At 41.9% G+C, this 144179-nt stretch overlaps 1 protein-coding gene across 2 annotated transcripts; it reads right to left on the bottom strand.

Moving 5' to 3' along the window:
* Positions 1 to 37204: 37204 nt before the first annotated feature.
* Positions 37205 to 133146, bottom strand: GRB14 (growth factor receptor bound protein 14). 2 transcript variants are annotated; one of them, XM_082260203.1, is made up of 13 exons: positions 133028 to 133146; positions 98942 to 99098; positions 93937 to 94058; positions 89617 to 89691; positions 87966 to 88103; positions 69824 to 69934; positions 69547 to 69642; positions 65643 to 65720; positions 64149 to 64265; positions 57532 to 57601; positions 44981 to 45068; positions 41388 to 41481; positions 37205 to 37459 (listed from the first exon to the last, which is right to left on the bottom strand). In XM_082260203.1, exons 2-13 carry the CDS (start codon positions 99039 to 99041, stop codon positions 37313 to 37315), a joined length of 1236 nt encoding a protein of 411 aa, XP_082116329.1. In that variant the 5' UTR covers positions 99042 to 99098; positions 133028 to 133146; the 3' UTR covers positions 37205 to 37312. The 2 variants fall into 2 exon arrangements, with proteins under 2 accessions (XP_082116329.1, XP_082116328.1); XM_082260202.1 differs by lacking the exon at positions 133028 to 133146 and adding an exon at positions 132829 to 133021.
* Positions 133147 to 144179: the final 11033 nt, after the last annotated feature.

Genomic DNA, 144179 nt, shown 5'->3' with positions numbered 1-144179 from the left:
GTCAAATGCAACCTCTGATGTCGGGGATGGGAAGGGCCGATATGAATTTCAGGGGCTCAATCCGCCTTAGTAGGCTCCGCCCATCCCCAACATCAGAGGTTGGATTTGACAGCTGCACTCACTCTCACTCTGTTTGTAGCTGTACCCCCCACCGGCTTACTGACGAGTCCTTGGCTGTGCTGCATGGATGTTCACTCTGGCTTCTGTATGCTGTTAATTAAGAATTTTTAATGTAAGTATGCTATGTTTAATTAATTGGTGTCTTTGCAGTTTAACCACTTTACCACCGGAGAGTTTTGCTGTCTTACATCCAGGCCAATTTTTGCGATTCGGTACTGTGCGAATTTAACTGACAATTGCGCGGTCGTGTGACGCCATACCCAAAGGAAATTTACGTCCTTTTTTTCCCACAAACAGAGCTTTCTTTTGGTGGTATTTGATCACCTGTGCGATTTTTACTTTTTGCGCTATAAACAAAAAAAGAGCGTAAATTTTGAAAAAATAACAATATTTTTCAAATTTTTTTTATATGAAATCCCCCCCCCCCCCCCAAAAAAAATGAAAAATTTAAAATTTTTTTACATTTTTGGCCAATTTGTTTTCTGCTACCTATGTTTGGTAAAAATAAGCGTATTTTTATTGGTTTGCGCAAAAGTTATTGCGTTTACTAACTAAGGTAAAGATTTCTGTCATTTTTGGTGGTTTTTTTTAACGAGTAATGGCGGCGATCTGCGATTTTTTTTTGCGGGACTGCGACATTGCGGCGGACAGACCGGACCCTTGACTGACATTTTTGACACTTTTGGGGGTACCAGTGACATTACTACAGTAATCAGTGCTATACATATGCACTGTTACTGTAAAAATGACACTGGCAGGGAAGGGGTTAATTTTATTGGAGAGGGAGGGGTTAATGTATGCCTGGTGCTTACTAACATGTGTGGGGGGAAGGAGACTGAGTGACACAGGGACAGATCGCATGTTCAGCTATGCTGAACCCTGCAATCTGTCACTGTCTGTCACTTAGGAGATCCGCCCGCTTTGTTTACACAAGCGGGCGGATCTCCAAACTCGATTCCCCGACGATCGGGGAAGAGCAGCGGTGATCGCCGCTCCTCCCCTGGACCGACTCCCGCTGTGAATGAATACAGCGGGAGTGAGCCTCCGGCGGCGAGCGTGCTCCGCCCACAAGGGGAGGAGTCCAGTGATGTAGGTCTACGTCGCTGGACAATAACTAACCACTTTGCCGCAGTAGAGCTCGAGTGAGCGGTCGGCAAGTGGTTAACAAACTCCTGAACCTTGCACTCTGCACGAAATGCGCTCCTGAACCTTGCACTCTATCAAAAATGCACTCCTGAACTTTGCATTCTTTACGTAAATCACTCCTGAACCTTGTACTCTGTATGAGTTGCACTGCTTAATCTTGCACTCTGTATGAAACGCACTCCTTAACCTTGCACTTTGTATGACATGCACCCCTGAACCTTGCACTCTGTACGTAACACATTCCTGAACCTTGCACTCTGGACGTAACACATTCCTGAACCTTGCACTCTGTATGAAATGCAACCCTGAACCTTGCACTTTGTAAAAAATGCACTCCTGAACCTCGCACCTTATACATAATGTATTACTGAACCTTGCACTCTGTATGAAAAGCACTCCTGAACCTTGAACCCTGTAAAAAAATGCACTCCTGAATACTTCCACACTTAGCGTAACGCACTCATCCACAGTTTGTGCAAAACCATTTGTAATGGAAGCTTTTTATTTTTTATTGTGCTGGGGTTTGTGTCCGTGAGACTCCAGCTTGTGACACAGCAATCAAAGCAAATTTTCTAAGTACAAGGGAAAAAAAAACAGTATAAATGACATAAATCTTTCCTATAGTTAGTAGACGCGATAACTTTTGCGCAAACCAATCAAAATATGCTTATTATTTATACCAAAAATATGTAGCATAAAACAAATTGGCCAATTATGTTAAAAAATTTTGATTTTTAATTTTTTTGAGAATGTCATATAGCAAAATGTGAAAAATATTGTTTTTTTTTTTTTTTTGCAAAATTGTCGCTCTTTTTTTGTTTAAAGCGCAAAAAATAAAAATCGCACAGGTGATCAAATACCACCAAAAGAAAGCTCTAAAGCTCTATTTGTGGGAAAAAAAGGGCATCAATTTTATTTGGGTACAGCGTCGCATGACTGCCCAATTGTCTGTTAAAATAAGGCAGTTACATAATAGAATTGCATAATAGGGCCTGGTCATTAATGGGCAAATCCTTCCGGTGTTAAAGTGGTTAAGGAACAACATTTAATTTTTACTTTTCCAGAAGGATCTAGCCGATGTTTGTTTCATTACACACCTCTAAACTAATACAAAGTGCACAAAGCATGATTATTATGAGCGTGTAGGCATTCAGCATATTTAAGGCCGTAATGCCTCTATTTTAATGATGCATCCTGCGTGGCGGTAGCTTACTCCTAAATTGCTATTCATTACCTTTAGCAAAAGTTCAAGCTTTCTTCTCCCTTTAAATTTCTACTCTTAATATATGCCTGTTTCATTAGTGGTCACATTTGTACAAAGAATGATTGTGTCTTTGTTTGTAATTATGTCACCTAGCTAATCCTTTCATAGATTCCATTAAATTCTAGAGTCTCTTAAAAGGATACATACGCTAAAGAAGTGTAAAAAAAAAAAGAAAACAACATTCCGCTTAGATAGGGTTGTCTTTTCTGACCTGCAAAATAATGGTAATAATGAAATGAAATGTTTTTAACAAAATTAAAAGCATAAATTGTAAGTCTGCTGGAGCACTTTAGTGACGCAGTTGCACTTATTATTCCCTAAAGATAATTTTTTTTTATAAACAACTTTTTTTCATCTTTTAGGATGGTGAAATTCTATTTGCTTTAACCTTTGTGTGCCAGATAATTCAATGTCTTTAATGTAATATAACAGAGATTCAGTGAGACTGTATTATGCTTGTCATTGTCGCAGATTTAAAGAAACAAGTACGGAAAAAAACAGAAAGGTTGCCATTGCTGAGCTTCGTTTGAAAATGCTTGCTGTTTGGCATTTGAGACACTAACTTGGAACAAGTGTAAGGATTAGGAGTCAGAGTAAAGTCAAAATGCATTACACTGCTTAACATTTTTTTAACTTTATCGAAGTGCCACAAAATGACATTTCATTCAAGTTTATGCATCACAGCATACTGGGGCACTCTACAATGCGGTCACATACAGTGATGTGGCAGTGTAGTTTGCTATACAAAAATACTGATATACTACATTTTATGCAGTGCACTGTAATGCACCTGTATGGTATGAACAGGGCACATAAAAAAATAATTGTTTTCTATATGCTCTCATGTTGAGCTTCTGTTGATCTCTGTATCCCCATGCTATCTACATCTTGTAATAGCAAAGCCTGACGTGAAAACTTTTTGTCCTGATGGCATCAAAAATTTGATTGCAGGAGGGGGCTAAGCACATGGCAATTTTTAATGCATGACAAAAGGGGCAGCTGCCTCCAGCCCAGTTATTATTGTGGAGCCCAAAGTAGCTGCCCCTTGAGCCTGCGCTGCCCACAAATAGTTTTCCCAGTGTAGCTGAGCAGCTAAACCTCTTTTCTCTCCAACTCATTAGCCTGCCCTCTTTGCTAGCTTACTGTGCATACAGCTGGCTGTGCTGTAACAGGGGAGAGGCGAGCTGTGGGTTGTTTATGTAACTCCACACTCAGGTCCCCTCCTCCTTTCAGCAGCACGGAGACTAACTACGGGAGCAGGCTCTGTGCAAACCCTGCTTAGTGCCCACTGTTTTTCCCACCTCTGGGATGTACACACAGAGCGTACTGTGTGTGTGGTCTTATCCCCCCCTCCTTCTCCTGTCTACAGTGGCTGGGGGGGGGGGATAATAAAACAGAGAGAGGACTGGAGCAGGACACTGTAAATTGGCAGCAGACTACCTGTAATAATCCCGGCTCACCACTCACTCTGTTACTTTCTTCCCTCTCTCTAGCAACAGGAATGCAGGGAGGAGAGTAGCATGTAGTCCACAGAGACAGGCTGCCCATTGAAAATAATGGAGGATGAACTACAGCCCCCACCAAGCTTTGCACCACTAGGGAGAAGAGAACCAGATTTTCCCGGGGCAAAGTTTGCTCCTCAAGTTGGCTACTCGGACAGAGTGTGTGAGAGGACCATGCTGGGGGCGACATATGAGAGAGAGCCTGTGCCAGCAAAAGCTCACTGCCATGCGTGGGACTACCAGAGAGCACATAGCGTGACCTTAGTGTGGATGGACGAAGCTGCTGCCAGGATAAGAATCTGCTGTGCTGCCCATCAGAGTAACCACAGGCAACCCAGAGTGAGTGGACAACTGATTGGAGGGATCACTGCTGCTGTGTTGCTGAGTCTGGTGAGAGAGCCTTGTGGCTTCTTCTTGTTATCACAGCTATAGACTGAGCCATTAGGAACTACCTACCATGGTGGGTAGGGGTGGGGGGGAGGGGTTCTGGCAAGAAAATGTTTGCCCAGGGTCCAAATAATAATAAAGATGGTCCTGGCTGAGCAACATCATAAGTTAGTGGACAACCAGAGAAAATGCCAAATATGGTGCTATGCATTTATGAAGGTGCATTCGCTATATGGCTGCCTATTTTCATAGAGTAATTCTATAATGAACTTCCACCTAAACAGATCAACGTATTTTAAGAAGAAATATTTAAATACTGTATATATAAATATGCAGTTTTTATTACAAAAAAAGGGATTGTGCCACAAAGGTCAGTTTAGGTATTGCCTTTTCAGGGTGATAATGTGTTCCTGTCTTCCAATTCTTCTCCTGCATTGTCTCAGGCTCTATTATAATAGGGTGACCAGACGTTTCCAGGGTTAGCCCCCGGACTGAGGACACGGTCCCCGGACCAAGTCTATCCCCGGTTTTGTCCCTTGATTGGATTTGACCAGGGGCCTGGGCAATAACTCACAGTCAGCATGCATTCTATCATGGCTCTGGCTGGCAGCGCACTGTCACAGTGTGTCACATAACATAGCTGCTGGGTTCTGATTTTTTAACTCATTGGTCATAAGTTAAAAAAATCAGCACCCAACAGCCATGTCATGTGACACACTGTGACAGAGCCAGCCTGAGCCATGATAGTGTGCCTGCTGCCTGTGAGTTAAACATAATGCTGATGATCTTACCAGTTGCTGACTGGGCCATAGCAGATTCACTGATACAGGGCAGTCGCACTGTGCAGGATCATGTATATATATATATATATATATATATATATATATATGTGTGTGTGTGTGTGTGATCTTGCATTTCTGGGTATTGGAGCCGAAAAGCGGGTCCAGCAGACGAGATGTCTGCTAGTACCCGCCGATCATTATGTAAACAAGGCAGATTGCCATTCTGTCAGTATGGAAGACATTGATCCTGTGTTCCTGCAGAGCAGAGACAGAGATCTATGCCTTCCCTTCGTAAAAGCACCTCCCCCCACAGTGAGAAAACACTTGTTAGGCACACATTTAACCCTTTGCCCTAGATGTCAAACATTACACAGCATTGTTCGCGGTTATCATCATCATGAAAACATGAGGACAGAAGGAAGGTTGCAAAGGAGCTGCAGGAGATGCAACAAAGGAAGGAAAAAAGGTGAAAACAAATATTTCCAGGTAGTTATCAAACTAAACAGGGTCATAAAGGGTCTACATCTAATTAAACAAAAGTTTCCAACAATGTAAAACCATTTTGAGTAATGCACAGTTTTTTTATGAAAGAAACTTTTGCCTAATAATACAGATGTTCTGGGAGAAAGTAATACAATTGATTGAAGAAATAACATGAGTCAATATGCCTAAAAACCCTGAAACCTATTTATTCCATAGTACTAAACTCACAATAAAACAATATAAAAAGTCTGTGATACCTCACCCAATAAACGCAGCAAAATATCTAATTCCAAATTTTTGGCAGATACCAGAAGGCCCAAAGGTAAAGAACTGGGTCAGGAAAAATAAAAAAAACACTTATAACTTAGAGGAATTGTACTATTTGGGAGAAAATAAAATTGGAAAATTTACGAAAATTTGGGAAGGGTGGAAAGTGTTTAAACTTTAAAAAGAAATATGCTGAATTAGTGGGGATTTAAAATGGGAACAGATGGAAGAACTGGAGGTGAAGGGAGGCGAGGGGAAGATAAAGACAGGATCGAGGGGAAGGGGCTGGGATGGGAAGAAAATAATATTTGTTACACATGTAAAAGTTCTGTATGGTTTTATGCATAATAAGTGTAATTTTATGTAATGTGAAAACCAATACAATTTATAAAAAAAAAAAAAAAGAAACTTTAGAATAGATTTTCACAGTAAGCTCTCAAGAAAGTAAAGGCAATAGAGCAATATTTTCCTTGGCTCCTGAGGTTCTCTTACTTTTTAACTACACTTGTAACTACTTTGGTTTTGTGATATATTGTGTCCATAATTTATTTTGCCCCTGTATTTTATTATGGTGTGACCAAGACCTCGCAAGACATCCTGTCTCGGATAAGATATATTTGTGCTTGCTATAAATAAATAACTTAATAAACATTTCCATAAGGTTAAAGATGTCGAGCTATGTCAAGCAAAGTCAGGCATGTTTTTTTTTTTTCTACCTCTCATCAAACAGTCGGTTCCAAGCAAAATGATTCAAGAAGGACAATAGAAAATCTTTATTGAGTAATTAATATTATTACAGGTTACAGTTGTTGTCTCCAAATTCACTTTTAAATTTTAAATGGTTTTATGAGAAGAAATCCAAGGCTTATGTATAAATATATAAAGTATACAATAAATATCTATCAAATACATGTTACAGGAAGTGGGCTTTAGGCTGTGGTTAACTACAGGTTCTACCATATGGAGACCATGCTGTGAGTCCAAACTAAGCTGCCAATAATTCTTTTTTTTTACTATGGACTGCTTTAAATGTACTCCTTATTTTTTAAAGGAACCTTGTACTAACAGAAATAAAGTCAGACAACTATCATAATTTAAAGTTGATTCAGTATCAAATTTATATCAAAACGTTACATATTTTCTCATTGAGGGATTTCAGGAAACTATACCACATTTTGGCCACTCGATGAAGCTGATGACCATAGGGAATACCCTATAAGAGAAATTACGGCCAGAATGTATGCAACATGCATGAAGTGTGTGATATTCGTCCAATAAATGTTTTATAAATACAACTATTATTACCTCTCCTGAAATTGCCTTCTTCTGCTTCCCTCTTCAGAAGGAGAGCACCATCTTTGTTCAAGCATCATCCATGGTTAGCATCTACTTCCCGGGCTAAGATTATGATTCAAAGGTGACCCAATCATGTAAATCTAATGTCTCTGCAATTCTTAGCTGTTCATAAATGATGACACAGAACAGCCTCAGCTGCATCCTCTCACCTTTTGACATAATCCACAGTAGCAATGTTAAAATGTGATCACTTGAGAGAGAAGAATGAAGAAATTCTTCCTCCTGCCCTCAGCAGACTGATGATATCATCTCAGCCTAGAAGAAAGCACTGGACTGGACCTCAGTTACTGCTTTTTATTAATAAAAGGTAATGCATTTAAAAATATATACTGTAATGTTGCTGTATATTGGGGCATGTTAGAAATTCATCCATGTGTGTATTTTAAAAGATGCTGTATGGTTCACTTTAGCAGAAACTGGCCCTTTAAGTGGGATGTGATTCCCAAGGCCAGTAGGATGGACTCTGATCATTCAGCAGTGTGATTGGCTGCACAGTGATGGTGTCATTGGGAGCCAGCTCTGTAGTTTAATGCAGTGGCAGCTGGTGCTCCATGGGCCGGGGGGGGGGGGGTTCGGCAGACCAACCACACCAAACCCCCCCCCCCCAGTGAGACATGAGACAGGAGAGGAGATGACAGACAGGACAGACAGGACAGACAGGATAGACAGGACAGGCAGGACCCCCGCTGGCTCACTCACCCTGCCTAGATGCAGCAGCAGCCAGCAGCGACTTTGGCTTCTTCCCCCTTCTTCTACGTCTCCTCCCTCCTCCTCCATGCCCAATGGCATGGCTTCTCCTTTTGGCCAATCGGGAAATGGGTCTCAAAACCCGCTTCCTGATTGGGAAGGAGGAGGATCTGTGTGACAATAGCGAATTTTCATTTGTTATTGTCACACAACTGGGTGGGCTCGGGCCCACCCTTTTTTTTTTGCCTGTGAGAGCCTCTGGCTCCAATCACGTGGTTAAAAAAAAAAAAGCCCCATTAAACTCCATGCATCTGGTGTCCCGAATGTAGATTAGGGGGCCGGACGCATGGATGGGGGGGCGACGCCCCTGCGCCCCATATAACCAGCCGCCACTGGTTTAATGTGAGTTATAAGTGACAGTTTGGTCACAGTTCTAGGGGTGCCCACTGACTGTACCCCAGAAACAACACATATACAGCACGTGAGTGTTAAGGTCCACCCACTGTGCTACCGCATATAAATAGTTAATGTAAATCTAAGCCAAACCTTTTTTTTTTTCAAATCTGCATAGAGCAGCTTCTTTGCCATCTTTGTCCCTTTGGGGAAGAGCTTTTTCTTCACTTCCTGTCCTGTACAAATGAGTGGAAATCTCTCCAATATGAAGGAACTGCCGTTTTCTATTGCTTCCACCAATGTCCCCATTTGAAGATTGTCAATCCTAATCTTGTTCTAGTGACAACAACAAAAATTTTGTATTTCACTTTGCTTTCTGTCCTGGTGATATAATGGCCAGGTAAAATACTGTAGAGAGGGTTAATCTCACTAGGAGGGGGACAGACCAAATTAAAGAAACTAGAAGTGCTTCTAAACCTTCACCACTCTATCCAAAACTAAAAAAGAAGTTGTAGCTTTGGATATACTTCAAATTATATAAAGACAGAAATTGAGGATAGGGCCGTGCTGAACCCCTATAACTGAGGATGAACTTCTCTTGGCTCTGAAATCTGCCCCGCCTGGTAAAGCACCTGGGGTGGACGGCATCTCTTCTGAGGCTTACAGGCGTTACACCGGGTAACTCGTACCCATCCTTTTACAGGTATATAATGCAGCGTTGCAAACTGGGTCATTGCCTGCTTCTATGTCGGAGGCTATTATTGTCCTTCTACTGAAGCCCGACAAGGACCAGAAGGTAGCTGACTCTTACAGACCCATATCACTACTCACAGCGGATGTCAAACTTCTAGCCAAGCTCCTAGCCTCCAGGTTATCGACAGGTATACACAAGATTATTCACAGGGACCAATCAGGGTTTATTCCTACTCGTTCTACCGCATTGATCCTTAGACACCTCTTTTTAAACCTCCAAATTCCTGTGGATAATCCGGGTAATAGGGCTATTTTGTCATTGGATGCTGCTAAGGCATTCAATAGCGTTGAATGGCCATACTTGTGGGCAGTGTTGCGCCGATTTGGAGTAGGGGACTCCTTTCTTGCATGGGTTCAGGTGCTGTATGCTAATCCATCGGCGCAGTTGAGAATCAATAGAGAGCTGTCTGAACCATTCTCTTTACACAGAGGTACGAGGCAGGGGTGTCCGCTTTCACCTCTGCTCTTTGCCATGGCTCTGGAGCCCTTGACGGCTAGTATTCATGCCTCCCCTGGGATAGTTGGCTTCAGACGGGGTCCCCATAATGATGTGGTTTCCCTATATGCAGACGACACCTTGCTTTACCTGGGAGATACGACAGGCTCATTGCAGACAGTTATGGCCTTCATAGACTATTTTGGTTCCCTCTCAGGGTTCTCCAAAAACTGGGACAAGTTGGTCCTTATGCCTTTGGAGCCTCTGCCCGTTCCGCTACCTGACTGCGCTTTATCAGTGCGAGTGGTGGATATGTTTAAATATTTAGGAATCTGGATAACCCCTGACCCTGCTTGGTATATAGAACTGAACCTGTTACCACTGCTGCGAAAGTTCCGCCTTAAGTGTGCGGCCTGGTGCAAACTCCCCTTATCGGTTGCGGGAAGAATTAACTTGATTAAGATGGTGTGGGTGCCCCAATGCCTATATATCCTCCATAATGCCCCTATTTGGATACCTAGCAGATGGTTCCTGCGTATTTAGTCACAATTTTGTGATTTGATCTGGTGTAGGAAGGTAGCTAGGATTAGGCTCTCCACCCTTCAAATGGGAAAGGATAGTGGCGGACTGGCAGTACCTAATCATAGAGTTTACTTTTTAGCCTCGCAACTCCAACATATGGGGGGGTGGGAGGTTCTTGACCTATCAGACCCTATTAGGGCCCTTCTTGTCCCTCCGAACTTCTCACATACTTTGTTTGCTCATCTGGAAGCGGGGTTTTCACACTTGCCGGTCGTGGCCCTGACGGTTGCATTACTTAAACTGCTATGGCAACACGTCAAGGGAATGTTAAACGTGTGGGGCTTCTTCTCCAAAACTCCTATTTGGCACAACTCTAATTACCGCAAGCTTCTTAAATTGTAGGGAGCTAGCATTTGGGAATCCCTAGGCGTCTGCTTCCTGACACAATGTTTCCGGGCAGATGTTTTCAGATATTTTCAGGACCTACAGCGGGAATTTGAGATTCCTAGACAACATTTTTTCAGGTACTTACAACTACGACATGCCATTTCATCACAGGGCAGGACTTCCACACTTAGGTTGACTGATCATAGATTGCTGAAAGAAGTTTTTCAGAACTATGACAGGAAGGGTATGATTTCCAATACTTACGCTATTCTTTTAGGCTCCATGCAGGACCCAGCTGGCCTCCAGGCTAGGGCAGGTTGGGAGGGTGACCTGGGACCCATTGATGGAGAGACATGGGAAGTGTGCCTTTCGTTTGTGCCGGTGGTTTCGGTGTCAGCTTCTCAGAGAGTATCCCATTTGTTTCTTTTTCACAGGGCCTATAGAACCCCGGTCCAGCTCTTTAGATGGGGTTGCAGACCTACTCCTTTATGCCCAAAGTGTGAACAAGAGCAGGGTACCCTCATCCACATGTTATGGAGATGCCCCAAATTGTTTCGCTATTGGGCTGTAGTGATTGACACAGTTTCCAGAGTGTATAATTTTCAATTACTGAAGGATCCTGTAGTGTGCCTCCTTGGTGCTCTGGAGGTAGAGACCCTGACCCCGAATGCCATGTGGCTATTATAAGTCTCTATGTTGCTCGCAAGCTTATAGCTAGATACTGGATCTCTAATGGATTGAGCAAGTCAATGCTTTGTTAATAAGAGAAAAGTTGACCTACCAGCAGCCCATAAAAAGTTTTACTCCCTCTGGCAACCGTTGGATGACCCCTCCCTGGCTCCTCATCAATTAGTTATGCATAGGCTTCTGGAGGGTTGAGGTGTGCACACCTGATACTCTGCTCTTATTTACGGTTCTCAGTGGACTGTTCTCTTTCCCCCTCCCTTCCCCCCTCCCCCCCTTTTTTTTTTTTTTTATTCTCTCTTCCTTATATTCCCTTCTGCCCTGCCTCTTATTCTTCTCTTCTTCCCTATGCCCCTCTCCTTTATACCCCCCCTTGAGGTTTACTTTTGATCAGATGCTCTCTCATTTTTGTTGTTGAGTTTGTTTACAGATGCTCTCTGTTTCTGCCTTTGATTGCATTCAAAAGAACGGGGAGAAACCTGATGAAGGGGGAGTTTTTTTTTCAGGTACTAAACAAGTTCATTTGACCCACTTATTCATTTGAGGGGTCTGGAAGTCCAGTGGGATTTTATTACTCTGGGAAGAAAATGTAATGGGAATAATGGGAGAATTCGAACACGGATTATGTTGGAAGACACCGTTGTTGGAATTTTAATTGCATATTTTTTTAACAATAATATGGAGATGCGGTAGATTGCACAATGCACTTTATAGAAGATGCAACAGTCTTATGAATAACTAAATAGATATCTTTGGGTGTCAATAGTACATTGCATCCAATCACATCCACATCCCAGTAAACATAGAGAAGGAATAAAATTACATGCGTGAACTGGTTCAGGTGAATAAACCAATTACGCCTGATAAAACAAATGGACTTTAAAGGATGCGATGATGCAATATTTATAACAGGGTAGTCAACACAAAAATATACATAAAAATGTTATTTTATTGAATTATTCAAACATTAAAATATCCACTGATCATATGATCAGGACATAGAAACATACATACAGACATATTAATTACAGATTCAAACAGCCTCTGTTTGAAGAGCTGTTTGAATCTGTAATTAATATGTCTGTATGTATGTTTCTATGTCCTGATCATATGATCAGTGGATATTTTAATGTTTGAATAATTCAATAAAATAAAATTTTTATGTATATTTTTGTGTTGACTACCCTGTTATAAATATTGCATCATCGCATCCTTTAAAGTCCATTTGTTTTATCAGGCGTAATTGGTTTATTCACCTGAACCAGTTCACGCATGTAATTTTATTCCTTCCCCAAGATCCATCAGTCTATCTGTATAAGGATTTTATGGGTTCCTGTTCTTTGACACTATTATAATTAGAAAGTACAATGAGAGGTTGCATATTATATGAACTATTAAGAGAACTGGAACTCTTTATGTTGACACACTTGAATTATGGATTGGAAAATTATATATTGATTCTATTTAAGTTTCCATGACCCAATCTTTTGTGCAATGATAATTAACCACTTTCCAACCGCCGCAAGTACATATACTGCGGTGGTCAGCCCCGGCCAGGCAAAATGACGTACCGGTACGTCACTAGCCTGTCACTCCCTTGTGAGCCAATAGCGGGCGAGCGTGCGCCCGCTCCGGCTCGTTCCATAACAAGTCAGTGCATGTGACCGGCGGACCTGATGTCCGCCGGTCACTCGGGATCGTTCGCCGGGAAGGGAGAAAGGTAGGCGGCTAATGTAAACAAGCCGCCTGTCATTCTCCCCTGTGTAAAAATGGAGATCAGACGGTTCTACTATGTAGGACCGTTGATCTCTGTTTTTACACTAGTAGCCAGGTCCAATCACAGTTAGAAACATGCCCCTAGGACACACTTAACCCCTCCCTCTCCAATACAGTTAACCCCTTCCCTGCCAGCGTCATTTTTAGCAGTAACAGTGCATATGTATAGCACTGATTACTGCAGTAATGTCACTGGTAACCCCAAAAGTGTCAAAAATGTCAGTCAAGGGTCCGATCTGTCCGCCGCAATGTCGCAGTCCCGCAAAAAAAATCGCAGATCACCGCCATTACTCGTTAAAAAGAAAACACCAAAAATGACAAAAATCTTTCCCTTTGTTAGTAAACGCGATAACTTTTGCGCAAACCAATAAAAATATGCTTTTTTGCAATTTTTTTTTACCAAAAATATGTAGCATAAAACAAATTGGCCCGAAAATGTTAAAAAATTTAGATTTTTACATTTTTTGGGGGGGAAATTTCATATAAAAAAAATGTGAAAAATATTGTTATTTTTGCAAAATTGACGCTCTTATTTTGCTTATAGTGCATGATCAAAAAATTGCACAGGTGATCAAATACCACCAAAAGAAAGCTCCGTTTGTGGGAAAAAAAGAACGTCAAATTCGTTTAGGTAGAGCGTCGCACGACCGCGCAATAGTCCATTAAAGTCACGCAGTAAAAAATCGCAAAAAAAACCCTGGTCAGGAAGGGGGTAAAATCTTCCGGGGCTTAAGTGGTTAAAGAGAACAAGAAGGTAAGAGTTAAAACTAACTCCAAATTAGTTCTGCCCATAGTGTGCATTAAACTGTAAGACAGAACAAGAGCACGCTAGGAAAGTACTCTGGACTCTACATTTTTGCCGTCTTGTTTAAAAGCTTTATAAGAGCAACAATAGAGTTTTTTTTCCTTTTATTTATATTGCATTTCTAAATTAATCTGTTAAGGGAAAGAGAAATCATGCCGGAGCTTTGTAACAGTAATTAAGACTGAAGTTTTATGAAAGCCATATTGCCAAGTATTAAATGTAATGATAGCTGTTATAAAGTGATTGCATGTTCAGGCTTAATAGTACAAAGTAATCAACACAAGGTCTGTCCTAATTGTAATGTTCCCTCCGGCATTTTCTATTGCAAAGAGTGCGTAGAAAACGATTCTGGCGATATGAAAACGGTCTGTCTTCCTGAGAGAGACATGTCATTTTCATAGCGGTAAGTAATTATATTATCTTGAGAAACATGTGCGCAGCTCCCATAGATGGACAATATACACTGAATATCATATAAAGGGATAAAACTAGACCAGGCCCCATATTGCAAGAACGTATGGGAACTACATTATATTACCAAAAGTATTGGGACCCCTGCCTTTACACGCACATTAACTTTAATGGCATCCCAGTCTTAGTTCGAAGGGTTCAATATTGAGTTGGCCCACCCTTTGCTACTAAAACAGCTTCAACTCTTCTGAGAAGGCTGTCCACAAGGTTTAGGAGTGTGACTATGGGAATGTTTGACCATTCTTCTAGAAGTGCATTTGTGAGGTCAGGAACTGATGTGGGACAAGAAGGCCTGGCTCTCAGTCTTCGCTCTAATCTATTCCAAAGGTGTTCTATCGGGTTTAGGTCAGGACTCTGTGCAGGCCATTTAAGTTACATAGTTACATAGTCAGTGAGGTTGAAAAAAGACACCAGTCTATCCAGTTCAATCTATGATGTGTAAGTGTGTGTGTTTGCTGTTAACTGTACATTGTATACCCCTGTATGTTGTGGTCTACCTTCACCCCAAACTTGCTCATCCATGTCTTTACAGACCTTGCTTTGTGCACTGGTGCACAGTCATGTTGGAACAGAAAGGGGCCATCCCCAAACTGTTCCCACAAAGTTGGAAGCATGAAATTGTCCAAAATGTCTTGGTATGTTTACACCTTAAGAGTTCCCTTTACTGGAACTAAGGGGCCAAGCCCAACCCCTGAAAAACAACCCCACACCATAATCCAAACCCCACCAAATGACTTGGACCAGTGCACAAAGCAAGGTCCATAAAGACACGGATGAGCGAATTTGTCCTGACCTCAAGCTGATAGAACACCTTTGGGATGAATTAGAACACAGACTGCAAACCGGGCCTTCTCTTCCACATCAGTGCCTGACCTCACAAATGCGCTTCTGAAAGAATGGTCAAACATTCCCATAGACACACTCCTAAACCTTGTGGCAGGGGCGTAACTACAGGGGTTGCAGGGGTTGCAATCGCTACCGGGCCCCATGCTCCAGGGGGCCCGGTAGCAAACCAGTGGGTGAACTTCCAGGATCGCAAAGGTCACACTTGCGACCGGACCCTGGCATTGCACCACTGTGGGGAGGCCCCAAGATTGCAGGAAGGGGGCCCACAAGATTGCAGGTAGGGGGCCCACTGCAGAACTTGTGAAAGAATCCTGCTGCGGGACCGTAATAAAAGGCCATGCAACGAGTGTAAAGAGCCCCAGGATTAGTGGGAAGAGCCCTGGGCTTGAAGGTAAGGGCCCCGGCCAGGGGTCTGGGGGGCCCTTCATGGTTTCTTGCATCAGGGCCCTGAAGGTTCTAGTTACGCCTCTGCCTTGTGGATAGCCTTCCCAGAAGAGTTGAAGCTTCTATAGCTGCAAAGGGTGGCCCAACTTACTATTGAACCCTATGGACTAAGACTGGGATGCCATTAAAGTTTATGTGTGTTTAAAGGCAGGTGCCCCAACACTTTTGGTAATATAGTGTATATTCAGGGAACTTTATACAAATGATTTAAAGGATTGTGACTGCCTAAAAGCTTTGGCTTTACCATTAGCATATACCCTTTGCCGCTTGTGCAATGCACAGATTTTTTGGCGCTGCTCTACATCGTGCCGCAAGGAATGCCAGTGTTAGGAGCAGGGAGTTGGCCAGGGAGGGTAAATTCCTGCACCTTTTCTCTGAGGAAAAAACGCCCTGGCTGCAAATTTTATTCCAGCACCACCCCCCACCCCCACACAGGGCCGGACTGGGAATAAAATTCAGCCCTGGAAATAATTTCATACCAGCCCCATAGCATTATTATACCGGCCCAACAGCATAATGTCATTATTTTCTTGTTCATAAAAGGGAAAACCATGCATTTTAAAGCACATTTGAAGAGTGTATTATATATAGATAAGACAGATATGAAAGCACATATGGCTTTATATATATATAAGCGCAAATTCTGGTTAAAAGTGGTAAAAGTGCGGATATGGTATAGGAGGTGGTCATAGGCTGTGTGGACATGGTAATGGATGACAAGTCAGAGGCTACGGACATGGTACCGGAGATGCAGGGGCTGCGGGCATGGTACAGGAGGACACGTCAGAGGCTGTGGACATGGTACAGGAGGACATGTCAGAGGCTGCATACATGGTACAGGAGATGCAGGGGCTGCGGACATGGCACAAGAGATTTTAGAGACTGCGGGCATGGTACAAGAGATGCAGAGGCTGCGGATATGGTACAGGAGATGCAGAGGCTGCGGATATGGTACAGGAGATGCAGAGGCTGTGGGCATGGTACAGAAGATGCAGAGGCTGCGGGCATGGTACAGGAGATGTAGAGGCTGTGGACATGGCACAAGAGATTTTAGAGACTGCAGGCATGGTACAAGAGATGCAGAGGCTGCGGATATGGTACAGGAGATGCAGAGGTGGTGGGCATGGTACAGGAGATGCAGAGGCTGTGGATATGGTACAGTAGATGCAGTGCTGCAGGCATGGTACAAGATATGCAGAGGCTGCAGGCAAGGTACAGGAGATACAGGGGCTGTGCGGACATGGTACAGGGGGTGCAGAAGCTGCGGGCATGGTACAGGAGGTACAGAGGCTGCTGACATAGTACAGGAGGTGCAGAGGCTGCGGGCATGGTACAGGAGGTACAGAGGCTGCTGACATAGTACAGGAGGTGCAGAGGCTGCGGGCATGGTACAGGAGGTGCAGAGGCGGTGGGCATGGTACAGGAGGTGCAGAGGCTGTGGGCATGGTACAGGAGGTGCAGAGGCGGTGGGCATGGTACAGGAGGTGCAGAGGCTGCGGGCATGGTACAGGAGGTGCAGAGGCTGCGGGCATGGTACAGGAGGTGCAGATGTGGTGGGCATGGTACAGGAGGTGAAGAGGTGGTGGGCATGGTACAGGAGGTGTAGAGGCAGTGGGCATGGTACAGGAGGTGCAGAGGCGGTGGGCATGGTACAGGAGTTGCAGAGGCTGCGGGCATGGTACAGGAGGTGCAGATGTGGTGGGCATGGTACAGGAGGTGCAGAGGTGGTGGGCATGGTACAGGAGGTGCAGAGGTGGTGGGCATGGTACAGGAGGTGCAGATGCGGTGGGCATGGTACAGGAGGTGCAGAGGCGGTGGGCATGGAACAGGAGGTGCAGAGGCGGTGGGCATGGTACAGGAGGTGCAGAGGCTGCGGGCATGGTACAGGAGGTGCAGATGTGGTGGGCATGGTACAGGAGGTGCAGAGGTGGTGGGCATGGTACAGGAGGTGCAGAGGTGGTGGGCATGGTACAGGAGGTGCAGATGTGGTGGGCATGGTACAAGTTGCATCAATACTTTTAAAAGATGTGTCAACTCTCCAAAGATTTAAAACTATGCTAACCTCTTGCTGCAGTGACTGAAGCCTCTTTGCTGTTGTTCCTCCACCCCGGCACCCCCCCTCTCACTCTCTCTCATCTTCTTCACTCTTCTTCACATCTTCTTCGCTCTTCAGGCTCACCTGCTGGCTGCTGGCGCGGCGCGTGACGTCAGTGTTGTGTCGGGACAGTGGGAGGGATCGGCGTCTGCGCGCCCGTGACAGCCACAGCCAGTCAGTTCCACGGTCCACCCCGCCGCGCAGCCGCCCCGTGATGTCATGCCGCTCACAGCGGCTGACGAGTAGGATGGACCCTCCGGCTCCGTCACTCCCTGTCTGGAGCGCAGCGGGGGCCGGGGGCGGGGCTGCATCGGCCATCATCAGAGCGGCCGGCCCCAATACTTAAAGCGGCGCTGCCGGCTGCCCTATCTTAAAGCGGCGCTGCCGCGATGCCCTATCTTAAAGCGGCCCCAGGGCCGGCGGCCCACCGGGCAATTTCCCGGTATCCCGCTACGCCAGTCCGGCCCTGCCCCCACACCTCCTGGCTGCAGAAAGAACCGAGATGAGCTGCTCCAGGGGAGATAGTTAAGCTGATTTGACTTCACACATGGGTGCTAACCCAGGCTTGCTTCAATGAAACTCATATATGAAGAGGAAATGGCTGCACACCATGACTGGTTTTAGGTCCATTTATTCCAACATCCCAACAATAATCCACACAAGGCAGTAGCAGGTACAGAAGGTTAACTCGTTTCACACAAACATGCTGTTCTTATTCATAACGAAAGGACCAATCAGAGAGACCAGTGGTAATGATGCACAGTAACACATAGCAATGAATTAGCTGCAATGATGTGCAGAACCATCTAGCAGTCAACCAGTTAGTGGCAATGATGTGCAGTAATCTCTAGCACTCAATCAGTGAGCAGTAAGGATGTGCAGTAACCTCTACCTCTAGAAATTATGGAAGATTTGCTGCGCTTAGTTCATATCAATGTTCTTACTCAGGTAAAAAGCAGCCAACCCATGATCCCAAATACAGAGATAGATCAAACAGTCAAATAAAATATAGGTGTAGCGCTAATATTATAAAATGAATAGTCATTAAGTCCACATCTCAACGAAAGGAGACCCCAATAGTGGTGTTCACTCCAAAGCAATATAGCTTCTTGATGGTGAAAAGATATAGAGGAAAGCCATCACCATGAGAAATCACACAGCCTCTTACCAGATATCTATGATCCTTATTACAGGGATCACAGACAGCAGGAAACTGAGCCAGGTACTGATACCAAAGGAAAACCTCCCAGCGTTCCACTCCGGCAGTATAACTGACATTCCTCTCACAGATCATCAGCATATATAAAAAGAAGGTAGAACACTCCTCATGGTGCAGCACAGTAACAAATGTTTTATTCACACACAGAGTAGCAACTTACATTGAGGCCAGAGTTACATAGCGTGTCATGTTTCCTCCAGTCACTAACGTGTATGTTGGTTTCAAACCAACAAAATGGCCGCCGCGTCCCCATTCGTACTCGCGTCACACACCGCAGGCTCCTCCCAACGCGTTTCATCATCAGTTGGCGTTGCCAGGGGTGTGGCCTATCGGTGGTGACGATCTATATATAGTACATGGAATGGGCGGGGCGCATCATTGCGTTCAGGAAGTAAGTAGTCAATCGTTCCAGCCGCCGCAAACAATAACATATAAGGGGGTCGTAGTGCCTTCACACGCTATGCTTTGGGAAGCCCTTAATAATATTGGCCACGTGCTCTTTTAGTCTAATATGTAGCATGTGGGCCACACAATTCGGATGCTACATATTAGACTAAAAGAGCACGTGACCAACTAGCATGACATCTTTGGACCCAATGTCAGAGCCTACGCTGGTGCAGTGGGTCCTGGGTTCCTCCCGGTAAAGGACAATGCCTGACAATGCCCCGTCTCATGTGGTGAGAGTAAGCAGCCAGTTCCTGGAGGATGAAAAAATGTATACCATTGAATGGCCCCGACGCTCGTCTGACCTAAATTTAATAGAATACATCTTGGACATTATGTTTCGGTCCATCCGATGCTGTCAGGTTACACCTCAGTCTATTCAGGAGCTCAATGATGCCCTGGACCAGATCTGGGAGAAAATACCCCAGGACACCATCTTTCGTCTCATTAGCAGCATGCCCCAACGTTGTCAGGCATGCATACAAGCACATGGGGGCCATACAAACTACTGAGTACCATTTTGATTTGCTGCAGTGAAATTTCAGCTAAATGGACTAGCCTGCTGCATCATTTTTTCACTTTGATTTCCGCCCTTTGTAGGTTGATAATTTTCATTTCCATCAAAGGATGTGGCATTCTTTCCTTCATAACACATTACCCAGTCCATATCAGTGTAGATATCCAGCATGATATTTTTCCCTATTGAGATCTGATGTGTTTTCAAAGTGTTCCTTTAATTTTTTTGTAGCAATGCATATATACAAAATGCACAAGCAGGTCAGGAGTCAGGACTGCACACAACCAGTATGTAACTCGTTTCCAATATACATATATAGCTATATACTATACAACACTGAAAAAATGACACTTTGCTACAATGTAAAGTAGTGAGTGTACAGCTTGTACAAAAGTGTAAATTTGCTGTCCCCTCATAATACCTCTAAACTGAGCCAATAATGTATAAACCGCTGGCAACAAAAGTGAGTACACCCCTAAGTGAAAATGTCCCAATTGGGCCAAAGTGTCAATATTTTGTGTGGCCACCATTATTTTCCATCACTGCCTTAACCCTCTTGGGCATGGAGTTCACCAGAGCTTCACAGGTTGCCACTTGAGTCCTCTTCCACTCCTCCATGACGACATCACAGAGCTGGTGGATGTTAGAGACCTTGCGCTCCTCCACCTTCCATTTGAGGATGACCCAGAGATGCTCAATAGGTTTTAGGTCTGGAGACATGCTTGGCCAGTCCATCACCTTTACCCTCAGCTTCTTTAGCAAGGCAGTGGTCGTCTTGGAGGTGTGTTTGGGGTCATTATCATGTTGGAATACTACCCTGTGGCCCAGTCTCCGAAGGGAGGGGATCATGCTCTTCTTCAGTATGTCACAGTACATGTTGACATTCATGGTTCCCTCAATGAACTGTAGCTCCCCAGTGCCGGCAGCCCTAGACCATGACACTCCCACCACCATGCTTGATTGTAGGCAAGACATACTTGTCTTTGTACTCCTCACCTGGTTGCCGCCACACACGCTTGACACCATCTGAACCAAAAAAGTTTATCTTGGTCTCATCAGACCAATGGACATGGTTCCAGTAATCCATGTCCTTAGTCTGCTTGTCTTCAGCAAACTGTTTGCGGGCTTTCTTGTGCATCATTTTTAGAAGAGGCTTCCTTCTGGGGGGACAGCCATGCAGACCAATTTTATGCAGTGTGTGGTGTATGGTCTGAGCACTGACAAGCTGATCTCCCACCCCTTCAACCTCTGCAGCAATGCTGGCAGCACTCATACGTCTATTTTCCAAAGACAACCTCTGGATTTGGCACTGAGCACGCAAACTCAACTGCTTCAGTCGACCATGGCGAAGCCTGCTCTTAATGGAACCTGTCCTTTTAAACGGCTGTATGGTCTTGGCCACCGTGCTGCAGCTCAGTTTCAGGGTCCTGGCATTCTTCTTATAGCCTAGGCCACCTTTTGTAGAGCAACAATTCTTTTTTTCAGATCCTCAGAGAGTTCTTTGCCATGAGGTGCCATGTTGAACTTCCAGTGACCAGTATGAGAGAGTGAGAGCGATAACACCAAATTTAACACACCTGCTCCCCATTCACACCTGGGACCTTGTAACACTAACGAGTCACATGACACCGGGGAGAGGAAATGGCTAATTGGGCCCAATTTGGACATTTTCACTTAGGGGTGAACTCACTTTTGTTGCCAGTGGTTTAGACATTAATGACTATGCGTTGAGTTATTTTGAGGGGACAGCATATTTGCACTGTTATACAAGCTGTAGACTCACTACTTTACATTGTAACAAAGTGCCATTTCTCTTTCTTCAGTGTTGTTACATGAAAAGATATAATATAATATTTACTAAAATGTGAGGGGTGTACTCACTTTTGTGAGATACTGTACATATACAGTATATATATATATATATATATATATATATATATATATATATATATATATATATATATATATAACAAGCAAAAAAGTGGGGGAGCAAACCCTGAACATGTATATCAAAAGCCGGTGCAGCTATGAACCAAGCGACATGTATATTAAAAAAGAAGAAGAATAGCGCACACATGCAATAGAAATGACTATCAAATATGGAGACAATCCATAAATAAAAATGGGGATTTGGTCCCACCATATGGCCATATCGTGCTCAAGCCCCCCACTACATCAAAGTACCCCATTGTTAGTGGGTCCTACACTATCCATAAAAAAGGGGTGAATCCAGCCTCTCTAACCCTTGGAGACAACACTCCTTGCTGGGAGAGATGTGCTAATGCACTACAAGGGACCAAATCCCCATTTTTATTTATGGATTGTCTCCATATTTGATAGTCATTTCTTTTGCATGTGTGCGCTATTCTTTTTTAATATATATATATAAATGCTTGTCTGCGTTGTCATTTTTAAACATATAGTGCATGATGGAGTTTGCCAAAGAGCTCTACCATGTTTTTGGGACCAGGCAGAGTCCTGCCCCCTGACTGTGCATGTACTGGGGATCCCAGCATATGCAAACAGATGGCATCACTTTTGTGATACTGGGCATTGCAGAGACCCATGGAATTGGTGTGCATGCACTGGGAAATCCATGTTAAATAGTGTGGTTGGAGGAATTCTCCCTACCAGCTTGTTGAGTCTGCCAGCCAGCACCAGTGGATGTCAGAATACCCAAACACGACTTCATCAGGTTGGGTGAAACCTCTGTTTGGCAGAAAATATTCTGCCCAGCTCCTTCACTTTGGCTCCCTCAATCTTCAGATCAAAGTATGTCAAGAGGGAGGTTGCTGACAAGGCCACCCACAGATCGAATTGCGTATAACAACAGTATTAAGCACCAGAAGATTACTGCTGTGGAGTTATAGGGGAGGGGGCAGAGTACCTATGACAGGTCCAGTGGCAGTGACCCTATGACTAAGCCCCAGTGGTGGGGCAAAATGCTTCAGAGGGCATGGACACGTGGGCTGAGGCCGTTCCTTATTTTCATATCACATGAGCTGGTCGGGACAGAGGCGTTTTTTCTATTTTGAGGGCACATTACTTTCTGGATAGGTACAACGATACGCCTGCAACCTTTCTCTGTACTTCCAAGGAAAATCTCTCTTCAGCTTCAAGGTTTTACACAGGTCCAGTGGCAGTATTAAACCTCCACAGCAGCAGGGGGTACAATGCCAGGGGGAGGGGACAAAGAATGGAGGATTTCAACTAAGACAACAGCCACCAGCATAGGGGTTGAATATATGCTGATTTAAAAATATAACAATGTATCTAAACTTAGTCTTTAACTACTAAGCAAGCTCAGTAAGCACAAAAACGTACCTTAAACCTTTTTGCAATCTGCTGAGTGAATGTATTTGCTTTTTGCTTGCTTTGATTGGGCTTTAAACCATTCAGCTCCTATAATGAGGCCAGAGGAGAGTTTGGCCTTGGGTGGTGCCCCTTGCGGAGGTGTAAGATAATATTCTCACCATGCTTTATAGCTGAAAGCTGCTCTCTCCTATTGAAGACATTGAAGAAGCAGTGCAGAACCTGAGCTGGTGTTTTTCTAGGTGGCACCGAGGCTCAGTTCCATATTTCTATTTTGCATGATATATGTCGTTTTTCTACTAGGATTTGAAGGTGTAATATGATTTATTGTTACATGCATAGCCAGGTCCCCTCTGTCTGCCACTTATAAATTTCCATGGATATATACTGAAGCATTGTAGAGTAATGCCCACATTTAACTTTTCCTTTTTTTTTTTTTTTTTACATTTTCTCCTTGTAGCATATTTGCTATGCAACCTTCTTCATAATTATATTTAATCGTCTTTCTTTCTTCTTTTCATGATTCTTCACATTGCAGTGTCCTCCTGGCCCCACCATTTTTTTCAGATTATCCTCTATGCCAGGGGTGATCATTAGTCACCAGGAGGCCGTATCTGTACAAAAAAAAAATGGCTGCCACAGATCGCCCTAACCTGATTTGTATGGCCTCAGCACCTTCAGAAGGGAGGCAAAGCATGTAGGGAAATCTCAAGGTCGTTTTTATGTTAAAGAGCACCTGTACTCTAATAATAAATATGATGCTAAAAAATGATGAATGTAGGGGATTAGTGGAGGTAGAATCGGCAGTTTAAAGCAATCATTGAATTATGGGAATGTCATATTTAAGCTCTACTCAAATATTGCAACTTTTAAGTGATTTTCTCGTTACCATGGCAGAGTCGGCATGTTAACCCGTAAAAGAGATAGGTGTGACAGGCTTTGCTATCATTTAACACCTCAGACTTATGACAGCTTGTGTACACAGGCATTAGACACAAGCAAGTCCAATGTTGCCACAAGAAAGCAAACTTTTTGAAGCTTTCCATCAAAAATACACTGCTTTTGAGATGTTTACATTGCTTTTACTATACATGCCTTTATTTTGTGTTGCCATTCCACTCACTCCTTATGACTTGTTTAAAAGAACAGAAATGGTTAAAAAACAAGAGAACAAGAAAAAAAATGAATAGCAAATGCATCAGCAAAGACAAGTTAATTGCGATCCTTAAAATCCAATTTAAACATTGACTTTTAGGTCCTTCAAAAATGCTTTACAAATGCAAAATGCATTTATGTACACAAACTTTGAAAGCTAATTATTTCATATCTTATCATATAGTACATTATAAAGAAGATCTAAAGGCATTTTCAGTACAATGAAATTTCCACTGTTAGCATTGCCATTATGGTAACGTAGGGGTCATTTATAAAAGAAATCTGCCATGCAAATGTTACATTTGTAAACCCATCGCGAATGATGCCCATAATCCAGCTAATATGTTTATTTCCTATGATCGTCAGCCCCAGCTAGTGGCAATAATAAAGTATTTTCCTGATTGAGGTATTTCAGGGAAAATACTGCATTTTGGCCACTAGATGGAATGATGATCATAAGAAATAAACATATTAGACACGTAGCGGAGATTATTCACACACTTCACAAGCTGTAACGTTTGTACAGTCATATTTTTTTTTATAAATTGGCCCTATATTATTTATTGCCAATATTGTATCATTTTGAGTTTTGGTTAGTATTATGAGTTAGATTTAAGATGAAGGGAAACTAAACTGAAAACAAAAATGCAAGTAGACAGTCTCTTTATTGCAAAGGTGGCATGCTATGCTAAGTGTACATTCTCAGAACACCTCAGTGATGGAAGGAGTAAACTCCCTTGCACATGTGCAACAGTTACAGCATTCCAACTGAGCTAATTAAGATGGCCTAAGATCCCAAATCAGAAAGATGACAGGTGATGTGCCGGCAAGGGTAGGTGAAATCAGGCCCACTTCAATGTCCCTGATTAGGTGGAGGTTAAAGGCTACATTTAGGGGGTTAGACAGTAAAGTTGCTAAGTGGCTACTCTGACACCCTTCTGAAATTGCTAGCTTTTTGGCTGTCATTGTCTTAGTATCAATACTTTAAAGACCACTGGTCTGGCATGAGTAAACCTCAGGTAAGTCAGAGAAGACAGAACTGCTTATCTGCATACTTTTTTGGTCATTGTGAGTAATAATCCCTTTGAAGCCGAGTCCAGCCACCGATTCACTACAACTGGCTGGACCATTTATTTACTATTTTTTTCCCATTTTCACTATTTTTCACTTACAGCTTTGAAAATTAGTTAAAAAAAATATCAAACCATTTATTTTCTGAAAGCCCAGGACCTGTACAATTATTAGATGGGAATTCTTATTCTGTAAATCCCATGACAAGGGCACAATGTTTATCAAACTATATTTTTAATAAAAAGACACTAAAATGTTTATTTGCACACACAAATACAAGATAACAACATTACAGAAATCCCAGTGATGTCATGGACCAAATAAAGTCATGTCTGTATATGGTCAAAATCTTTTCCAGGAAACCCTGCCCTTCTGCTTATATCTTGACAGTAATTAATCAATTGACGGATTCATACATGCCGGCAGATGGAGATTTTTTTTATTTAGTGGGTCGTCAGATGTCAGGCATCGGGATCTGCATCTCCGAATGATGTGATTGACAGCAAATTTAAATTGTGGTACTTTTTTGTTCTTAATCCTTCACTTGGAAGCTGCTGGTATTTGGGAGGTCCACTTATTTTTAAAGGGGACTTCCGATAAACCCCCCACCCACAGACCCCCAAAACCACCAGTCAGGTTTGTGGGGAAGAGGCTCTTGCCCTTATCAACATGGGGACAAGGTGATTTGATAGGGGGTCCCTGACAATGTGCCTTAACACATTTGTACTTATGATTTTGTTCTAGGCCGTCCATAGATGGTTTGAATTCAGCAGGAACCTGCCAAAATTCAATCCATCTATGGGAAAACTGGTTGTACTGAAATTTTTCCTTCTTGCTTTACTCAGTTTTACTCTGCAGGAGATCAGTAAACATTATAGTAGTGTTTACCAATCTCCACACACACCATCCTGAAAAAAAGCCAACGATGAGATTGCCAGATCCCTTTTTCAGGGCTCCCAATAAGGCACCTGCTCTGTCGGTACCCAGGCACTCCCAATCTGGAACTGTGGGAGAATGCTTCCAATCTCTTCTGTGGCTAATGAATGTATTACATGTGTGTACATGTATTACGTCACTTCTAGAGTCACAGCTGTCATTCTTTGGCTAGGATGCAGCTGTTCAAATGTGATCTGTGTTTGACTATGTGCTTAGAGTGCCACTCAAGCCAGGAACACCCATGATCCACAGGAAATTAAGCGGTGCAGGCATGCTGATGGGCCCATCCACAGTATATATGTAATGAGTGAAAGTCCTGATCAGCCAGCGTGACACAGATTATAACAGACGGCTTCAGCCTACATGTCTCCACCAAGAGGCCACGCCCCTGACATGTTTTACTCCACCTACTGGGACTTAGTCATAGGGACCTGATTTGACAAATAACTGTGAAAATGTTGTGTGAAATGCAACTACCACCATTTTATTTTCAAGGGCCTCTGTTTCAGATCAGAAATACCCTGTGGTGGGTTTACAATAATTTCTCTGGAAAATCCAGATTTTATCATGTGTGTGAAAAAAGAAAAAAAATCCTGTCCGTGCCAGCCTCTCCTACTTCTCTTTAGGCAGACAGGCAGGGGCCTTCAAATCTACTGGTTAGCAAACATTAGGATTTTCAGGCAAGATCAGCTATTTAATTTCTGTGCACCAATAAAAAAATCAAAATGAAGTGACAGTTTGAGCAGAGTCATTAATGCACTAAATCTGTAAACAAGGCAAAAGCAGATTTCAATATGTGTAGATATACAAAAGGCTATGATAACAATAACCAATAATAATATATATCTATACTAATTACCGTTAAGTGCTGACACCATTTTTTTTTTTCAGATTGCAAAATGTCCAGTGAGGGTGTCATTGCTGGCATTACTGATGCTCTGCTCTGTGCAAGCTCCTACTATCAGCCGGTCTGCCCTATCAGATAAATGAAAAGCTGTCCAGTGAGCCTGAAATGTAAGTAAATGATAGAATGAAAATACTACAGAGAGTCATTTAAGTGATAGCTCTAATGATGTCACACCCATGTCAGCATCCCCCAGCAGTTGTCTCAGATCTGTTTAATATCAGAATATCATTAATAATTACAGGGAAATGAATGCATAAAATAAGATAATGTAATGTATGATATTATGGGAAGATTGTTGCTGATATTATTAGTATGGGGACAGAGTCTCTTTAAAGTGGAACTAAACTATTTCCGAGCAACACAAAATAAAAATGCTATTTACTTTGTTTTTAATATTCTGAGTGAATTCACCCATCCATCCATGTCTATATGTTTATTTTGTTGAGGAACACTTTTTAATCAGAGTAGAGCGTCAAGTTAATTAAATTCCTGGGATATTGATTTGGTCAGTTGAGTAGCAGAGGGGGTTGTTAATCAGTTTCGGCTGCTTTTGAAATTAACAACAGATGCACTAGATGGGCAACAATGAGGCAACCTCCAAAACAGGAATGGTTTTACACGTGGAGGCCACTGACATTTTTTTCCCTATTCATCTTTTCTGACTGTTTTTCACTAGTTTAGCATTTGGCTAGGGTCAGTGTCACTACTGGTAGCATGAGGCGATACCTGGACCCTATAGAGTATGCACAGGCATTCCAACTCCTCCAGGATAGCACATTAATACGTTTTCAGGTTTGCTGTGTCTACCAGCACAGTTTCAAGAGCATGGAGGAGATTGCAGGAGAAAGGCAGTTGCTCTAGGAGAGCTGGACAGGGTCGTTGAAGGTTCTTAACCCATCATCAGGGCCTGTATCCTCTCCTTTGTGCAAGGAGGAACAGGATGGGCACTGCCAGAGCCCTACAAAATGACATCCAGTAGGCCACTGGTATGAACGTCTCTGACCAAACAATCAGAAACAGACTTCATAAGTGTAGGCTGATGGCCCGGTGTCCTCTAGTGGGCCCTGTGCTCACTGCCCGGCACCATGGGGCTCGATTGGCATTTGCCATTAAACACCAGAATTGGCAGGTCTGCCACTGGCACCCTGTGCTTTTCACAGATGAGTGCAGGTTCCCCCTGAGTACATGTGACAAACCTTAAAGGGTCTGGATAAGCCGTGGAGAACGTTATGCTGTCTGTAACATCTGGGGAGGCATATCCATGGAAGGACACACAGACCTCTACAGTCTAGACTACGGCACCCTGAATGCCATTAGGTATTGGGATAAAATCCTTGGACCCATTGTCAGACCCTACGCTGGTGCAGTGGGTCCTGGGGTCCTCCAGGTGCACGAAAATGCCCGACCTCATGTAGCAAGAGTATGCAGCCAGTTCCTGGAGAATAAATGAATTGATACCATCAAATGGTGCCTACACTTGTCTGACCTAAATCCAATAGAACACCTCTGGGACATTATGTTTCAGTGCATCAGACACCGCCAGGTTGCACCTCAGTCTGTTCCGCATGATATTTGTACACATTGAGATCTGATGTGTTCAAAGTGTTCCTTTAATTTTTTTAAACAGTGTATATATCCATATATATATATATATATATATATATATATATATATATATATATATATATATATGGATAGATAGATAGATAGATAGATAGATAGATAGATAGATAGATAGATAGATAGATAGATAGATAGATAGATAGATAGATAGATAGATAGATAGATAGATAGATAGATAGATAGATAGATTTATATAATTATAATATATATATAAATGCATTTTCCTAAAGCAAAAGATGAAGATTTACTCTGAAGAATCTAATGTACCACCAGAAAGATTCAATTCGAAACATTTAAGTAAAGCTCTAACATGAATCTGTGAATGAAATATGACTAGGAGATAGATGGAAATGAGAAACAGATACTAATTAAATAGTTATCTTAGTAACCCCTTCCGTGATTAGAAAAAAATACTTACAAATTAATGGATTGGTACAGTTAATATGTGGATGGTCCCTTCTCTCCAGGTTTGGGAATTCAATTCCCTCGAGCATTGAGAAACAGGTCTCCAGTCCACTTCAGAGCCATCTCATTAAGTGGAGTGAACACATTACACAGTTTAGTATTAAAGATCGAAAATTAGAATTGGAAGAAAACTGAGGCCGAGAGAAATGTCATAAGTCCAGCAGGATAAAGTATGTAAAGGAGAAGAGGGTGGTCAGCTGTGTCGACTTCAATTTAAATGGGGTTTCTTTGCAATAACTTTGCTACCTAATTTGCATCTCACCCCTTTTGAAAAGTCTCATTATGCTTTCAAAAGTCTTTTCAGGCTCCTTTATATTAATTATAGAAATCATTAGAATAAAAAGTTAACATAATGGTTCTAAGAACAAGCTTCACACACCGAATATGTGCATATTTAATCCGCTCGGCTGATGAATTTTTAATCATCGTTCAAGTCCTGGTTTTTTATCTTAAAGCCTAACTTGATAACAAACCTAGCAATTGGTAGAACTAATTGGTACAGAATAAGTAAATAATTTATACAATTACAAAAAAGCACGGCTGTTTAAAAGGTGCGCAAGGACCATACGTTTAATGATTGGAGACTGGCCGTTGAACTGAGTACACACAGATACTTTATGGTGTGCTGCTGACATCCAGAGGCCAATCCGAAATATGGCCAAATTATTTTATTTACAAATGATCCAGAACCTCATTAAAAATAAAAAATAAAAATAACCAAAAATTATGGAATGTAACATTTATTGGGTTTTTATGCAGTTGCAGTCTGCATATTTAATAAGGGAAAAAAGAGGTGAAATATGATTTTATTTTCTGTTTAAAACAATAGAGTGGGATTAAACGGCATAAAAACAGTTGTACAATAATACTACTTGGTCAGGGAATTTTATTACAAAAAAAGGAAAAAAATCACCACATATATAAGAAAAAGAAAATAAAAATATGTTCATTTAAAGTAATAAGATTTATTACTGCATTAACGTCAAACAGCAACAACATTTTAAATATTTTTCAGCATTTTATATTTGTCTGATACAGGCTATAAATTTCTGTGTTCATTTCAAGCTGAATTTCCATGATTACATTTTAATTCACGCTTAATTAATGATCATTTTGGTTTAATTAGGAATTAAATGCATTGGCATGTGTTTACAGCTGTATAGCAGAGTTCTTGAATTTGGGTCTTTGAAGACATGGAACTATATAAATGATATTGTTGAGCAATTTACCAGTGTGATAAACAGAAGATGTGTAGTGCGATGTGATGAATTAAAAACTAAAAAATATATGGCATTTTTGTAAACACAGATCAAAACAAGAACAAAGAATAATCACAATCAATGACTGATTAAAATACCATTCTGGCAATCCAGTTTCATATCTGTCCACCAATTACTATGTCTGGCACATTTCAACTGTTTTTATTGACTTTGCCAATGAATACTGGAGGTGTGGAAAGGACTTTCGTTCCTTTGGTCATTTGTGGCAGTGCTCAGTCCTAAAGTTCTGTGCAGAGAATCTTGATTTACAGATAATTCCAGACCATTTTTTTATTCTGTTGTAAAAATAGTCAGATGTCAATATTGCATGACTTAGCCAGAGACGAAATTCATATGAATTTATTTTTCCAAATGGAGAAGCATTTAAATAACAGTATATCTAAAATCAAAACTTTTAGTTTTAAGCCCCGTACACACGTACCGATCGTCGGCCGATCTTTTGTCCAGGGCTGTCGTGTCTGTTGAAAACTAGAAAAGACTGCACATGAATTTTGTCGGCCAACAACAGCCGACTGCAGAAGTGATGTCATGTGATGGTTAACTTTCCTTGTCTTTTTTCTTTTCTGAGCATGCCCAGTCTTGCAAATCTGCTGTCTGTCGGCCGAAATCTGTACTGACTGGCGAACAATCGGCCGTTCTGGTGTTGGCCAACAAAAATTTTAATGCCTGCACGACAGATTCTTTTCGGCCGAAAGTGCGCTGTCGGCTGTCGGAAGCATCATACTAACAAGCCTACAATCGGCCGATCGGTCGTCGGCCAAATATTTACGGCCGACAATCGGTACGTGTGTACGGGGCTTTAGTTTTGGATAGGTGAGGCTTAGTTTTGGATAGGTAAGGCATAACAGGAGGCCATTTTTGCTGTTGTTGTTGCTTTGTTTTATTGGGGGGTTTTTTTGTCATCTGCATCCCACTGGAGGGATTTCCCTTTACAAATTCTCTAATAGACACAAAAGGAAATGAGAGGTATATTCCTCAAAAGTAAGGGTAAATCTACTCACAGATAGACTGTTCCAGTGACAACTCATAATGTTGGATTTCCTATCACTTTTTGTTCTGGTAACAGTGGTCACTAGTACAAATAGAGAAGCGGAATCTCTGTAGCAGGGACGCAGCGGCTGTAAATTTTTAGCACTGGAGAAATACCAGTCACCACACTTGTTTTTTTATGTGCTCCATTCATACTACATTGCTGGTGTGTTTTGCAGTGTGGTGGGTTACAGAAAAATGCAGACATGCTGCATTATTCTGCCACACAGTGCATGACACCTCATATCACTGCACTGCTGTGCAAAGACTAAATTAAATGTCTCTGTATGATACTTAAAATAAACATTAAAAAAATAAATAAAGTACTGCACCACCTCCTGCCAGGCCTCACCCTGATAGCTGCCCACCCAGTAAAAGGTTGCATTTTACTGTGTGGGCTGAAGTGGACAACCAATTAAGGAAAAATATAGTCATTTTGGTGTATTTTTTTGCTGATAATGCAAAAGAGAGCAGCTTTTTATAAATAAACGTATTAACATTTATTATTTTCATTTGAAGTTTTTGATTCCTGTTTGACAGATGGAATTCATATATTTACATTGATCCCGTTCAGGTATGACAGGAGACCTGATTTTTCTCTGCTGTAATTCAGTAACACAAGCAAGTCTTTCCATTCCTCCAGAAAATCACTGGACAGTGAAGGGAGAAGCAGCAGTGTTTTAGTCACTCTGCCTTCTCCTCCTTTCGGCATGTTGTTTGACCTGTAGCACAAATGACTGACTTCTTGTACTGCTTCTCTCTACTCAAGTCTGGGCTCTGCTGTACAAAGACTGTGTGAGGCTGATACAAAGACAATTTCAGGTACATACACTGCTTGCCTACAAAAAATAATATTATTTAATGTAATTATGTCATAATGATTACAGAGCTGCAATATTTTCTATCTTTTCTATTCACTTCCCACATAGCAAGAAATTGAGCTGCAAGTTTGAAAATGACTTGCTAAGCTATTGCTAGATTTTCCAGGCTTCACAAATTTGTTGCACAATTGCAGCAAGTCCGCATTGCATGACTCCAGATCCACTTTCTTTGCAAACATTCTGCAAGTCTGCTTCAAGTTCTGGTTCAGTTATGTTGTGCAATAGTCATCCCACCACAGGGGTCACTGTGGCTGAATTTTCATGCTGTAGACTTGCAGAGCTCTTGCTGTAGACTCACCACTGCAACTTTGCTCTTGGTAGACTTGCAAATTTGCTACAAATTGGAAAAGTGTCAACTAGAAATTGTGCTTCAAGTGCTCTGCAAGTGTACAACTTGCCAATGAAAATGTGCTGGAAGTTAACAGACTTAGAGTTCAACACTGCCACAAATGTGTTGCAAGCTATCCTTGCTATCTGGGTTGAAGGTCAAGGTAACAATATGAGAACTTTGATAATAAGAAAGTAGTCTGCCTCTGTAATGTGCAAATTTGGCTGCCCAATGTGTACATATATATTTACTAATTATAGTGAGAGACATGGTTTTTAAAACAGAGATAAATTATATTTAGGTGATCTTTTCACAAGCATATATATAAACCCTAATGAGGCTTTAGATGCTTTCCAAGCACATCCTCACTATTTTTTGTACTGTCTTTCTGAAAACTGAACTTTCACATGTACATTCCAATTGGGTCCGCCATCTCAGGCAACCCTATCGGAACCTCCATTCTCTTCTATGGAGCAGTGGGTCTAAAGGAACATGTGTTTATTTACACCCGCCTACATCCAATCTGCTCCACAAAAAACAGACAGATGGGGATCCGTTCCCTTTTCATCCAGCAGGCAGTCTGTTTACATCCAACTGCTCATAGAGGACAGTGGGCTGTGCCTGTTCTACATAGGCAGAGTGGACACGGACCTGTCATCTGCCTGCTCAGGGGGGGGGGGGGTCAGCAGACAGACCCCCTGCTGAGCAAGCGGATCACAGCAAGAGTCTGCCCCATGTGAAATGGACCATTGAGGTTGACTTACTAGAACTGAAGAGTGCAAAATCTGGTGCAGCTGTGCATGATAGGCAATCGGCTTGTTTAATAAAGCTTTGACAAAAAAAAAACCTGGAAGCTGATTTGTTTCTATGCAGAGCTGCACCAGATTTTGCACTCTCCAGTTCTAGTAAATATACCCCATAGTGTTTCAATGACAATGAAAATGATCCTAGACTCACTTCTAAGGCTCTTCCTAAGCTCCATAAATGTTCACCAAAATATTGAGCTTATATGGTATAACAGATCAAGGATAACAATATGCAAAGGTAAAATAAACTAAATTATTTCAGTGGAAACGGTTTAAACATGAACTTCAGATCTTTAGCTATAGAAGATTTACAGTAACTGGCAAGGGTGTGCATTTAATAAGGAACACCGAGAATATGTCTCCGTCAGCATGTTTTAATGGAAGGTACTTAATGTCATTTAAAAATGCAAATCTTTATTTCACTATATACTATATTGGTCATTTCCATTCCAATGGTAATGCTAATCGTGGCTGAAGAGGCAATATTTGTCTTCTAATATTAATTCATATGCAAGTAGTTATAGTATTGTAAATATTTGGTTGGGCTGTAGGTTCTTTGCTTTTTTTTTTAACAGAAAATAGTATCAAGTGCTTCACCTGTACATTTGTTGAATATTTGCCATCTTTTAGCCAGTAATTTAGGTTTGCTTAAATGAAGGCATAACCCATATTTTCATTGAACCTAATTTATCATAGTGATTTTTATTTTTTATTTACCTGTTTTCTTTATTTTTTAATTTTGGGTTTTTTCACCATTATGTCTACTTCTACATCTTGTAACCAGGGCCGGTGCTTCCACTAGGCAAACTAGGCAGCCACCTAGGGCGCATTGCCACCTAGGGGCGCAGCCACGAGTCAGCACTCACTCTCCGTCATGAATGATCCTTGTGAGCTGAGGGGAGGGGCGGCAGTGGGGGAGGAAGAAGGGACAGAGGAAGATGCCAGGTGTCTGGGGCAGTGGCAGAACTACCAGGCCCTGGCTTTCCACCATTGTTGGGGGAGCCCCAAGGGGCAGGAAAGGAGCCCACCGGAGTGCTACCTGCATAATGATCCTCTTCGTCTGGAGCTGAGCGGCCTAATCCCTGGGCGGGAAGTGACTCTCTAATCTGAGCTGGTGGGCAGCCGTTCATTTCCCTGGGTCGGTATTAAGCAGGGAGTGGAGGAGAGCTGAACCTGAGCTCGGCACTGGAGGGCTCCACCTTTACTGGAGCAGAAGCGACGAGGCAACGGAATGGTCTGAGGATGTTGGTGATGAAGGAGGTGTGGAGCTCTCTGACTGCTGCTTCTCCCTCCACCAGGAGCTGGTTGGAGCTGTGGTGAGCACTGTGGTCCAGGAGAGGAGTGTCCTGGGAGAAGGAATAAGCAGGATCATGGTGAAGGAGGGCAGAGTGCAGGCCACTCTCTTGATACTGCCCAGAAAGTGTCCCCTGAACAGGGAATCAGGGTCCCTGGGTGTGACATGGAGTATCCCTGGTGTGAAAGAGAATTGCGGTCACCAGGTATGCCATGGGGAATCGGAGTCACCAGGGTGTGACATGGGGGAGAGGGGTCACAAGTGTAACAGGGGTTTGGGTCACCAGGTGTGCCATGAAGAATTGGGATCCCTGGGTGTGCCATGGGGGATTGAGGTCCCCAGGTGTGACATGGAGGAACATCAGGGTCCCCAGGTGTGACATGGATGAACATCAGGGTCCCCAGGTGTGACATGGAGGAACATCAGGGTCCCCAGATGTGACACGGAGGAATATCATGGACCCCTGATGTGACAGAGGAACATTGGGATCACTGGGTATGACAGCATTACATGGAGGAACCATCAGATCAGGGTCACTGGATATGACAAAGAGCAGTTTTTAACCCCTTCCCTTTTTTGGGGGGAGGGGGCGCAAGTAGCTGACCTTGCCTAGGGCGTAAAACAGTCTAGCACCGGCCCTGCTTGTAACAGCATAATTTTCTATGAACTATAAACATTTTTTTATGGTGAGGGGGGAACCAGTGAGCACTGGAGGGGACACAAGAGATTTACATTCCCAAAAGTGTACGTTTCAGAAGAAACTTCACCCAGCAGTTCCTTTTCTGTCAAGCAATGTTCAGCACTTCAAGCAATAGAAGTGGTTAAGTATACAATTTCTGCTTTGAAAGCACTTCTTTTATGGGGATTGTTAGTTTGATGACAGGGTAGATTTATGGGCCTATTCATACTATTGCATGTGCATATTGTGTCCTTGCAGATATTCAATTCACCATGGGGCATGCACCCATTCATTTCTTATGGGTCCACAATGCATAGTCATAGGCAAAGCAAACACACCTGACCCTCAGCTGACTGCAATGTGTATACAGAAAACACTTGTGTTACCTTGCCGTGCTCTGTAAAAAAGTCAGGTCCATTTTGCGGTTCATGTATGTGCATTGAGGGCTCATATATAATAAACCCAGGCAAAGCAATATACATTGGCACACAACAGTGTAAATGAACCCTAAACCCAAGTAAATGATATAACAGCAGTTTGATTATACAGAGCCTTTAGGCTCTAGCAAATAGGGTGATTTTCATTTGTGATTCTGTACAATGTTAAGCCTCACTATTAACCATAAATAATATTGAGGCAAAAAATGGAACAGTTCAAGTCAGGGGTAAAAAATAAGGTGCTTAATTTTCAGGCCTTCAGTCAAGTAAAGAAATATCTGCCCTATAAGTTTACAATCTGAAATCCCTGTTATACTCGAATACCCATTTGAGGAGAAGATATTTAACATCCTATAGTGTTTTAAGGGTTGTGAGACGAAAGTGGAACACCAAATCTACATGAATTTCTGGCAACAGAGCAGACCACTAAGTATCTATGCCACTCTTAAGCCTATGTAGGGCTTTCCCTATTTGAATGCATATCTATACTGTGACTTTAGTTGGGATTTAAAGTGAACCTACATGGGGCAATATAACAGCTTAACTTTAAATATTACCCTATCCACATATACTTATCTTCCTTCTGCTTCCACACCACTCCGTTCTCACGCTGCTCTTTTTTGCTGCCAAAAGCAATAGAAGGTTCTGTATAGTTGTCAAAGTCTAGGCTCACACAGGACTAAGGACTACCCTATGGCAGTATTGATTAGGCCAGCCCTAGCACATGGGGTGAGTAACATGCTCCTCCATACCCAATAGTGTCAGGCATTTCCTTTTGTTCTTTGCACTAAAAGGAGCAGCAGGAAAGTAATGGTCACCATATACTCTGTTGGGGATGGGTGTGGTGTGAATGCAAACCTGCTGCTTTGTTCTGAATTCGAAGGTCCATGATAATTTCCAATGTTCAGCAACTTATAACAAGTGAAACAAGATTTTTATTGGTTACTATTCATTATGCACCTTTATCTGCCTTATTAAACAAGCTTATTTTTTCAATTTTTGTTTTTTTATTGTAATTATAAGGAATATTTTCTTTACAGTATAAACCCAACCGGACCTAACCATTAAAATGAAATCATCAAAAGGGATGTGAAAATTGCAGTAAACAATAGCAACCAATCAAAGCTCGGTTTACTGCAGTCTATTTAGTTAAGAACAGGTTTTTGGTTGTAGTGGATTACTGCACTTTTTCATCGTCAACACTGATGCATTTTGTCCATAGTCATTGCATTTCTGCCTAAAGAAGTCTCTTTCTGTTCTGTACATTTTCAATCATGACATGATTTGGTGAAAAATATTTACAGTATTTTAGACATATTAACATTAGACTGTAACACGGGTACAGTAGTGCTTTAGTGTACATGGCAATATTCCCTTATTCAACTGATGAAATTCAACAAGTTGTGTCAAATCTGTAAATCTTGTGTGTCCTTCATCTAATGTGTAGTACAGCTCTCCTCCGTCTTCTATCTGGTCAAAGACAAAAAAAAAAAGTCAGCAAAGCACACTGAATTAACTGTAATAAAAAAAAAAAATGAAAATAGTAAAAATAATGAAAAAAATAAAATGCTCACAACAAAAAAATATAATTAAGACCCTTCTGCAAATAATACGTTCATAAACATTGCAACGTGATGTAAAAACACCATGTTTATATCTATACCGGCCCACATGCCAAATTTAAAATTAGAAAAACCTCTCCACCTTCTCAACAGACTACATAGGGATGGGGGGAGTGCATTTGATCAAGGACCACTCATTTAATTTGGGCTGATTAGCACCTTACATGCAAGACCTGTGCAGCCAGCCCCTTGCTTCCAGTTGATATACAGTATGCTGGCTGCTGATTAGAAGTTGGAAGCTTGCAGCACATTATTATACGGGGAAGACACTGTTCTTTGCACATGGGGGGGAGAAGAAAGCCCCCAGTTCTACTGCCAATTCCCCATACAGTAACTGTTTAGGAATTGCAGAGCTGTTTTCATATTTTATGGTGACTTGAAATAGGTTTTTCTCTTAATGGGAATGGCACATATATTAAACACAATAATTCATCCCCCATATTTGAAGGTTACTACGAAGTCACCACTAATAATAATAACAATAACTAGTATAAGATTCTTTGCTGATAATTGTATAATTGTATACTATGTAACTAAATAGGAAGCCATTTGTATTCTTTCTACTACTGAGTTTGCACAAATATCCTAACACTGTTTTCCATTCAAAAACATCTAGAATTAAATTGATAGACCATCGCCCCTGCAGGATCCATTAGATTAAATGTCTGTTCCATGTTCTTACTATTGTGTTTTGCTAAGCAAATAATAAAAGTCAAGCTTTAGCTCCTCCAATTTCTATTCATTATTTTTCATGTCACTGCCTTAGACATCTGTAGAGCGTAAGAGGCTTCCCTTCTGTTATAAGGCTACCTTCAATCCGGGATTTTAAATCATGTCTCCTTATTTCACCAAATAGCTGATTACAAGTAATAATGTACCGTATATACTCGAGTATAAGCCGACTTTTTCAGCACATTTTTTTATGCTGAAAAAGCACCTCCTCGGCTTATACTCGAGTGAGAAAAAAAATGTAAATGGGGAAATGCCAGGAACGATCAGGAATGACCGGGAATGACTTCTAATCTCACCCCCGACCCCCCCGCCCCGCATCCGCCGCCGTTAATACGGTAATAGGCCCGAACAACATGACCCGCCGCTTGACTCCTCTGTAGCAGAAGAGAGGAGGAGACAGTCAGCGGAGAGTCAGTGGACGAGCTGCGCCCGCACATCACACTGTGGGAGGAGCCAGTGCTGGCAGCCGCGCTGCTGAAGAAGTGTAGAAGTGAGCTGCCCGGGCCGGGAGGCACTGAGGGAACCCGAACACCTGCATTACCACCATCTGCACTTCAGCACATCAGCAGCATCCAGCACCCCAAGGTTCTTCTAATATTATATTTAATAGTTTATATATTTTTATTTATTTAATATTTATGGTTGACCTGGGTTGAGGGGGGGGGGTTGGAGGTGTAGGCCTAATGTGAGTTGAGGGGGGTTGGTGGTGAAGGCCTAATGTGGGTTGAGAGGAGACGGGGGGGGGGAGTGGAGGTGAGGTGAAGGCCTAATGTGGGTTGAGGGGGGGGGGTTGAAGGTGTAATATATGTGCTGTAATGTACCACTGACCACAACTCAAGGTTTCCTTTGTTAATGTTACATTTAATATTATATTTACAGTAGTATTTTATTTTATAGATTTTTATTTTATTTATATTAATATTTCTCTTTATGGTTGACCTGGGTTGAGTTGAGGGGGGGAGGGGAGAGGCCTAATGTAATGTGTAATGTGCTGTAATGTACTGTATAATGGTATCTATTTTTATATTTAATATTTACCAGTAGCTGCTACATTTCCCACCCTGGGCTTATACTCGAGTCAATCATTTTTCCCATTTTTTTGTGGTAAAATTAGGGGCCTCGGCTTATATTCGGGTCGGCTTATACTCGAGTATATACGGTATCAGTTTTTGTAAATTCAAATCTCAAAATAAAATAAACACACTATGAACTATGGGCCAGAACTATTTTATTGTTTGGAGGGTCTGTTTTTGCCAAAAACGAAGCAGGCTCTTTTCATTCAACCACAGCGCATTGCTTTTAACAAAATTCTTGACTTTCATCCCTCCAGATTCTTCCAGTTTGAACTTTGTTTAAGCTCTTAAACCCCTGAAACATGTTGGCTTTTCAATGGACACTACAAACAATAAACTTTTCCTGGAGCGGTTAATAGTGTAGCACTTTTTGTTACATTCCTGGATATGTTAGTCACAGAAGCCAAACCATGGTGTATGCACAAAAGAGAGCAGTCTACTGAATCAACTATGCACTGAAGTGTATGCACTCAAGGGAATCCAGCACTTCATAGATTCATTTCCCTACTTAGTAACCCATTTTGTTAGTGGCAAAGCTTAGTCTGTCCATTTAAGTTCCAGGCATAGAGAAACAATTAAAAGTATGTCATTGCTAATGAGCAATATAATGTTCTTTTACCTTGTAGATAAACTAAAACAGAGTATTAGACTGGTCCATTAAAACCCCTATCACCAACATTATCACGTACGATGGAGGACCAGTGGCCACTTCTGCTTTGTTATAAAGGTTCCTATATGACAGTCTAAACAAGTCCCAAATCCAGTTGTTGTGATGCACACTTTTTTTTACCATCCCTGACTGAGCAATATCCCCCCCCCCCCTTTATGTCTCACCCTCCCTCTCAGACACTGCAGCTCACAGTCGGAGGGTTTCAGTAAAAGTGACAATGCTTTAAAAAAAAAAAAAATTTAGTTTTCAATTTTTAAAGTGATTCTAAAGTCAGAAGGTTTTCCATCTTAATACTTTCTATTTATTAAGATAAAAAAAACCTTCTGTATGCAGCAGCCACCCTCAGCCCCCCTAATACTTACCTGAGCTCATCTCAATCCAGAAATGTGGCATGAGAGTCTTAGCTCCTCATTGGCTGAGACAGCAGCAAGATGCCATTGGCTCTCGCTGCTGTCAATCAAAGTCAGTGAGCCAATAAGGAGAGACAGGATGGGGCCGAAGCGCAGCTCCATGTCTAAATAGACACACAGAGCAGCGGGCCGGCTCGGGTGCCCCCACAGCAAGCTGCTTGCGGTGGGGACATGCAGCAGGAGGGAGGGGCCCAGAGCACCGATGAGGGACTCAAGAAGAGGAGGATCTGAGCTGCTCTGTGAAAAACCACTGCTCTGAGCAGGTAAGTACAAGATGTTTGATATTGACAGAGGTAATACTATCAATCCAGAAAGTGGTGGACATGACTAGGTGTGACGTGCAGGCTTGTAAATCATCAGTGACAATGCTGCTAGCCACACCACCTGCTACTCTTTATTCCACTGTAGTGCAAGCAGCTACAGCCTACATAAAGTGGCAACTCTGCTCTGAACTCAGGAGCAGTTCAGCATTGTTGTCATTCAATAATAGGAAGCTGAATTAGGTGAACATCACTAACAGGAAATACAGGTGTTTGTGGGACGTGGGACTTTGCAGTGAAAACTGTGCCGCAGTATATACTATATATATATAATATATATATATATATATATATATATATATATATATATATATATATATATATATATATATATATATATATATATATATATATATTTATTTATTTATTTTTAATAGGAGGCTATGGTCAGACTTTAATATAAAAGACAGAGTATCAGGAGTCTGCTTTTTGCTTTTAAGGAGAGTGGGAAAATTTGATTGGTTGCTATGGGTTACCCTTTACATGCTTTTGTTGACCTCCACACTGTCTTAATGGACAATCCTGCTTGTTTTGCACACAAGTATACATTATACTACAAATAAAAACTTACTGGTGAAATCTGAAAATGCTTTATCTTCTGCCCATGACACATTGAAAGAACAAATGATTTTGGTGCACTTTGGCTGTCACGGAGCAAAAACACTCTAGAAAAAATACAAAAAGGTACAAAATAATCTCCATAACATCAGATTGAGTACAAAAATCTTCTCTCTATTAGCACTTAATTGCATAGCTATTATCCCCTCATTGACTAATTATTGCATAGAATTATTGTCTCATTTTTCACTTTTATTGAGCCATATGTACCATCCTTAGAGAATACTGAACTTTTGTTTACAACAAAATGTTATCTGTATATCTGCTTTTTTGTTCTTATGTGCTCTACTGCACAATTTACAGTCTGAATAGCACTGTAAAGAATTTAGAAAGCTTTCAGAATATCAGATAGGATTTATAAATAGATCTCTGGGTTAGAAGTGGAAGGAGATAATGCTGAAGCATGTGATTATGCTTTCAAAGAAACTTCAATGACTTGAGTATTGATTCATCCCTATAGGTCCAAGCTGTCAAGTTTGTGTAGTCCACCAGCTGGCATAGACTACATAACAGCTGAACTTCAAAACTCCTCTCTGATCCAGAAATAAAAACATTAACTCAGACACTTTCTTTACAGAATATTATCTCCTTATAAAGTCTTAAAAAGAACCTTCAATGTTTTTGGAGATATAGCAGGAATTTAAAGTACAAGTATATTTTTAAAATAGCTTAAAGTGGTTCTAAAGGCAGAAGGTTTTTTGTTTTTTCTATGCATTTTATGCATTCCATTCTATGCATTAAGATAACAAAACCTTCTGTGTGCAGCCCCCCAATGCCCCTAATATTTACTTGAGCCCCATCTCGATCTAGCAATGTTGCACAAAAGTCTCAGCTGTCAGGGACTCTCCCTCCTCATTGGCTGAGACAGCGGCAGACAACAATAGCTCCCACTGCTGTGAATCAAAGTCACTGAGCCAGTGAAGAGAGAGAGGGGGCACGACTGCGGCTCCGTGTCTGAATGGACACACAGAGCTGCGGCTTGGCTTGAGTGCCCCCATAGCAAGCTGCTTGCTGTGGGGGCACTCGGAAGGAGGGAGGGGCCAGGAGTGCCAGCGAGAGCCCAAGGAGAAGAGGATCTGGGCTGCTCTGTGCAGAACCACTTCGCAGATCAGGTAAGAATAACACTTTAGACTTTAGCATCACTTTAAATTATTTAATATAACGAAGAAGACTAAGCAAGTGTGCAAATATAAACTTTAACATTTTCTCCTTCTATTGCTATCTACCAAGATCATTGGATCTGCCAATTGAAATTGTCTTTTATTCCCTTGTCACCTGCACATAAAAGGGGTCTCTGCAGACAGAGTTAATACATATTAGGAGAGGATATAATTGCCTATTATGTATCATTAACCACTTCAGCCCCGGAAGATTTTACCCCCTTCCTGACCAGGCCCTATTTTGCAATTCGGCACTGCGTTATTTTAACGGACAATTGCGCTGTCGTGCAACACTGTACCCAAACGAAATTTACGCCCCTTTTTTCCCCACAAATAGAGCTTTCTTTTGGTGGTATTTGATCACCTGTGCGATTTTTATTTTTTGCGCTATAAACAAAAAATAGCCACAATTTTGAAAAAAAAAAAGAAAAACAATATTTTTCACATTCTGCTATAGGACATTCCCAACAAAAAAATGTAAAAATCAAAATGTTTTAACATTTTAAGCCAATTTGTTTTCTGCCACATATTTTTGGTTAAAAAAATCACAATAAGCGTATTTTGAATGGTTTGCACAAAAGTTATTGCATCTACTAACTACGGGAAAGATTTATGTCATTTTTTTTTTGTTTTTTACTAGTAATGGCGGCGATTTTTCGGGACTGCGACATTGCAGTGGACAGATCGGACCCCTAACATTTTTGACACTTTTGGGGGTACCAGTGACATTACTACAGTAATCAGTGAAAAAATATATACTGTTACTGTAATAATGCCATTGGCAGGGAAGGGGTTAACCCTGTGTGTGATCAAGGGGTTAAATGTGAGTCTAGGGGAGTGATTCTAACTGTGGGAGGGCGTGGCTTCTTAGATGACCATAGATACATGTGATTCTATATAGCAGGATCACATGAGCTCTGCAATCAACAGCCGACCATCCTTCTCTCTCAGCGGGGAAACGATTGTGGGTGTCAATCAGAGCCGCCTGACACACACACATGGGCTTTCCCGCTGATGAGTGGGGGTGCTCGCCCCCAAGACTCCCGAGAGCGATCACCATACATGTATGGCGATTTGCCTGGGAGCGGCTGCCTGCCGCAGTACATCTGCGGCAGGCGGTCGTAAACTGGTTAAGGATGCATTTTCCATGCAGCTTCTATTCCTAAACAGAATGCATATTAAGCATGTACAATTAATAACAAGGATGTAGAATCTCTAACAGATATTGACTGGGCTCAAATCATGAAGAGGCATTTTCCTCTTTAACATTTGCAGTAAAATGTGCAATTCACAAAAAAATAAAAAAAAAAACGCTACTATAAAGCATGAGTTATTTTATCAGAATATGAGGGTTTTTGAAACCATTCAATATTTTATTTTATGACGTGATATTTATTGGAATGGATACAGTGGAGAAGGATTAGAACCCTTGTCAGTTTTTATTGCTAATAAAGAGGTAAAAGGGTTTAAACTGTAGAAATATGCCAACTCACAAGTCAGTGTGGTACCTGCAGCATATGTATTATGTAAAAGAAAAAAGGTATCTGGAATAATTGGCAATGGGAAGCTGTTTTCACAGGACACACGTGGCATATCAAAAACAACTAAGTTAAATTAAGTAAATACAAAATATCTTTTTAAATGTCAGATATTGAATGAAAATAGTATTAAAAATCACACACATATTCAAAAACCTTTCTTACACCAATAACAAAATATTGTCAATGGTGAGATTTCCCCTCAGTTCCTCCTGTTTCTGTCTGCCATAACTGGAAGTGGGAGGAAATCCCTACAAATAAAATAATCTTCCTTGTCCCCATTGGAAGATTTCCCCTCTATTACGTTTCTGGGAAAAATTTTCTTTTACTTTCACTTTCAATAATAAAAGTAAACAGGACAAATAGAGAGGGTGAATTTCCCTAACTTGGGCACAGACAACAATAAAAACCTGACGGGAGTTTCAATCCATCTCCACTCTATCTAAAACTAAAAAAAAAGTATTACCTTTAGTTATGCTTTCAGTATATCAGCTCCAATAATTCTGTGTTTTTCCATATTTAGTGTTGAGAAACTGATCCAGTTGGCTATTATATTTTTACATTCCTTAAATACCTCATGCCTGGACCACTAATTATTTAACTCATACATTTATTTATTTATTTTAATGAATGCACATTAACGCTGTTTTATGGGGTATTTATGGAATGTATTTTTTTTTTTTTTAGGTAAATACCTCATAAGGTGATAGTGAATTGACATTTTCAGCATCTCATGAGATAATTGGAAAAAATGTATCGCATGATTAAATTATCTCATGAGATATATTGTATATATTACTTAATTAATTATGATCATTAATTAATATCAGCTTTGAAAATGAACTTACCCATTCACAAGTCCTTGTTGGCGTATCAGTTTTTGAGCTTCATCTCTTGATATTTTATGGTGGAACCAGGGCTGTGACATGTGGATTGCTAAATATTTGAACAATTTTTATTTCAGTAATTATAAAATAAGTACAAAATTAAACAAAATAAAGAATCAATACTGTAGTAGCATTCAACATTCTACTGCACAAGGAAATAAAATTAAGCTTAAATGAAGTCTTCAAAAGGCAGGACAGAAAGGAAAATGGAATACCATGGTCTAGAATTGAAATTTTTTTTATATCCAGTATATTTTAATGTAAAAATGTTAGTTAAGAAAACCCCTCTTCAAAACAAGTGAACTGAGATATGAGCTCATTCAAAGCATTTTACTGCATTGAAGCTAAAGGGGCCTGGGAGCAAGAAAGTAGCCAAATGGTTGCTGTAGGAAACATAGCTACCTGTCTTTTCTCATGTGACCCAAATAGCAACTAAGCTGCCTATGTTGTTTAATCCACATAAACTCATCAGAAAGCATTTCTTAGGTAACGCTAATCCAATTTACTGAATTCTGATTGGTCCTTTCCTAAACACCCTTTTTTTCTCTTTAAAATGCTTATGAAATAAGCCAGATTGTAACAGGAAAAATAAGCACCTTATGGTAAAAATTAACATCATTAATACATTTATGTATCTCATGTTACAAACAACCATTGGAAATGTGTACCAAAATAATAAATATGCAAAATAAGTGTGCAACAGCAATATAGGTGAGTTGGAAGCTCTGGTGCACGAGAAGAACCATGATTTAATTGGTATTGCTGAATCTTGGATTCATTCTGCACGTGTTATTAATATTCCTAGCTATTCTCACTTTCGGAGAGACAGGGTAAAAGGGAGGGGTGTTGGTGTCTGTCTCTATGTGAGAAGTGATCTCAAAGCGGGTGTGAAAGAGGACCTAGTTGATGGAGAGTATGATGAGTCTGAAGCAATATGGGTGGAAATGTACATGGGTGTGAGTAATACAAAGGTTATGATTGGAGTTTATTATAGACCTCCCAGTATTAATGAGGAGATGGAGACTCCTGGCACAGATAGAAAGGGCTGCAAGGGCTGGGACCTTGATAATAATGGGGGATTTTAACTACCCAGACATTGGCTGGAGTAATGGCACTTCTGGAACAGGTAAAGGGCAAAAATGTATAAACCTATTACAAGACAATTTTATGGTGCAGTTTATTGAGGCCCGACTAGGAATGATGCTCTGCTGGATCTGGTAATCTCAAACCATGTAGAGCTTATTACCAATGTTCATATAAAAGAACATCTGGTTAGCAGTGACCATAATATGATTTCATTTAATGTGAGCTGTAAGCAACAAACTCATACAGGAAATCTAAAAACACTTAACTTTAAAAGAGCGGGGGGGCGTGGCCGGAACTCGGATGTGAAAGCAGCGCGGCTCCGGAGCTCTGTCCTATCTGCCCTGATCCTTCCGTGATCCTGCTGGAACCCGACATCATACTCACCTGATTCCGACGTCTCCTGTCTCCTGATATCCCGGTGCACCCACGGCGATGGTCAAAATAGGTCCTCCCGGTCCAGAGGCACTCGGTATCCGCCCGCCGGACCTCACGCTGCCACGATCCCAAGATGGCGCCGGCCCTGCGCGTGCTGCGGGCCCTTCCTCCCAGGTCGCTCGCTCCTCGGCTGTACGGACGGCATCGGCCTCTGTGGATGGGGAAGCAGTCCCTCCTGGATCGTCTCAGCTGGCGGTGACTGTAAGTGATGCCCTCTCTCCTCCCCTGGGCTCCCCCGTACCCTCGGAGCCTGCTCTGTCTGTGGATAGGCCCGAACCTACCCTGTCTGCCATAATGGACGCTATCCAGCACTGTCAGACCTCGCTTGCCACACAGATTGAGTCTGTCCAGATGGACATGTCGTTTCTCAAACAGGATGTGCACAACCTTCGCCACAGGGTGGGCAACGCGGAGCAGCGTATTAGTGACATGGAGGATGCCCACCGCCCCATGCAGTCCACTGTGTCAGAGTTACAGAGGGGTCATGTCGCTACTACAGACAAGCTAACGGACATGGAGGACCGCCTCAGGCGCAATAATTTGCGTTTTTTGGGCTTTCCGGAGGGATCGGAGGGTAAAAATCCTGAATCATTCATGGAACATTGGCTTATCGATACTTTTGGGAAGGAAGTTTTCTCCCCCTTGTTTGCCATTGAAAGGGCGCACAGAGTGCCATTGCGCCCCTTGCCGCCCGGGGCCCCACCCCGTCCTCTTCTCATCAAGCTCCTGCACTTCCGTGATAGGGAGGCTGTGCTCCGGGCCTCTAGGGACAAGGGCCGAATCCTGTATAATAACCACGCTGTATCTATCTTCCCGGACTTTTCTGCTGCGACCCAGAAACAGCGGGCCTCCTTCATGGCAGTTAAGAGGAGACTGCGGGATTTACAATTGCCGTATAGTATCCTGTACCCGGCTCGTTTGAGGGTCATCTATCAAGGTAAAGCCCACTTTTTTCAGGATCCTCAGGACGCTGCGCAGTGGGTGGATTCCTTGGGACGCCGCTCCCCTCCCTCCCAGGATCATAGGTCTCCTCGTCGGTGATCGCTGGCCTGTGTCTTGCAACTGCTGCTAGGTTTCCCTTTCTTCCTCCTGGATGTCGTTGGGATACACCTTTATATTCTATGATCCTCCTTGCAACTCTTTTTTGTGATTGTCGGGTGTCCTCCTGAATGGGGGGACCCTCCTTGTTCCTCTGGAAGGGCATTTTTGGGGATGGTTGCTCCCCTTCCCCTTTTTTCCTTTTTTTTTGCTACCATTCCTGTCTGCTTCAGGACGAGCAGATCCACGTTTCCCTGAACTACACTGTTTTCTGGTTATGGGATTTCAAGCTCTCAACTGTTGGGGACTGAGGGCCGGGTGGGTTAGGGTGGGATGGGTGTTGGGTTACTATTGTTTTTGTGTTTATCTGGGATTGTGGGGGTTTCTCCCCCCTTTTTTTGATTTGCGTTTACTCCGTCATGTCTTCTTGGACTCTTATCAGGGATTTTTTTTACGCCTAGGTGTTACGATTTTCATTTCTGCCTTGCTGTACTTGATAATATTTTGGTTCTTGTCTGTGCCTTCTCCTCCTATGCATATTGCCTGCCAATGGTTTTGCCTGCCATATTGGGAGGTCTTGGTGCTCGGGGGGGGGCCTCCCCCTTTTTTGGGACCCCCCCGGTCACCAACGCTGATTTTTAACATATCACTATGTCTACTCTCCGTTTAGTCTCTTGGAACGTCAGGGGGCTAAATTCTAAAGTCAAGCGTTCCCTGGTTTTCGAATATTTAAAACGTCATAACCCACACATTGTTTTATTACAGGAAACCCATCTCCAGGGGTCCAGGGTGATGGCCCTAAAGAGGGCGCATGTGGCGTACGCGCTACACTCTACATATTCCTCGTATGCTCGCGGTACTTCGATTCTAATTGCAAAATCAGCCCCTGTCACCATCAAGCATTTGAAGACTGACCCTTCTGGGTGTTTTATTATTCTTGTCTTCGAATTTCTGGGTAAGCCCTATACCCTGGTTAACGTTTATGTCCCTCCGCCGTTTACTAGACAGTTTTTTGACCGTATGCTGGGTCTGGTCTTGGAAATGGCTGAGGGTCCCCTTATTATGGCGGGTGACTTTAATACGGTCCTCGATGCTGTTCTGGACAGGTCTGGAGCTGTCTCCTCCGCACCAACTCCTTTATGCTCCTACTTGGACAAATTGGATCTCCTGGATGCCTGGAGATGGAAACATGGGGGGATTACTGAGTATTCCTGTTATTCCAGCTCCCATAATACATTGTCCCGCATTGATCTCTGCCTGCTCCCTCGGGAACTGCTAAGTCTTCTTTCGGGTGTCAGGTATCTGCCCCGCGCAGTATCGGATCACTCCCCTTTACTGGTGGATCTCGCATTGGGGTCCCCCCCTAATTATAAACTTTGGAGGCTCAGCCCCCTGTGGCTGGCGGACCAGGCAGTGACTGACCAGGGGTCGGCGGAGATGAACTCATATTGGGCACTCAATAAACAAGCTGGATCTGAATTGTTGACCTGGGAGGCCTTTAAGGCAACCATGAGAGGTACCTTTTCGTCTGCCGTGGGCGGTGCCAGGAAGGCTCGCCAGACTAAGTTGGTTGACGCCGAACTTGCGCTGCATGCGGCTGAACGACAATATACTGATGACCCTACTCCCCAGCACCATGCTTCTTGGCGGGCCAGGGCTCGGGACTTGGATCTGGTGGTTGTGGAGCGTACACAGAAGAAACTCCTTTATCAAAATCAGCGCATTTTTGAACTGGGCGATAAGAACAGTCGCCTCTTGGCTTATTTGGCTAGGCCGGAATACCAGCCCTGTGTCATCCCTCGGATTACCAGCCACGCCGGTGTCATTGTGGAACAAACCCCCGATGTTCTGGCCAGTTTTGTTGCTTTTTATTCCTCCTTGTACCAATCTAGAGCTCATTATACCATTGTTGAACTTGATGATTTCTTATATGATATTACTTTGCCTAAGTTGACGGCCGGCCAATCTAGTTTTCTGGATTCGCCCCTGACTGCGGATGAGATAAACAAGGCCCTAGCCACTTTCGCACACAATAAGACACCTGGCCTGGATGGTTTTCCTATCGAATGGTACTTGCACTATAGAGAATTGCTGGTCCCCCATTTACTGACTGTGTTCAATTGTGCTCTGAAGGAGGGACGTCTGCCACCCTCTATGACAGAAGCCCTCATTGTGCTCATCCCCAAGCCACGTAAAGACCCCCTTCTCTGTGAGTCATATCGCCCGATCTCGCTTATTAATACTGATGTCAAGATTCTCGCCAAAGTCCTCGCGAGTCGTCTGAATACGGTTGTCACGGACTTGGTGGGTGCGGATCAGTCGGGATTTATTCCTGGCCGTTCTACATCGATCAACCTGCGTAGACTTTTTACTAACCTTCAGACGACTCATGCCTCTGTGGGGTCCAGGGTCGTTGTGACCCTGGACACTCATAAGGCTTTCGACTCCGTGGAATGGCCTTATTTATTGGAAGTGTTGGCGAAATTTGGCTTTGGGCCCGGATTTATAAATTGGGTCCGCCTTCTGTATTATCTACCTCGTGCTCGTCTTCGGGTGAACGGTTTTGTGTCGGACCCCTTTCCCATTTTTCGGGGCACCAGGCAGGGGTGTCCGCTATCTCCGCTGTTGTTTGCCCTGGCCATTGAGCCCTTGGCTGCGCAGATCCGCCTTTGTGAGGGTATTGCGGGCTTTGTGATCAATGGCTTGGAAGAAAAGGTCTCCCTGTACGCGGACGATATGTTGATATATCTGGCGGATCCCTATCAATCCCTCCCTATTCTGTTGAATGTTATCGAACGCTTTGGTCACTTCTCTGGTTTCAGGGTGAATTGGAGTAAGTCCACGCTGTTCCCCCTGGATCCCCAGGCTCTGCCCCCTTCCCTTGCCTCTTGTCCCCTCCAGGTTGTGGATCGGTTCCGATATTTGGGGATTGAGATTCAGCTCCCCTTGTCTCGATTCTTTTCCAACAACCTGGATCCCCTGGTTGCCCGTCTTAGGTCCTCGCTGCGGCTTTGGTCTACGCTTCCCCTCACGGTGTTAGGCCGGATTAATATTTTTAAAATGATTTTTCTCCCCCGTTTTTTGTATGTGCTCAGCCATTCCCCGGTATATGTCCCTAAGCGCCGCTTTCAGGCCATTGACTCGCTCCTGACCTCCTTTATTTGGGGGGGTCGGGCGGCGCGTGTGGCCAGGGATGCTCTGCAGCTGCCGGTTCTCGCGGGCGGGCTGGCTGCGCCCAACTTGCGTCTATACTACTTCGCGTCTCAATTGGCCCATGCTCATTGGTGGTTCCACCCGGAGGATGCTAATGCTGCGGCTTCATTGGAAGCGGCTATTTTCACCTCCTATGAATCACTGCAAAACTTGGTACATCGAAGGTCCGTTATGGGCAGACCGAACACTGCTCTTGTTTCTGTCACCCTGCGGATTTTCACGGCTGCGGCCTTGGATGGTTCCGACCCTCCAGAGCTGCATTCCCCCAATGCCCCCCTTTGGAGCAATCCGCGGCTGAAGGAGTTCTTTAGTCGGGATGATGGCCTTTTCTGGTCCCGCCTAGGGGTGAAATCTATTTCTCATTTGTATGTCCGGGGAACCTTCAGGTCCTTTGCGGACATGCAATCTACCTTTGGTCTGCCCCCCACGGCTTACTACCGATACTTGCAATTGAGACACACGGCGGCCGCACAGTTTGGCCTCCGTGATGTCTCGCTTGAACCGACCCCCTTGGAAAACCTTCTTTCTGACTCTTCACATGAGAGGCTGGTCTCTACATATTATACTCGACTTTTACATTCCCACTCCAAACGGCTCGCGGTGGTTGAGTCTCAGTGGCGGGAGGATATTCCAGAATTGTCGGATGAGGTGTGGCAAGACGTCCTTCCGGAACAAATACCTGTTGTTATCTCCTCTAGGGATAGGGTTATCCAATTGAAGCTTCTTTACAGGGCGTACTATACCCCAGTACTCCTGCACAAAATGGGTACATTGCCTTCTCCGCTATGCTCCAAGTGTAATGCTGCTGATGGTTCATTTTTTCATATGTTCTGGGAATGTCCACCTGTCCGGGCCTTTTGGTCGGAAGTCACAGCTTTTATTGCAGATATCTCTCAGTTATCCAATATTTGTAGCCCCCTTCGTTGTCTGCTGGGTTATGTGGATGACGAGGACGTCCCTGCTCGTACTAAATTGTTTCTCCGCTTGACATTCTTTTATGCTAGGAAGACTATAGCTACTAGATGGAAGTCTACTGCTCCCCCTGACGTTCCATTATGGATTGCTCTCATTAATCAGGCATTGCCTCTGTATAAAATGACGTATGAGGCCAGAGGCTGCCCCAAGAAGTTCCGGAAAATTTGGTCTTTTTGGGTGGACTCTGACCGGACCACTTCTTCAGTTTCTGACTCTGCATAGACAATGGTCTTACAGCCTCTGGAAGAGATTTTTTTTTTTTTTTTTATTTCGGCTGGGAGGGTTCTATACTAATGGTACGGCTGACAGTTATGTATGTTATTTTTGTCATGGCTTTTGTTGTGAAATGGAGTCTTGTGTGTGTCTCTTTTGGCTCCTCAATTGACATGGTTCCGGTTATTTCTCTGTTATGTATTGTTTTGTTTGTTCAATAAAATACCTTTAAAAAAAAAAAACTTTAAAAGAGCAAATTTTCCAAGGATGAGGGCTGCTCTCCAAGACTTAGACTGGGAGGGAATATTGGCATCAATGAACAAAAAGACTGTATGCGAACTCTCTGCAAAGTATTTACCCATGTGCAATAAGTTTAAAAGGCTAAAAATAAAACCTATGTGGCTCACGGCCAAAGTTAAAAAAGCTATAAATAATAAGAAAATAACTTTTAAAACCTTAAAATATGAAGGAACACTATCATTGTTTAATTGTTACAAAGAATATAACAGAATATGTAAAAAGGAAATCAAGGATGCAAAAATTTAAAATGAATGACAGATTGCAAAAGATAGTTGGACAAACCCCCAAAAATTCCTCAAATATATTACTAGTAAAAAGCTTAGGTCTGAGCATGTAGGCCCTTTACAAAATAATCTGGAGTGAGTGACTGGGGACAAAGAGAAGGCAAATTAAATACTTTCTTTAGCTCTGTCTATACAAAGGAGCATGGGGGAGCTCATGACCATAATGAGGATAGTATCGACACAACCCCAAATGATCCACAATGGCTCAAAAGTTATATGGTCCAGAAATATTTAGGCGGAATGGGAAGGAGGGTACAAGCATTTTTTGCATGACAGCATGGGCATGCGATCGTCCCTCCCTCCCTCCAAGTTATTAAAAAAAAAAGAATAAATCATTTTTCCTCAGGTTTTGAATAAAAAAGGTGATATACCTTTAAACATTAATAAAAGGGCTTAGGCGGGGAAAAAACAGGAATTAGGCTGGAAGGAGAGGTGTCACGTGATCTTTGGAATTATTCAGATAGGTCACGTGATACTGCGGAAAATTCTGGAAAGCAGGGCTCATTATATAAATTGAGCACTGCTGTGAGGTAATTGCAGTGGATCTGTGACATCGAGGTGAGCTCCCCGACACCCCCCCCCCCCCCTTGTCGCAAGGCACATTTTTGTTTTTGTGGTTTGTCACCCTTTTTATCAAAAGGGGGGACTGGTAGTTATGAATTTTAATATTGGTGTTCGAGTCCATTATGACTGAGCAAAGTTGTTGTAATATTTGCAGTTAATATAGTTGTAAGTAGAATTAATAATAAAGGATTATCAATATGATATTATTATTTATGGATAATTTATTTAAACTAATAAATGTGCCGCGGCCAAAATTTATGCCACTCACATGGTGTCTGTGTTATTTATTATATATTTAGAATTTAAGTTAACGTTTGGGTGAGGGAAGGAGTGTGACCTGCATTCCCATAAAGGTAGATAAAGCACCTGGACCAGATGGCATCCACCCACGCATCCTAAAAGAAATGAGCTTTGTAATTTCAAAGCCTTTGTTTCTAATTTTTAAGGACTCCTTAAGGACTGGAATAGTACCACTGGATTGGCGTTGGGCCAATGTGGTGCCTATATTTAAAAAAAGTATTTGCCAAGTAACTATACACCTGTTAGTTTAACTTCTATAGTCTGGAAGTTACTGGAGAGTTTAATAAAAGACCACATAGATGAGTTATTGCTGGAAAAAATATTTTAAGCAACAGACAGCATGGATTCATGAAAGACAGAAGTTGTCAAACAAACCTGATTTCTTTTTATGAGGAGGTAAGTAAAACCTTGGACAGAGGGGTGGCTGTGGACGTAGTATACTTGGATTTTGCAAAAGCGTTTGAAATATCAGTATGTAAATGGATAGAAAACTGGCTAAAAGATAGAATTCAGAGAGTAGTAGTTAATGATTCTTTCTCTGAATGGTCTAAGGTTATTAGTGGTGTACCCCAAGGTTCAGTGTTGGGACCCTTACTTTTTAATATATTTATAAATGATATAGGGTCTGGGATTAAAAGTACCATTTCAGTCTTTGCAGATGACACCAAGCTTTGCAGTGGAATAACTTCCTTACAGAATGTCTCCAACTTACAAGCCGACATCAATGCACTGTTTCATTGGTCAACTATGTGGCAAATGAGGTTTAATGTTGATAAATGTAATGTTATGAACTTGGGGGCTAAGAATATGCATGCAGCATACATACTAGGGGGAGTAGAACTGGGGGAATCCATAGCGGAGAAGGATCTGGTTGTTCTGGTAGATCATAAGCTTAATAATAGCATGCAATGCCAAGCTGCGGTTTCCAAAGCAAGCAAAGTCCTTTCTTGTATTAACAGAGGCATGGACTCCAGAGAGAGAAATATAATTTTCCCCCTGTACAAATCATTAGTAAGACCTCATCTAGAATATGCAGTTCAGTTTTGGGCACCAGTTTTCAAAAAGGATATCGGGGAACTAGAGAAAGTGCCTAGAAGGGCAACCAAACTGATAAGAGGCATGGAGGACCTCAGCTATGAGGAAAGATTAGAGGAACTGAATTTAATCTCTCTTGAGAAGAGGAGATTAAGGGGGATATCATCAACATGTATAAATACATAAGGGGTCCATATAGTGAACTTAGTGTTGAGTTATTTATTTTAAGGTCATCACAGAGGCCAAGGGGGCACTCTCTTCATCTAGAGGAAAAGAAAGTTAATCTCCAAATAAAAGGTTTCTTGAAAATGTGGAATAGACTCAATCCAGAGGTGGTTATGGCCAGATTGCTTTAAAAAAGGCCTGGATTCTTTCCTAGGTGTACATAATATAACTGGGTAATAAAATTTATAGGTAAAGTTAATCCATGGAATATCTGATTGCCTCTTGGGGGATCAGGAAGGTTTTTTCCCCTGCTGTAGCAAATTGGATCATGCTTTGCTGGGTTTTTTTGCATTCCTCTGGATCAACTAGGATTGCGTGGTTGTGTTTTCTTTATTGTTTTTTGCTTTTTATTGGTTGAGCCAGAAGTCTTTTTTCAACCTGACTAACTAACTAACATTCCTGCCATTTTTGTTTGATTAAATGTAGAATTAAGTTGGAATTTAAGTAGGTGCCAGTTACAAGCAAGTTTTCTTTTTCTGTCAAAAAATTGTGCTATTGAATATTTACTGTATAGCATTATCAACCTGAAACTTGTGTTATTCAACCTAGTCTTTCCAAAATGAAAAAAAAAAGTTTTGCCTATAGTTTTACTTTAATGAGTGATAACCTTTATATTTATTAATTTTTTCTTTCTTCATAAAAGCCATTAAAAGATTACTGACAGTGTAATAGTTAAATTAACTATTGAATGAATTAAATTAACCACTTCTGGATCGGAAGGTTTTACCCCCTTAATGACCAGGCCATTTTTTTGCAATAAGGCACTGTGTTATTTTATCTGACAATTGCGCAGTCGTGCAATGTTGTACCCAAATAAAATTGATATCCTTTTTTTCCCACAACTAGAGCTTTCTTTTGGCGGTATTTGATCACCTCTGCAGTTTTTGTTTTTTGTGCTATAAACAAAAAAACAGCGGACACCTAACTGACACTTTTGAGGGGCCAGTAACATTACTACAGTAATCAGTGCAAACAATATGCACTGTTACTGTACTAATAACACTGGCAGGGAAGGGGTTAACACAAATGGCGATCAAAGGGATACATTTTTCCCTCAGGGGTACTTGCTAACTGTGTGGGGGATGGACTCACTAGATGAACACAGGGATCCATGTTCCTAAATAGCAGGAACACAAGATCCCGGTGTTCATCTGTGACAGAGCTGCTCTGTCCCTTGTTTACAAGCCGTTCTGTCTCTCTGGGGAGCGATCGCAGGTGGCCGGTGGACATCGCTAATTGGCTCCCCCTCTGGCCAATCAGTGCACGCTATTGCACGAAATGACGTACAGGTGAGTCGTTTCATGCAATAGAGCTGAGTATATGTACTGCTGGCGGTCGGCAAGTGGTTAACCGGTTGCCGACCGCCGCACGACGATATACGTCGGCAGTCAGCCCCGGCCAGGCAAAGTGACGTGTATATATACGTCACTAGCCTGTCACTTGCTTGGGAGCCAATAGCGGGCGAGCGCGCGCCCGCGGAGGCACGCTCCCGCCCTGGTTTGTTCCCCAGCAAGTCCGTGCGTGTGACCGGCGGACCCGATGTCCACCGGTCACTCGCCGATCATCGGTGCAGAGGGAGAAAGTCAGGCGGCTAATGTAAACAAGCCGCCTGTCATTCTCCCCTGTGTAGAAACAGTGATCATACGGTTCTACTATGTAGGACCGTTGATCATTGTTCCTACACTTCAAGCCACAGCCAATCACAGTAAGAATCGCACCCCTAGGGATACACATCACCCCTCCATCTCAAAAAAAGTTAACCCCTTCACTACCAGTGTCATTTTGCAGTAACAGTGCATATGTATAGCACTGATTACTGCAGTAATGTCACTGGTAACCCCAAAAGTGTCAAAAATGTCAGTCAAGGGTCCGATCTGTCCGTCGCAATGTCGCAGTACCGCAAAAAAAATCGCAGATCACCGCCATTACACGTTAAAAAAAAACACCAAAAATGACAGAAATCTTTCCCTTAGTTAGTAAACGCAATAACTTTTGCGCAAACCAATCAAAATACGCTTTTTGCGATTTTTTCTTTTACCAAACATAGGTAGCAGAAAACAAATTGGCCAAAAACGTTAAAAAAAGTTTTGATTTTTACATTTTTTTTGGGGGGAATTTCATATAACAAAATGTGAAAAATATTGTTGTTTTTGCAAAATTTACGCTCCTTTTTTGTTTATAGCGCAAAAAGTAAAAATCGCACAGGTGATCAAATACCACCAAAAGAAAGCTCTGTTTGTGGGGAAAAAAAGGACATCAAATTAGTTTAGGGACAGCGTCGCATGACCACGCAATTGTCCGTTAAAGTCACGCAGTAAAAAATCGCAAAAAAAACCCTGGTCAGGAAGGGGGTAAAATCTTCCAGGGCTTAAGTGGTTAAGCACTAAAGTGCACCTGAAATCAAAAGTGAAGATTTGCACTGTCATATGAAACATCTTCAAGTGATAACTGCGCCTAAGCAGTACCCTGAAAATGTTTTTTGTAGAATTTTGATGTGTGAGTGTGCCTGGGCACACCTGTTCCTACAGCTCCATATCCTCTGACTACTGGTCTGAGGAAGTTTGGAGATTTGGTGATGTCACTGCTTTGCTGCTCCTTGCTTGAGGTTCTGACATTAGGAAGCAAAGTCCTGCCTCTACCAAGGTTGTTATTGCTGTCCATTTGTCAAATGTTTTTTGCTTTCCATATGTCTATTGAAAAGTCATGGTGACCGAAAGTGAGAGAAAATATACCCAGGGGGGGACACGGTAAGAAAAAAACTGATATAGGTTCTAACCATTCCCCACTCTACCTAAAACTAAAAAAAAAAGGTTTTATTGCTGGATTTTAACTTAATATACTTACCTAAGTTCATTGCAGAATTCTGAGAACTTGTATTTATTCCATGCAAATTGATCCTACCACTGCTTTTCCTCTGTGTGAAGAAAAATTGTACTGTAATAAAATTAATTGATAAGTGCTAACATTTTTTATTATATAAAATTAATGAAAATATACAGGACCTGTTGCTTTGTGATATTGCTCAGCACTACACTGTATTTACTTCCTCCAATCGAATATGGTATATCTGTTTTGTCTGGAGTCTGAGCTGGATTACACTCTAGTGATGGTCAAATGATAAAAATCCATTCTGACTGAATCTCAGACTGAATTGCCAAGACTTTTTTGTGCATAATTTCCTTTATTATAATTATCATGTGATTGTTACAGCATCGGACCAAAAAAAAAACGTGAAAAAAAAAAACAGAAAAATTGGCTCTAATAGATACAAAGTAGAGTGTGTTTTCTATCTAAGACACAGCTCTGCGATGAAAGTATTGTGTTTGTGGGACCTTATTCTCGGCCTAGGCTGCTACCTCTCAGATCATGATAAAAGAATCACTCAACAAACGGTCAACATTTGGATATGTATTGAGGGGCACCTGGTATAAGAGTTCATATAACTTAACATTTTTATTTTTATTTTTATTGGTTAAGAAAATCAGATGTATCCAACACGTTTCAGGGGAAGGCCCCCCTTTTTCAGTCCTTATGAAGGGGAAAAGGCTTTCCCTTCCAAACACATTGGCTGTATCTAATGTTCATAACTAATGAACATTTCATAAAGACTCTTTAACTGCTCCCGGACCACCCACGTACATATACTGCGGAAGAGCGTCCCTTCAGCGTAAAATCTTGTACCTGTACGTCATTTCGATTACCGGGTCTGGGGCTTGCATGCGCACCGTCGATGACCCACTCCCGCTTTGATTGGATACAGCGGGAGCCAATCAGCGGGTCCGGCGCACACGATGGTCACCAGCACCCAGCAATCGTTCCTGAGAGTAAACAAGGCAGATCGCTGTTCTGTCAGAGGGGAAGATGGAGGTCCTGTGTTTCTAAGCAGAAACATGGATATCTGTCTTCCCCCAGTCAAAGCATCCCACACACATTTGGCAAGCACTCCCAGGGAACACATTTAACCCTTTGATCACTCCTGATGTTAACCCCCTTCCCTGCCAGTGTCATTAGTACAGTGACAGTGCATTTAATTTAGCACTGATCACTGTACTAGTGTCACTGGTCCCCAAAAAGTGCCTTTGTGGGACCTGCCTAATTCTCTTGCCGCCTAGCTTATTCCACCGGTTGTCTATTACCTATTCAAACATGCTAGAATACTGTTGTGCAATATTATTTTTTCATTATGTTATTGGTATCATTACTTTTATTTTATGTCTTTTAGATATTGATTGAATGCTTTTTTATTCTTAGTGGTGAGTTATGCTCCTGAAGAAGCGACCTCGTGAAACATGTCAAGCTGAGACTCCCATCACCCCCACATAGCACTGCCGCCACGCCGACATCCCCTGAGGGGCTCTTGGTAACCTTGTCATTATTCACTTAGGGGATCTGGCTATATGACCACTATTGCTATTGGGGTTTTTGGTTTTAGGTTACATTTCCTATGTTAAAGTCATTAATGTTTTTCTTTTTTAAATTTTATGTCATTCTTATGTATAAATACATTTTGATACTTTTTTATTTATGTGCCTATAAAGTCCATATTTTCACATCTAATGTCAATACTTTCTATTAGGATGTGGCACACTGCTTACTCCATGCATTCAGGTTGCCATTCCTGTTAAAGCACAATTCAATCCCCTTTGAAACCAAGGTTGAGCTTTTTGGCCATAATTCCAAAAGATATGTTTGGTGCAAAAACAACACTGCACATCACCAAACGAACACCATAACCACAGTGAAGCATGGTGGTGACATCATCATGATTTAAGGCTGGTTTTCTTCAGCTGGGCCTTAGGTAGAGGGAATTATGAACAGTTCTAAATACTAGTCAATATTGGCAAAAAACCTTCAGGTTTCAGCTAGAAAGCTGAAAATGAAGAGGAACTTCATCTTTCAGCATGACAACGACCCAAAGCATACATCCACATCATCAAAGGAATGGCTTCACCAGAAGAAGATTAAAGTTTTGGAATGGCCCAGCCAGAGCCCAGAGCTGAATCCGATTGAAAATCTGTGGGATGATCTGAAGAGGGCTGTGCACAGGAGATGCCCTCACAATCTGACAGATTTGGAGTGTTTTTGGAAAGAAGAGTGGGCAAATATTGCCAAGTCAAGATGTGCCATGCTGATAAACTCATACCCAAAAAGACTGAGTGCTGTAATAAAATCAAAAGGTGCTTCAACAATGTATTGGTTTAAGGGAGTGCACAATTATGCAACCATACTATTTTAGTTTTTAGTTTTACTTCCCTCCACCTAAAAGATTTCAGTTTATTGTTCAATTGAGTTGTACCGTTTATAGGTCATAATAAAGGTGGAAAATTTTCTAAATTGATTTATCTTTGTCTCCTTTTTTTTTTACATCACAGAAACCTGACATTTTAACTGGGGTACGTAGACTTTTTATATCCACTGTACACAGATAAAATACATATGCATGTACATATATACACCATATGTACTGTTTTACTTTCTGAGCATTTGTATGTCTTTGGTTTGATTTGATTTGTATTAACACTAGACTTTATAGGTGCATACTTTCAGTGAGTTCTTTAATGTTACCATCTGAGCCTCATTTTATCAGTAGTCTTGCTCTCTTGTTTTTTTGTTTAGTCTACACTGATGTGGCTTTCTGATGTTTCTTCCTACTGCCTCTTTCTTGCTTACACTAACTTAAAGCACACCTGTGCCCAGATAATGGTAAATCAAGTTCAGTGGCGGCTGGTGCTCCATGGGCCTGGGGGGGGGGGGAGGCGGAGCGGCAGACAGACAGCACCATACACCCCCCCCCCCCCAATGATCACACCAGGCAGCACACAGTACACACAGTATTACAGTACAGGACCCACAGCATAACATGACATGACAGTACAGTACAGGACCCACGCATCTGCAGCAGGGGAACGGCGACGGCAGCGGCGGCAGCAGCTACTTCCCCGTCTTCTGCGTCTCCTCCTCCATGCCCAATAACATGGCTTCTCCTTTCGGCCAATCGGGAAATGGGTCTCAGAACCCGCTTCCTGATTTGCCCGGAGGAGGAACCGTTTGACAATAGCGAATTTTCATTCGCTATTGTCACACAACCGGGTGGGCTCAGGGCGCAGTGCTCTTACCAAGTAGTAAATGAGCTTTAAATATAGCCACCATTCACCTCTGTAGCTACTGGCCTTTTGGAGTATTACATCCTGCTTACAGATGGCTAAATGTACACAGCTTTATCTTATTCACTAAAGAAAGTGAATATTCACTTTTAAAAGTAAAAATTGTCCCTTTTATTTTGTAAATAAACCCCTAAGTGCATATAAAAGGTTGGAAAAAATGTGAGTAATGCCTTGGTTTGCATTTTTTCAGCTGGTAATCCACTCCCCCCTATAATTATTCACACAGCCCATCAATACTTGCGCTTTGTGGCATTGTCTCAAGGCATGGCAGTACACCCGCTCTATGTGCAGTGTATTGCAGTGGCATTCATTCTCAATGGTATCCCAAAACAATGTACAGTAGAGGGCAATGCACCATAGCACACCACAACACATATATTGTGTGTTGCCGTGCACTGAGCACATTTTTGTTCTCTTATTGTGGTGCATTGGCAGTCAATTCATAATGAATGGCCTGTCTTAACATGACACACATTAACATGTGCTATAATGCGTGTTAACGCATGTATAAACACACTGCAATGGATCACGCAAGTGTGAATGGGCCTTCAGACATCAGAATTAAGTATTTTTTAACTCCTGTATTGCTGAAATTTGGGAGTTGTATCTATGTGCATGGTCTTGACAATAAAACCCAGGACTATAACCGGTGGATTGCAGCTCCTGTGCACTTCATACTATTTACTTTTCTATTTTTTATTGACTTTTAATTTTATTTTACCTTATTATTGTGGGGTTTCCTATTCCCTCATCAGTTGCCCTGATATGGAGGAAAAATCTTAGAAATATATTTTTTTAACAAATATGAGCAAAAGCCTTTATATCTGTACGGATTTGCCACAGGATATTTTGTATTTTGCTCTCAAGTTCTTTTCTCATTAGAGTATGTTTGTTCATGTTTGTTCAGTTGTAGCCTAAATGCCATCTTTGAAAATACGATTGAAAACTGAATATCATAATAAGCAAAATTACAATTTTTTAAGCTGTGTTTTATCTATAAAGCTGAACTCCAAGCTAGTGAAAATAAAATGATTAATTAAAGAAGTTATTTATTTATAAAAAAAAAATATGTAACACACATAAGAACCTAATAAAAACAAAAATGTACAAGCTGTCACAACCAGAAGGCTCCCTAGCCATCCTGTCTATGTCCTGGAGTTTTGACTTAAAAAACAAGATATACAAACTGAATATATAAGAACTCTACAACAAAAGAGCAAACAAAATGCAATACCAATGTCATCTGCAAAGTGAAAAATAGCGATAAGAATAAAAATGACAAAATCCAACACAAAGCTTTAATGTTCCAGAGCCAGAGTGGACTTCCTATTGCAGGCCACAGATGGTAGACACTGCAAGCTACTCCTGGTTCCTACATTTATGGCCTTTTCTTGTTAACAATTACAGTATGTAAGTGCATTACTCTTCTTTTACTTACTTCTTTTATCTAATAAATTATCTTTTACTACACTATGCATGGGGCATTTGTTGTCTGTTTAATTTTAAATAGAGGTGACTCAGTTCCCAGGGCATCAGTCTCTGCAAAACCCCACACTGTAGCACTCAAACTAATGCAGGCCATACATGAGTCGAATTCAAATCACATTTTCTTTTGAAAAACAGACATTTTGTGTGTTTTGTAATCAAATGGTGCCACCATTGATTTCGAAATTCAACCAACCAAGCCTTCAATTTCACCACATATTGCTACAGAAAAGAATATTCTTTTCTTTCCAGGTCATAGCTCATGCACATTTCTTTTTCAATTGCATTTTTCATGATTCTCTCATCATTGATTAGAAGTTCATTCCTTTTTCCAAAAATTTCCGATCACTCAAATTCGATGATCACACGAAAATCTGCCATTTCTGCAGCCCACTAATGGTCCGAAATTCAAATTAAAATTTTTAGTTACCATTTGCGAAAGAAAATTAATTATGAATTTGACCCATGTATGGCCAGCTTTAGGGTGAGTATACTATAAACCTGCTGTTTTTCCTTTGATTACCAATCAGCAGGCTGGGGGAAATGATTGGCCCTGTGTTCAAGACTAAACTGTGCAGCTTCTGCAGCTGGGGTAAAATGTGGCAGCACTGCCTGATAAGAGAAGCTGGATCATAGAGGCGGCTGTAAAGAATTATGCATCCTTTAAAAGCCAAAACTTTTTCTACATTTGTACTTTAGCTATACATTCATCTGCTTGCCTAAATATCATTAATAATAATAATTATAAATACTAACAATTGTAAATAATGGTAAACAATGAATTTCAGGCAAAAGCAATGTGCGGTTATTGAGTTATTGATGAAAGAGGAGTGCAGGCTTTCAGACATCCACAGAAGCCTACAGCATGTTTACAAATATGATACCACTGACAAGAGCCACCAATGAAGGGAATTGCTTTATTGCTTTTGTCAATGGTGTAATCTCTGTAAACATTCTGTAGCATTCTGTGGATGTTGGACACCCTGTACCCTTCCTTCATCAGGAGCTCAATGACAACATGTTGCTTTTGCTTGGAATCCATTATTAACCCTCAATAAAAAAGGAAGAAGAAGAGTTCCTATAGAAGAAGGTTCCTATAGAGGAATATGCTTGATGCCTCTATCAACACGTGTTGATGCAGGAATACCTCCGGCCAGGCCATTATCTTTTCCCATTTCACATGACTGCTACGTGCTTGTTCGTAGTGAACAACCACATAGCAGTCGTGTGAAAAGTCTACTGTCCTACCCTGCTGTAACTTGTTTTGTACCACTTATGTGAATAAAGGAACTTCTCTTCATTGGATTCCGTGGTGGTGTGCGACCATTTTCTTTTATGCTTCTGCTGGTGGCGAGCCAAGGTTCAGTACCCACCTTGGATTGTGGACTTTGACTAGTCTGAGCGGTGTTATCTCTTTTCTTCATTATCTTTTCCTGGCAGGGAGCCATCGGCAAGGTAGCCGGAGAAGACAGTGATTATTGCTAGCGGCTATAGCAGCCACTAGAGATAATTACAGGTAAAACCGGGCATGCTGATTGTACCCAAGTTGATCGATCCAACAACTTGGTACATTTAGCTTGCCCATACACAGTTCCAACCGTGTATGGCCTGCCTAACTCTTCCAACATGTGAAATTTGAACAACCTATGTAGATTAATAAAAGAAGTTATGCCCACATTTGCACTACTTTTGGTAAAGCCCTTGTATTTTTGAAAAAAGATATGTACAGTTTTGTTAACATTCCATACACAACAATGCATGCATGAAAAAACATGTTCTACATACAGATGGCAATGTAGATATCACACATACCCGCCATAACATCCCTTCCTGAAGAGCTATGGACAATGCTTCTGTGGGGTTTTCAATGACTCTGCTTTTATGACCAGAAAAATCCATCGCCACAAGAGAGTTTTCTGATATGCTTCTCTAAAATGTAAAACATATGCAAACAAAACTTAATTGACTTTAATAAATATATATATTATTTAGTAAGGGATAGATTCAAAGTACATGTACTGTTTCAAATGTCACTTTATGCAAGGAACATATCTCATGAGTAGGGATAAGGTTAGGGTTCGTCACTACCATGGGTTTGAAGGTAATCCTGCATGGTCATGATTCGTGGCTCCAGCAAATTTTATGTGCAGATTTTCTCAGGAGAACCTTTTATTTTTCAAACCATAATGTACTGCATGCCCTTCAAACCATTGTCAGTAGGCTTAGAAGGACCAACAAGCAGGGTTTTGGTTAAGCTACCCCCGTGTTTAAAAGCGAGGGTGGAGAACCAAGCATTAAGGTTGGGTTCACACTTGAGCGATGCGGGAACCAGCGCGATTCCAGTGTGAGTTCCTGCATCGCATCTCACTTGCCCCCTGCGAACCGCTGTGGGTGTCAATGTAAAGTTTATGACACCCCCATATAAGTTTGCAGATCGCAGTGCAAACTGTGAAATCAGACATGAATCGGATTGCATAGGTGTGAACACCCATGCGATTCGATTCCAGTGCGTGTAAATAACTTTGCAATGCTTTGTATCAAAATCAGAATTTTAGTGTTGTTTATAACAGGACAAATTACAGAGCAAAATTCACTCTCCTTTATGTGCAGTAACACTATTTATGTTTAAATCAACACTGCTCAAAAAAAGTGCCTTTTGTTTGGTTTTATTACATTTAATTGTCTATGATGTACGAAAAAAAAAAAATTGTTGCAGGACCATATTCACAAAAAGAAAGTCTTCTGTGTCCTTAAAAAAAAAAAAACAATGTTATGTATTACGTTGTGATGTTAAGTAATGACAAAATTCTCGCCAAATAAAATGGCTCATAGCAGAAATTTGAAAATTGCTCTGGTCCATAAGGGGCAAACAGGTGAGAGAGCCAAAGTGGTTAACAGGGACACAGACAACAATATGCTCTAAACCTGACAGAGATGCTAACCCCTCACCACTCTTTCCAATACAGATAGAAAATGTACTTTGGATAAACTTTAATGTGAATATTCAACAAATTCTCATCCAATCCATATTCTTTTGGTTTAATGAGACAACAATCCGCTACACACCTAGCAATAGCAGTGGTATGTGAAACAAAGCATTCTTTGAACTGGAAATGTCCATTTTGATGATGTTGAAAATATGGCACTGTACATTGCTACACCTTGGACATTGGAAGTGGGTTATAATATTTTATTGCCCAAAGTTCAACCCTGATAGAGTTGGGATGTATTGTATATCACAGACGTCAGTTGGAAGGTGACAACAAAACAGTCTTACATCTATTATATTTAAACAATAATATGTACCGTAGCCCCAAGATTCTGACTGCTTGCATCAATTTTTTGCTGTGGTCTTAAGTAATTTTGATAAATCTGTTTTCCATTCTGAAAATAAATGCAGATGTAGCATTAGAAATATGTTTTGCCCCTTATTATACAGTGATCAACAATGCTTTTAGGCAAAGAACTCCAAATATATGAAAAATCTTCTAGTTCTGTTCCACACTCATTCAAAACACAGGAGATAGTTAATCAGTCTGTCCGTGCATTGACTTGAAATCTGGTTATTTTACCATATAATGCGTGAAATGTTCAATCAGACTTGTAGCAGTCGTGCTTAATTTGTAAGTTGATCAACAGAAAGAGGAGGTACCCAGGCATTCCTACATGCCTAGATTTGATTTTTTTTTTTTACTCACAAATTTAAAAAGATTGGCCATACAGTAGATGGGCAAATGTCTCCCCAAAAACAACAGGCTGTGAGACATCTGCCATGCTCTATAGCAGGGGTCTTCAAACTTTCTAAACAAAGGACCAGTTTACTGTCCTTCAGACTTTAGGGGGCCGGACTAGGGCCAGTGGGAGTAGAAAATGTCTTATCTTTGGTATCAATGGGATGAATAGTGCCCCGTTGTTGGCATCAGTGGGAGGAATAGTGCCCTTTCATTGCTGTCGGTGGGAGAAATAGTGCACCATCGTTGGTGTCAATGAAGGGAATTCTGTCCCATCGTTGGTGTCAGCGGAAGGAATTCTGTCCCATCGTTGATATCAGCGGAAGGAATAGCGCTCCACTGCTTGTGTCAGTGGATGTAATATTGCCCCAAGGGCCAGATAAAGGCTAGCAAAGTGCCGCATTTGGCCCCTGGGTGGCAGTTTGTAGAAAGCTGCTCTATAGCACTGGGGCAGGCACATTTTCTCATGTAAGTCAGAAGTAGAACTCTTCCAATTAAATCTGAACTCCAGGCAAACAGCTAAAAATACATGTGACAGCTTACCTGGTGCAAAGGAAATTTGAACATCCGGAATATAATTGTATTCTATTTTGCACACTGCATTTATTGTGCACATGGCACTAATAATGTTTTCATTACATGTTTGAATTCATCGAGTCCTGATCAGAATTAGCCTGCCTATGTTACGCCCCTTGTTACCATAAAAGTACAATTGTAATATTAATGTGATACCTACGTAATCATGTGTATAAAAACCTTCAACTGTGTCAAATTAAACAGAACAGTAATTTTGGAAAGATGCCGAGTGTATCTTTTTTTTGTGTCTGTCCCCTACTGCAGTAGTTATTAATAATTTGGAACCACTAATCTATATGAGGATAAGAGTTGTCTTTCTATAAACACAACACTTGGCAAATTATTTAAATGTCTGCCCATTTACACAGCCATAGCAGATAGTAAAGCCAGCTTGGTGACCTGACTTTTCAATACTGTAATTACAAAACACAGTTAGGTCATCTCCCATCCCAAGCCTGTGATTGGACAGTGAAAGTGCAGTAACTGACTGATTATATCATCTCTCTGCTCTCTCCTTATATCAGCAAATTTCTTGTCAGAACGTGAGCAGGATGCACGCAGGACACATGTGCTGCTACTCCCTCCAGTAGCCTCAATGCTAATATACAGGGTGTGGGGAGGTGCAGAGTGGTGCGGTGGCAGCAAACACTCAGAGTCCAGTTGTGGAGAAAATAACCTGTATTAATGTCAGAGTTCAATAATTCCTGGCTGACCGGAACACTCATAGAAGATAGCAGCAATATGTAGCAGAGTAGGTCTCAGATGTCTTGAGGGGTGGAATGCGGCCTGGCTGGTCCGTACCCAAATGGGGAGGTCTCCAGGAAGAATGGTCCCCATCCTTTCCATACTCATCAGGTGCCTCTCCCTACCATTAATCACTGTTTGTAACAGATGGCTTCCCCAATGACCCAGGAAACCATAGAGGAACCGTGTTCCTCTTTACTTCCCCTCTGACTGCAATGCTGCTGCAGTCGAGCACCACCTACAGAGGAAAAAATAGACTGCACCTGCCTACCAGGGTATTACAAGAAGAGAAGAAAAAGTAACATTCAGGTATTTATACTAACCGCATTTTAAAAATATGTTTAAAGCCTTAGCTTACCAAAAACAAAAAAAAATAAAAAATCAGCACAAGGAACACGTCTTACTACCTTCATATGCATGTGTCCCAATGTGCTGCAAAAGATAAACAATTTATGAATGGAGGGGGCAGGCCTTTCAATCATCGGCTCATCCTCCATTTAAAGATCCCATTTCATTCACGAGAGTTATAGTAACAGCTTCTATGAATGGAGAAGCTGGGCGGAAAGGGCAGGTATAGTCGGCACTCTTGATGAGTGCCAGTCATAGCCCCTTTGATCTATTTGCCCCTGCCTATAGTGGCGGAGATGGGGGTGGGGGCATCAGAGGGCTGCAATTTCAATGAAAGGAGACATAGCTGCAGAAGTGATGTATCTCACTAAAAGTAAGTAATGTCCCTTGTGCTGTTTTTGTTTTTTTTTTTTTTGTTTTTTAGGTAAGGTAAACGTAGGCTTTAAGACCCCGTTCAGACAGGGGTGACACAACTTGATGGGGCGACCTGTGAAGTCATATGATTTAAGTCAATGCAAGTCGCCTCCAGGTCGCCCCAAAGTAGTACAGGACCCTTTTTCTAAGTCGGAGCGACTTGTGTCGCTCCTATTAGAACGGGTCATGTGCTAATCAATGGCGAGCGACCCACCGCGACTTGTCAGGCGACCAAGTCGCCTGACAAGTCGCGCTAGTGTGAATGGGGTCTAATTCTTCTACAATAAATGCATGACTGGATTTGTTGGTTTTTTTTTTTATTTCTGCATGTATTTATTCATGTAACACCACAGTTTTTACAGCACTTTTACATATTGTACATTCACATTAGGCCCTATCCTCAAGATACTTATCGTCAACTCAAAGGTCCTTATCTCTAATGAATATGCACATGCTAGAGCCAATATGGGCAGATTCTAGTGAGCCCATCAGCATGTCTTTGGAGTGTGGGAGTAAATGGAGTATATGGGGAAAACCCATGCAAGCACAGGGAGAACATGCAAACTTAATGAAGATAGTGCCCTAACCAGGATTTACAACAGGAACCCCAGTGCTCCAAGGCTGAAGAGTTAACCACTAAGCCACTGTGCTGTCTGTTCTGATATAACAGCCTTCCTCCTTTTGACCAAGAAGTTGGTAGAGATAGATGGTACTGCTGCTAGACGGTCCTGCTGCCTCTGGAAAAAATTTCAATTTTATTTTGTTCACTTTTATTTCTGTTGCAAGGAATGTAAACCTCCCTTGTAGTAGGAACAGAGCATAACAGGTCATTTTTACAGTCCCTAGATCTCTCCTCTAGGCTGGAAAGCCTGAGATAAAAAAAAAATAATAATCTCAGGCTTTCCATGTGCCGTAAGTAACGTCATGACGTCGCTCTCAGCCTTTGAAGGTCATAGAGATGGCCGGGGAACATCTGGTCCTCGGTCAGCTCTATGATAAACAGCCGTGGCACCAGAGGGCAGCGGGAGGGGGGAACATCCCCTTCCGCCACCTGCAAAAACAGTATGAGAGGGAATTACCAGTAGTAAAAAACAATTTTCAGCTGCGGACATTATTCAGATTTACCCACTTAAAGCCCAGGATGTCATATGATGTCCACCTAGGGTTAAATGGTTAAAGGGCACATTTAACAGGTGGTGCCACCTGTAGAATTGTACAAGCAAGTTGTCATGGCCCTAAAGCTTTGTAAAACCACAGCTCTACCACCTGTTTTATTGTCCTCATGCCACCCATGTGAAAAAGCCCTTTCGGTTTTCAAACTAAACTTAATGGATAATCCTTACCATATAAAAAGATAGACAGAGTATTTATAAGAGAAATAAAGAGAGTATGTATACCTTGTATAACCTAATTGCTGTCAGCCAGCAGATCTTACTCTCTTCAGTCTCTGCACAGAGTAGTTTCATTTCCTTGGTTCCTCCTGTCTTGTTAGGCTAGAAGGCCACAGCACATTTTGATTAATGCATGCCTTGCAGGAAATACCTGTTGAAATAAAATTCACTAAAATACTCCTACTTAAACAGCCAAGACATGATTACACTTTACCACACATGCTCTACAATAAATTTTTGCTGGAAATTGCTAGGTGTTACAGTGATAAAACAATGGTCGTACCTTGAGGCAGAATCCAAAGTCTGTAGGAGCCCCATAGCTTTTCTTTGCAGACAGCAACATATATACATTACTCTCCGTAAAATCACAGAAGAATTGTAGGTGCCTGGGGTCCTAAGAAATAAAAAGATATGCTCATTTTGGAGGTATGGTGGGGAAATATTTAAATTAGATACTCTGAAGTATGTCAAGCCATTTTAAATTGTATCTCAGGGCTAGCATTTTAGTTTGGGATAGAGTGTGAAAGGGTGTGAAAGGGTTGGAGGACTTGTAGCCTTTGGCCTGGAGGTCAAAAACAATCAGCTAGTCCTTTCACCTTAGGAACAGATTTCTGTGAACTTAGGAAACTGTACTGCGAAGTAAGCCTGTGACTGTGCATTTGCAAGTGCAGTTTCTCCCAAGCTTAGTAAATGCAGTAAGCTCTGCTGATTTCCATCATCAATTCATATGCACGTAAAATTGATTTTATATTTTCTTTGCATCTGATTGGGTATTATTTACAAAGTGAAATGTTACCACCTTACATTTACTAAGATAAATGCATACAACTGCTCTTGCAAAGGGCACAGTTACATAGTTACATAGTTAGTCAAGCTAAAAAAAAGTCCATCTAACTCAACCAATAAAAAACAAAAAAGAAAAACACAACCATACAATCCCATATACACAATCATATACCCACAGTTGGTCCAGAGAAAGGCAAAAAACTCCAGCAAAGCATGATCCAATTTGCTACAGCAGGGGAAAAAATTCCCTGAGAGGCAATCGGATATTCCCTGGATCAACTTTGCCTATAAATATTAGTGTCCAGTTATATTATGTACACCTAGGAAAGAATCCTGGCCTTTTTCAAGCAATTTACTGAGCTTGCCAGAACCACCTCTGGAGGGAGTCTATTCCACATTTTCACAGCTCTTACTATGAAGAAACCTTTCAGTATTTGGAAACAAAATCGATTTTCCTTGAGACGTAAAGAGTGCCCCCTTGTCCTCTGTGATGACCTTAAAGTGACTAACTCAACACCAAGTTCACTATATGGACCCCTTATGTCTTTATACATGTTGATCATATCCCCCTTAATCTCCTCTTCTCACGAGAAAATAAATTTGGTTCCTTTAATCGTTCCTCATAGTTGAGCTCCTCCATGCCTGTTATAGGTTTGGTCCCCTTCTCTGCACTTTCTCCAGTTTCCCGATATCCTTTTTGAGAACTGGTGCCCACAATGAACTGGATATTCTAGATGAGGTCTTACTAATGATTTGCACAGGGGCAAAATTAAATAATATCTATCTGCAGTCCATGCCTCTCCTAATACAAGAAATTACTTTGCTTGCTTTGGAAACCGCAGCTTGGCATTGCATGCTATTATTAAGCTTAGGATCTACCAGAACAACCAGATCCTTCTCCGCTATGGATTCCCCCAGTTCTACTCCCCCTAGTATGTATGCTGCATGCATATTCTTAGCCCCCAAGTTCATAACATTACATTTATCAACATTAAACCTCATTTGCCACATAGTTGCCCAATTAAACAGTGCATTGAAGTTGGCTTGTAAGTTGGAGACATCCTGTAAGGAAGTTATTCCACTGCAAAGCTTGGTGTCATCTGCAAAGACTGAAATTATACTTTTAATTCCAGACCCTAAATCATTTTTAAATATATTAACCACTTCCCACCCGCCCTATAGGCAATTGTGGTTGCATTATCCTGACCTACCGTCATATGACGTAAAACAGGATAATGCGCTCTGCGCGCCCCCAGGGGGGCGATCGGTGCTGCGGTGTGTCACTCTGACACACCCCATTTCCAATCTGAACTGACGTAGGCTCTTTACCATGTGACCAGTTGAGTCCAATCACAGCTGGTCACATAGTAAAAAGGAAGAGCCGTTGATCGGCTCTCCTCAGTTGGTGCCTGACAGGCACGAGTAGAGGAGAGCCAATCTGCGGCTCTCCTGACAGGGGGGGGGGGGGGTCTGTGCTGGTAATCAGAGCATTGATTACCAGTGCAGACCCTTGGGGGGTGCCACTAGAGCCACCAGGGATGCCCACCCATGGCCACCAGTGATGCCCACCCATGACCACTAGGGATGCCCACCATGGCCACCAGGGATGGCAATCAGGGCTCAGGGAGCCTGCCTGTGGTGCCCTCCCTATCAGTGCTGCCCACCATTGCCACCTATCAGTGCTGCCCACCAGTGCCCATCATTGCCATCAGTGCCTCCCAACAGTGTCCACCAGTGCCGCCTATCAGTGCCCATCAGTGCCGCCCATCAGTGCCCATCAGTGTCTCCTATCAGTGCCCATCAGTGCCATCTATAAGTGCCCATCAGTGCCGCCTATCAGTGCCCATCAGTGCCCACTAATGCTGCATATCAGTGCTACCTATCAGTGCCACATATCAGTGCCTATCAGTGCTGCATATAAGTGCCCATCAGTGCTGCATATTAGTGCCATCCCATCAGTGCCATCCCATCAGTGCCACCCCATCAGTGCCACCCCATCAGTGCCTCTTCATCAGTGCCTGTCAGTGCAGCCTCATCAGTGCTCATCAGTGCAGGAAAAAACTTATCTATTTACAAAATTTTATAACATAAACAAAAAAAACTTTTTTTTTTCAAACTTTTCGGTCTTTTTTTATTTGTGTAGCAAAAAAGAAAAAACCTTGCGGTGATCAAATACCACCAAAAGAAAGCTTTATTTGTGGGAAAAAAATTACATAAATTTAGTTTAGGTACAGTGTTGCATGATCGCGCAATTGTCATTCAAAATGCAACAGTGCTAAAAGCTGAAAATTGGCCTGGGCAGGAAGGGGGTGTAACTGCCCCGTATTGAAGTGGTTAAAAAGTAAGGGTCCCAACACTGAATATTGGGGTACAAGCCTGTAGACTTTACCTTACACATTAGCTGTGTGTGGAGAATTGTGTCAAACGCTTTTGCAAAATCCAAGTATACTACATCCACAGCCACCCCTCTGTCCAAGGTTTTGTAATATAAAATGGTTGGTCTTGTCCTGAGTTTGCTCAAAGCTGTGTGAGCTATAGATCTCCTCTTCCACACTGGCTACCCGGGATTCCACTTCCTGCAGCCTGTGGGAATGCTCTGCGAGCTGGTGTTTTATCTCCTGCATTCCAGCTGCAACCGCAGTTTGTACTGCTGCGGTTATGGTGGGGGATAGGAGAGCCACCACGGTTTGTGCAATGCAGTCTGACTGAGGGTCCCCCAGAGAGGGCACTGTGGAAGCCTGGGGGACGTGGGTGTCCATATGAGCGGCATCGGCCGCTCCAGCGGTAAAGTCCGAAGCCGGGGCCTCGATTTGCGGCGGACCCGGCGGAGCGCGCGGGCCGCCTTTCTCCAGGAATTTGTCCATGCTGCGGATCAATGGGAGCCGAGGATGTGCCCGGAGGTCGGGGAGGCAGGTAGCGACCCGAACGGGGCGAAGTGGGGGTTTTATAGGCAGTTATGCGGGAGCGGAGGAGGGATGCGTTCACAGCATTCGGCGCCGGAACCGGAAGGAAGTCCAAGGTTTTACTTACCTCCTCATAAAAAGAAATCAGGTTTGTTTGACAACTTCTGTCTTTCATGAATCCATGCTGTCTGTTGCCTAAAATATATTTTCCAGCAAGAACTCATCTATTTGGTCTTTTATTATACTCTCCAGTATCTTCCCGACTATAGAAGTTAAACTAACAGGTCTATAATTACGTGGTAAAGACTTTGACCTTTTTAAATACAGGCACCACATTGGCCCTACCCCAGTCCAGTGGTACTATTCCAGTCCCTAACAAGTCCCTAAAAATTAGAAACAATGGCTTTGAAAAGACAGAGCTCAATTATTTTAGGATCCGTGGGTAGATGCCATCTGGTCCAGGTGCTTTATCCACCTCTATTCTGTCTAAATATTTCTGGCCCATATCACTTTTGAGCCATTGTGGATCATTTGGGGCTGATGATTGGATACAGCGGGAGCCAATCAGCGGGTCTAGAGAGTCGGGTCGTTGTATGGTGTGCAGTGGCTGAGATTTTTCCCTGCAATGCTCAGCATGTATCACTGACTGTGGGTTCCATTCTAAATAATGCATTAAGGGTGAAATATCTGGCACTATTTAAGATGGTGACTTTTGTCATTGGGACAAAAAGTGATGGGAAATCTAATATTTTACCGCTGTACTGTCACTGCAGCAGGAGGTTATCTTAGATCTTCCAATGAAGGCACTTGTTCTGGTAGTAACTTTATTAAATTACTTTTTCCTCACTTTGGAGAGGTTTTTTCTCACTTCCTGCAGTGTTTCTGTATCAGGACGTGAAGAAAAAGAAGAAAAAGGATAGGGGTTTTATCCACTCCCTCCTCAATCCAAAGCAAGCAAAAGTGTTGTATAGAGATAAATGTTAAAATGGACCTTTCACTACGGTGCAAGGTCTGATAATTACATACCGTACATACAATATTCCTCCCTCCCCACACCAAAAATGGTTTTATCTGTAAAATGAAAAGATCTATGGAGAATAGTTAGAAAATATACTTACCTTACACCTGGCTTTGGTGTGTAGGGTCTGAGATTTTGGATACTCAGCATTCGCAGGATCTCACCTGGAGGGTTATGTCATCACTGTTTCCAGTGTGGAAGCCAGGTGTAAGGTAAGTCATTTTTTCACTTTATCTATAAGTTTGTTCTTTTTTACAGTTATAATGCAACAATTTTAGATGGGGAAAGGGGATGAATATAATAAACAGACCTTGCATTTTGATACAACACATATTAAAGCATTTTAAATCAAATGTTTACATTTCATTTTTTAGGTTTTTTTTTTACATTTTCCAAATTTTATAAATATCCAATATGATGGAGCAGAAAAAAATGTTTGGAGTATACCGCAATCACAAGTATCATTGACCTAAGCACAGTGCAGAAAAGAAGAAGTGATTTGATATAATTGGCAGCATCCTATAACAGAAGACATTTTATACTTACCTTTCCAGTAGACGATGTGCTAAATCTTTGCTTCAAGAGGAATGCCCAACAGTGTCTAATAGCCTTTCCCCAGCTATAGCATAAGGTGCTTCCCTCCAGCTGCTACATCACTACACTTTCAAGAACTAGTCTGCCATTTTCTTATAAAGCCCCGTACACACGTACTGATTGTCGGCCGAACGATCGGCCATCTTTTGTCTGGTGCTGTCCTGACGGCTGAAAAGTGCTAAAGACTGCACACGAATTTTGTCGGCCAACAACAGCCGACTGCAGAAGTGATGTCATGTGATGGTTAACTTTCCGTGTGTTTTTTTCTTTTCTGAGCATGCCCAGTCTTTCTAATCTGCTGTTTGTCGGCCGAATTCTGTACTGACTGGCGAACAATCGGCCGTTCTGGTGACGGCCAACAAAAATGTTAAAGTCTGCACGCCAGATTCTGTTCGGCCGAAAAGTCGCAGTCGGTTGTTGGAAGCATCATACTAACAAGCCAAAAATCGGCCGATTGGACAGTGGCCGAATATTTACGGCCGACAATCGCTACGTGTGTACGGGCCCTTACTCCAAACTTCAGTTCACCTTTTTGTAAATTTCAGATACAAAAGTTGGCAAATCTATTCTGAAAGATATTATATGGGAGGAACAGCAAGCAAATTACTATGTGGTACTCCTATGGATAGGTCCCCATGTGTCTTGCTGCATGGAGCCAATTAGATTTAGTCCTTTAATGGAAAATATCAGGTAGTAAAAACTGAAAACCTGATATCTGGTTTTAAATTTTATTGAAACTGATGGACCTAATGTCATCACAGATACTAAAGAAAATAACAGGAAACCAAAAACGTCATAGCTGTAAACATATTGATTATTATTAGTACTGTACTATCATTTGGCTGCAACTTTTTTAAGAATATGTTTCTAAGAAAGTAAGTCAGTCATGGAGGAATCATTGCCAGCTGACTGCTGAATAACCCAAGCCCCATGGATTATTAAACAGGCAATAAGCATTGTTTTCTGCCAACTGTGGATTGTTGTATAGCAACACATCTCTCACAGTATAATGTATTCATGTTAAAGTTTTACTTATAAAGTTTGCAGTTAAGTTTGATTCAACTTTCCCCCTTTTAAGCAAAGGTTATGATTGCAAACAACAGATCAATGTGCTGCAACTTTCTACAATGCATCTGGAAGCTGGCAATGTAGAAATGAAAAAGGGGTGGAATATACAGGGTTTATATGGGGTGGAATATACAGGGTTTATATGGGGTGGAATATACAGAGTTTATATGGGGTGGAATATACAGAGTTTATATGGGGTGGAATATACAGGGTTTATATGGGGTGGAATATACAGGGTTTATATGGGGTGGAATATACAGGGTTTGTATGGGGTGGAATATACAGAGTTTATATGGGGTGAAATATACAGGGTTTATATGGGGTGGAATATACAGGGTTTATATGGGGTGGAATATACAGGGTTTATATGGGGTGAAATATACAGGGTTTATATGAGGTTGAATATACAGGGTTTATATGGGGTGGAATATACAGGGTTTTTATGGGGTGGAATATACAGGGTTTATATGGGGTGGAATATACAGGGTATATATGGGGTGAAATATACAGGGTTTATATTGGGTGGAATATACAGGGTTTATATGAGGTGGAATATACAGGGTTTTTATGGGGTTGAATATACAGGGTTTATATGAGGTGGAATATACAGGGCTTATATGGGGTGGAATATACAGGGTATTTATGGGGTGGAATATAAAGGGTTTATATGGGGTGGAATATACAGGGTTTATATGGGGTGGAATATACAGGGTTTTTTATGGGGTGGAATATACAGGGTTTATATGGGGTGGAATATACAAGGTTTTTATGGGGTTGAATATACAGGGTTTTTATGGGGTTGAATATACAGGGTTTATATGAGGTGGAATATACAGGGTTTATATGAGGTGGAATATACAGGGCTTATATGGGGTGGAATATACAGGGTTTAAATGGGGTGGAATATACAGGGTTTATATGTGGTGGAATATACAGGGTTTATATGGGGTGGAATATACAGGGTTTTTATGGGGTGGAATATACAGGGTTTATATGGGGTGGAATATACAGGGTTTATATGGGGTGAAATATATAGGGTTTATATGGGGTGGAATATACAGGGTTTATATGAGGTGGAATATACAGGGTTTATATGGGGTGAAATATATAGGGTTTATATTGGGTGGAATATACAGGGTTTATATGAGGTGGAATATACAGGGTTTTTATGGGGTTGAATATACAGGGTTTATATGAGGTGGAATATACAGGGTTTATATGAGGTGGAATATACAGGGCTTATATGGGGTGGAATATACAGGGTATTTATGGGGTGGAATATAAAGGGTTTATATGGGGTGGAATATACAGGGTTTATATGGGGTGGAATATACAGGGTTTATATGGGGTGAAATATATAGGGTTTATATTGGGTGGAATATACAGGGTTTATAAGAGGTGGAATATACAGGGTTTATATGAGGAGGAATATACAGGGTTTATATGGGGTGGAATATACAGGGTTTTTATGGGGTGGAATATACAGGGTTTATATGGGGTGGAATATACAGGGTTTATATGGGGTGGAATATACAGGGTTTTTTATGGGGTGGAATATACAGGGTTTATATGGGGTGGAATATACAGGGTTTATATGGGGTGGAATATACAGGGTTTTTATGGGGTGGAATATACAGGGTTTATATGGGGTGGAATATACAGGGTTTATATGGGGTGGAATATACAGGGTTTTTATGGGGTGGAATATACAGGGTTTATATGTGGTGGAATATACAGGGTTTATATGGGGTGGAATATACAGGGTTTATATGGGGTGGAATATACAGAGTTTTTATGGGGTGGAATATACAGGGTTTATATGGTATTGGATTTTTCAAATAATTTAAAGCAGGGGTTCTGATCCAGTTGAAAATGTAACATGCAATTGCATGACCATAATGTTAATATGAGCAAATACTTGATTGTAATAAGCAGTTTTTGTACCTGTCCAGGTGTTCAAAATTCAAAATTAGCTCCCCTAGCAAAAATTGACAACCAGAATAGTTTGTTGTCAACATACAGTATGGTTCATAGCTGTTCTCTAAAGGGGCAAATGAAGAGAGTTATGAAAGTTCAGGCAGTCACTGGAGCTCTAATACACAAAATGTACTTTTAAAATACTGTATGCTTTCTTAAAAGGGAATATTATTGATAATTTTTTATTTTCCTTTAGTTATATACAGTGCAATCTAATGACTGAAGTGGAGATTTAAATATGTAGGAAACCAAGGGATGCAGGCTTTCATTTATTTTTAAATGACTCGGACTGGCCTGCAGTGACATAAAGAGGAAGAGGGGAAGTCACACAGGACTGTTGTGTGTTTTAATTTTACTCCATGACTTTCAGGCTGGCTATACATTATGTAGGACTGTAGGAAAGTAAATCGCTTGATTTCCCAACCAACACAGTCAGTGTTTATGGGGAAATCCCTCCTGCTGGGCTATTGTATTCTCTGACATGGAGGTTTCCCCGCCATCAGAATACAATGATCACTGATGGCAGCTATAGCCACTGACAGTGAACGTATGAAAAAAAACCCACAGTCTGGTTGTGCCAAAGTCAACCAATAGATCGACTTCAGTACAACCAGCCTTCCCATAGATGGATTGAAATTTCTGCCATTTCCTGCTGAACTAGCTGAGTTACAATCTGTCTATGGCCAGCTTTAGAGACAAGGGGATTTCAAAAGCAGTGAGGGTCTATTCAAATCTATTTACCACACTGTGGTGCATTAAGGAACATGTGCATTAAGGTCGCTCGTTAATTTAAATGGCCTGCCAATGCACCACAACACAGCCAAAATTGGGCCTGAACCATTTTTTCCAATGCAGCATACCACAGTATGCTACATTTGTATTATGAGAATGGAGGTGATGGCGCTGCTTATTCTATAAAGTGCAAATAGATGTTAAAATATAGAAATGTGATAAAGGAATAAATATGTAAACATGTATTATAAAAAATGTCCACAAGATGGCGTAGTATAAAGTGCAAAAGGTGCTACAATAAATAAATACCTTCGTATATGTGTACAGTATTAAATGACAATTGGAATAAATAATCCACAAAATAAATACAAAATAGACAGCCTTAAATAGATAAATAAGTGAATGAGTGAATAAATACTATAAATGAGGTAACAAATGGTGCCAGGTGAATCCAATCTCTCAATAATAGAAAGGTGCGGGAAACTATTATGCAAAATAAATAAATGTGCAAATATGCAGGAGAGTTTTATACAAAGTGCGACAAGAGGTGATATTTACACTTCATATATAAAAAATGAGTATGTGAATGGGGAATGTGCAAAAAGTAAATGTGCGGGAAAATTTTATACAAAGTGCAACAATGAGTGATAATCGATCAGTTCATATGCTGGGATAGGTCCATTATTGGTGAATGTGCCCAGTGAAATAGGTGAGCGGTATCTTACGGTGCCCCCCAAGGTGGGTAACTGGTGAGCTGCGGGATGGCTCCTATTAAAAAACCTACTCACCAGATGTACCCACCTCACACAGGGGTATAGAGCGGGTACTGTGGATATGTCTCGCTGGTCCTTGCTCTGTGTGGTGGTTCCCTTCCTGGGGGAGATGTGATGTGGGGTCCGCGGGATTTCCCAGGTATCCTAACTTGGGGTCCGGTAGTAGGGTCCTATCCCAATGGTACTGTATCCAATGTTCCGTGGGGGGATCAAGTATGGCCACTCAAGGGTAATCAATAAGTTGATAAACAGCGTGGTATTGGCGTCCCGGAACGCAATGCGTTCCAACTGGAGACCGGAACCGGAAATGACGTGACGGCACTGTACGCGTTTCGTCATGTGACGTCTTCTTACAAGCATAATCTGAAAAGTAGTTTTGCAGAGAATGCTACCAATTAGATGGATCCTGGTAGGGACCATGTTTTTTTTTTTTGCCAAATTTTAAATGTTCCTATTAAAGAGATATAAACAAGTTTCTTTAGTTAAAGATGTATCAAACCCAAGCCAAAAATGTAAAATATTGCAGCTTACCAATCATTAGATGTGGTGGCTGCATTTGTTTTCTTTTTTTAGGCTTTTTGCTCTACTTTCACCTGGTAATCTGCTGTGACCTCCTGTATTAGATTGCCCCCACTCTAGATGAAGGAGAACGGGGGGCAGCTTTGGACAATAGAATTGTCAGTCTGAGGGGATGTACAGGCAATGTAAATCTGCTTGTAAAAAATTGAAGCCAAACACCAGTACACTTAATAAGCAGTTACAGCAAACATTTTCTTTTCCTTTTGGGATAAAGGTTTTACATAAATAAAAAAAAAGGTGATACTTGTAAGCACCCCTGTCAGCATTAAATAGTTTGTCTCATCTCTATAACCAATTATTTTGCTGGAGAGCTTGCGCTTTTAAAAAACAACAGACTTACTGACAGGATGACCAGGTGAAAATAGAAAGAGCCCAAAAAAAAAAAGCAACCATTACATCTAAGAGATTGTAAGCTGCACTATATTAAATGTGGCCTTTTGGGTTTAATACCACTTTAAATAACTCCACCCAAAGGGGGAAGTTCTGCTTTAAGGATTCGTCCCCCACTCCTCTTGCACAATTGGCACTTTTGAGGAGCGGGGGGGGGGGCGGTAGCAGGTACCTGATTTTGACCGGTACCTGCTTCCCACTTCTGTTCTGAGCGCTGCGGTGCTCGGCAGTGGAGGTTCTCCTTCCTCCCTCCCCCTGCAGTCTTCTGTGACACTAACAGGTCCCAGAAGTCTGCAGCCACCATTCACAATGCGCAGCGCAACTCGCGCATGGGCCGCGGCCACCCGGCTGGGAAGCCACAAGCTGTCACAGCTGGGTGCCCATAGTGAAGATGCCGGCGCTGCCGAGGGAGGACAGAGGATGATGATTGCTGGGCTGAGTGCACACCTGGACAGGTGAGTGGCTGTTTTTTAAAGGGCAGCAGCTACACTTTTTTTTTAGCTTTTTTTACCTAACAACCTAACAATAATGGGTAGTTTATTGAGACGCACAAGTTGCATATATATGTAAAACTGCACCGTTTTGTAATGGGGTATATAACGACATGATCTCAAGGAACAGTAGGCTGTAGAAGTGATGAAATATTGTTGTTAATAACCTACCATTGGAAATCATATTTCTTCATGCCAGGGGGAAAAACAAGACTAGAGGAGAAATTGGTTGGAGGTGATTGTGTTGTTTGAATGTTAACCACTTCAGTACAGGGCACTTTTTGATGGTATGTAATCATTACTGTTTTTTTTTTTTATTCTTTGCTAAATAAACAAAAGAAGACCAAAAATGTTGGGAAAAAAAAGGTTTTATTCGTTTCTGTTTAAAAAAATTGCAAATAACACATTTTTCTTCATACATTTAGGACATTTACCTACATTTCTTTGGTGAGAAAGCCCAAATCAGTGTTTAATATTCAGTCTGTAGGAAAGTTATAGGGGTGTATTTACTGAAGGCTAACAAAATCCAATCAGCTTTTAACCTCAGCTTGTTCAATTAAGCTTTGGCAATTAAACCTGGAAGCTGATTGGTTTCTCTGTAGAAGTGAGACTGATTTTGCACTCTCCAGCTTTAGTAAATAAACCCCATAGAGGCCACAAACTATGCTATATATATATATATATAGAAAAATAAAAATTGAAAATTGAAAATTGAAAATTGATCACTCCTGATGTACTGAATCAAAAATGCCAAGACAGTACAAATATCCCCCAAATGACCCCTTTTTGGAAATTAGACAGTCTAAGGCATTTAGTAAAAGGCATGGTGAGTTTTCTGAAGTTGTATTTTTTTGTCACAATTTTTTGGGAAATGAATAAATGTAAAAAATATATTTGTATTCACAATTTTCTTTACATACTGTCACCAGTGCAGTACAGCATCTTAATATATTTGGTGACCAGGGACAGTGACTGGTGACAATATGTAAAATAATATTAATTATAATTTTATTTTAATTGTTTATTATATTTTTTTATTTTGTATGATTTTATTTTAACACACTGTGACCAGAGCAATACAGTGTTACCATAGTAACACTTTACTACTCCAGGGAAGTGATCAGGTTTTTTTTTTAAACATAATCATTGCTTACACCAATTCATTTTATTGGTATAAGCAACCATTTTTAAACTGAGTCATTTAGTGAGTATTGTTGTGATTAGCTGTGATTGGCCACAACTAATCGCATGATACAGATGGGCTGTGATTGGCCCTTTCTGTACCATGTGATCACTGTGACCAATCACAGCTATCAACACAATGGTTCACAATGGATGGCATGAAAGAAAGCCATTTATTGTTTACAACTGTCATGTGATCTACTGTGATTTGTCATAGTGATCACATGGTAGCGGCAGAGGGTAGACACCGCTGGTGATGGATTACACCCACAGCTCAGCTCCACAGGAAAGTTCCTGGAGGGTGTCATATAATGTCCACCCGGAATGACAAAAGTCCTGTCATTCTGCTATAGTCCAGGTGGGAGGTGGTTAAAGTAGATCTCTGCTTTGATAATTTATTACCTAGCTGCTATGCATGTAGGAAGCATATGACTCACAGCTGGCTGCTCTGACACCCAGTGCTGTCACATGGGGTAAGAAGAGAGTCCTTAACTCTTTGTAAGTTTCAGGTAGTAACTTGGAACTTACACATGGTTTCCTTTTGATCCCGTGGCCAAACAGTTTGGCTGGGATGGAAAAATAAGGTAAGTAAGTGCAGCGGGCGTGAATATAGTAGTTAAAGAGTTTCTAAGCCCCAGAAGAAAAAATAAAAATAAACCTGTAAGACAACGGCATAATGAGGTAGTATGCACTAGCTCATTATACTTACCTAAAACAAAGCCCTTCCAGTGGAACACGATTACCGCTGAGATGACTGACATTTTCTCTGGGTTTGCGGGCTCCGGCACTGTGAGTGGCCATGTGCACGCTGGAACCACCATTTACGGCATGGGCTCTGAATGTCTGGCACAGTAAGCCAGACCTTTAGAGCCCATGCGCCAATGACATCATCGTCTGCATGCATTGTGCAAGTTTAGGAGATATTCACAGAGTTAGCAACCACTTTAAGTGGATTCTTTGTTTTATCCTGCATGGGTAAGGCACAGGAACACTTTAAATTTAAAATGTATTCTTCTCCTTCAGATATTTGGAATATAATAGAAAATTGGGGATAAATCTACAATCCCTGGGAGAAGAGAACATGTAAACACCCCATTATCTGCAGGCTGCTTCTAATTGGTAAGATGCCCCATGATTTCAAGTAGCAGATGCCGCCCTTATCTGATCAAAGCAACTTGGAAATAGATTTTTCTGTTGTTTTCTAATCATACATTGCAACTTTTCAATATAGGAGGCTTGTAGTAGTCAAAGGGGACCGTGGGCATCGCAGAATCTGCAGGCTGCTTCTGATTGGCAGGATGGCCCCTGATTGCATGTAGCAGCTACTCCCCTTATCTGATCATCCATTGCAACTTTTAATGTGATTGTGTGCATTTAGATCTCGATAGAGGAGTCTGCATAGCAATCATAGGGAACTGTGGTTACCCCAATACCTGCAAGCTGCTTCTAATTGGTAGTATGCCCCCTGATTGCAATCAGCAGATTCCACCCTTACCTAAGCAACGGTGGCAACTTGGAAAATGTTGTGTTGGGTTGCAGTGGTGTGAAGCAATTGCCTAGGTTTATAGACACCCCAGTATCTGCAGGCTGGTTCTGGTTGGCAGGCTGCCCCTGATGCCATCCTTCGGTTTATTCAAGCATTGCAACTTCTGCGGGTTGCAGTGGTGACCAGTGTTAATTTCCCCAATGAAAAAAAAATTTCGCCTGCGCCCTTTTTACAGTGACCAAAAGGAAACTAAAAGTACACCACGTTTTTGTCCACTGACAAAAACTATGACGAAAATCAATTCCTTTTTCATTAACAAAAGAAAATGAAATGAAAATGGGAGGGAGGGATGAACTTCTGGTTTCCACAGAGCTCCATGCTGAGCAGTTAGCAATTTGGAGCATCACAGGGCTCTTCAAACGACAGTTCCCTCAGACCACCATCCAACACTGTGCAACATTACAGGACTCTCAGACCACCATCCCAGAACACTGTGCATTACAGGTCTCCCCTCATACCACCATCCAGAGCACTGTGCAGCAGTACAGGCCTCCCCTCAGACCACCATCCAGAGCACTATGCAGCATTACAGGCCTCTCATACCACTGTCCAGAGCATTGTCTAGAACACTGTGTGCATTACAGGGCTCCTTAGACCACCATCCAAAGCACATTGCAATACTGGTCTCTTGAGACCCCAGTCCAGAGCTCTGTGCAGCATTACGACCCTCTCAGACCACCGTCCAGAGCACTGTGTGCATTACAGGCCTCCTTAAACCACCATCCAAAGCACCACTTAAAAGAGAAAAAAAAAAAGAGAGAGGCGCCTCTAAGTGCGGACTATAAAAACACATTTATTTAGTAAAATTATGCACTCACATCTGGGCGCCTCTTTCTCTTTTTTGTCTTCAGCTTGTTGGACCCCTGGCTCATTGGTTCTGGATGGCTGCCCTATATGCTGGACTTTTCCTTCCCCCCTCTCCTATCTTGTCTTTTTAAATTTATTTATACTCATTGGACTTCATATGGACTTGTGTTTTATTGTGTGGCGGTGGCTAAGCGCCTGTCATATGTTTTTTACAAAGCACCACTTAGACCACCATCCAAAACACTGCACAGGCCTCCTCAAACCATCCAGAGAGGCTAAATCTGTATCTGTGACTTTGTTCAAACCTTACCATAAATAATAACATATTATAATTTTTTTACTCCAGGAGTATATTAATAAGTTTGGAAAATCTAGAGAAATTATTAAATAATGCATTAAAATCTAACTAAACCCATTAGATTTTATTCAAATAAAATGTAGGGCATTTTAGTCAACTAAAATTTACTGCAGATTTAGGCAACTAAATGCAACTAAAACTAAAACCATTGTAAATGACTAAAATGGGACTAAAACTAAAATAGCATTTTAGTCAAAAGACTTAGACTAAAGCTGAATTGAAATTTGCTGCCAAAATAACACTGGTGCTGACAATATGATGTTTTTATGCCAGAACAGATTGCTTGGAGTGCAAAATACGTATTTGGCCCCTGTCTGAATTATGAAGGTCTGTTGCATTAGTCTTTAATTTCATTAGGGTCATTTGGTTTATTATTTTTCTATTGCTTTGGAAATTTGGATATAGTTTGTCAGATTGAAAAGACCTAGATTTCTAGATTTTTTTTGTGCTCTTTAAAAAATCTGCAACTTAATTTTCCCCAAATATTTATTTTTGTTCCTAATTTGCTCTAAATTGTGTTCAGAGTTTTAATACTGTATCCTATGGATCACTCTGGAAAAAAATGTTTGGTACATTTTGGAAATGTACCATTGTCACAATATCTTTAATGCTACTTATTGAACGCTTTTTTTAACATAGTGCAGAGAAATTCTGTAACGAGCGCATGTAATGTGGGCAGTGCAATATGTAGGTGGTGCTTTGTGTGAGTGTGGCTTGAGTGTGGGCGGGCACAGGGGGCCCCATGATCTCCTATTGCCTGGGGGCCCCATGAGTTGTCAGTCTGCCCCTAGATAGAGCTAAAGGTTTTCAGTAATTGTTTGTTTCAGAATAGATCAGCCATAAATAGATTTGCTTTATTTTTATTGATAGCACACTTGAATTAAAATTTTAACCACTTACCGCATATCAACGTACCGGTACGTCGGGTAACTTTGCGGGGTTATATCGGGATGATGCCTCTAGCTAGAGGCATCATCCCGGTACCGTGGTTTAAAGCCGACGGTCGGCTTTCCGTCGGTAATGACCGATGCGGCTCAGGAGCCGCTCGATCGTTACCCGGTTGAGCGGGAGGGGACGTCCCCCCCCCCTCCCGCCGCCTTCCGTGGCTTTGCTCGGGGCTCCCGGTGGGATGGCACATCCGCCGGCTGGATGGAGTCCCGATGAATGCCGGAAACGGAATCGATCGGGTCTCCGATGACGTAACACGGAGGCGGCGTCCATGACGTCACTTCCGGGTTACTGTGCTGCAAAAGGCGGCAGATTTGAAAAACGGCTGTATGCAAAAATGCCGTTTTCGGCGTTTTGCATACAGGGAAGTGTAGTGGAGGGGTCTAGGGTCTTTTAGACCCTCGATCCCTCCATAAAGTGTACCTGTCACTACATATTGGTGTCACAAGGGATGTTTACATTGCTTGTGACAGCAATAAAAGTGATCAGATTTTTTTTTTAAAAAAAACCTGTAATAAAGTTAAAAATAAAGAAAAAATAAATAGGAAAAAAAAAAAAATAGCCGCCCCCGTCACTGTTAGCTCGCGCACAAAAAAAAACGTATACGCAAGTCGAGCCGCGAATGAAATCGCTGTTCAAACCACACATGTGAGGTATCGCCACGATTGCCAGAGCGTGGGCAATAATTTAAAAAAAAGAGCTACACTCTAACTCTAAACTGGTAACCGTTAAATAAATTTAAAGCGTCGCCGATTGAGATCTCTATTGACCGTAGTTTGTCGCCATCCCACGGGGGGGGGGCGCAATTTTAAACCGTAACATGTTGGGTATCTATTTACTCGGCGTGACATCATCTTTCACAATATACAAAAAAAATGGGCTAACTTTACTGTTTAGTATTTTTTAAATGCAGTGAAATGTGATTTTTCAAATTTTTTCCAAAAAAATGGCGTTTTAAAGACCGCTGCGCAAATACCGCGTGACAAAAATTTTTGCAATGACCGACATTTTATTCTCTAGAGTCTTTTCTAAAAAAATATATATAATGTTTGGGGGTTCTAAGTAGTTTTCTAGGAAAAAATACTGGTTTTAACTTGTAAACAAAAAGTGTCCGAAATAGGGCTGGGGCTTAAGTGGTTAATATCTTGCAACTGTTGCTAAAAAAAAAATAGGCCTACAAGTGCCTCTGTAATCTTTTCCTTTTGTAGTATGATTTATCAGGAATTCAGGGAAGACGTGCACCATGATCAAGCTACAAGGGCAGGACAGCCTTGTTCCACATCGACCAGTAAAGGGGGAATGCTGAGAACTGGAGAATTTTAAAGCTTAGTCCTCTCTATTTATTACTGTATTGTAGTCAAGTTGCATGCACAACATTAAATATGCTGGACTTTCTTGATTTTTCTTAACACTAGGTACTGCAGCAAGAGTAAAAATACTTTGCAGTGGCAGTACATAGGAAAGTCAGACCACTGTTCTACCACACAATCAGCAGGCTGGCTCTCTAGCAGTCCCAACCCCCCAGACAATCCCCAAATTAACAGCAATCTCACTTCCTTTAGCCATGAGTGGTCTCTGCATCACCAATGCCCCCATTTCTACAGTACAAAATCCTACTAAAATCAACTTAACCCTATTTTGAATTTCAGCCATATACAGTGCAATGCAAATATGCCTCCTGAAAGAAGCAGTGCATGCAGGGTTATGTAAGGTCATATCACCTGAACCCATGCTTATGTCAAGTTGGGTGGCTCAAGATTTACAAGTATATTATGTAGGTAAACAACCCTTGACACCAGGAGGAACATATCATACAGTCCAGGACAAATAACACGTAATTTTACAAGTCAAAGTCTTGTGTGATATTTATGACTTTTCTGTCTGTTTGCGGTGTGTCTTATGAAAATTAATATAAGGCTAAAGTTGGCTTGGCTAAAATGTATTTAAAAAATGTTATTGCTCAAACATTTACATTTGAAATCGTTGTTTCATTGTTTGTATAAAGCCAATTTCATTCTTTTGATTAACATTAAACTATAATATAAGTGTGTGTATTAAACTCCTCTGAAGATAACTTCCCTCTTGGCACCTACACAATGTAAAAATTGGTCAGTAATATTTATTATTTGCACTACCAAGAAGAAAAAAACAGTTCTACTAACACTAAACAAATACAATGTACATATAATGTGTATATATATATAAATATATTTCACTTATACAATTGGTATTATTTTTTTTGTTTTAAGTTTGTTTTTAAGAATTCCTAATACCTTTGAAGTTCCTTTTGTGGAAAAATACAATCCTGAGCGTCTCAGAATGAAATACAGTCTTTTCCAAGATTTCTTTCCTTTTTCTGCCATAAATAAGTAACTCTGGATTTCAGGATATGTGCTTGCACTCAAAAACATCTAAAAATAAAAAAAATAAAAGTAATAAAATATATACTCATTGTTGATACTCGTTGAAATAACATTTTTGTGTGTTTTTACGGATGGCTGGCAGGGAAAAGGTAAGGGATGGATTCTACGTCATCCTTATTTTGTCAAATAAAGACTGACATTGAGAGGGTAAGTTAGTTGTTATTAGATACAACTTTGAAATCTCTACATAGTCCCTATATGTACAGTGTATCTGTAGAACATTTGAACAAATCAGTTCACAAGCCTAAAGTACATGTAAACCCTATTTTGCCAAAGCACTGTACATGTATAACAACTGCAAATTTAGATTTTTCAGATATTATTGTTCTATCTTTATTTTCATCCTCGTTTACATCTTAGTGCTTGTGATCTCCTTGAGCTTCTTTCAGTAACTTCATGTCAACATGCATTTGTTCCAGTATAAGTAGCACATCATTGCTCTGGAACAGCTTCCTGATAGTGACAGTGGTGGACCATGCCTGCACAATCTGTGTTAGTACAATGATCTGTATTCTCCACCAGGAATGTATGTTTTATGGTGACAGCACAGAAGCACAACTGGGAGACAGGTGTCACCCTATAACAGCAAATGACTAAACAAGAACCTTCATGGCAGGAAAACAATGTTTTCTTAATTGGAAGATGCAGATTTAGCAATACCGAAAACAACTTTTAAAATTAAAGCTTTTAAAGCGGATTTCCGGGCACAGAATTGTTTTTTCAATGAACATACCCCCGGGCAGTCAGGGCTAGTACATTCCACAATGGCTAGCCTCTGATCTGTCCCAGTTCGCACTTACCTGCAAGAAGAAATACTCACTTTTAAAATTTCTTCTCCAGCGTTGCCATCTCTGTTGTGGGCAGCTGAAGCCAGCGCGATCCTCTTCTGCGTCCTCTTCCGCGTCTTCTTCTCCCAGAATGCGCCTTCACTGGCCCCTCTTGTCACTTCTGGTGCGGGGCCGGTGCCGTCGCATTGATTCCTGGGAGCGATGACGTTCAGCTCCCAGGAATCATTGCAAACCGGAAGTGATGGCGCGGGCCGCGGCCACAGAGGGAGGAAGTGGAAAATAGGTGAGTATTTCTTTCTACAATTACAAGGTAAGTAAAAAAAAAAAAAAATAACCCTAACTATCCAATTCCTTTTCAGGTGAAGAAGAGCAAGCAGATGGACACACAATCGATTAGGTCGATTTTGTGCCCGGAACACCGCTTTAACCTTATATGTGATTTTATTGACTAGATTTAAATAAAAAAATACAGATTTTTCAGAACATGAAAAAGCCACAGTCTTGACTATCCCATAGGAGAATACATTTGCTAATGACCATCATAGCTACTACTTCTATACTTTTCTAGATTCCTTTGCTACTCCAATTCTTGTTCTACTTGCCCTCCCTAACAGTCAGTCTTCCCTGGTATTGTGCAAGCATCATCTCAAACATTGGGAGTCATCTTAAATATAACTTTGCATGTGAAAAGTACACATCAGTCTACCCCTTACCTTTAGAATATCCACAGGCTTTGCTGTGCCATTCATTTCATTGGAAAAGGACAGCATTAAATCTGGAAAATAGTTCTGTTAACATGAAATCATTAAACATAAAGAAAACCATGTAATCTAAAATAAAAAGACTCACATTTATTGGTTCATAAAATGTAATAATTGTATTATTAATGCAGTCATTGCATGCGGTATATTTGGCAATATTTCTCTAAGTAATGTGCTGTTTTAACACTGATTGCCTTAAAAAAGTGTATGTAAAAGGCAATTCACAAAAATTTTTACATAAGTTATCTTTTCACACCTTAAAGTTATATTAAAGGCACGTTTTTTTTTTTTTTTTAAATAACAATCATGTCATAGTTACTTGCTCTGTGCAGTGGTTTTGCACAGATCAGCCCCGGCACTCCTCTTCTAGGGTCCCCTGCAGTACTCTCAGATAGAGAATATCCAATAAATAAAGTTCTTACAAGAAAGCCACTGTCTTTTATTAGGCAGCTGCTTTACCTGGTGATCTTGCTTGGTACTAGGTGGCAACAGGGTCTTTTTAAACTAGCTTGTGGGTGTGGCTTACCAAACACCCCCAAAGAGTGAGAGGAGCCAGTATGCATTTGTACTTAAAGGAGTTGTAAAGTCAGAAGTTTTTCTTTCATCTTAATACATTCTATGCATTAAGATAAAAAGCCTTCTGTGTGTAGCAGCCACCCCAGCACCCCCTAATACTTACCTGAGCCCCACTGCTATCTAGGGACGTTCGTGAGTCCCTTGGCCGTCCGAGACTTCTTCTCCTGATTGGCTGAGACACAGCAGTGGCACCATTGGCTCCCACTGCTGTCAATCAAAGACAGTTAGCCAATTAGGAGAGAGATGGGGTGGGGCCGAACGGCAGCTCCATGTCTGAATGGATACACAGAGCTGCAACTTGGCTCGGGTGCCCCCATAGCAAGCTGCTCGCTGTGGGGGATCTCGACAGGACAGAGGGGCCAGGAGCAGCGAAGAGGGTGCCAAGAACTGGAGGATCCGGGCTGTTCTGTGCAAAACCAACTGCACAGAGCAGTTAAGTATAACATGTTTGTTATTTTTTAAAACACAAGACTTTACAATCACTTTAAATATTACTATATATTGCAGAATTTGAATGATCGCAGAAAGTTATTTTTCAGAAATGGCACCACATGTGTTGTGGGTTACTTCTTCAAGCATAAAGGTAATGTTTATTAACAAGGCATGTTTTCAATGGCATGAGGAGCACTTCCCTTGGAGGAGGTATCCAGATTACTGGGTCACCTTGAGATCTCCAAAGTCTTTGTAGTTATTTAGGATGATGGTGTTACATGGTTTTAACACTACTCCTACTGAATAACAAATGGGTTTTATCCCTGGCCTGCTCCCACGCTGTGGGCACACCAAATGACACAAACACTACTATTTAAGCACTTCTGTGTCAAGATGGCCGCCCAAATCTTAGGGATTTGGACAACTAATAGTAGGTATTGACCACCGCAAGATGTCCACCTGGAGCTCATTAAAGAGGACATATTAGTTGCCAAATGTTTCCTGCCAGCCTGAAGAAGTGACACAGTAAAACCTTAAGGTTGGCACACAAGCTGCAGACCAACACTTGCCTACAAGCTTCTACATTTTAGGGGCTGCCCCTTAAATCTACTGTACCAAAAACTGTAGGCATACTCCTGAGCACAGTCCAGCCCCCCACCCTTAGATAAATAGTTCTCTGCTCATAATGCATCCTGTTAACTGCTTCATCAGAAGATGAAGTCAGGACAAATCTCCCTAACGTGGCCTGAAAACAGCAAGAAAGCATGTCAGAATTTTTAACTCTTTAGCATTCTATCTTGCTAGTGTTCTAAATATAGCTGCACATTAAAGCAAAACTGTAATAGGTTATGGACAAAAATATTATTCATATTATTATACATGTTATAGTGCCAACAGTTTGTGAAGCAGTTTACAAAATAAAGGGAGATTGTACAATTACAAAATAATTCAAGACAAGAGAGTTAGGGGTGCCCTGCTCAGGAAATTTTAAAGTCTAAAGGATATTCACGTATTCTTAAATAAAGAATAAAAATATAAATATTTAGCGGTAGATATATTTTTTTTTACAATACTTTTTATTAAAAATTTCACAAAGTACACAAACAACTGTGTACAGTACAGCACAAGAGATACAAAGCAATATACCCCCAAATGCAAAAGGTACTTACAATAGAAGTGAAGAAGAAACATTGACATTATGTGTTCTAAAAACTTACACATGGAGAGCAGAGACACCTCTTGCTCAGAATCAAAGATAACAAAGGTTTGATTATGCTTGCCCAGTATTTAACAGATTTGGTAATAACATCAAATAATAAGAAAGCAAAAAAACAAATTGGGCTTTCTCACTCTACTCAAGGTCCCTTTTGATAACCAATATGTGAAGAGAAGCATTGCAGCACAAATGAAAGAAGTAAACGTCCCGCGAATACAGCCCAGGGACGTCTCACAACAGAAGTAGTTGGATAGAAAATAAGGAGAGAAATTAAAAAGAAGAAGAAAATAAGTAACAATGGGCTAACTTTCCAATCCAAAGGCACTGCCTAAGAAGGATTCCCCCTTTTTTTTCTTCTTTTTTTTGAAAAATTGAGATGTATAGGTACAAAACATACCCTTTGGGGATTTCCAGGCTATTACATAAAACATAGAACTACTAATAACGCCTCCTATTATAGATCCTCCCAAAAAAAAAAGGGGGAAAGAAACAACACACCTTCCATACACCTCGCTCTGTCATTCTCTTAAAAAATCACTTCAAGGGTTGATGAATTTTAAGGAGATTCCTGTTCCCTCTCAAATAGCAGGATAATGTATCGGAAGAATATTAACTCGTGTTTAGAATCCTACCTGAACAAATGTAATGTGAGTCCTTGCAGAGGAATACATTTGTTCATATCATAAACTAAACCTTATCAGGGGGGAATGAATTCAGTCTGTGGACTCCTGATCATCTGTTGTACACTTTCCTAGGGCAACCCCGGGACAAATAAGTAGCTTTGTATAGGGGTACAACCTTATTGAATAAATGCTTCCAGAAGGAAAGATTAGGGGCTGTGTCTGATTTCTATTAGAGCACTATCGCCTCCCTGGCATAAAATAATAAGAGACCCAAGAGAGTCGCCCTAGGGCTAGAGAGTCACAAACCCCAGGAGGCAAACACCAACTTTTACAGGGACCTGTATAGTAGTTAGGGTAGATATCAACTGGGTCACTTCTCTCCAGTAGTTACTAATCATAGGGCACTCCAAAAAGATATGGGCAAATCCAGCAGGGTCACTAGAGCATCTCCAACAGCATGAATAGGAATTAGGGTATATACTATGTAGTCATTGTGGTGTAAAATAAATTCTGTGCACTAATTTAAATTGGATGAGACAGTCTTTCCCCCAGGAATACTAAATCCAGGGGTCCCAGGATTTCTAAAAAAGTTTGACTTTATCTTCAGGATTTCTAAAAGACGCCCATTTACCATGACCTCCAGGACGTTGCTATGGATACAGTAAATACATTTTAAAACAAATCCTCGATTATTTATTTTGCTACATCCACTTTGGAGTAAATCATTTGCAATTTCTGAGGATAAAGTTTCTCACTTTTAATTGAATTTATCTCAATATCTCAGCTCCTTCTTCTTAGCAGTGACTTGGGGAGAGAAAGAAAAGTGCTGAGATCCAGCCTGAAGGCCATCAATGCTTCTCTTTTGATCATTAAGGATATAGTGGATATGTATCAGTGTTTTAGGTATATGTAAATATGTCCATAGCCTAGCCACTGTTCTGCTTTAAGGAACACCATTAATATAAATATGTTCTCATGAGCTAACTCTTGCCTAATTAGATAAATAATCCAGACATAGTAAAGCCTTGGTTTACACTATAACCGGCATGCGAATCGCACAGGAACTGCACCACATTGCTGTGCAATTTACATGCAATTCAGTGCGGTGCAGTTTGAGCCCATTCATTATGAATAAGCTATAATCGCATTGCATTACACCACAGAAGTGCAGGTCACCTTTTTTGGAAGTGCACCGCAACTGGATTGCATTGTTATTTTGTAAATTGTGATCCTGTGCAGGAAAACCACACTGTGTTTGCAATCCTTTGGGGTGACTTTGTATTGACAATGGCAGCAGATCACAAACAGTGAGATTGCAATGCAGTGCAGGGATTGTTGCACCGCTGCATATGTTTAAGGTTAGGCTAAGGGTGAACCCAAGTGCTTTTTCAGATGTACTCTTTTAATTTATAGTATGGAACCTACCTCAGGATTTTTGAAGAATTCATACTTTGCATAGTATTTCCTGACACAGAACCTGCATTCCTTTTCCATGTCCCACTTTGACTGTACTTCAATAACCATCTCATGATCTTCTATGATTCTTTCTGTAAATAAAACATATCTGTTCACATTTACTGTTCTAACTAGTGTTTTAAAAATATGGTATTGCATTTTTAGGCAAAACTGGAGAGTGCAAAATCTGGTCTAATTCTGCAAAGAGACAAATCAGCTTCCAGTTTTTTTTTTTTCTAGAAGTTAGAAGCTGATTGGCTACCATGCACAGCTGCACCAGATTTTGCACTCTCCAGTTTTGGTAAATCAACCCCAAAGTGTGTCTCTTATTGTAAATCAGATATATCAGGGTGACTCAAATTGCTTTGATCAGTATGCTGTTGAGTTTTAAATGGAAATATAGTGTGGTTTTTCATATACTCTAATTATTTATTATCATAAAAAATAAAAAATAAGAAGTGAATAGTGATCCCCGCACTATTACTGTACTAAAAAAAACCTGAAGCCCAGAACACTCCAGTTGTGAGAAGGCGAGATTATGCTGATAAAAGGCAAAATATTACTCAACAAAATTATGTAAATACAGAGCACAGTGGAAACAGTTTTTAAACTCCAAGGATAGTTGGCAGATCAGGAAGATTTATTACTGGGGGCAGAAATGGAAGGCTTGAAAGAGGGGGAAGGAATTTACAATCTAAGTGGTGCACAATCAAATGTTGATGGAATACGGGTACTGGATAAGGGACATAAAGTATAACCAAGGGCAAAACTTTTTTTTTTCGTTTTGGATAGAGGGGAGAGGGATTAGAGCTCTTGTCAGTTTTTATTGCTGTCTGTGCCCCCATTAGGGAGATCCACCTACTCTATTTGTCCTGTTTACCAATATCATTGAAAGTGAAAGTAAAAGAAAATCCCCCATTTCGGGTTGTCCCCAAAAAAGTAATAGAGGGGAAATCTTCTAATGGGAACACTAGTTCTGGTGACCTGGGGGTCCCCAAGAAATTCCCTTCATTTGAATGGATTTACTCTCACTTCCTGTTTGGCTATGGGATAGGAAGTGAAAGCAAATCTCTGTAATGGGACACAGATGGTGAAACAACATTTGACAGGGATTATAAACCCTGCATTACGCTATCCAATATGAAAAAAAAAGTGTTGCCTTTAGTTCTACTTTAAATTTGCCCCCTCAGACATTAAACATGAAGAAATATTTTCTAGCAAATCCTAAGGTTGTGATTGAGAATAATGAATTAAATCCACACATGATGTTAGGGACAAGTCCATTTTTTTAACCCCCCAGATCAAAAGGGAGACATCATAGAGTTTTTCTAAATCTAGTTATTAATGGTGTGGAGAAATTGAAGTATAAAAAATTGAACTATAAAAAATGTATGGATCCAGAACATATCAAAGGGGGAATCAGAAGTTTAGAAAAAAGGAATGATGTAGTAATCTGCTTGGCTGATGGGGAGATAGTCATTTTGGAGAACGAAGATTACAGGAAGAAAATGAAAAGGTTTCAAAGAGATAATGAAACTTATAAAGTATCAGGAAATAATCCAGTTGGAGAATATAAAAAAGAGTTGAAGAAATTATTTAAGAAAGGGAAAAATGGAAGATCTTAAATAAAAAAGCAGCTGAATATTTGCTACCATCTGCTTGCAGAACACCAGTCATATATTATCTTCTTAAGATGCACAAAGATAAGAATCATCCCAAAGGAAGACCTATCTTGAATGGGATTGATGGCTTACGTGCCATATTAATGGTGTGGAGAAATTGAAGTATAAAAAATTGAACTATAAAAAATGTATGGATCCAGAACATATCAAAGGGGGAATCAGAAGTTTAGAAAAAAGGAATGATGTAGTAATCTGCTTGGCTGATGGGGAGATAGTCATTTTGGAGAACGAAGATTACAGGAAGAAAATGAAAAGGTTTCAAAGAGATAATGAAACTTATAAAGTATTAGGAAATAATCCAGTTGGAGAATATAAAAAAGAGTTGAAGAAATTATTTAAGAAAGGGAAAAAATGGAAGATCTTAAATAAAAAAGCAGCTGAATATTTGCTACCATCTGCTTGCAGAACACCAGTCATATATTATCTTCTTAAGAAGCACAAAGATAAGAATCATCCCAAAGGAAGACCTATCTTGAATGGGATTGATGGCTTACGTGCACGACTAGGCGAGTACATTGACTTCTATATTCAATTACTAGTAAAAAAAAAACTGATATCTTCTTAAAAGATACTAAACATCTAATACAAATCCTAACTGGGCTAAAATGTGAGAGCGAATGTATATTAGTTGTGATGGAAGTGAATTTCCTTTACAACATTATTAACTATGAGGAGGTGGTGGAAGCCGTGAAGTGGACTTTTGAACATTTTTCAAATCTTCAGAGAAGACAGAAATTGTTCATTATCGAATGTTTAAGATTTGGTCTAAATCACAACTACTTTTGGTACGATTTGAAATATTATGAACAGACGATCAGCATAGCGATGGGATCAAGATTTGATCCCAGTGTAGCAAATATCTTTATGGCCAAATTGGAATCCGAGAAGTTGATTAACAATTAAACAAAATATATTTAATGAACGAAGTGCTACTGTCATTTTATTGATATTGTGTTTATCTGGGAAGGGGATGATAAGAGCCTCGAAATATTTAAATCTGCTCTAAAAAATAATGATTTGAATATAGTTCAGACATGGAAGCAACATGATAAATACATTGAATTTCATCAAAAAATGTAACGATCGTTTCCACACTAAGACATTTTTCAAGACCTGTGATAGGAACAGATACATTACTTGGGGGAGTTGTCACCATCAGACTTGGCTACTGAATATTTTAAGAGGACAACTTATTAAATTGAAAAGTACTATATCTGTCAGCAACCTCATTGGTAAAGGATTTGGTAATAAAGGGTATGAAAAGACATTTATAGAGGAAGAAATCTTGAAGGTCAAAAACATGAGAAGAGAAGATTTAATCCAAGATAGAGTGAGAAAGGAGGGTGATGATCAAAGTCGGGCAATGTCGATCGTTCTTGACTATAACATCCAATATAGGAAAATGGAAAAATATATTAGGAGACACTGGCATGTCCTTAAGAAAGATCAGCTGTTAAAAACTATCCCACTTGAACACTTGATAAATTTATATTTATGAGGGCTCTGCCCCTGAGAGACAAAATTAGGTGAATCAGTTCTGGATCCTCCTAAATAAATAACCTTTTAATTCCCAGGAATCTAGGGATATACAGCATGTAGAAGATGTTATGCTTTTAAAGCAACTAACGCAAATCCTAGGAGAAGAAAATAATTTGTAGTGATTGCCATGGGCAAAAGAGTTGACATTAGAGATTTAATTTGCAGTGCGTCAGCAGCAGTTATCTACATGATGAAATGTCCATGTGGCTTGCAATATGTAGGATGCATGTCCAAAAGTTTAGCAACAAGAATAAGGGAGCATGTATATAATATTAAAATAGGCTCTAACAAACATAGAGTATCTAAGCATTTTAAACGTGTGCATAACTTAGATCCCAGTAAATTTTGGGAGGGGGTAGAAAAAGTGTGTAAAAATTGGAGGGGGGGAGGGTATTTTATCAGAAAATTAAGTCAGAGAGATTTATAATATTAAGGTTTTGTCACCAAGAGGTCTGAACATTGAGTTTAACCTTAAATGTTTTACTAGTAATGCATAGTTATCCCTTGTATCTGTACCTTTACAGGTTTCCTTATCATTTTTTGTATTTTGTTTCCCTATTTTTTTCTATTTTCCTTATTTCACTGGTTCCGCTCAGCTATGCACTCTGCATTTATTATTAATTATAATTTTTTATCCTTTTTTATATCCTTTTTTTATGTATTCTTTATTTGTGGCCCAATTTTATTTTAGTGGTTTGTTTAGTAGCAGAGTGCCTCCAGTGTTAAAGCGCAGTACCGCAGATATGTCATTAGCCTTTGAGGAAGCCTGGAGCGGTGCAACATGTCAGGCGGGTGGTATGTCATGAGGTCATCACGCTGGGCAGGGACTGGACGCTATCAAGCCTGTGTTTATATCTATACTGTGAGAGGAAACCCTTGCAATTTACATGTTTATATGGCTCTTAATCCTGTGAGTTAAATTTCATCCTTCTTTAATAAAAATGAAAGAATTTTATATTATGTGACCTCTTTTATGCTTCACATGAATGCTACATTTGGAGAATCAAAGTTAGAGAGAGAATCTGTGTGCTGGCTGATTCGGTTTAATAGTAAAAGCACTAGTTGACCGTTTTCTATAGTAGTGAGGTCCATTCTGCCAGGTGAGGAGACAGCTAATTGGGCATAGTGTAAAAATGTGAAGGTGTGCTAATTCTTACATATATTGAAATAAACAAATATTCCAAAATGGTAAATAAATAAATATGTGATGATGATATTACAAAAACCATATATCAATAAATGGCACAAACCTTATACAAATAGGCAACAAACTGATGCAACTGTGAATCAAAATATTATGCACAAAAAACAAATGCAAAAGGTGAATCAATCAATGGTAGTAATGGTAACTTAAAACAAAGTGAAGAGTCCAAAGTGAAATAATTTAGATGCAGATACTGTGAAAAAGTTCATAAAGAATTCTGGCTGCGATGGAAAGGTGAACAATAGTTCCACACAACTGACCCTCTTTAGTATTGCATGCAACCCCTCTGGCTTTGGTGGTATTGTTAACATGACAAAATGTGGAAAATTCAAGGGGTATAGATACTTTTTCAAGGCACTGTAGTTATAAATAACTAAATTAATTTGAGGTAATGCAATTATCGTTCCCCTTTAAATACAGAAGCATATCAGGTGTAATTTACTACGATAGCACCAAAAAGACATCTGTCAAGTCTGTTCATTATCTTTTTCACAGTTCTTTTTCTTATAACAGTAGATATAAGCGGAAAAAAGATGTGAGACAATCTAACCTAGACAAAGTGAAGAGAGCTGCTCGAACATTGTCCAGTTCTGGTCATCAATGTAATGGTTCTTTTGGATCAGCAGTTGACACACATTCAGGGCTGTCATATCATTCGGCACTTCCAAAGCCCTGCTAGTACCATCTTCATTGAAGACCTTAATCACCTGCAATAATAAAACGTGTTGTATATATAAGGACCTAAAGCTATTTGAATGTTAGTTCCAACTAGATATTTGTACAGGGAGCTGATGGGTTCTTATTATGCAAGTCCAAACCTGGAAGTATGGAATTCAAAATTATATAATATATTATCCAGGGATTCAATTAGTTTATCTTGCTGACCCTTGCTTGTTTGCAGTCTTTAAAGCTTTCCACCTGCCTTGGCCAAACCCATATTTAGGTTTAAGTTTCAAATGTAATATCATCTGATTGCATTTTGTAGCTAGGATTCGTTGTTTGTGGCTATGTTGCTTTGCCTACAGGGTATGTCTACCTTGCCATATTAACAGATCTATAGGCCCTTGGATTTTGCACCACAAAAATCACTGATCATAACATGCATTGGAAATTTTTATGCACTACTCATTTTGGATTTTCACTAGTACACTGTGTACGGCTTGGCATGACATAGGAAGCTGATCTCCACAACATGATCCCACAAGTTTCAAAAAATTGCAAATGATCAATGCTTTGGTCATCAAAAACTAAGCAAGCCATTTTGAAGGATTTATCATTTAAGATATGGAAATAATGGAATACTGTCAAATGCTAGGAGTAAAGAAACTATTAAGTCTTTAAATTGAATGGTCATAACACTGAACCTAAATACATGAGGCATTACATTTCACTGACAAAATGGCAAACTTTAAAGAATCGCTCCCGTCTGATACATATGTCATTGTCTGTCACATATGTGTGCATTGCAATGCAATGGTAAGCATTGATTAAAAAAAAAAAAAAAACTCAACTTGAATTGGCACACTGCAGGTCAATAAATACCCAAAATGCAACATGCTGGAGTTTTGGTCACCACAAAACATTGCAATGGAAAGCCATGATTTTGCGTGTGCTTGAGAATGCAGCAAAAATGCATGATAAAGCATCTGGTTGAAATTTTAGGTAATACTCATACTCACATTGCTTATCTACAGTCTAAGCTCCTCTGTGCTCAGAGTCTGGATCAGCCTTCTATGGCAGTCTGGATCTGCCATGTGGAAAGACTATATTTTACTCCTAAAACAAAAGCTATTGACTTCCTTTCCAACTACTTAACATAGAAAAGTTTAGAACAGTTTGGGGGGTTGTTAAAGGGGTCAATAAAGGGATGGCACATGTTAAAGTGAGAATACCAAAATAAGAACAAAACTGAGGTGGAACATGGGCAGCTTAGGACAAGGTTTAAAGTATCTTTCGTTTTACCAGTGATAGATTGGTGGATAATACAAATAGTTTATGAATTTATGTCCATAGAAAATTCTTAAAAAAGGAAAGACCACCAAATGAACAATACTAACATGTATATGGTATGAAGCGTATTACGACACATACTGATGATTTTTTTAATTTCTTGATGTTGTCAGCATTTATTTGGACGGCACCTGTGCATTTTCCTGTGTTTAGGATATACATTTTTTGTTTGATTAGAGACCAATGTGCAACCATTTGTTGCTACCTTTCTCTGATGGAGTAGACCTTTTTGTTCCAGAGAATGCATCAGAATGTGAAGGCCAAATCAGACTTTTTTTTAAAATAAATATATTATGGACAACTAGTTTATATACATTTGTTTGATGTCAAGATGATGCTTAAAAACGGAAGTGTCAATTATACCAATATGTTACTCACATACATTTTAATGTGTAGCAATATTTCCAGGCTGCCATCAGTACCGGTAACACTCCCAACACATTTAAGTTGTGAACCCAGGTGTGAGAACTGAGACAATGACCATTCCGGCATCTTTGGTTTGTTTTGTTTATTGTATATTGGGGATGGGAGAAGGGAATGAGTGGGATACTGCTCTGGCTCTGCTAGGCTTAACTGGGACTTTGTACAAAAATGCTCACTAGCGCTGTCTTGACGCCAGCTGAATGCCGACTAGCGCTTCCTGACGCTTCAAATACTGCTTGACTGAATTAGTGCTGGAACCTCAACTTTAACTTGTTTGTTAGCTCAGAAGCTCCAGGACTGTAGAACTCTTGACTCCCGATACTCGATTTAGCTCAAAAGTCACTGAACAGCTCCCTCCAACCCTTCACTGGCTAAGGTAGCTCCTTGTCACTACTTGTGCTGCTGCAACTCTCAACTCTGTTCACTGCACACTGTACACTGACTCTTCAGGGCCCAACCACTGGTCCCCCTTTAACACTTCAGGGTCCTCTGACTAGGTACCCCCTCTAACACTTCAGGGTCCTCTGACCAGGCACCCCCTTTACACTAGCTGACTCCTGGATTCCTAGAACCTTCTCCGGAGTGGTCCCCTCTGACACTAGTTAGACCCCCAGGGGCAGTCCGTAGTACTCATAACCTTTGTAGGCTTTCCTGGAACTGGACCCCTCTCTCTCTCCGCTGGTTCTTGGCACACCGGATCCCCTCTGCAGCTCAGCTCCATACTCTTTGGATTCCCAGGCCGCCACCCGAGACACCCGCTTCCTCTGACAGGAGGAGAAACAGCCGTACTCTCCCTCCTGGGACTCTGCTTTCCGCCAAAGACACTGTGTCATGCATTCCCTCAGAACTTATACCCACTCCCAGAATCCTCTGTGGCATAATCTGCCTTCTGGGGTAGATACAGACCTGAGTGTGTCTCTGATTGAGTTTCCTCCACTGCCCAATGGGAACCCTCCCATGGAGCCAGTGGGGAGACTCCCCTTTCATGCAGACACACCTGGGAGACATGACAGCCAGCTGAAATCATGGCCCTGCTGTTAGGCAGCCAAGGCCCACTATACTTTTACCTAGCACCTACCTGTAGGGTGCTACAAGTGTATCAGGTGGCAGCTTTTAGAGCTTTTTTTATGCAGTGAACTCCCCAATTGTGATGAATGCACCACATCCTATATACAGTACATTGTACTTTTTGACAGTGGACTTTTCGGGTGCCCCAAAGATTACACTACATGCTGTAAGTGTTATCTACAAAATGTATTAATATAAAAAAGTAAAGTATTACACAGGTATACATTTATTTTAAAAAGCCCCCTGTCCACATATTTTATGGGGGCATATAACTCCCTCTAGTCACAGAACCTCCTTGGTATCCCATGTTTGTAGATATTAACAATGCGCATACATATGTAATTGTGTTAGGAGGAATTATGGGTGAGGAATTAAATAGAATGGTCCTGGGAGGGGCTCGCTCTCTTGGGACCCAGGCCCACAGGTCCAGAGCAGAAACCAGGCCGCTCCCGTGGATGGGACCGAATGCCAGGATATGGACAGCGTGGAGTGCTTTCCATGAGTGAGCCTTATTCCTGTAGGCAGACTTTCAGCAACACGGTTCCCATTGGCAGTGTGGCTCTCCAGGGTCACTTTCATCTACACTGATTCAGACACCGCTGAATCCCTGGGTTGTCCGGTGTCCAGTCTGGCACTTCTCATCTGACTGCAGGTCCTTTATCCCCCTTACTTTTCAATTGACTACATACAGGGATGGAGACACTAAGCAGTGCTCGCCAGTGTCTCACTTAAAGTCCCAAAATTGCCCATTTCTTGTATCTTACTAGGGATGGAGACGCTTGCTTTACAGGCAGGTGTCTCACTCAAAGTCCCCATTTGCCTTTAATATCTTTACCAAAGGGATGGGGGTGTGTGTTTCCCAGCTGATCACGTCTAGTTTGCACCCTATGGCTATTATACAGCCATTCGTTTTCCATTGCCAGTCATGGATTGGAGCAGATGGGGGAGGATTGGGCGATCTCCAATCCCATCTGTTTCCCATCCATCCATTAGCAGCATGTCCTTCCTTTTGTGAAGACACTCAGACACTCAGGTTGAGCAGTGTTATTTAGTGTTAGGTTCTGCAAGATACACAGGATGCCTTGTTGTTGGCCTTGCAGCTTCCGCATGCATTTGCAAATGTGTGTTAACTAAACTCCTGTTTTTAACCCATATTGTTAGACAGGTTTATTTGGTTTGTTAGCAGACTGGTGGGTAAGTACTTCAAACTAGGGACTGGCTGTTTTCCACACACCTTCATATTATCCCCCTTGCTTTTCAATTGACTACATACAGGGATGGAGACACTAAGCAGTGCTCGCCAGTGTCTTACTTAAAGTCCCAAAATTGCCCATTTCTTGGAAACTTGCCACCTCAACCCCCGCAACATCTCCAAAATATGCCCCTTTCTAACAATGACACCACAAAACTCCTAATCCACTCCCTGGTGATCTCTTACCTTGAATACTGCAGCTCCCTCCTCATTGACTTCCCTTTAAATAGGCTATCCCCTATTCAGTCCATAATGAATGCTTAGGCCAGACACATCTACATCTTTCTTCTCCCTCTTCTATCGGGGGTCATAGGTTCTCTTTGAGCCTGTTTATTATTGCTGCCTAATTCATTGTGACTACCATTTCATTGTATATTCTCTGTCATTCCGTTTAAAGCTAAAGTTTGCAATTTGAGAAATATTTCCATTTACATTCTTCTTTCTTTATTCAGTGGACCTAAAGGGGTGGCGCTACATTTATATGTTAATGGAGATATGGTATTATGTTTATGTCATAGGTGCTTATAGGGAGGAGATTTTCAGATTAAATGTCCATTGGATGGTCATTCTACCTAGGGGTAGACAATTAAAGTAAAATCCTCCAGATGCATGAGGGTAAACGAAAGCCTCGTACACACGATCAGATTATCGGACCGTTTTTGTCTGTTTTTTGTTGCATGCTAGTCTCATATCGAAAGTGAAGAGGTTACTTTCATACGAAAATTCTCATACAACAGAATTCAACTTCAGAAGTAATGTCATGTGTTCAATTTTTTTTTGGATGTATTCTTTTGTTTCCGAGCATGCGTAGTCTTGCTCTTACAATTTTTTCCCAACAAAAACTGTACTAATTAAATGAAAATTTGACGCTGTGTAAAAATTTTATAGCCTGCACATCCAGTTTCTGTCATCTGAAAATTCATAATCGGCTGTCAAAAGCACTATACTAACAATCCGCAAAATCGGCAGGTCGTTTGTTGGATGAAATTTTACTTCCTATTTCTTATCATATGTACGGGGCCTTAAGCGTTGATAACTCACCTGAACATCTTCAATCAATGAGTACATTGTTAATTATAAAAATGTCCAAGAATTCAGAAGCTATCAGAAGAGTGTCAAAAGAGTACTGACTATGTCGTCCTTCGGAACTAATAATTCCCTGCATTGGGCTTTGCACCCAATATGCAAGAATGCGAAGTACACAGGTGCTGCTAAAAAAAAAACAATGGTATACAGGTCCTACCAGGCATATTGTAACACAAACTGTGTATTTTTGCTAGCTATAAGCACAAAAGGTACCTCACACTGAACTAACTCATGGACTTGCACAGGTGTTGTTCATAAGCCACAGATAACTTTAGTTCCTTCAAGTCCCAACAAAGCAGACTATTTCTTTGGTTCAAAAATATGTTCAGTTTCATTATTTTTTTCTTCTCTCTGACCTTGACGTTCTCATTACTCTATCCCTGTCATCGTCAGATATCTTCTCAGAGCACCACAATACAGTATTTGTTTTGTCCTAGTTCCGGGTGACATGTGTCAAACAGGGAATGGTGTACTTAGTCATATCCAAACACAATATAAGCTTTTTATTGCTAGATCCCCCCACCCTTCCAGATCTATCTTTTCTTTCCTTGTTTCACCTTGTTTAATTTTACTGATTAGTAATCTGTATAAAACTGTTCTGTTATTCTTTCTGTTTGTTTTTCCTAGTTTTACTATTAAAGTAATGTAAGCCCTAAACCATAAGTTGGAAATACTAGATATGTCAGCTAACCTAGGTAAACACATGTAAAAACTGTAAGATAAGTATAATACAGGAATTAATCCAAAGTTGAAGGCTTGTTATTCTCATTTATGAATAAATAGGGCCTCCCAGGAGCAGTAAATATGGCCTGTGTAGCCTGTGCTGTTAAATGGGTTTCCTAAAAGAAAACAAGGGGCCTTGGAGTTGTCACTAGGTTAGATCAAGGGTGTCAGCTATGCAAGAGGAAAAGGACAGCCTTTTATCAGATACCAAACTTAGGGCTCTTTCACACGGCCGCTCCGTGTGTCCGCAAATCATCCTATTTTTTTGCGGATGATTTGCGGACATAATGTAAGTGAATGGCATTGCGGATGTCAGCGGAATACCATCCGCTGACATCCGATTTTCCTCCTTTCAGTTCTGTTCCGTTTTTTGGAATGGAACAGAACCCTATTTTTTCATCCGTTCAAAAAACGGAAAGGAAGGAAAATCGGATGTCAGCGGTGTCATCCGCTGACATCCGCAATGCCATAGACTTACATTATGTCCGCATATCATCCGCAAACGGATGGGATGATATGCGGACATATGGAGCGGATGACACAACTGTCATCCGCTCCGTGAAAAAAAAAAAAAAAAAGTCCCGCAGCGGAGAAGAAATCCGGAGCGGCCGTGTGAAAGAAGCCTTACTCTGAGTGCAGGTCCATGAGTCAACTGGCACCAGACTGTCCAACATGACCCACTTTATAAGGTATAAAAAAACCTTCTCCTGAATTCTCTCTGCCTATCTACCTCAGTTTAGTCAATGAACTCATGTGAAGAACAAAAATGTAAAATATACTGCAAATTACCAGTCCTAAGATGTGGTGTCTGCTTTTGATTTCTTTTTTTCAGGCAGAGAAATTTTGGTCAAGATACATGGGGAATTTTACACTCAACACCAACATAATAAAATGCTCTCAATGGCACTGTATATTCATATTCAACAGACCAATATGAGCCAAATAATTGTAGTTCAATGTTGGGGTTTACATACAATTTACATACAATTTCATTTTTTTATATATGTGAGAACTGAGACAATGACCATTCCGGTATCATTGGTTTATTTTGTTTATTTTGTAATGGGGATGGGAGAAGGGAATGAGTGGGATACTCCTCTGGCTCAACTAGGTTCAACTTGGACACTGTACAGAAAAATGCCTGTTAGCGCTGTCTTGGTGCCAGCTGAATGCCGGCCAACGCTCCCTGGCGCTTGAAGATACTGTTCTGCTGAACTGTGCTGAAACTTCGACTTTAATACTCTGATTAACTCAGAAGATCCAGGACTGTAAGACAATTGACTCCTGACACTCTGTTTATCTCAAAAGTCCGGTGAACAGCTCCCTCCAGCCCTTCACTGACTGAGGTAGTTCCGTGTAAATGCTTGGGCTGCTGCAACTCTTAACACTGTACACTTCACACTGTACACTTGACTCTTCAGGGTCCAACCCCTGGCGCCCCCTCTACACTTCAGGGTCCTCTCACTAGTCACCCCCTCTAACACTTCAGGGTCCTCTTCCCAGGCACCCCCTCTAAAACTTCAGGGTCCTCTTGCTAGGCACCCCCTTGACACTAGCTGGCTCCCGGATCCCTGGGACCTTCACCAGAATCCTCTGCGGCAGATCTGCCTTCTGGGGTAGATACAGGCCTGAATGGACCACTGATTGGGTTTCCTCCACTGCCCAATGAGAATCCTCTCATTGAGCCAGTGGGGAGACTCCCCTCTCAGCAGCAACACCTGGGAGACATGACAGCCCAGCTGAAAAACCATGGCCCTGCTGTTAGGCAGCCAAGGCCCACTATGCTTTTACCTAGCACCTACCTTGTAGGGTGCTACATATATATATATATATATATATATATATATATATATATATATATAGATGGCCTAAATTCTCCTGGGAATTGACAAATATAAGTCCTGACTGGCTCCAGCTCTCACAGAGATGCCGCAGGCTGAAAACGAGCCTGAACCTTGTTCTCGAAAATTTACCATAGTGTCTCTTTGGTATCGAGGTCCAGCGACTGCGGCGCCCAGGAAAGGTACAGGACTTTGTCTGCATGAGTATCAAACCACGATTTGACAGCACCATCTAAATCAGAGAAATGTGAATCAGAGTATTATTGTCTTAATATCGATCGTTAGTCCACAATTTATGGGTGTTGCCTTCTTCTGAGCATTAATATCAGTCACTAGTGGTTTAGTAAAAAGAACAAAAAAAAGGGCGCACCGACCTAGCGCATTATCCTCAATAAAAGGCTTTATTTAAGTGACATTAAAAATGACTACTCACAGACGTAGATAAAATTAAAACGTATCAAGCTGGATTGCTCAAATGTCCGTGTTTAGTCCATATAATCGTCCATGACCGATGAGATGACTGATGCGTTTCGAGGCCTAGCCTCTTCCTCAGAGCCACCTAGTGGTTTAGTAATTGCAGCTCAACGTGAATGGTGTTCCCTCCGCACAGTTTTTGTGCACATGAGCTTTGGAAGACCGAGATTGAGCTCGGCAGTCACTTTTGCAGCTATTGTTTTCTTATCCCACACTCCTGCGCAATGTCTTTTTGTCTCTTTCGGTCAGTTGACCACATTGACCTTGCGACACCGCAAATAAAATTGCCAACTTCAGTCAAAGAGGCACCAGTTTAGTGGGCACCAACAATTTGCCTTCTTTGAAACTCAGTAATCTCTGACATGTATTACTAGCAGTACACACAGTTAATGAGGAAAGTGAGGCTCCCCACCTGTCAACTGTTAGCTAGGTGTCTCATCACACAGCAGAAGCAAAAGAATGTTACATCACTTCTGCTTTCAACATGAAACATGTCGTCACTTTCACACCTGCAAATTATGTAGTGTTTCCATACCCCTGTCAAGGGCATGCGAGTAGACAACATGGTTCCTCTAGACAGACTTCTGTGCCCCTTCACAGACTAATTCATGCCTTCTCTTATAGATGTAGGATTTTGGCTAATGCTTAAGTGCATATGCGCATACACGTGGACATCAGCGTGCTCACGTGCACTTGTGACAGATGTTGGCGTCAAATGGGCTATTTAGATTGTGTCAGAGCTCAGGATCAGTGCTGCTTTGTCTCTCAGCCTTCCCCGTATCCTGTGATTCTGCATTCTGATTCCAGTGGCTTGTACCTAGATCATTCTCTTGCCTGCTCCTTTGTACCTGATCCATTCTGCCAGTGTATGACCCAGCCTTCCTGACTCTGCTAATCTTCCTGAGGTTTCCTGTACTTGCCTTACATGCTGCTGTGCCTGCTTTTCTACAGTCTGATACCAGTGCATTCCTCACATGCCCGCTGTTGCCAGCACCAGCTGTCATCCACCAGCTGGCTACCAGCCCGCCTGCTTCACTGAAGACTACTGATGACCTCTCTATACACTGCATATATATCTATATATATATATATATATATATATATACTGTATATATATCTATACACTTATATGTATATATGTGTAGTTATGTAATCCGAAATAGAACACAGGGTTTGATTTACTAAAGGCAATTAGGCTTTGCCTTGACATTGCCCCAGAGCTTAGTGAATGAGTTGAAATTGACTACCATCATTCAGTCATGTGCAAGCAAAATTCACTAAGCTCTGGGGCAAATTCCCTTGCAAAATGAACAGTCTATTTGCCTTAGTAAATTAACCTTGCAGTCTCTAATAGAATAATGCCTGGCATCACCAGATATACAGCAGATAAGTGACAGATTCCTCAACAAGCTCCTTAAGCTAGTATCCATCTAGCCTTGTTACAGTAAAGAAATGGCCCTTCTGTTGTAAAATAAACAGCTTTAGGGTCCTTTCTCCCCTAACTCTAACACTTGATGCTGCCAGATAGCTCAGACATCTGCAATACTGACACATTGTCAAGGTCTTACCTTGCCTTCCTGTTGGCAGCCATCTTGGACATGTGCAGACTGCTGTCTCTTATAAGCTCTGTTTGCGTCATCACTTGCCTGCTGCCTGGGCGTCGCTCAGTGATGTTGCACACCTGACTATATATTTCACCTGATATCTTGCTGTCATTGCCCCCGTGTTTGTGCTCCAAGGTGCATCACTACTAGCAGTCTTCTGTTCTCTATGTTCCTCCGTGCATGACATGGCTTGGTTTACAACTTTCCTGGCTCTTGATCTCACATCAGCAGACGATCCCGCATCGCAGACAATTGGGCATCAGCAGAATTCCTGCTACTGGACTCGACCCTGGCTTGGATGACTACCCGCTTCTAGACTCGATCCCAGTTTGGATGACTACCCGCTTCTGGGCTTAACCCCGGCTGTTCCTGATTTCGCTCCTCACTCTTGCTTTGCAGTTATTGTTTTTTCCCTAATAAACTGCTTTATTTTACGTGCATCTTCTTGTGGTCTGGTTTCCTGGCACCCTGACACACAGGCTATGTAATTTCAAATTCGCTGCTGTTGCCCAGTACCCACACAACCCCTACAGTGATCTGCACCAAGCAGCCATTTTGAATCTGCCATCATTACAACCCCCTCCACAGGTTCAGCAGGCAGCTATGACCGGGGGAGGCTCTGTGTTGCAGGTCTGATAGGTGGAAGAATATTAGGACCCCGCCCCATGTGGCCAGTGCTAATTTTGTCCTTGCATGACAGTGCTTTTAATCCATTCCTACTGTATACAAAACTAAAAGTATAGATACATATCAATCTAAACAAATGTGTACAATCAGCTAAAATTGTATGTCAAAGCAAAAAAAAAAAAACTTTTTATTATATCTTTTCAATCCTCATTATGTTTATACCTTCAAAAATGCTGTAAATACAGAAAAATACATGTTGATCTGCTAGAAATTGAGTGTGCTTCTAATTTCTTCTTTGGGCTGACAACAGAGTGTCCTTACTACACTAAGATCTCAACCAATGTTGTTGGCCTCACATGCTAGACAACATTTCCCTAACCCCCAACCTTCTCTGTCCCACTCTACATGCATACATTTTTACCCAGCAAATTAAAGCTACTTAGTAGTAAATATTATCCACAGCGCTAGAATTCATATGTAATAAACACAAATCATACACTGTTGTGACAATAAAATATTCATAACCCCCAATAGTAATAAAAATTAGGAAAGTGTGACAATTTTGCACTGCTCTTCCCATATAAGTGCATATATCACAGTGTAAAATCAGTCCATCAGTGCAAGTTCATCTTCCATAAAAAAACTGCAAACTTTTGACCTCTAGCTGTTAGCATAAGAGTCAAAAGAGCTTTAGATGTTATCCTGGCTCCTCCTCATAGTCTTGTATTATTCACTTCTCCTCCTGGGCTCTCTTTGGCTGTCACGTTGGTTAAAAAAACTCACATCAGCTTCTACCAAAATTCAGAAGTGCTTCACAGACCGGAAGTGACGTCACCGGAAACCTCATCCAATGCTTTTCACCACTCCTACAGAGCGTCTTCAGGAACAAGACTACCAACAGCCTGCGAACATACAATATGTAGGCAAAGGGCTCTTGGGAGATGTAGTTCTGGGAAAGTGTATTTGTTATTAGGGACTGACCTTCCAGCAGCTGCACCTGCTAAAATTTTATATAACTGGTGATGAGTGAAATCACAGAAAATGGTGCTGAAGCCGTTGTTTCTCTATATAGGAACAATGTGAAAGAAAAAAAAATAATGCTTGGACATGCTCATGAGAAAGGAAGATTTAAGGTGAATATTTGGGCCACACCTGGACAAACCCTTTGAATGGATCCAAGGTGGCTGAGTCACCTACATATGGAAAATAGAAATATATTATAAAGAATAGTAACGCTTTTTTAAATATGTAGGGTTAAAGCACTGAGGCCCCCAGTTCAAATCCTGGCCAGGACACTATCTGCATGGAGTTTGCATTTCTCCCTGTGCTTATGTGGGTTTCTTCCAGGTACTCTGCTTTCCTCCCACACTCCAAAGACATGCTGGTAGGTTAATTGGCTCCTGTCTAAAATTGGCCCTAGTATGTGTATGTGAGATAGGGAACTTAGATTATAAGCTCCCTAATGGCAGGGACAGATGTAAATGTATAGTATGTAAAGAGCTGCATAATAAGTAAAAAATAATTCCCTCTTGAAACAATAAAAGTATATTTCACATTGCTTAATTCACGTTACTGTTCTGTGATCTATTATGGATTGTGTCGGATTCCCTTTAAGAGCCTAATGCAACACACAAACAACAAATGCAGAAAAATTATGTTTAAATCATTGTACTGGCCAATTTAAATTCAAAACGGTAATGCTAGTAATTATAAAAATGTTGACCTTCATGCTCCTGTTTCGAACATTGTTATACAAGTCCTCATTAAATTCTCTTGTCTTGACTCTGCACCATTATTGTGTACCACCAAGAATAGCTGGATTTATGCTTTGGTGTGCGTGTGCAAAAATTAAAGGACATTTCAGTCATTTCTGCCCTTTGATCAGGTTTATTTTATCCCTGCCAAATACAGTTAATCTCCACTTTAATATACATCAGCTGAGATCATGAATTAGACAATGAAATGTCTAATTAACTATTTAACCACCAATTGCTGTACCTTAGGGCAAGTGTATAAGCTGTCACAAAAAGAGTTATTAGTAGCCAGTGTTACTGGCCTTAGCACAAGCTCACTTATTGAAATTATCCTTCTTTCTGATACTAAGCAATAGGCTAAAGTGACTAAATTATAATACATATAATATTTGCCATACTGATCCTTATTTTCATCCATGTGATTGTTATTTCCAGCTCCCATTTCTGAAAATATGGAATGGGCTACAAGACCATCTCCAAGACCATCTCCAAGACCATCTCCAAGACCATCTCCAAGACCATCTCCAAGACCATCTCCAAGCAGCTTGGTGAGAGGGTGACAACATTTGGTGCGATTATTTGCAAATGGAAGAAGCACAAAATAACTGTCAATCTCCCTTGGTCTGGGGCTCCATGCAAGATCGCAACTCGCGGAGTTTCAAAGACCATGAGAACGGTGAGGAATCAGCCCAGAACTACACGGGAGATTCTTGTCAATGATCTCAAGGCAACTTGGGCCATAGTAGTGCCCGCAAGCTCCCCCTGCTCAAGAAAGCACATGTACAGGCCTACATCTGAAGTTTGCGAATGAACATCCTAATGATTCAGAGGAGAACAAGGTGAAAGTCTTGTGGGCAGATGAGACCAAAATAGAGCTCTTTGGCATCAGCTCATCTTGCCGTGTTTGGAGGAGGAGGAATGCTGCCTATGACCCCAAGAATACCATCCCCACCATCAAACATGGAGGTTGAAACATAATGCTTTGGGGGTTTTTTTCTGCTAAGGGGACAGGACAACTTCACTGCATAAAAGGGACGATGGACGGGGCCATGTACCATCAAATCTTGGGTGCGAACCTCCTTCCCCCAGCCAGGGCATTGAAAATGGGTTGCAGATGGGTATTCCAGCATGACAATGACCCAAAACACACAGCCTAGGCAACAAAGGAGTGGCTCAAGAAGAAGCACATTAAGGTCCTGGAGTGGCCTAGCCAGTTTCCAGAACTTAATCCCATAGAATATATGTGGAGGGAGCTAAAGGTTCGAGTTACCAAACGTCAGCCTTGAAACCTTAATGACTTGGAGAGGATCAGCAAAGAGGAGTGGGACAAAATCGCTCCTGAGATGTGTGCAAACTTGGTGGCCAACTACAAGAAACGTCTGACCTCTGTGATTGCCAACAAGGGTTTTACCGCCAAGTACTAAATCATGTTTTGCGAAGGGATCAAATACTTTTTTCACTCATTAAAATGCAATTCAATGTATAACTTTTTTGAAATGCGTTTTCTTGATATTTTTGCTGTTATTCTGTCTCTTACTGCTAAAATAAACCTACCATTAAAATTATAGACTGATCATTTCTTTGTCAGTGGGCAAACATATATCAAATCAGCAGGGGATCAAATACTTTTTTCACTCATTAAAATACAAATCAATTTATAACTTTTTTGAAATGCATTTAATGGATATTTATGTTGTTATTCTGTCTCTTACTGTTAAAATAAACCTACCATTAAAATTATAAACTAATGATTTCTTTGTCAGTGGGCAAACCTATGAAATTAGTCGGGGATCAAATACCTTTTTCCCTGACTGTATGTCAAAGAATAGTTGGTAAATTGGGCAATGGGCAGAATTACTCTCCCTATTATTTGGTTCCTTATTTGTGCACCAAGTGCAGGTAAAATTACTTTGAGCATAGAATATTTTATCCAGCTGGTATTATAATGGGAGTTGCATCATAATGCCATCATATTGTATTTGTGTTATCACCTTTCCCTTAGTAAGTTAGGCACCGCCACAAAATTATGCGTGCACGTTACCTTCCACTGTTTTTTCAAGGTTCATCAGAAACCACCAGTGTAAAAGTATAATATAAAGGTGATGATGGATGGATCTTGCAGCAAAGAAGCTTTGTTTACAGAATCCAACATGCAGTAAAAGTAATTGCAAGTACAAAAAGTTTGCAGATCTCAAACAATTGAAGTACTAGTATACCTATGATCAGCAGAATGATTTAGGTAGTTTGTTACATGAATGAAAAAATTAGTTACTAGTCAAGGTTTACCCTGCATACAGAGATTCCTTCCCAGCCATATATGCAACAGCCTAGCTATCACTTTCTTGCCACTAAACCTGTCCCAAATAGGTGCCATGACCAGACACGACCACTGGCTGGATCTGTCTGTAGGCTGGAGAGAGACCAAGTGGTAGGAACCCCCAAGGGAAGGAGCATCACACATCAACATCACTAGGCTGCATTCGCCTAGTAAAGTGCTCTCCTAAGGGCTTCAGTTTCTATGCATGTTCCAAAAAGCAGAAGCAGTGACTTTAATCTTGTCTCTTTTCTTAGTTTTTTTTTTTTTAATCAAACGGTTCTTTATTGAACAGAAAAAACAATGTAAATAACAGTAACAGGGTATTACAGTAATCCACAAATAATTAGCCAAGCAATGATCAGAACATCTGGGCGTGAACATCAGAAGGTAATAACAGCAAGTGCACATTCTTGAAAATATCTTAGACAAGTAACAACAAAGTGGAACAACTACACGACCTTGTAAAGCGGGAAAATCAATAGCATTGTGAACGATCTATGGACCATGGCATTATGTAGGAGGGGGGGTGGTTTCACCAGGACCTGCACATGTCTCCGGGGCACGAACCCATCTGTCCCATATCTTAGTAAATTTTGTGGGACATCCACGATGCGTATACAGAAGTTTTTTGTACGGGACAGTAGCATTGACCTCCCTCAGCCAGTCATGAAAAGTAGGAGGTCGGTCTCGCATCCAACTTCTCGCAATCAGCTTTCGGGCAGAGAACAGGGTCTCATGTAGGAAAACAGTAGTAAACTTATCCATGCTGACATCAGGAAAAATTCCTAATAGACACGGTTTGGGGACCAGTGAGAGGGGAGAGCCCATGGTGTCATGCAGGAATTTGACTATCTGTGCCCAGAATCCCTGAACCTCCGGGCAGCTCCAAATCAAATGGTAAAAGGTTCCCCGTTCCCGTTTACACATAGGGCAGGCGTCCGAGGTGTCCCGTCTGTATTTGGCCGTCAGAATAGGGGTAAGGTATGCTCGATGAAGGATATAAATCTGCGTGAGGCGGTCGGACAATTTAGGGGAAGCCAATTTACAAGTGTCAAGGGCATCACTCCACTCGTCATCCTCCAGATCTCCCACGTCCTCCTCCCACCTAGCTTTAGGAGCATAAGCCAGAACAGTGGATGCCGGCTCGTGCAACATAGTATATAAAATTGAAATGAGGTGACTAGGGTTCTAGCAACTAACCACCTCCAGCACAGGAACAGGAGGAAGTTCGGGCAGAGGCTGAGGAAATTGTGCCTGGAAAGCATGTCTCAGTTGGAGGTAACGATAACGCATATAAGGGGGAAGATGGAACCTGTCTGAGAGGGACTCAAAGCTCCTAATAGTACCATTAGCAAGGATATGTGACAAGAAAATGACACCGTGTCGGACCCATACATGCACATCCGGTACAGTCAGGAACTCAGGGAGGGAGGCATTACACCACAAAGGGGTATATTCGTGAAGGCCCGGGAGGGACAGCTTGCACGAAACCACGTCCCACAGCCTCCGATAGTGATACAACATTGAAGTCCTGCTGTCCCTGTTAACCGCTCCCTGAACACCCGAAACAATGACAGACAGCGGATCTGGGAGTGCATGGGTCCGAGACGGCACAAGGAGCGCCAGGAATCTATCCCTATCAGATGAATTAAAATGGAAAAAATGAGACAGCTGAGCTGCAATATAATATAAATTAAAATCCGGGAGAGCCATCCCTCCAAGAGTGGTAGCATTCTTCAGCTTCCGCCAGGACAGCTTGTGCCTGGAAGTTCCCCAGACAAACGGTTTAAGAAGAGATTCCAGCTGAAGAAAGTATCGGAGTGGAAGATACATCGGGGAATGCCACAAGACATAGAGTAGTTTTGGAAGCAACACCATTTTTATGAGGTTGATGCGTCCCATAACCCCCAGTGGCAGTCGGGCCCAAGTTTGAGTCCGTGTTTTGACCATGGTAAGGAGAGGTAGTAAGTTGTCCGGGACATAATCAGACGCCCTCTTTGTGACGTGAACTCCCAAATACCTAATGCGGTCCACTCTACACAAGGGGAACTCCAGGCTATGGGGAATCGACGAGATGTCGTCAATGGGCAGGATTTGGGACTTATCCCAGTTGATTTTTAAGCCCGAAAAGTGGCCATAGCGGCCGATCAGGGACAGCGCAGTATGGAGAGAAGCCTCCGGGTCCGCAAGAAACAACAGCGCGTCGTCCGCGTACATGCTAATTCTTTCCTCAAAGGGCCCTACACGTAAGCCGCCTATATCCGGGTGGGTCCTGATAGCAATGGCCAGCGGTTCCGCAACTAGAGCGTATAACAACGGGGACAGCGGGCATCCCTGGCTCGTCCCTCTGCTAAGGGGGAAAGGATCAGATGTCCAGCCGTTGGCCAACACTCTGGCCACCGGGGCCTGGTACAGCACCTGCACCCAGCGGACAAAATGGGGGCCAAAGCCAAACCCCTCCAGGCATCGCCAAAGAAACCCCCACTCGACTGAGTCGAAAGCCTTGGCGGTGTCAAGGGACACCACCACTCTAGCTCCCACATTGTCATGCGTGGCCTGTAAATTCATAAATAGCCTTCGCAAATTGAAGGAAGTGTTCCTGCCGGGCATAAAGCCCGACTGGTCAGTGTGGATCAGGGAGAGGATGACCTTGTTAACCCGAATGGACAAAAGCTTGGCCAAAATTTTCACGTCCACCTGGAGAAGGGATATGGGCCTATAGGACTCTGGACGTTGCGGATCCTTACCAGGTTTAGGTATTAGAACCACCAGCGCCTCTCTCATGGACGGGGGCAGGGTAGAGGTCTCGAAGATACCAGTAAATAGTGCCAACAGGCGGGGAGCCAAGTCTTCAGCGTAAGTTGCATAGAATTCAATTGGGAGACCGTCTAGGCCGGCGACTTGGCTCTCGAGAATTGCGATATGGCCTCCATGATCTCCTCCACCGTAAGCGGGGCCTCCAAAGACTCCACCTGCTCGGCCGACAATCGGGGAAGCTCTATGGAGGCCAAAAAGGCATTCATGGGGGAATCATCCGCCGGGGCCACAGAGGTGTAAAGATCCTGAAAGAACACCCTAAACATATCTGCCACCTGCCTGGGGTCTGCGGTCAAGGAACCCTGTGGTGAGCTCAATTTAATCACCACCGGGGGCCTGTCTTCGCAATGTACCAGATAAGCCAGCAGCTTACCCGCACGCTCCCCGTGCTCAAACAGTTTCTGCTTCTGAAAAAACAGCTTCCTACGTGCCCTTTCGTATTCCATCTGTGCCACCACCCTAGTCACCAGCTTGAGCTGGGCGGCTCCCTCCGGCGTTGGAGCCGCCTGAAAGGCCTGCTCTGCCGCAGCCAGGTTGCGCAGGGCTCCATTATAACTCTCTGAAGATGCAGCCTTGATCTTATTGATTTCCTGCGTTAAGTGGGATCTAGCATGTAGCTTAAATGTCTCCCAGAGCACCGACGGTGAGGCAGAATGCTCATTCTCCGCGAAAAACCGTCGCCAGACCGACGATACATCCGCTTCCTCAGGTAGAAGCCCAAGCCAATGTGGGTTCAGCCTCCACGCCGGAGGAGGGCGGTCACGGCCAAAGCCAATCTTCACCCAGTAAGGACAGTGATCCGACACACCACGAGCCGCAAACCCCGCGTCCATCAGACGTGGGAGAAGGGAAGGGGATACCAGGATAAAATCTATGCGAGACATGGATTGACGAGCAGAGGAATAACAGGAGTAGGCCAGCTTGTCAGGGTATTTAGCTCTCCAGGTGTCAAATAAATTAAATTCCGTCAACAGTCTAGCAAATCTGGTCGAGGTAGGTAAGGGAGAAGACGGGGGCACCGTATGAAGTCTGTCCAAACTGGGATTCAGGGTATTATTGAAATCCCCTAACCAGAGCACAGGTATGTGGGGGTTCGACATCATATAATCTAGGCCCTCCATGAGGACAGTGCACGAGAATGGGGGGGGCACATAATACGCCATCAACAGAAAAGGCTCCCCGCACAGCAGCACAGAAAGAAACACATATCTACCCTGAGGATCCACCAGGGACCCCCGGAGCTCGAAGTGAACAGTCTTGGCCACTAGAATAGCCACCCCCCATGAATGGGAAGTGTACATAGAGTGGAACGTCCAGCCGAGCCACGGGCGACGGAGAGCCATCTGAAGCCTGCCTTCCAGGTGGGTCTCCACCAACACCACAACATCAGCACGCTGGCTTTTAAGAAAGGCAAACACCGCCGAGCGTTTAATCCTATCACCCAGGCCCCGGACGTTCCATGTCAGAAATTTAAGTTGGGCCATAGAGTTTCGGTATCAGCCAGCCGTTCAGGAGCCCCGGGAGTCCCGCAGGACCCGCAATAATAAAAGGCACAATGCGTCGTATGGGAGCGGCCTCGGCCAGGCCCAGAAATAGTCGTTCCATTGGTACTGTAAATAGCCGTGGTACAATAAACATGGTAAGCAATATACGTTCCCACAGATACTGGTCAGTTATGAACAATAAAGAAAACAATTCCCCCCACCCTGCCCTGCACCAACCCAAACACGTGCGGGCTTCCAAATCCCATACCCAACCACAACAGAGTCTGGACCTGTAAAATTTGAGAAGATGAGGACCACAAAAAGAAACCCCCGCACAAAAATGAGGGGGAAAACAGGTCCAGTGTCTGGCCCAGGAAAACAACAGCCTGAGCATATGCCCCCACTGTCCACACAGACAGAGGAGGGGTGGTTGGTGCGCGGCTCCGCCTAACACAGAGCCCCCGGGCGAAACTTCGCTGGGTAGCAAATGCACAATTGTAGGAAAGCTAGAAAAAGAAAGAGGGAGTACCAAGAGAGAAAGAGGGAAGAGAAAGAGAGAAAGAGAAGAGAAAAAAAAAAAATAAAAGAATAAAAGGAGAAAAAAGGGGGGGGGAAAGGGGTAAGGGGAGAGGAAGAAAAGGGGTAAGGAGAAAAGAAAATCAGGAGCAGAGACAAAGATCAGAAAACAACAGACAAGAACGGAAAGGGAAAAAGGGAAAAAAGAACAGAAACCGAAAAAAGGGGAAGAGAAGAGAGGTTGGTAAGAGAGAGAAACAAGCGAAGAGGACTAGGGCCCGCCGGCCAGAGAACCTCACGGGCAGCAGCAAGCAATGACACACATGGAATCATAGAAGGAGATAGAGGAGAAGGCAGATACAAACCACATTCACCGAGACTAAGAGAAAAGGGGAGGAAGAGACACAAAGCAACATATTCAAACATTTCAAAAATACTAAGGCACACGGGAGAATTGCACGGTCCTCCTCCAGACCAGGGGATGGATCGTGGACTGGGCAGGATGCAAGGAGGATTGTAGGGCAGCGCTGGAACAGTCATAGTCACCTTCCTACTTGGGAAACAGGATGTAAACCCCTGAAAGGGGAAAAAGCTGCCAAGCAAGCAAAAGTGCCAACAATCCAGTCACCAACAGGAAACAGAGAAAGAGGCAGGGAGGAGAATTCAGTTCCGAGTGTCCAGGCGCTCCAGCCACGCTATGGCAGCCTCAGGGTCATCGAAAAAATGAACTCTGTCACCCCCCTCCACTCGCAGCCGAGCCGGAAACAACATAGCATATTTTATGTTCTTGACTCGTAGTCTTCGTTTGGCCTCAAGGAAGGTCTTGCGTTTCTTCTGCACTTCGGCCGAGAAGTCGGGAAAAATCGCAATCCGGACGTTTCCAAAAGGGATATTACCCTTTTCCCTGTTAAGACGCAGTATGGTGTCTCTGTCTCTATAGTTCAACATCTTTGCAATAAAGGTGCGGGGGGGCGCCCCCTGTGGAGGGGGCTTCCCCGATAAACGGTGGGCCCTTTCCACTGTAAATGTGGGGGAGAAGGCCTCTCGCCCATACGTATCGGTCAAGAGCTTTTCTAGGAAATCCGCCGGGTCTCTGCCCTCTGCCCCCTCCGGGAGACCAACCAACCTGATATTACACCGTCTCAGTCTATTCTCCATGTCATCCTGTTTGAGCAATAGCTGGCTCACCTGAAGCTGGAGACGCTCGGAGACATGCTGCAGGGGGGGCAGGGAATCCTCCACACCGCTGATCCTGTGTTCAGCCTCGTCGACCCGGTCTCGCAGCTTCTGTTGGTCCTGGCGGATCAGGGAGATGTCGACCTTAACCTCCTCTATTTTGGCTGTCAGGGAGGTCTGGCAGAGCGAGATCGCATCCAAGACACGAACTGTGTCTGCAGCCGCTACGCTGCCTCCCGCTCCCGCCTCGGCGCCATCTTGGGAAGAGCCCTCCTTCTCCTGGCGGCGATATTTGTCCAGTTTAGCCACGGTGTCCGTGGGTTTTTTCGGCGGCGACATGTCGCCCAGGAGTTGGGGCACAAGGAGGATGCCGTGGAGCCGAAAGAGACACCCGGGGTTCAGGATAAAAGGGAATAAAGAATGATCTGCCGGCGGAGCTCTAGTCACTAGCGTCCTACTTCATGCCGCTCCAGGCCACGCCCAGCTCTTTTCTTAGTTTTGACAAGAAGAAGGTAAGAACAGATTAGAAACAACACATTTACAGTACTTGCTCTTAAGTCCAGGATGACCTATAGACAGAAGTCCCAAAATATCAATAACATGAAACATCAAAGAAGGGGTTAAGAGATATCTACCAATGGAATGTTATGTCTGATTCAACTGTGCATGCACTGTCTTGAACCAAGCTCAGGAAAACCAGTACATGCTCTGCCATTTTTGGCGGGCGCATGTGTAGTGACATGATGCAGTGGGCGGCGCCATTTTTTAATGTGAGGGAGTCATGGCACTCATCTCAGTGAGGTCTCGGCGGTGGCATGCCTCTCATCACAGCCAGGTAAGACCAGACCCCTCTGCAGCCTGTGACCCCCTTCTATTATTACTCTCCTGTACCATGTCCGCAGCCTCTGACATCTCCTGTACCATGTCTGCAGCCTCTGTCATCTCCTATATCATATCTGCACAGCCTATGACCAACTCTTATACCATGTCCGCACAGCCTATGACCACCTCCTGTACCACGTCCGCACAACCTATGACCACCTCCTGTACCATGTCAGCAGCCTCTGACACCTCCTGTACCATGTCCGCAACCTCTGACATCTCCTATACCATGTCCCCACAGTCTATGACCACCTCCTGTACCATGACAGCAGCCTCTGGCATCTCCTGTACCATGTCCCCACAGCCTATCACCACCTCATGTACCATGTCCGCACAGCCTATGACCAACTCCTGCACCATGTTTGCACAGCTTATGACCACTTCCTGTACCATATCTGCACAGCTTATGACCACCTCCTGTACCATGAAGGCACAGCCTATGACCACCTCCTGTACCATGTCCGCAGCCTCTGACATCTCCTGTACCATGTCCACAGCTACTGACATCACCTATACCATGTCCACAGCCTCTGACATCTCCTATACCATGTCCCCACAGCCTATGACCATCTTTTGTACCATGTCCGCAGCCTCTGACATCTCCTGTACCATGTCTGCACAGCCTATAACCACCTCCTGTACCATGTCCACACAGCCTATGACCAACTCCTTTACCATGTATGCAGCCTCTGACATCTCCTGTACAATGTCCACAGCCTCTGACATCTCATGTACCATGTTCACAGCCTCTGACATCTTCTGCATCATGTCCGCACAGCCTATAACCACCTCCTGTACCATGTCTGCACAGCCTCTGATATTTTCTGTACCTCTGTGACGTTATGCTGTTGGACTGGTATAATAATGCAATGGGGCTGGTATGAAATTATTTCCAGGGCTTGTTTTTATTCCCAGTCCGATCCTGTATGTAAACACAGATTAGAGTGGGTTAACTGAGCATTTCTTTACATGAGTTATATTAGGGGTAAGGTTGAAGGTTAAGGGTACATAGGGTAAGTATTATTAAAAGTTTTAGGAATAAGGTTAGGTGTAGGAATTCATTTGTGGATTAGGGTAAAGCTTAAAGGATTACAGAGCTAAGTATTAGGCACTATTTTAGGGCTAATGTTAAGTGTAAGAATTATATTTTTAAGGCTAGGTAAGAAATTCTTTCATTTTAGGGCTTGGGAAAGGAAAGGCTAAAATGTCAAAGTTAGGTTAGGGGGGCTGTGGAGGCCCACTTTTTTTTTTCTAGAAACATTTCGGGGGGAGGGGGGGTGGCGCTGGGTTCTTGGCACCAAAAATGAACATAAAAATCTACCAAAAGAAACAGTGCTCTGAAGATCAGACATTGCCAGTCCTGACAGTATAAATTAGCTTTTTCCTAATATATACAGTATGTCACAAAAGAGAGTACACCCTCTGTAAATATTAATTATATCTTTTCATGTGATAAAACTAAAGAAATTACACTTTGTTGCAATGTTAAGTAGTGAGTGTACAGCTTGTATAACAGTGTAAATTTGCTGTCCCCTCAAAATAACTCAACGCACAGCCATTAATGTCTAAACCGCTGGTAACAAAAGTGAGTACACCCCTAAGTGAAAATGTCCAAATTGGGCCTGAAGTGTCAATATTTTGTATGGCCACCATTATTTTCCAGCACTGCCTTAACCTTCTTGGGCATGGAGTTCACCAGAGATTCAAAGTTTGCCAATGAAGTCCCCCTCCACTGCTCCATGACAACATTGAGGATCTAGTGGATGTTTGCGACCTTGCGCTCCTCCACCTTCCATTTGAGGATGCCCCACAGATACTCAATAGGGTTTAGGTCTGGAGACATGCTTGGCCAGTCCATCACCTTTACCCTCACCTTCTTTAGCAAGGCAGTGGTCGTCCTGGAGGTGTGTTTGGGGTCGTTATCATGTTGGAATACTGCCCTGCAACCCATTCCTTGAAGGGAGGGGATCATGCCTTGCTTCAGTATGTCACGGTACATGTTGGCATTCATGGTTCCCTCAATGAACTGTAGCTCCCCAGTGCCATCAGGACTTTCATGCAGCCCCAGACAATGACACTCCCACCACCATGCTTGACTGTAGGCAAGACACACTTGTCTTTGTACTCCTCTCCTGGTTGCCGCCACATGCGCTTGACACCATCTGAACCAAATACGTTTTTCTTGGTCTCATCAGACCACAGAACATGGTTCCAGTAATCCATGTTCTAAGTCTGCTTGTCGTCAGCAAACTGTTTGCGGCGCTTCTAAAGATGATGCACAAGAAAGCCCGCAAACCGTTTGCTGAAGACAAGCAGACTAAGGACATGGATTACTGGAACCATGTCCTGTGGTCTGATGAGACCAAGATAAACGTATTTGGTTCAGATGGTGTCAAGCGTGTGTGGCGGCAATCAGGAGAGGAGTACAAAGACAAGTGTGTCTTGCCTACAGTCAAGCATGGTGGTGGGAGTGTCATGGTCTGGGGCTGCATGAGTGCTGCCGGCACTGGGGAGCTACAGTTCATTGAGGGATCCATGAATGCCTACAGGTACTGTGACATACTGAAGCAGAGCATGATCCCCTCCCTTTGGAGACTGGGCCACAGGGCAGTATTCCAACATGATAAGGACCCCAAACACACCTCCAATATGACCACTGCCTTGCTAAAGAAGCTGAGGGTAAAGGTGATGGACTGGCCAAGCATGTCTCCAGACCTAAACCCTATGCACATGTGGGACATTCTGAAACGGAAGGTGGAGGAGCGCAAGGTCTTTAACATCCACCAGCTCCATGATGTCGTCATGGAGGAGTGGAAGAGAACTCCAGTGGCAACCTGTGACGCTCTGGTGAACTCCATGCCCAAGAGGGTTAAGGCAGTGCTGGAAAATAATGGTGGCCACACAAATAATTGACACTTTCGGCCCAATTTGGACATTTTCATTTAGGGGTGTACTCACTTTTGTTGCAAGCGGTTTAGATATTAATGGCTGTTTGTTGAGTTATTTTGAGGTGACAGCAAATGTACATACGGTTACACAAGCTGTGCAATCACTACTTTACATTGTAGTAAAGTGTCATTCCTTCAGTGTTGTCACATGAAAAGATATAATAAAATATTTACAAAAATGTGAGAGGTGTAATCACTTTTGTGAGATACTGTATATATATATATATATATATATATATATATATATATATATTTATCTTGTTTGATGGTGCAAAGGTGCATATATTGATACATTGTAACACATTTCCTAATTTTTTGCAAATTTGCATTTAGAGATTTAGAGCAGGGACTCGTGGTTTGCACTTACTCCAGTATATCCTCAAGCTGGTTATTTGCTTCACTTCACTCAACAGAGTCCTGTTTTTATTGCAAAGTTTACTAGAACTGTTATTACATTAACCACTTGAGCTCTGGACGGTTTACCCCCCTTCATGACCAGGTAATTTTTTGCGATACGGCATTTTTTGCGATACAGTTACTTTAACTGACAATTGCGTGGTCATGCAAAACTGTACCCAAATAAAATGTAAGTCCTTTTTTTCCCACAAATAGAGCTTTCTTTTGGTGGTATTTGGTGGTATTTGATCCCCTCTGCATTTTAATTTTTTGCGCTATAAACGAAAAAATTTTGGAAAAAAAGAACCAATATTTCTTATTTTCTGCTATAAAACAAATCCAATAAAAAAATGGAAAAAATCTAATTTCTTTATCAGTTTAGGCCAATGTGTATTCTGCTACAAATTTTTGGTAAAAAAAAAAAAAAATCCCAATAGGTGTATATTGATTGGTTTGCGTAAAAGTTTTAGCGTCTACAAACTATGACATAGATTTACAGAATTTTTCCTTATTTTTAATTATTTTTACTAGTAATGGTAGCGATCAGCAACTTATAGCTTGACTGAGACAATGCGGAGGACAAATTGGACACTAGGCGACACTGTTCTTGGGACCAGTGACACTTATACAGTGATTAGTGATGAAGCACTGTCACTGTACTAATGACACAGGCAGGAAAGGGGTTAACATCAGCGGTGATCAAAGGGGTAAATGTGGTCCTAGGGAGTAATTACTAACTGTGGGGGATATGCTTGTACTGAGGAGAAGGCAGAGATCCATGTTCCTGCTTAGCAGAAACACAGGTACACTACCTTCCTTCTCACAGAACAGCGATATGCCTTGTTTACATATATATATATATAAAGTACAGTAAAACTGCAGGAAAGGGCACTGGGGGGCAAACTAATGTCAATTTATTTTATTTTGTAATGTAATCCAATAGGATTACAATATATCAGTGTGTTTGTGTTTTTTACTTTTCAGATTTGCCGCCGGTTACACCCCCCTGCGAGCGTCACGTCGCAGGAGACGGAAGCCGGGGCTCACAGCATCGGGCGGAAGATCTGGCCGCCGTATGCTGCAGTGACACATCGTGGGATCCCGGGGACAAGGTAAGTAACCTCTACAAGGATCCAGCGATGTTTCCTGGCGGTACCCCGAGTGTGGCTCGGGGTTACCACTAATAGCACTGAAATTCCACCTCGAGCCACACTCGGGAATACCACTAAGGAGGTTAATTTATACAGTAACCTGAATGACACTAAGAAATAGACTCAGATGTATTAATTACTTAAGGATAAGAAGCCACTAATACCAAAAAAAAAATAAATACTTAAAAATAATTATTAAGTACATAGGTACACATTTATACATTCTATAATATTTATACAGTAGGTAGGTTAATCTTTTTTTTCCATCCATAAACTTCCATGTCCCTGTGCCATTACATCATGTGTCATTATGTGAGCGTTAGACAACAAACACAGGTGTTGACATGTGCAATCAAAATTTAGCTCTGTTTGTTTAATGAGTACAATAATATGAGCACAAGGCAGCACAGGAAACTCTCAACCTGATCTGTCTGGCCTCAATTCAGTCCCTATAAACAAACCACATAGTCATTTTTTTAGCTTCCATTATACAATAGATTTTATTAGGAAACAAAGCACCTGTAGCAGCATGGATAGTGTAATGAAATGTATGCAGGTCTGTTTAATTAAACAGCAATTTCATAGAGTAAGCAGACTCATGCAATGTCCTGCTATCACAGTATACCAGGATATGTACAAATCGGAAAGACTACTCTAGCCTAATTTTGTCTCAAAAGGTCTTTGCGCTGTACTGCTGCTTCTTACAAGTTCTGCAACCTACCTTTCTCTGATGCATTGGTTCCTATAGACAGCATGTCAGAATGTATAGCATGAATGTAAACTTTTCCAGAAGTAAATGCTGTGCATACTGAGACCAAAACAGAGGATTGTATAATTGAACTGCAAGGAAAATGTGAATGGTGTAGCATGGAATCTTTGGGTTTTAGAATCACAGGTTCATAGTTATTCACAAAAAAGTGAGTAACATATAAAATAAGTTACAAAAGTGCGCTAATATAAAACAAGAGAACAAAAATGTCCATATGTGTGAAATCAAAAGGAATCAACAGTTTGAAATAAAGTCTTTTTCATCCAGAAGAAAATATTCCCAAAGAGATATTCCAGGAAAACCAACTGATGAATGATGGGTGTTGAGGAGTGAGTGATAAGGGGTGAGTGAATTAACCTCTTCCCAACAAACAATCCATAAACGTGACTTGGAACAAAAAATACAATTTTGTGATGACACCCGGTGATGTGCGTGGACTTTTACCACATTTGAGAGAGGTTGGAGCGTATACTGTGGTACCGAGGAATTCAATTGGTCAGCCAGATGGAATTAGATCTCAAATGGGATGGATGGATCATCAACTTCCCGGTTTGGGTGATCCATAAGCTTCCAGGGGTGAGGATGCCAACAGGGAGACCACACCAAAGAAAAGAAGGGACTAAAAGTGCATTACCTCCATGTTTATTAATAAAATAGGGTAAAAAAGCACCCTAACGATAAACAGCATATACTCAATATAGTCGCGGTCGCCTGCAGTACGATCCGGGACATGTAGCAGCATGGCTAGCTCCCCCCGACGCGTTTCCACTGATAAGTCGGCTTCTGGGACTAGAGCTGGAGCTGGTGTCATCACAAAATTGTATTCTTTGTTCCAAGTCACGTTTATGGATTGTTTGTTGGGAAGAGGTTAATTCACTCACCCCTTATCACTCACTCCTCAACACCCATCATTCATCAGTTGGTTTTCCTGGAATATCTCTTTGAGAATACTTTCTTCTGGATGAAAAAGACTTTATTTCAAACTGTTAATTCATTTTGATTTCACACATATGGACATTTTTGTTCTCTTGTTTTATATTAGCGCACTTTTGTAACTTATTTCATATGTTACTCACTTTTTTGTATTCATAATTATTCACAGTGCTGCTTTTACACCCACTCACATTGGTTCTCGCACCTTTTTTTCATTCAAAGTTATTCACGAATTGCAAGATACCAGCAATCATTTTGGGCGAGCGGTTCGGACTGAGCAAATTTGCAGGGTGCTCGGCAGGATGTTCACCTGTTGAGCACCCCATAATGCATTGCACAGTGCATTATAAACTCTGATTGGCTGAAGCAATGCACCTGATGGTTGGTATGGATTTGGGGGTGACCTCCATAATGTTTTTTTTTTACATTTTTGTATTGCCAGCAATGGCTTGCTTTTTTTTCTTTATATATGTCAGTTACAGATTTGCCAATTTACATGCAGACTAAGGGGACCCCCAGGCACTATATTTAAAGGAATTTTTCATTTTATTTGTTTCACTTTAAGCATCATTAAAATCACTTGACAACAATAGACCTGTGCTTGCAGTATTAGAATAATGTATAGAAAAGTAGCTGACACAATTCACTGGTAGCAAATACTGGCATAAAAACATACAACGTTGCAGCGCTAAAAACTGACAGAAAGTCTTTGACAGGAAATTCAACAGAAAGAATCCAATAGGTGTGGGGTCCAAAATAGAGAATCTTGTGAGAGATCCTCTACCGACAGATGTACACACACACTGACTCTTACCATCCAGAGTGCTGCTGTTCAATCTATTGGATTCTGTAACAAGTGCTTTCGACTATTGTATGTAGTGTTCCACTCTGGATGGGAAGAGTCAGTGTGTGTATACATCTGTCGATGGAGGATCTCTAACAAGATTTTCTATTTTGGACCCCACGCTTATTGGACTCTGTTTAACATCTTGTAAAGGTCTTTCTGTCAGTTTTTAGCACTGCACCTATGTATGTTTTTATCTCATTAAAATCACTGCTCATGTAAAAACGATCTTTTTTAAAAAAAAATTGCATTGATACATGTCTCCCAGGGCGGTACCCGGGCCTCCATATCATTTTTATGACCAATAACTTGCATAAAAGTGTTCAAAATGGGGACTTTTGAAGTTCGGTTCCCAAAGACTTTAATAGAGTTCCTGGCTCGGGTTTGAACTTTTTACATGTTCAGGAGTTCTGGTGTGAACCGAACTGGTGGGGTGTTCGGCCCATCTCCAAACAACAACCAAAGGGCTTTACACAACAATGTGGCCTAGTGTACTCAGCAATGCCAGAATGAAAAGCAAACCTTGGCATGCACTTTATGTATTCCATGCTAATGTTTCAAGCTGCACGTAAGTACACAATTTAACTGCATCAGTATTCAGTGAAGATCTAAGTTATTAAAAAGATATCTAGTCTCTAAAGAAGGATATGCATCCCAATACTGTTTTCTAGCAAGTGGATTAAACCATTGTTCACACAGTCATGACACAAAAAAGTGGAGAAACAAAAAGCCAAATCTGACACATTTTCAGCAGGGGTGCCAATATTTATGGCTATGACTGTAGACCTGCAATCCGAGTATGGAAATATATATATATATATATATATATATACACATATACATATACATACATATATATATATATTTTTTTTTATATTAAATTAGTAAATAAATTACTGAAGTATAGTTTAAAATATGATAGGAGTTTGAAGTGGACTAGTTTAGCAAAGAGTCAAGGACTCAATTTAAACTCTAATGCGCCAACACTAGTGCAGCAAAGATAGGGGCGCAGCAAAATAGAAAAACGATGTGCCACATCCTAAAAATTTTCAAGAATGGAAAGTCATGTTGGATGTAACGTATAGCGTCCTCATTTACCATCTTGTTTCCATCATGCAATTATTGTAAACCATTTTGTATTCTCATGCCTCATTGGCAAGGTGTATTTTGTCGTGCTATACATGTACTTTGACCCAACAGTATCTCCCCATTCAGGGGGTTCTCTCTTCTCATTTTATGTCAATTAACAATAAAAGTGTTTTATTTTAAGCCTATCGTGCCTAGAAAGTCCAAGCACTCAATTTATGCGTGTTATTATATCACAATCAGTTGTATACAGGCAAAGTTATCCATTCTTTTTGTCAAATACATATAGATTGCATAAGCCATGGACACATCTTTCTTTACACAAACACTAAATAAACTCTTTTTTCATACAACACAATTTTTAACTCACATTTGTTTAACTTATTTTAGTCATACGCTCATACAGGTACATAAACATGCATATGCGTATACACACATAAAATTCTTCTTCATCTTCTTCTCCCTACCAGTGTTGCGTTTTACGCATATGCACTCATATATACTTGTGTAAAAATGCTTATGCATGCAAATTACTGCATTCAAATATTAAATTGTCTTTTTTTTTTTATAATGGTTCTGAATGATCCGTTGCACCATGGATCCCAATGCCTCGTACACACACAACGATTATCGGCCGACCGATCGGCCGTCTTTTGTCCAGAGTTGTGTTTTGTTGGTTGGAATGTGCCTAGACTACACACTAATTTTTTCGGCCAACAAAAATCAACTTCAGAAGTGATGTCATGTGCTGGTTTACTTTCCGTGTGTTTTTTCTTCTCTGAGCATGCCCAGTCTTGCTCATCAGATTTTTGTCTGCCGAAATCTGTACTGACTTATAGAAAATCGGCCGTTGTGTTGTCGGCCAACAAAAATGTTATATCCTGCACACCAGATTTTATTCGGCCGAAAAGTCAGAGTCGGTTGTCGAAAGCATCATACTAACAAGCCGAAATTCGGCCGATCGGACGTTGGCCGAAAATTTACGGCCAAAAATCGGTGCGTGTGTACGAGGCTTTACACAGCTGTGTGCTTTGTCCCATTGACAACAATGCACCTGTGTTCAGATGCTTAAAAAAACACTACACAGCAAAAAATCCAGCATATTTTTTTCCACCGGCATGCAAGAGGCCTAGTGAATCAACTCTGTTACTAAAGGAATAGAGAAAGTTTATATAACGAAGTGAAGCTTAGCAAAATAAACCATGTTAACTATAACCTTCCAATCATATGCAATATGTGTGTTTTTATTTTCCTTTGCACATAATTAGGTATTTTGACTGACCGAGTCTTTGTTTTTCTTTTTTTACTAAGCTAAATGAACATACATTTTGCTAAGTGAACATCTTCTACTGCTTTAGTAAATCTGCACCACTGCATAGTATTTCAATGTCAAGATCAACAATGCTAACATTGTATACCTCTGCAAATGTTACATTACAGGAATAAAGTGGCCATAAACATTGTATGACTGTTGACCTGACAAATGGATCATGCAAAGATCAGTAACAAGCTTATTAAATAAAATAGTGTGATTATGCTGGCATCTCACAGTAAAGTGAGCTTCTACATTGTTCTCTTCTATAGTGATTAGTGCATTTTTGCATATGAGCTGCAGTGAGCCCCATTAGCCTCAGCTCCGCAGCTAGTGACAGCTTAAGATGTCAACACTTAGCAAATACATCTCATCACTTGATGTATGTTACCTCCGTGTGTGCTCAAGACCTACTAAATCATATTGCAATAACTGGGTATGGTTGTCTTTATATTTAGGTATTATTGCTTGTTTTTGTTATTGCTTGATAAGATTTTTATACATTCCTTCGTACATCTTTTTCAACTTTGCAGTAATGTAACGCCCCTAGATGATCTCAGGCTACCTCTAGACAACAACTTGGCCATACGTATTACAGTCTCCTAAATGGTCACACATTTCACAACCTGACTGCATCATCTCCTCTAAATTTACCAATGACCATGTATTCTGAGCGCCTGACTGTCTATAACGCAATGGTGATAAAGGCATGTGAACAGTAGTTCATTCTTTTGTTGAAAAGATGAACAATAACAATTTCAATTAAAAATTTTGATTTTAAAAATATACATGCTATGGTGCCAAGCAATAACAAACTGATGGGGTTTATTTACTAAAACTGGAGAGTGAAAAATCTGGTGCAGCTGTGTATGGGAGCCAATCAGCTTCTAACTTCAGCTTGTTCAATTAAGATTTGACAAAGAAAAAACTGGAAGCTGATTGGTTTCTATGCAGAGATTGCACCAGATTTTGCACTCTCCGGCTTTAATAAATCAAGCTTGATGCATTCAAGTACAGCAAATGTGTTTTGTTTACAGTAATTTGGCTATCTTATGATGGAAACACATACATATACATGGGCTGTGTAAATGCAGCAAAGGGACTGGAAAATTTCCGCTCTACAGATCGATCTTCCTGGTAACATTTTTCCGTAACTGATACAAGCAGCCTATTTCTAGTTTTTTGACTTGAAATAAACATTTATTTTGATTGATACATTTATCTCAATTCACAAAGCATGATAAGATGCATTATTTTCAGCCATGTGCCTTTTTTGAAAATAAGAATCCTTTATCTTTTGTATCACTTGATCCTTCCTTTTAGATTGTAAGCTCTAATGAGAAGGGCTCTCTGATTCCTCTTGTATTGAATTGCATTGTAACTGTACTGTCACTCTCCATTTTGTAAAGAGCTGTTGACGCTATATAAATCCTGAATAATAATAATAATATGTATCCTGGAGTTCCAGTTCATGTGAATTAATTGTGGGTTTCCCCGCATCCAATTCCCATGACTGGAGAGTGTGCCCGGCTCTCAATGGAGCCGGTTCACACATCTCTGCGGCGGCCGCAGAGCGCATTGCACAGGGGTCCTGTGCTTCTTTGGCTCCATTTCAAGTTTGAATTTAGGCAAAAATTCGGGCCTGATTTGTCCCTGAAATGGAGAACATGTACACACCGGACCCCTGCTGTGAGCCAAATGCGCATTAGGTGTGAACCCAGCCTAAAGGTGTCTCTCTGAGATGCATACTTTAGATTGCAGTCAAGCCAGGTTCATTTTTTTCTGCATGCTCATTTTAAATATTCAAAGATAATAATTACTTAATATAATTACATAATATTAAAATGTCCTTTAAAAAAAAAAACATTGGGGATGATTTACTAAAGGCAAATGAGCTGTTTGCTTTGCAAGGGAATTTTCCCTGAGCTTAGTGAATGTGATGAAGCTTTGCTGACTTCCATCATCCAATCATGTGCAAGTATAAATACTGTTAACTTATTTATTTTCATTGCACGTGATTGGGTATGCTTTGCAAAGTGAAGTTCCACTTTTTCCTCTAAGCTTGGAGAAAATTCAATGGCAAAGTGAATACCCTACTTGCCCTTAGCAAATCAACTCCTTTGGGATTGACGAAGGGGCCATACACACTATAAGATTTTCTGAAGACTTTTTCCTTTAGACTTACCAAAACCATATAATATGAGGTCAAACCTAAACACTTTCAATTTGTATGCAATCTGGCAGGCCCTTGCACTACATAGAAAAGGTAAATCTGAAGGAAATCTAACCACCAAAGTTGGATAGTGTGTATCCATCTTAAAGCTGGATACACACTATACAATTTTCGTTAGATTTTTTTCCTTTAGATTTACCAAAACCATATAATATGAGGTCAAATCTAAACACTTTCAATTTGTATGCAATCAGGCAGGCCCTTGCACTACATAGTTGAAGGTAAGTCTAAAGGAAATCTAACAACAAAAGTTGTATAGTGTGTATATAGCTTTACTCAGTACTAACTGTTCACTTAGCCAGGTAAAACAGGTGCACGCTTGTTCATTCACCTAATCATGTTTAAAGGAAATTGAAAAAGCAGGATTTTTGTTCGCACATGATTGGTTTTATGAAATGAACTCAGCTTCCTCTGTTTTACTTAACTCATTGAAGCTTCACTTTTCTAAGTTAATACTCTGTTCTTTTAGTAAACCAAGCCCAATAACTTGGTGATCAGATCCTAAATCTATATCAAACTTCTATCTAATCTATTCGGAAAGTTCTGCAAACTTTACAAAAAATAAAATACTAGTAGCTATCGTCAAGCACTGTTTAAAAGTTATAGCACACACACATACTGTCATGCAGCTCTTCATACAAGCTATTTAGTTCCTGCATTCTATCCTGGCTCGCAGTCATTGACAGAAGAAATCACACAGCAGTGCCCTACCCTTTTCTGTAGCAGCAGTGGGGTGATAGCAGGCAGGGTCACTCTCCTCGCATACAGGCTCATGTTTGCGCTGCATACAGCAGTTTACACGGGGAATAGTCCAGGATATGCCGTCACGTCAGATAGTGCCGAGTTGTACAGCACAGACTGAGGGAAAAAAATGTGATCCTAACTTTACTCAAAGCCAATTAAAACTAACCGTGGGAGAGCACAAACACACAGCCAATCACAGGTTTTTCAAGGCTTCCCTTTTGTCCTTGGAAGCACATTCTGATACATTTGTTTTTAATACTTAAGAAATGCAGACAACGTTCACCGAAAAAATCTTTAATTTCAAAGCCACTATTGTCAGATTAACACAGAGCGTGCTGTGTTTAGGCATCTGAAGAAGGCTTGGACACGTTTGTGAATGTTTAACTTTTTCTAAGCAATTAAACTTTTTGCTGATTTTGAGAAATTCAGCAAGGAGCTAAGTGAGGGAGGATCTCAGGCCTCATTTACGAGGCCTCGTACTCTGGCATTGACAAACCTGCAATTATTTGCATTTATATGGATTTATAGGACATTTCTAAAAGCATATAAATATTCACTGTACATTTACCTGCATTGAGTTTTGCTGCATTTAGCAAAAAATACAATTCTGCAGGGTTGATTTACTAGACTGTGCACTTTGCAAGTGCAGTTGCACTAATTTTCCCCAGAGCTTAGTGAAAGTAGTAAAGCTTCAATTTGCAAAGAATGCCCAATCAGGCGCAGGGAAAAATAAAAATAAATAAAAAACAGCATTTTTACTTGCACATGATTGGATGATGGAACTTCACAATCTATTTGTCTTTAGTAAGTCCATCCTTGTACATCCAGGGGCAGAACTAAGGCACATGTGTCAGATACAAGTCCAATGGGCTGAATCTAGCCCACCATACCATTTCACGTGGTCCTTGCACCCAGGGCGTTTTTCAGCCAGAACATGACAGATCTTCATTCCATCACCTTTGGCTCTCACCCTCCACTCCCCACTCACCACTGTCACTTGTAAATATAGAAGCCTTTTGTGTTTACAAGGACAAATTTCCTCTCAGCAGGTTTCACAGATCCTTGCCTGCCCTGCACTCACAGCAGGGCAAGGGAGGTGCAGGTGTAGTGTGGGATGAGGCATCATGTGTTAAGTTGTACGGGGACCCCCATCTGTGCCTAGGTGCACAGCTGTCAACCAATGATATCCCTGCAAGTGAGAGAGGCCAAGCCACCTACACTGCCGTGAGGTACTAGAGCGGGCCAGGTAGGTGAGATTCAAGGAAGCTTTTGGCGGGGGTGGGGGGGGTGACAGCTGTGGAAGGACATGTGTGCAGAGGTTGGGAATGGAGGAGAGTGGTGCAGAGGCTAGACCCAAGGAGGGGTGGAAGTAAGATGTGACCACCTTGTGAAAGAGAGATGAACCCTGCACACTGTGCATAGCGCACCCCTGAACTCTGCACTCTATACGTAGCACTCCCCTGAACTCTGCACTCTCTACTTTGTGAATCCCTGAACCCTACACTCTGTGCATAGGGCACCCCTGAAACCGCACTCTGTACGTAGCGCACCCCTGAACTTTGCACTCTGTGCATAGGGCACCCCTGAAACTGCACTCGGTACGTAGTGCGCCCCTGAACTCTGCACCATGTTCATAGCGCACCCCTGAAACTGCACTCTGTACATAGTACATCCCTAAACTCCGCACATGCCCTGCTGGTATTTATTGCTCATTTAATATCCTCCCACTGCCACATCCAATATTTGAAGCAGTTCGGTGGGGGTCGTTGTTAAATTCCTTCACTTATTCTCTGTGAAAAAAAGCCCTGGATAAATGTACATAGTCTTACAGATACAACTGGGCCTTTGAGGGCAACTATAATGCTGATGCAGCCCACAATCAAATTTAGTTTGACACCCCTGCCTAATACACACTGGGCATTCAGCCCCAGTGCAGGAGATCCTGGAGCTTTGGTGCAGGCATTTAGGCTGATTGCCTACTGTAGTTAGCTAGCCAGATTGGCTGCCCAAGCAGGGAGAAGAGGTTAATGTTTTGCCGCCTTTTCTGGGCAAGTTTGCATGCTTTTTTGGGTCCGGCCTTCCTTCCCGTGTATTATAAAAGGGGAGAGATTTGGGTCCCCAGAGAGCAGGAACTATTGAAGAAGAAGGTCGCTGGGACCTTTGGTCAATATCAGGAAAGTCGACTCATCGGAACATTATAATTATAAACACCTCCACTCAGGATCTTCCAGTTATTGACTTTACCTATAAGGACTTTATCTGTGCAGGTATGCTGGGGCAGTGGAATTTCATGTTAGTTTGGGAAAGAACATCCTACCCTGTTGCATTTGTCATGCCAAGTTTACAGTAAAGTTATTTCAGCTGATTTGAGCCTTGTCTGTGCACGTTGATTCTTGGCGTATTCTAAAGAACCTGGGTCTGTAATAGCACTAGGGGGTATGAGTAACATCACTACAAAAGGTTATCTGACAAGGTGAAGAAGAGGAGGTAGTTTCCATGGGTAACTGAAAGGAAGAACAGCTACAGCAACCAGTCATTTAGAGTGATACCTGGTTGAGTGACAGGTCTTCCGTTATTAAAGAGTCTGTGCTCTGACTCCTTCCCTAGCGCTTTGTCTCCTCCGGTCACCAGGAGCAGACTAGCATTACGAAGATCTATGGCCTGATTGCTACGGGAAGGAAAGAGTTAATGAGCACCCTTGGCGGGACCCCATTCTGTTACTGGGAGAGAGGTAACAGAACTACGCTGGACTGGTGGAATGAGCGAAGGCTCTGCACTTTCCTCTGAGTTCAAATATACATCAGTTACAAATGTGTAGCAGTGGCGTCACTAGGGGGGGGGGGCAGAGGGGGCCATGGCCCAACCAAAATTAGTCTGTGCCCCCCCCATGTGCCCCCCCCAATTTATGTGCACAACAACAGTCATGGATTCTCATTCTGTCTCGCACCGCCACAGCGCCAGTGATTGGTGGGAAGCCAGGCAGCTGCAAGGAGAGAGAGTAGAGTTGTCAAAATGTAGCTCTGATGTCGGGATGGGTGAAAATGATATGCGGGACCCGCCCCCTTTGTCAGACAGCCCATGCACAGACAAACAGCGGACGTTACATTGCTGGGGAGGAAGGAGATGGGGAGGGACTGATTGTAACTGCTGTATGTGGACACTCAGCAGTGTATAATTCAGGTTTATTATACATGCTGTGGGTACACATACAGTAGTTACAATCAGTCCCACCCCCTGCCACCTTCCTCCCAGGGGCGGATCCAGGGGGGGGCAACGGGGATATTGCTCCCTCCGAGAAATTAGTAAGTCTGCAGGCGGGTGAGAGGGTCGACCTAGAATGCACACCTGTCAGGGGTGGCCATCAAGCTGCAGTGCCCGGCGTTTAGCCTCCTAGGTCTGGCAGCCTGTAAGGATTCTCACATGCCTGTGGAAAAGTGGATTCTCCCAGGCTGATCGAGCTGGTGGGAGGGGAGAGCGGGGGGTGTGGCTGACTCACACATTGGTGCTCTCTCTGGCTGAAATACACTGGCCTGTGAGGAGGAGCTTAGCTGGCAGCCCCGGGTGTCTTTGCCTGCAGCCATGAGGTTAGTGAGTGCTGAAAAGTTTTCCCTACAGCAATTACCTCTATCTGTATTGCTTCACCTCCCTAACCTGCACACAAACAGTTGGGATCTGCTGTTGCAGTCTGTTATGCCAGTCTGCTACTGCTGAGCCCTGAAGCTGTAGTCTGCTCTATGCTGCTCAAAGCTCTGATAAAACTGTAGCTGGTGAATTATTATTAGTGTGCAGAAGTTCAAGTGGACTTCACCTTTCTGACCCAGTTACACTATCAAACCATCTATAATACCCTTTGCACCATAACTAGGAACCACTGCTGTGCACCACTATGACAGTGGAATACATAAACACATTGCAAACTGGAACTGGACCCATTTTATTTCCCATTATCATATAGAGAAATGTATTTGTTCCACATCAGATATGACTCTCTCACTTTCCTGGTGAGAGTTAAACAGAATTCAAGATTTCTGGTGTGGAAACGTTTTTCCAGATCATAGCAGTATTCTCTTTATGTTGTTATGGCAAAAAAAATGGAGTGGTGTATTCACTGTTCAGTTGACTAAAGGCTGGCAGCTTTAATTTGTGACTTTTTTTTTTTTAAAGATCTCATGCCAAAACCTTTTCTTAGTTTAGATACAAAAGAGAAGGGTTTTTTTGTTGTTGTTTTCAGTGTCTCCTTTTGGGAAATGTATTTTACTTTTACCCCAGACACTTAGCAGGAAGTGAATATAAATCTCCCCAAAGTGAGGGTAAATCACTAGATCAGGTGTATCATTGGAATAAACCTCCTTTTCTCCTGTACCAGTGACAACTATAAAAATGTGAATATCATTCACTGCTGTCTTGATGTATATTGTCATTAAGAGGGTGGATTCCCCTTATGGGTGGGGCCAATGGGGGGGGGGGGGAGGTTTCGCCTAGGGTGTCAAAAATCCTTGCAGCAGTCCTGGTGACGTGGCAAGTGACAAGCTTCATCTGGTGGCAAGTGACAAGCTGCATCTGGTGGCAAGTGACAAGCTGCATCTGGTGGCAGGCGACGTGGCAAGTGAAATGCTACATGTGTTCTCAAGTGACAAGCTGCATCTGGTGGCAAGTGACATGGCAAGTGGAGGGGTCAGTGTGGAGGGGTCAGTGTGGCGGGGGTCAGTGTGGGGGTGTCAGTGTGGGAGGGGTCAGTGTAGATGTCAGTGTAGGAGGGGTCAGTGTAGGTGTCAGTGTGGGGTTGTCAGTGTAGGAGGGGTCAGTGTGGAGGGGTCAGTGTAGATGTCAGTGTAGGAGGGGTCAGTGTAGGTGTCAGTGTGGCGGGGGTCAGTGTGGGGGGCCAGTGTGGGAGGGGTCAGTGTAGGTGTCAGTGTGGCGGAGGTCAGTTTGGGGGTGTCAGTGTGGGAGGGGTCAGTGTAAGTGTCAGTGTGGCGGGGGTCAGTGTGGGGGTGTCAGTGTGGGAGGGGTCAGTGTAGGTGTCAGTGTAGGTGTCAGTGTGGGGGTGTCAGTGTAGGAGGGGTCAGTGTAGGTGTCAGTGTGGGGGTGTCAGTGTAGGTGTCAGTGTAGGAGGGGTCAGTGTAGGTGTCAGTGTAGGAGGGGTCAGTGTAGGTGTCAGTGTGGGGGTGTCAGTGTAGGAGGGGTCAGTGTAGGTATCAGTGTGGGGGTGTCAGTGTAGGTGTCAGTGTGGGGGTGTCAGTGTAGGTGTCAGTGTGGAAGGGTCAGTGTAGGTGTCAGTGTGGGGGTGTCAGTGTGGAGGGGTCAGTGTGGGGGTGTCAGTGTAGGAGGGGTCAGTGTAGGTGTCAGCGTGGAAGGGTCAGTGTATGTATCAGTGTAGGAGGGGTCAGTGTAGGAGGGGTCAGTGTAGGTGTCAGTGTAAAGGGGTCAGTGTAGTTGTCAGTGTGGGGGTGTCAGTGTAGGAGGGGTCAGTGTAGGTGTCAGTGTAGGAGGGGTCAGTGTAGGTGTCAGTGTAAAAAGGTCAGTGTAGGAGGGGTCAGTGTAGGAGGGGTCAGTGTAGGTGTCAGTGTAAAGGGGTCAGTGTTGGAGGGGTCAGTGTAGGTGTCATTGTATTTTCAACAAATAAAACAAAGTAAATTTGTAACAAGGCCTCTGGAGTGCATTCTAAGATAGATAGATAGATAGTGTATGTGTGTATGTATATATATATATATATATATATATATATATATATATATATAAGTTGCGTTTTATAGTTGGCCCCCCTACTTTTGATCCCGTCCCCCCATGTGCCCCCCCCCCCCTAAATATAAAAGCTTAAGACGCCACTGGTGTGTAGTAACATGGGACAAAACATCTTACAGGGGAACTCTGTGTATTACTGCTGCACACAAGTGACTCATCTCTAAATCGGGGACTGCTGTAATGTTTGATTTTTCACATGACCGCAGCCTCTGCCTGGTCCTGCCGGCAGCCTGTCAAACTCTATAAAAGGCTGAAAGCTGCTGCAGCTGGGGCTGGTGTTGCACTGAGTAGTACTAATATTTAAGCCAGTATGCGCACAGGCACGAATGCCCAAAGCACAAGGAGTATACATTCCACGCATTCCTTCCTGGGCACATACTGCTCTAAACATTAGAATCCTTAGGGGCACTGTCCAGCTGCAGCAGTTTTCATAGAGTTTTCATAGAGTTTTACAGTTTGTGGGACTGGACAATGCACCTATGCCCTCTGCCTGCACCAAAACACCAGGATCTCATGTACCATGGCAACATGAGTCCTAAGGCCACCTGAAATAGCCATTCAATGTTAATTATGTTATTTTCTCTATTGAATAAATGTTGTTTCATTATGGTCAATAGTAAATACCACATTATGGTCACTAGATGAAACTGAGGAGCTAAGGAAATACATAAGTCTTTGTAACAAGTGATACAATGTAACAATTCTAGAGAACGCTGGAGGGATTAAGCAAATAAATGTAGCAAAGGAAACACTACAGGGAATTAGCAAATAAATGTAACCAATGGTTACATTAATTTGCTGATTCCCGCTAACGTTCTCTATATTTTCTATCTCTTGCCAGAAGGACGTGTCTATTTCAAATACTCCTCAGCATCATCCATTGGCCATAGAAAAGCATTTTACTACTTCCCATAATAAAGCAACATTTAGTAGGTATAGCCTAAAGAACATTTGTTTTTTCAGACTCACACACAATGAGTACATGCAGAATTGCGGGACGAATGGCTATGCAACTTTTTTTAATAAATGAACCCCTTAGTAAGCTGTAAGTGTAACTTTGCATCCTCAATTTCTCATGAGAAATCTACATGGAAACTTTCCAGTGACATGCGCAAACATGAAGAATGTCAACACATTTACTCAGTAGCAGTAGATTAGTTAGAACATTTCTAGGCTGTGCTTGTTATTTTTCATATTGATTATTTGCATTGTGCTAATAATGTATATATATGTATATTATTTATATTATTATTAGTATAGTATTTCTGTCTTAAGCACCTACATTTGACTTGTTGTCAGACTCTTGCGGTCCCTGTACAGCGTAGCTTAAGTAGGGGGAGGGAGAAGCAGCAAAATAAGCAAATCAGGTATGCTTCAGAGCGAGGGGCAGACTGATGGAAGGAGAGAGCAGAGCGAGGAACAGTGGAGCTCATGAGTGTGTTGCTTCTCCTTTCAAAGTCCAGTTACAGGGTGGAGGATGGGACTTGTATGTGAAAGTTAAAAAAAAAAGGTGTAGAAAAGACAGGTACCCTCTTATGCTAGACAGGGCTATGCTCCAGATGAGAGCTGTATACATCATAGGACTGGATGCACAAATCTTTTGGCAAGTGAAAAAGCTTCTATGTATCTGTCATCTATGTTTTTAGCTGTTTGCATGGAGGTCAGCTTTAAGGGCTCATTTATACTTGCTTCAAAATGTGGCATTGGACACTCTTTTTTAAAAGCACTCTGAATGCCAATCCAAGCCCCTGTCACTAAATAAAGTGGTAAGCTTACAGTCCTGTTACCTGTTGCATTTGCTTTGCTCCAAATGTTATGCATAGAAGTTTATGACAATGCTTGATAACAGCACCTGCAGCTTTCTAGAGGCTTTTATTTAGGCCCCTTTTACACAGGCGGACCGTTTAGATCCGCCTGTTCGTTTTTTTGGCAGATCTGAACGGTCCCCCCCATGCATCCCTATGGGGCATCGGATGTCAGTGGAGACATGTCCGCTGACACCCGATCCGATCCGTCAAATCTGGACAGATGGAAACCCTATTTTCCATCCGTCCAGCGGATCAGATGGGATCGGATGAGAACGGACCGACGGTCCGTTCCCATCCTATTTCCCTCATAGAGATGCATGGGGAACTGACAGCTGTGTCTCCGCACACAGCACAGAGACACAGCTGTCATCCTCCTGCTCAGCGGGGGATCGGTGGATCGATCCCCCGCTGAGAAAAACGGACTCCGTCCGACGGACGGAGAGTGTGAAAGGGGCCTTAGAGTTAACTTTGCTTTGTTTTGGAGGTATTGCAGGTGTGAGTAATCCCAGGATGCACCGGGAAACCAATAAGCGAACTCGGAAAGATGTCATCAGCAGTCACTTCTGGTTCATGTGTATATATTTTGGAAGTGTCTGGTGCAGACGTTACATCTGGTGTGCAGGAAGGTAAGCGGGGTCTGGACCAGAGCAGGAGAAACTAGTAGATGTCACATGTGGTGCACAGAATGGGAGCAATTATGCAGGAGGGGAATGGGGACCAGAGAGTGAGGAGGACCACCAAACCAGAGGATCAGCAGAGCTAGGAGTTCTTACTGAGAAGGGGATTAACAGAGCTTGGGGTTAATACTGATTGGGGGATCAGCAGAGTTGGGGGTTACAACTGAGTGGTGGATCAGAAGAGCTGGGGGTACTACTGAGCAGGGAATCTTCTAAATAAGGGTTCTAATAACCTGGGGATCTGCTGAACAAGGGTACCAATGCCCTGGGGATCCCCTGAACAGGGTAGTAATGAGCTTGAAATCTGCTGAGTGGAGGTACTACTGAGCTGGGGTTCTACTGGGCCCCTTTAACCTCCCTGGCGGTATGATTATTTCGGATTTTAGATGCTGAAAGCGGTACCATTATTTTGCTAGTAATTCTTAAGGATGAGCATCCCAAACCAACTATTTATATATGATTTCTTTTTACTGTGCGTTCTTCTTTATAACATCCTGGGTATGATAAAGTTTGAAACTCAAAATCCTAAATTATAATATAATAAATAACTATAAAATAATAACAATAATATAATAATAACACTTTTTATTCAATAAATTATAGTAAATAACGTAATCAAAAACACTAACATTTTTTTTTTTTCTCTAACAAGGATGCAATATTTTTTTTTTTTTTCCAAAAAGGATGCAATATTAGTGGTCATATTGCTTCAATGAACGTCCCGGGTGTGGAAAATTTTGAAACAGGGTACAGCGCAAAGTCCAACGTCAGGACAATAGTACCGCGTTTCTTTTCTGATTTTCCGTCCAGTGTCATCACGCTTGGAACAGCAAACCACACACATCCTTGATGGTGCAGACTTCTTTCCGTTGGTGGAATGTGGTCCATAAAGTGACGACCGGTCAGGCGTTCGGGGTTCACAACCCCAGCAGCACGGCGTCCAGATCTACTTACTGCTGGTGTTTGGTGCCTGAGAAATATCAGCTCAGCAATTTTCCACACAAAGTCCGCATGAACCACAGGCCTGTCACTCTTCTTTTTTGGTAGAATAAATGCGTTCCACAAACACTGTTCAAGGAGATGCCTGAAAAAAAAATTTATAATATTTTTTTTGTTGTTTCCGCATTGCCGGATAAAAAGTCATGGCCTGGTCAGCTCTGTCCACACCTCCCATGGTGTTGTTATAATCCAGGACCAGTTGTGGTTTCATAACATCTTTTCCCCCTTTTGTGTGTACCATGACAGTAGCAGTGTTGTGGATGGTACTCATCAGGCAGACATCTTTTTTGTCGCGCCATCTCAGTGCCAACATTTTTCCTTTCTGCCAGGCAACTATTTCTCCGGGCTTGAGCTTTTTGCTGGAAAGGTTGGGGGCATGTCATGCCGGTTAGCTCTAACGGTCCCATACGCATCCGTCTTGTCGTGTAGAAGGACCTCATACAGTTCTGGGGATGTATAGAAATTGTCTGTGGTGACACAGTACCCCTGATTCAGCAGAGGCTCAATCAGCGTCAGAACTGAAGAGGTTGCCATTCCATAGCTGCTGAACCTTTAGTTGAATTTGGTTCCTCTCCCGGTGTATAGGACTGAATTCCAAATATATGCAGAGCTGGATTCACACAGCATAAATGATTTTATTCCAAAGCATGCTCACTTGGACGCAATATATTGTATCCAGCTGAGTCTCCCTTTATAGGCCATTAGACTTTCGTCTATACAAATGTCTCTTTCTAGGACATAGGACTGCTGGAAATTTTTCAAAATTATTTGATAAACGTCCCAAATCTTTTTAAACTTTGGAGCTGGATGAGAAGTCTCGTCAAATTCGTCATTATTTTTAAAGTGCAAATACTTCATAATGAGCGAAAATTTGTACTCCGACATAACCGTGCCAAAAAAAGGAGTGGCCAGTAATTTGTTGGTGGTCCAATACCACTTCTGCAGGGGTTTCTCCACCACTCCCTGCAGAATAATTAGGCCCAGAAATTTCCAGATGTCCGCTTTGGTCACGGGTTCCCACATCCTGCTCCCTTGAAAACCGCTCATGCGCTGCAGCTTGTTGCTCCTGGTACCGATTGGTTTCCACAACAATCTTTTCAATAACCTCATCGGTCAAAAAGAGTTGCAGGTATGCCAAGGGGTTGTCATCCTCAACATCCACTTTGATACCAGGTGCTCCGGTAAACAGGAACCTTAGGGGTGCTATGTGCTCCGTACCGCAGTCGATCGAGCAACAAGTCCGCACATCCCTGGGCACAGTTGCAGGCTCATTATTGAAATCGCTTTCTGCGTCTGATGACGAACTTCCCCACTAATCGCTATCACTCCATTCTGCAAGCGATTGTGTATTGCTGTCGCTGTCTCCCAGCAGGTTATATACATGGTCGCTCTGCAGTATCCAGACACAAGGTACAGGAAAAATGCAGGAAGTGCAATGGAGAAAGCACTGGGTGGCAAGCTAAGGTCAATTTATTTTATTTTAGTAATGTAATCCAATAGGATTACAGTGTATCAGTGTGTTTTTGCATTTACTTTTTGAATTTGCTGCCAGTCCGTCCCCCCCCCCCCCCGCGAACGTCACGTCGCAGGAGACGGAAGCCGGGGCACACAGAGGATCGGGAGGAAGCTCCGCCGCCGCTCACCGCCCGCATACATAGCTGAATCCCGGTGACAAGGTAAGTAACCCCTCTACCAGCATCCAGCGATCTTCCTGGCGGTACCCCGAGTGTGGCTCGGGGTTACCGCTTTTGGCACTAAAATTTAACCTCGAGCCACACTCAGGAATACCGCTAGGAAGGTTAAAACAAATAAAAGATCAATACACACATGGCATTTACCAAGCATCAGTAAAGCTTTGAAAAAGCATCGCCGAAGTGTCAAAAACACCAAAAAAGCATGTAGACATGGTAGGCACTTTAATGTGTGTTAAAGTGAATAGCCTCAGATGATATACGGAGATTAAGCAAATTCTCCTTCATAAGTTTTACTTGTTTATCTGCAACCCTCTCTTTTGTACATCCCTTCAAAAGTGCTGATTTTGGATGAAATCCTTCTGCATTGTTCAGTATCACAGGGGAGGGGGTGGAGAGCT

This window comes from Pelophylax lessonae (assembly GCF_965119305.1).
Source record: "Pelophylax lessonae genome assembly, chromosome: 6".
Taxonomy (NCBI): Eukaryota; Metazoa; Chordata; class Amphibia; order Anura; family Ranidae; genus Pelophylax; species Pelophylax lessonae.
Note: the sequence above shows the minus strand (reverse complement) of the source record. Positions and strands in the feature narration are given on the sequence as shown.

Excerpts from the sequence above, each read along its gene's own strand:
- GRB14 (XM_082260202.1), bottom strand. The coding sequence starts at position 132,891 with ATGAGCCTGTATGCGAGGAGAGTGACCCTGCCTGCTATCACCCCACTG. Across the intron at positions 65,721-69,546 it reads CAGCAATTAGGTTATACAAG|AATGGAAAACAGATTTATCA; the intron begins GTATACATACTC and ends ATTTATTTTCAG. Across the intron at positions 45,069-57,531 it reads GAATTCTGCAATGAACTTAG|CAATCCACATGTCACAGCCC; the intron begins GTAAGTATATTA and ends TCAAATATTTAG.